Source organism: Cupressus sempervirens, chromosome 3 (assembly GCF_028749045.1).
Source record: "Cupressus sempervirens isolate cs-2001-9-10 chromosome 3, ASM2874904v1, whole genome shotgun sequence".
In the NCBI taxonomy this organism is placed as follows: domain Eukaryota; kingdom Viridiplantae; phylum Streptophyta; class Pinopsida; order Cupressales; family Cupressaceae; genus Cupressus; species Cupressus sempervirens.
The window spans coordinates 244,628,293-244,772,471 of NC_143120.1; the positions used below are offsets into that span (position 1 = coordinate 244,628,293).

Here is a 144,179-nt window from a genome sequence, read left to right on the forward strand (position 1 = left end):
TATGCCTCAGTATACCCAGCTTATTTTATGAATTTTAGGGTGCAAATATTCAAGGCTGGTCCATTATCTATCATTACTCTTTTTACGAAGAAGTTGGATACCATGATGGCTATGCGAAGCAAAAGGGTGTGATCTGGCTCGACCATGGGTATGTCAGTGGTTTTGAATTATAGGGAACATGAGGATGAAAGGTGTCCAACAAGATTATGAAAATTAGTTGCATTAATATCTGAAGGGACATGAGATTCTATGAGAGCATTGTCAAGGATGTCTTTATACAGAGGACTGGTGTGAAGAAGGTCTAAAATGGATATTTGGGCTGGCATATTCCCAATGTGTTCCAAGATATTGTATTGGCTTTTGGACAGAGCTGATGATACTGTTGGGGTTGATAGTGTTGATGGGACTGATGGGGCTATGATGTTCAATGGTGCTCTTCTAGTGGTGATTTCACACTCATTGTTTGGGCCTTGGATATTGATAACATTGATAGAAGGCTCTTTTTCAGATATACAACCGATGAGGCTACCATAGTCTATGTAGGATGAAGTGTGGTCATTGTTCTTCCCATGCTCTTGGTTTGGCTGGTGGTTGTTCATGTTGTTGTTGTTGGTTTGGATAGGTGTTTTACTAGGATTTTGGTTGTTGTGAGGAGGAAAAGCATTTTGATAGATCTGTAAGCCTGCATTGGGAGAGGTTTGGGCACCAACGGCAATTTCTTTCTGATCAATGAGGTCCTACACATAATATTTTAGTTTCATGCATCTAAGGGTGGTGTGACTTTTTACCCTATGAAATTTGTAGTACTCATTATCTTTGTACCATGCATCTTTGGATTGGCCTGGGTCAATTTTATGGGTAGGAGGAAATTTGATGAGGTTTTCCTTAGTCAATTTCTCAAAAATGACATCCAATGGCTCACCAAGGGGTGTATAGTTTCTAGCTGCAGGTTGGAACTTGGGCTTTGGTCCTGCAGCTACATTGATGGCATTAGCTTGATTGCTAGACCCTTGAAAGTTGGGTCTTGGATTGTGGCTTTGATAGCTTTGGTGATTCTACTATTGGTAGTTAATAGCTTGTTGATTGTTTGGTTGATATGGTGGGTTGGACTAATTTTGGGAAGGACAAAAAATATTCACATGTCTTGTATCGATAAACCTGTCTGTTGCAATGTGCTTGTTTTTGTTCCAATACCTAGACTTGTCATTGGAATGTAATTGATTTTGGTTGGCCTCCTTGTAAATCTTTACCACACCATCTTTAATGAGTCCTTGCTCAAGGATCATTCCTTTCTCTTTGATATCCTTATAGGTCTTCAAACAGTTCATGGTCATGTGGTGAGCCAAGCTAGGATGGGCATTATCAATAAACATTTTCACTAAATGGAACTTTGGAAAGGTGTAGGATATGTGGGTGGTAAGGGTTTTCCATCTTTGTAGGTATTCGAGAAGGCTTTCTCCACCTTTTTGCTTAGTGTGGACAAGATCAACTATTGATAGCTTTTTTTCAACAAGATGGGTATATTCAGCTACAAATGCCTCAGACAATTCATAAAAGTTTTTAATTGTGCCATATGGGATTCTATAAAACCATTCAAGAGCTGGTCGAACCAAGCTTTTGGGAAAGAGGCAGAAGAGGAAGACGTCACTGTATGCCACTTCTTGGCAATGCATATATGATTCTTTGATGTGGGTGACTGGATCTCCTTTTCCTCTGAATTTGTCAAATTTGGGTATCTCAAAATGCTTGGGGAATGGAGTCATAGTAATGGCTCTATCAAATGGATAAGGAGACACAATCTCAAAATTGAATTTCTTCGGATCATTCCCTTCTTGGATGGCTTTCAGAGCTATCTTCATTTCTTCCCATTCTGAATTAATAGGTGATGACTAGGGTGCCCCCAATGTAGGAGTGCCCTGAGGTAGGTATGTGCTAGATGGGGCTACTAAATATGGATGGCTATGAGGGATTTGCTTATAGGGATTCTACATTGCTTGGGCAACTAAATGGTGGATGATGGGTTGCTGAGGTGGAGGTGGCACATATTGCTACATGTGTTCTGAGGCTTGCTACTAATATTGGATTTGAGGTTGGGATTGAGGAACATAAGTTGGCTGTGGGGTAAATGGATTTCTTTGTGGAGGTAAGGTCTAAGATGTTTGTGAAGCTTGGGGAAAGGATTAGAGAGCTTGTGGAACATGACTTTGGATTTGAGGAGTTTCACCAACATATGTGGGTTGTGCCCCCATTTGGGAAGGTATCTACATGGCAAAAGAGGCTAAGCATTTGGAGGTTGGTGGTGGTGGATTTCCTCCTAGAAGTGGCATAGAAAAATAGTTGGTAATAGGAGGTAATGGATTAGTTGGTGGTGGAGGTGGTGGGAATTGAAAGCTTGGGAATGGAACTAATGGGGTTTGATAGCTTGGTGGCTAGATTTGAAAGCTTGGTAGAGTGGTGGCATGAACTTGGATGACTTGAGAGCTTGGTAGAACATTGGGAGTAGCTTGTGGGGTTTGATAGCTTTGTGGAGTGAGGGTAGTAGCTTGTGGATGTGTGGTTGATGGCACTAAGCTCCAAGGACCTAGTGGAAATGATGAAATTGTGTTCTGAGCTGAGGTAAACAAGCTAGGGGTGATGAAAGGTTGATTACTTGGCCCCATGGGTGGCATACCTATTGTATATTGTTGAGGTTGGCCAAAGATGCTAGCACTGATTTGGGAGATGGGTGGATTTAGAAGGCTAGGTTGGAGAGCAGTAGCAGAAATAGTGAAGGGAGTTAATGATGAGTTGTTTTGGGCAAAGATAGTTTGGAGTGGTGAGGTATGAACCAAGGATGGAGTGGTGTTGGCTGGATTGGCTTGCGGAATGGAGGTTTCAACTTGGGTGGAGGATGGTATGTTGAGTCTGTTGGATCAAAAGGATTGGCTTGAGGCTCTACTTTTGGCACATATTGAGGATAATTTGAATCATAAGAGCCTATTGGGAGTGGTAGTTCCCGAAACAATGGGTGAGATGGAACTGATAAGGGAGGAGGTCTTCCAAAGTCAAAGGCTCCTATATTGTCCCTTTGAAAGTTAGCCATGATTGTTTCTTTATTTTTCTCTATAATGGTGTTCACCAATACTGCATTTCTTGGTTGGTTCATGAAAGCTTCAATGTTAGTAGGTGATGGTATAGCTTTCTTTGGGCTGAAGGATGGTTGAGTGCTCAAGGGGAGCGATGCTATTTGATCTAAATGATAGGGCTCCATTGTTTTCTTCTTCTTCTTGGCTAAGCAAGTGACAGGTGGCATGAAAACTTAGAATGTTCCTATGGATGAGATGCAACAATGCTAATGGATGCAAAAGGGGAAGGCTTTTCTATGAAAATGATTTCCTAGGTTGAGGCAAAGCTACATGACAAACCTAAGGAGGATTGGGTTGGGGATTCTAACATCAAAGATATGTTGCCAAAGCATGAAAGGTCTACTTTCCTATGTGCAAGCTTGGTGGTGATTGTGTCAACTTAAGGATAGATTGATAATCCTTTAGGAAAAAAAAGAGATTGACTACTTGTGGATCTCAACCTTTAGCTCAAAGTGATGAGGGATGACAAGTGACAAGGCTAGATTACCCTAGAAAAAGCTCTGTCAGAGGGATAACCTCTGTGAGACTGGTGGATTTGCAAGATGGTAGGAATGGCAAAATTTTGGTGAGGTGACAACAATTATGAAGACTTGGATGTGAATTTTTTGATTGCTGGCTAGATGGTTTGGTTCTAAAGAAAAGAACTAAATGAGATGGATGAGCTAAAATTCTTAAAGGGATAACCTAAAATGGCTGGCTTTCTTACAAAGATGCCTCTAAAGTGAAACTTATGCAAGAAGATGTGGAGAAACAAGGGGGCCTAATCATAGAAATCATGCCTAGTTGGTAAGACATAAGCAGGGTTAACTCCTGGATGCTTGCTAAATCTGATAGTGTGATCTAACTATGCATCTTGACAAGTTTTTTTGACAGCTTTGTCTTCTTCTTTATGGAGTTTGGCAATTCAAGGGCTTGGTGTTACTTCCTTTCTCTTGGCTAAAATTTCTTGGTATGCCTGAGATGGCTTGAGTTTGGCTTTGTGAAACTTCTTTTTGGGTTTGGGTTGTTTTGACATAAATTCTTAAATTTGCTTGGCTTTGAGAGATTTCATTTGTTTTGCTTCAACGTGTTCAACATCTAAAATAGGTAGTGACTATGCTAAGTGTGCCTTAAGCTAGGATTGACCAAGTTTGGCAAACATTCATTCAACAAGTAAAAGATCAAGCAATAGATAGGAACAACCAAATAGAAGTTTATGATTCTTAGAAGATAGTAACTGCACCGTGGAGTGTGAATGTTTAACAAATATTTTGAGTAGTCACTTAAAACACATTAACATCCTAGATGGTTGTCTACAAGGCTGAAAGTTGGTTTAGCTAGGGAGTCCTCAATATACCCAAGGTATGTGAGGCCCAAATTCGTAGATGAAACCAAAACAATGTCACACAACCGAGAGGAGCGGTAACCCACTTCTCCTCTTTCACTTCTCAATGGTATTAAATTCCTTGAGGCTTAGGCTGAGTGACAAAATCTTGATCCAAAGAGAGGTTTCTTTGGATTCACCTCTCAATCTTTATACTTCACCAGAACACTGGAGTTGAGGTCATCCCAAGGGGTAATGAAATCCCCAAGTAGGCCTCCTAAAAAAAGAAACAAGGTTTTGGATCTTAATCTTATGCACCCAAGATAGCCTAGAAAGATGACAAGGGGAGAGAAGATTTGGATGACCTTGGGCTAAAAAACATGTTTGTTCTTTTACCAACCGATTCTTATGTGTGATGATCTAGACTATGCAAGCACTCATGTTTAAGATACAATATTTATTCTAATTTTGAAGCATCAACAAGAGTAAAAGCGATTGAAGAATGCAAGCAAGAAGAAGAGTTAGGGTCAAAAAAAAAAATAAACTCGCGCACTCGGAGGCCCTCCATGTCAAGTATTGATTGATTTTCTTTAAAGTATTCAAGATTGAGTGTGATTTTGTTTTAAGCCCAAAAAAAAGATGTGTGCAAAGCTTGATTTCAAGTGCACGCCCAGAGGCCCTCCACATCAAGATTTGTTCAATTTTTTTATGTCCAAATGAAGTGTTAGTGAGACTAATGTGCATTCAAGAAATTTTCTATCTTAGAAAAACCAATAAAAACTCAAGTGAGTGGAGTTTGATTTTTTTGTGAAGCATTTAACACCCTATTAGGTAGACCCATCCCCATATATGACGCTGATATTGCAACCAATGGTTAGAATGAAGGATGATTAAAGAGGGTGAGTCCAACAACAAACTCACTCAAAAGTGTCTTTATTTGTTTTTATAACTTAGAAAGTTTCTAAAATGTGGATTCTTTTTATGCCCCAAAAGATGAAGTGTGAGATATTGTAATGATTAATTGATTCTTTGTATTCAAGATTGTGTTTGTTGTTTCAAGCATGCATTCCAAGAAAAACTTGATTTTAATCCATGGCATTCAAGATTGATTTAAGTGACATGCATTCAAAGACAAGTGTTTAAACATTCAAGTTCATTTTAACAACATGCATTCAAAGACAAGTGTTTAAAACTTCAAGTTCATTTTCCAAGAGCATTAAACCATGTAAAGAGAACCTGCAAGAAACATGGTTAGTGGTTTCATAGATGCTCCAATCTACAAAGCTACAAAAGCCAATTTGATTAGTCACCCAGAAATTTTAAAAATTGAAGCTTAACTATGGGGAAAATAAAATCAACTTTTTTTGTTCTTTTTCATAAGCGTAAAAATGCTTAGAAAAATCTCTACTCTATGGAACTACCAAAAGTTAAAATTTGATTTATACTTTTTTAAAAATAAAAAATAAAAAGTGTAGGGATTACTAAGTCACAGGGACGCTAAAACAAAAATGAAGATGGCGCAGAGAGGCAAAAATAACCAGGCAGAGATGATAGTTAACCAGGCAGAAACACTAAACTACAAAGACGCTAAATAATGGAGATACTAAACTGTAAAGATGGTAAACTATGAAGATGCTAAACAGAAGAGATGATAGATAATTAGGTAGAAATGCTAAACTACAGAGATGACAATTAATCAGGTAGAGGGAGATGAAGTTAACCAGGCGGAGACGCTAAACTGTGAAGATGATAATTAATCAGGCAGAGACGATGGTTAACTAGGCGGAGATGCTAAACTACAAAGACAATAGTTAATCAGGTAGAGATGATAGTTAACCAGGCAAAGATGACAGTTAACCAGACAGAGATGCTAAACTATAGAGATGACATTGTGTGTAAATAGAACTAATGGGTGTGGTTTTTTTCTTTAAAAAAAATTATTTTTTGTCTTTTTTTGATATTTGAGGATATGTTTTCTTCCCAAATGCGTCCTTCAACCTGTAAAAACAAAAAAACACCTTGCAACCCACTCAAACAACAAAAAATGTTAGATTGTTAGTTTGTAAGAACAAAAAATAGGTTGAAATGGATGAATGAATGACCCATAGTGGGGTCCCACTTGGCGTGCTAGAATGTATATGAGAAATAAGTATGCAAGAAATACTAAATTAAGAAATCAAAAGCATTTACAAACTTATTAAACATAACATAAAGTGAGACAAAGAGAAAACAACTCAAATGAGAATATGAGCCATTAAGGGGCTCTCTTAATGAGTTTGTTCTCTTATTTTAGGGATGTGTCTATTTGCTTAGATTCGGTATGTATGCTTAAATATTTGAAATAGCTTCAATGGAGGATTTGGATTTTGGATGTGGATATATGGTGGTTGATGTGAAACTTGCTCTCAAAACAACATTATAACTTTAGGATGATGGAGTGTGTTAAAATGGCTTGGGAGGGGATCCAATTTATAGGCAAGGGGTTTGAGGGATGGATGGTCAAGATGCAAGGAAAGGAGAAAGCTTATGGAGGGCTTAGATTGAATGAGAGGAGAGCACATGGATTGTGCTTCCATATAGCTAATCAGGGAGTGACACATGTCACAGGGTCATTGGTTTAGAGCAATAGGGGTTGTGGGGTCAACAAAGGAGGCTCAAAACTCATAAAGACCCTCATAATGTCTTGTAAGAGAAATAAATGGACTTGTAAGAGTCATTTATGGCTTTGTGGGAGCATTTATGGCTTGGTGGTTGGGATATTTTGAGGGGATAGACTTTGGCTTGGCTTAGGAAAGTCTTAAGCGTGTTTAGGATTGTGCAAATGATTAAGGGTAGGATTAGAGATGGTTTAGGATTAGATTAGGAATATTAGAGATGGGCAAGTGGATGGCATTTATGAGGGTGGGTGAGTTAGTAGCTAAGCTTGGTTAGTATGGGTGGATGGGGTGGATTAGGTTAAATGAGGGATTAGAGATAGGCTTAGGATGAGGATGAAGACTTTCTAGAAGAGTCTAGAACCTCTTAGGGTGAGGATAAATAAAGTTTATTTATTTCAAAGGTTTGGGTTGAGGAGATATATATTAAAACATTTTTAATAAACATGAGGATTAATATTTAATCTTAATTAAATATTTTGAGTTGGGATTAGGGTAAGGAAATGATGGGATTAGCCTTTAATCAAAATTAAAGAAGGATTAGAAGATTTTGGAAGAGGTTAGCGATCTTAAGGAAATTGGCCAAGTTTTGGGCAAAAAATAAATAAATTATTTATTTTGGGATTTTTGGTCAATTTATTAATTAAATAATTAATAAATAAGGAAATAATGTTTAAATAAGATTTAAACATTTCTGGGAGAGATTCCTTAATTAAATAATTTTAATTAAGATAAAGGGATTTAATGGCATAAAAATAAATAAATAAATAAATTAAATAATTAATTAATAAATTATGATGTCATCAGGGACTTTTTCAAAAAATAAAAATACTTTATTTTCTGAAAGATTTAGGTGTCTACAATAAGTAGGAAAATCAACTAAACATGAGGAATTGCTATTCAAATGTTTGATCGAGAAAATTAATACTACAAATCTACAAAGGGTCAGATTTGAAAGCAAGGTTTTAATTTTAATGTAGGAGCCAATAGTTGATGATCTTGCAGAGTACTTGATTGCATGTGGGGCTTACATTGAAAGAGTAGGAACAAGTACTCTTATTATCAAGGGCATAAAAAAATTATATGGTAGCTACTTTACTATTATACCTGATCGTGTAGAGGCTGGTGCATTTTTTTATTGATGTGTCTACTACACAATCATCACTTTCAATGTCCCCTATTGTTCCAATGCATTTATCATTAGGGATAAGCAAGCTTGAACACATGCGTTGTAGAATTGAATGCATAGGGCTTGATAACTTATAGGTAGTTACATTTTGAGTTAGCTATTACTATTAACTCTACTTAGTTAGATTGATTATAACTAAAAATCAGTCATGTTCTACCAGATTATACCATTAGACTGTTCTAAAGGTGTGGATATAACAACACTTCCATACCTTGGATTTCCTACTAATTTACAACCATAGTTTATGACTCTTTTGGCTACTTGCAGTGGTCAAAGTGTTGTAGAAGAAATAGTCTTTGAAGGGCGCATGTGCCATGGTTTATGATTCACTGCTATTGAAAAGGTTTTACTTGAAGGAAATCAAAATGTTTGAGTTGAGTTTCTTGTCTGAGCATGATTTTTATTATATAATCCTAACCAAGTATCTTAATTTATTGAAGAGTTGCAAAAGCTTGGAGCAAAAATAAGGGTTAGTAGAAATATTGCCAATGTAAGGGGGAATGACTAGGGGAGGTAAGTTTCTCTTCATTTCTTTTTGGTTGACTATTTTTGCATATGATGTCATGATTTATTCCATAGGGCTTCATGAAATGATCATCAAACCACTTGTTGTAGTTCATTATATGGTGTTCCAATACATGCTACTGACCTCAGAGCTGGTACAACACTAATACATGCTGGTATGGTTAGGGAGGGCACTATGCTGTAGTGAGCCATATTGATAGAGGTTATGAAAATATTGATGTCAAACTTCATGCTCTTGGAGCCAATATTAAGAGGTTTCCTTGCTTACCTTGTGATCTAACACTCCAACTAAGATTTGAGCTAGGTGTTTTATTATAGTTAGTTTTAGATTGCTTCTTAGAGGAACATTCTTCAACAAAAGGCCCTTAGTTTTTGAAAGTTACTATTTAGCGATATTTTGTGTACTCTAGTTTTCATGGGTACATGGATTGAATGAGACATGAGAATATATAGTGGTTACTGAAGGGATGCTTCAATTCACTAGTTTGGATCCTAGCTAAGGTGTTTTTGCTAGATTTTATTTCAGTGACTCAAGCTCATCTAATCCACGAAGGGAAAATTAATTCATGGAAAAGGCATTAGAGTTATCACCTAGAGGTTAATCGAGTGATTTTGGATTTTTGACCAATTGTTGCCAACACATTTTATTCTTCTCAGTAATATCATATCTTGATTCTTTGATCCAAGTTCATTATAACTATTCTAGATATTTTTTGGTAGATAAAAGCTAAATGTCTTTTTTATATGATATGTTATATTTTTTCATTTTTGTGATGGGGAATTCATGTTGTAATTGTTTTTTTAAAGGCTTTTAAAGAATTAGATATTATCCCTAGCATAGTAAGGATGTACCATGGTAATTATGTAGTGGCATGCAACAAGCATTAAGTTTTGGTGTTATGAAACTAATAATTAATAAGGCTAGAGGCAAAAGTGGACTTGTAATTTTCCTACTATATTTTTCTTATTTTCTTATAGTAGTTGATGATTTGCATTGTGTGTTATGCTCTCATGATGCCCTACTTAATTTTTTTGTCTTCTAAAATTGTTTGATGTGTACTTCCTCTAAAGAAGCTACAGATATTGAATGATCTTATGATAGATATTATTACCAATTGACTTTTGCAACTTTTCCACTTTGATGTTCATGGAGATATTTAGACTATTGTTGATGCTACAATAGAGAAGGGCGAGGTATTTTCTTTCATATCTATACATATTCATTCCATTCAAATGTTAATGGAAAAATTTTCTTTACTAGCTGAAGGTGTATTTTATTGCAGTCTCATGCTAGTAAGGTCGTTGAATGACATTGGTATGAAAAGAACAAGCACATTTTTCTTGACTCTAGATGGGAGGCATGCTTCTATCCCATACCCTTACAATTTTTTTGCCTAGTTATTTCACCCTAATTTTTTGATAGAGACTTGATTCTCTATAGTGAGACACTAATATGATCAATTTGGTTTATTGTTCAGATATACGTTTTGACCAAAAAGTGGGAGTGGTACACTATCCATGGGGACTGAATACAATCTTTATTGAACACAATGTAGAACCATAGTTTTTCATAGCTTGCTTTTCTCAAGATGAGAAAATATTTACAGTTATGGACATCTTTAATTCCATATGTTTAGTACTTTTCTAAATGAGCAACTTGGAAGTAACTTATTTTACTTACCATTAAATGTTGCAACCCTCATTACTAAGTAGTAATCTGTGTATAGGTATAAAGAAAAGAATAAGACTAGATATGGGCTATATAATGAGACTTTTCTGTTGAAAATAAATGCTTTTGGGGATTTTGTAACAATATTCCTTTAACTATATTTTATTCCCATAAAGGTGCATGGTTAAAAGGCCATTTACCCAAAAAAAAAATGGGGGATGCAGCTGAGATATTGAAATATAATGAAACACCATTCTCAAGAATTGAGATTCTAATTTTTTTTCCTTTAGAAACACTAAAATTTACATTAATGCCCCTTTCCTTGGTGCAATTAGATGTGACATACTGCAAACATTGCAAATGTCACTAGTACATTTGACCACATTTTTTTTACCATATTATGCGATCAACAAATATGAAGTGCCTAAAACCCTTGTAAGTATTTCAATATTCTTAGCTTCTTTGAGGCATTCTATAAAATAGTTCACATGCCTTACCTATGATTTGACATTTTGCATGCATCTTGCACTCTCTCATCCGACTGATAATGGATTATAGAGAGTGATCTGAAATGATGATCCAAAAGGCACACACACAATCAAACCCAAAATGAACTTACATTACAAATGGATTGTGGAAACCTTAAATTGTTAATTTTGCATGCATGTCTACCAGGACAATCACAACTTAAACATATATAGTAGATTTATATATTTTTAAGTTGTGATTGTGTTTATATATAAATCTATTATATATGTTTAAGTTGTCCTAGTAGACATGCATGCAAAATTAACAATATTAGATTTCCACAATCCATTTGTAATGCAAATTTGTCTTGGATTTGATTGTGTGTGTTTTTTAGCATCATCATTTCATATCACTCTCTATAATCCATCATCAGGATGAGAGAGGGCAAGATGCATGCAAAATGTCAATTCATAGGCAAGGCATGTGAACTATTTTTTAGAATGCCTTAAATAAAACAGACTAACCATTGGTCAAAATTTTGACCAATGGTTGGTATTTTCCTACCAAGTAGTGGTCAAAATTTTGATCAATGCCTGGCAGTTTCCCACCAAGTAGTGGTTTAAATTTCAACCAATGTCTAGCAATTTCCCACCAAGCATTGGTCAAAATTTTGACCACTACCAAGAAGTTCTCGACCAACCAATGGTAGAAATTTTGACCAATGGTTGGTAGTTTCCTATCAAGCAATGGTCTAAATTTTGACCAATGCTTGACAGTTTCCTACCAACCATTGGTCAAAATTTTGACCAATTCCTAGTAGTTTTGACCAAGCATTGGTCAAAGTTTTGACCAAGAATTGGTCAAAATTTTGACCAATTTCTACTAGAAATTGCACCAAGGCTCTAGAAAGTTGGTCAAATTTTTGATAAGAAAAACTTTGACCAATATTGATAAAAAATGGGGTTAAATGTACTAGTGTCATGTCTTTGTACATGCACATTGGTATATCTTAAGAGCCATCTATAGTGCTCCCTAGGAAAATATTTGATCACATTTAGTCTATCTTTTAATTCCTTCATGGCCACATGTACACATCCACCAAGTTTTAGAAGCTTAGACATTCTGTTCTAGTGCCCTATAAATATGCTTGTTAGCTATCTATAAATTTGGAGAAATTGTTTTGCATGATAGTGACTCTAATTACTCCTTTTCCTAGCCTAATAGTCTATGAATCTATTTGTAGTCCTTTTAGAAGTTCATAATCTCTATCTTGATCTTTCTTTACCTATTCCTTAGTCTCCTTTAGACTTTTCTCTACCTCCAAGATCATGTTTTATTTGAATTGCATGCTTTGTAACCATTCAAAAAAAGGCTCATCTCCTTTGCGAATAGCTTTTACAACTTCCTTTGATTTCATTTGAATAATCATCTTCAACAAGGATAGACAATCATCACTTTTAGTCCTCTCTGTGGCCAGGGTATTTCTATTAGATGAAATGCTATCTTTCTCTTTTTCTAGTCTTAAGATAACATTTCTAATTTTCTCTATAATGGAGATCCCTTCTAATTTAAGCTTGTCACTCCATGCTTTACCAATCTAGCCAAAATTTCTTATCTTCCTAAATCTAGGAGATAAGTGCTTGAACCTCGATAGTAGTAGGATTACTTGTCACGAGAATTCCAGACATACTCACTAATGGAGTGACCAATTTTCAAATACATCTATTCAATTCTTCTATCTCCACCTTCATCCTAACCTTTGACAACTTGAGGCTCTCCAACTATCCTTCAATTGACTCATTTGTCAACTTCCACAAGCCAAACTTGGTGTCATGTCTGGTTTCACCAAGATCTACTAAATTCATAATAAAATCATTGGAAAACATATCTTTAATTCTTGCATCTTTGGTGGGTTTTGCAATCTTGATTATGAGGTGCTCTATTTATAGATCTTGTATAAGAATAGAAAAGGTCTTCTACATCTTGACTTTACTCAATGTAGATCTAGAGTGAACCACAAGAGATAAGGTGTCCTTACTAGGAGCGCCTTCATCCTTTCTCTTTCTCTTTCTCTTTAAAGTGTCTACCAACCAAGAATCAGTGCTTATCACCTTAGAAGCTATCCCAAGTGAATCTATACTAAAAATTTTCCTCTTAACCAAAGTAATTGTTATTGTGATCAAGGAGAATGGATTCTTTTGGTCTTTAGAGACAAGCTTTGAAGACACTTGACCTTTCTCCATTTCTGTAGTCTTCTTAGCTACTTCATCTAACTCGATAGACTCACTATTATTGCTTCCTCCATCTCCCAAATGTACTTCTTGAACTTGAGGGCTACTTGGCTAGAGAAGCATAGCACTCATAGTTGGAATAGGACTACTATGAAGTGAAGAATATGGAGTAACAACACTATCTTTGGACTCCTCTGCTTTCTTAGCTTCTTATTGAGCACCAATCACTAGAGTAGAGCCATCTTGACAAGTTTTTTTCAAAGGAATTTTCTTGTCTAGAGGTTAAGCACCTCCACACACTGGTTGAGCTGGTCCTTGAGTGATGGGCTAGTTTCACAGCTAATGTGCTATCTTATGAGGAGGTAGGAGTAGATGTTGAAGGAGCTTGACTGGGGGTGCTCTTACTTCTACTTCTTCTCACTGTAGTCCACTCTACCCACTTCCTGGTCCTTTTAACAATTTGGGCCATCATAATATCTAGATAATCTCTAGCATCTTGATAAGGCTCTAAACTAATAGGGGTATTTCTTATCTTTGTTAAATATGTATTACTACACATGTTTTTCCCATCATCTTCAATTCCTTCAACACTAAGGTTGACTTGATACATTTTCACTTGATCCATTATTAATCTTGCAAAAGCATGGTCCTAACATTCAAATTCATCTTTACAATCCACCCAATAGTCTTCAACTATGGTGGTGTGCTTGATCACACTCCCAATCTACAACACTTCATGTGCATATCCATTTGGGTCGAACATAGGCCTTAAGACCTCATGCCTTTCCAATCTATATTTCATCTCGAAGGCCTCCAACATGTTCTTTGCATCAAAATGAGACTCACAATTGAAAGCTCCCAACTTTATAGGGAACTCATTCCCTTCTTCTTCAAACTCTTGCTCAACATGTTCACTTGGATGGCTTGCCTCACTATCTCTATCAGCACAATCATGTCACTCGGGTACCTCGATAGCTACAAGGGGAATCCATTGAAAGCTATAAGACATAAATAAGAGAAAGATGAGAACTAGATAAAATAGCTTCCAAATTGACTAATGGGCACCATTTCTTTTGAACTAAATCTCCTCTCTAGGCATCCTTGAAGTTCCCTCCAAATTCTCATTGTAAATGCATCATTAACCCTTATATATTTACCATAACATTTTTCCAACTACAAACATGGATAGAACTCATAAGGCTTCACATCATTAGGGAAATTATGTATCCTTGGGAGGCCTGACCATAACTATAGAAAAGATAGCATGTAAATCATAAAAGAAGACATATAGAAGGTGTTGTAGAACTTCATAGCATTGAGAGCATTGGAAATATTCTCACTTAACTCATGAGCCCAGTCAATATATTGAGTATCCAAATAGATAACTTGTACTAAAAAGAAATATTGTTAAGAAAAATTTAGAGCTTTACCTCACCTTTCAATCTATGCAGGAGAACCATAATGTCTACAATCTTAAGTTTGAAATTAGTACCAAAAAGGGTCTTAGGGACCTTACTCTTGGAACTCTATAGAATTAGAGACCATGTCTACATAATCTCCTTTCTCCAAACCATTTTCTTTGCAAAAAACTAAGAGATGGCTCCACCAATTGTCAAGTCTAAAAACTCCTCTTGCTCTGGAATTCATAGACAATTCACTACTGTTTGTCTATCAATGGATCATCAGGCAATATAATCTGCCTAGTCTCCATATTGTAGTGATTTATGCATTCATAGATCAATTTCTAAGCTTGGACTAGTACTGGGAAACTAGTTGCTTCCACTAGCTCACATCCTCAAAGCCTCTCAGTTATGGGATGAATTGGTTCCAATTTTACTCTCTTTTAAAAGTCTTACATATCATAAAAATGGAGAGAGGTATCCATGAAATTCTGTAGTGTGGACTTGATTTCATTCAACCCGTCAAAACCCACAAATCTAGTTGCCATTCTATCTGAGAATGAAATGAATTAAATTATAAATCTAGAAGAAGAATAGGATAGTGAATTCAAAAACACAAGCTATTTGAAAAAGTTATTTAAATTAATAGAATAATAGTTCAAGAAAGAGTGGTAGTTTGAATAACTGCTTATGTTTCCATCTATATAGGAGTCTCAATTCACCTCTTGATCTTCAGGATTCATGCCACATGAATGTTTTCACTATTCTGTTGGCCCAATGATAACTTTCCATCCTATCACACTTACTTTCCCATTTCCCATTAAGTCATGAAATTATGAATAGAGTACTTTGTAAGAAAATATCCACCAAATCAAATCATGCCTACTAAATCTTTCTCACAATGATTAGATTGTTTTCATTATCCTCTTGAAATATTTTTCATGTGAAATGTGGATCGAATTCACTTATAAACTTAATTTTCTTTTAAATACAAAAAATCATCCTCATGGGTTGAAAACCCGCCAAGGAGAAGGCACAATCCAAAATTTTGCAAGCTTCTTCTTGTCATGAAGAATATGATAAGATGCAAGCAAATGAAACTTTGTGAATAATCTTTGCATGTTACAAGAATATCCATTAGATTAGGTACTAAGCTACCCGTAAGACTCACAACATAAAGGAAAAATACCTGACTATGAAATGTGGGGAAAGGAAAGATGGACCATCTGATGAAGTTTCCTTCCACCTAAGGGGATTTGAACTTAGACTCAGACATAACTAAGACCTAACTAGGACACAAAAAATTTCACTTTGCAAAATGGTCATGGGGTGGAAAGTGTGGCAATAGTTGGCTCTGACTAGGGACTTGGGTAGACTATACCTAAGGAAGAAATCCAAAATCTCTAGTTTCGCAAAAATAAAAGGGGATACACAACAAAACTAAAGTGAGAAAAAAAGAGGAAGAGAGGAAAACGAGGAAACTTAACTAAGAAAACAAAAGAATAGGAACTAAACTTAACTATTGGAGCTCTTCACTTATCCCACAGTAACACACTATCACCTATCATGAATTTTCATGGTCTCACCCTTTTATTGAATAGGTTCTTCATGTGCATCTAGTGTTGTGTTATATGATCCATAATTTCTTCTCTTTTCTCTATGAGCTAGCTTAAGTAGAAAATTATCTTTTCCAAACCATCCCTATAGATATCATCTTCAATTACTATCCTCAATTTTTTTGTAGCTAATTCCAATGGTAATGTAAGATTGGCTTTGGTCCCATAGACTAGTTTAAAAGGGGATATAGCAATTGCCATATTAGGTATCACCTTGTCTGCCCATAGTGCTTCATGAATTTTCTTATGCCAGGTTTTTTGATTATCTGGTACTAATTTCTTAACAATATTCATCAAATTTTTGTTACTAGATATCGTTTGATCATTTCCTTCCAAGAAATAATTGGATGAATGACTAATTTTGATACCGTGCTCAAAGAAAAACTTGGTGATCTCAACTGAAGAGAAGTATGCTACATTGTCCATCGATAGTTTTATGGGAACACCAAATCTAACTAGAATGTTTTCCTTAATGAATTGATATACTACTTGAGAAGTAGTTTTATTAGTTGCTTTGGACTCCACCCACTTGGTGAAATAATCAGTCACCATTATGACATACTGGTGACTAGGACTAGATGTTGGGTTGATAGGTCCAATGAAATCAAAACCCCATTGTTGAAAAGGCCCTTCAATGATGACAAGCTTGAGAGGTAGAGCAACTAATTGATGATGCCCAGTGAACATCTTACATTTTTCACATTTTGCCACCTAGGAATAGACATCCTTGAACATTCTTGGCCAATAGTAACATTTTCTTAATATTTTGAAATCCATGACTAAGGATGAGAAATTTCCTCCACAAGCTTCATCATGAAATATTCTCAATAGATTTTCTTGCTGTTGTTTGTCTACACACCTAAGCAAAGTGCCATCTATAGCCTTTTAAAACAATTTTCCGTCCTAAATTACATATTTAGCTTTTTTCAATTTAAGATTTCTCTTTTTTCTTGTAGCTAAGCCCTCTAGACATTCTCCATAGGTCAATAAATAAGCAATATTCTCAAACTAGGAATCTTGAATGCCTACTACTAATACAATCTATTTTTCTCTCGATTCTTCTACTTCCTCAACAATTCTATTTTTTGTAATTTCTTTACACAAGGAATTACCTCTCACTAACTTAGTGGGCTTAATTTCTATATCATACTCTTGTGTCTTTGCTACCCATGTTCCTCTAGCATTACACCCTACATCTTGTTGTGTTAACACATGTTTTACTACTACATCCAGGACATAGACAAGTGAATGTGAATGCAAGATGTAGAATCATTTTTTTAAAAAGTGCTTTGACAACTGTAAAGGCATGTTTCTCAATTTGTGAGTACTTCAACTCATGATTCTTCAGAGGTATGCTCATGAAAGCTATTGGGGCTTGTATCCCTTTGTCATTATCTTGCATAAGTATTGTCAATAAAGTGTATTTAGAGGCATAAGAGTAAATGATGAAACCTCATTTATAATTTGGGTGACATAATACTAGAGCAATGGTAATGATAGTCTTAATGTTTTGGAAAGTTTATTTCCCAGTTTCATTCCATTTAAAACTTGAATTCCCTTTCATCATATCTAAAATACATTTAGTAGTTTTTGCAAAATTTGGGACAAATCTTCTAAGGAAACTTACTTGTCTGAAGATGAACTTCTATTTTGTTTATTGGCAAGCCTAACCTTCAAATGACCTCTACTTACTCTAGGTCAATCTTGATGCCTTCCTAGGAAACTATATGACCTAGAAGTTTTCCTTCTGAAACACAAAAAACAAACTTTTTGGGGTTGAGTGAGATTCCATGTTCTCAACATCTTTGTAAAACTTTTTTCAAATATTCTATGTGATTTTTCCTTTTCTTTGAAAACATGGTGAGGTCATCAAAGTATACGACTATAATTTGATCTTTAAGATTTGCAAATGTTTTTCTCATGCACCTCTAAAATGAGGCACCAACATTAATGAGCCAGAAGGGCATTCTGTGATATGAAAACATACTCCATGGAGTAGTGAAGGCCATTTTGTGTTGATCCTTCTCCTCTACTTCTATTTGATTGTATCCTAAGAAATCATCAAGCATGGACATCATTTCAATTTTAGCTACTATTTGCAACACATGTTCCATATTAGGGAGAGAAAACTTGTCTTTCAAAGATGCTTGGTTCAAATTCTAGAAATCAACATAAATCCTTGTCTCTCCATTCTTCTGCCTAACTGGTACTATATTATCTATCCAAATGGAATGATGAATAGGATAGATAATCCTTGCTTTTAACATTTTTTCTACTTCATGGAATATAGCATCAACTACTCCAGGATTATAATTCATCTGCTTCTATTGAAAAGGGCCGACATCATGCTTTAGTGTAATTTAATATTTCACTTTCCCATCCCTATGGCTTTTCAAGTCCTTGTAACTCCAAGTGAATACATCCTAGTATTCTATAAAAAGTTGTCTAGTAGCTTCTTTCTCCTCTGGTGAACAACACTTACCAATATTGATCATTTTAAGTTTATACGCATCACCAATATCCATTCCTTCATACTCACTAGTAGTAGGTCTTTTCTCTACCATCCTTTTCTTTATGTAGGCGTCATGTCTATTAAACAAATTTTCCAAAGATACAAAGTATGGGGGAATGATATTACCTCGTAACTATACTTCAATCATTTGATATTCTTTTGGCTCATGATTAGAGTCTCCATTATTATCATCATTAGACTGATGTTTGCTAGTGGCCTTTCCATTTTCCAAGAATGGTTGTAACCTCTTGTCATCTTCAAAAACTTGCTTGGATTCTTTATTAGCTAGGGCAAAAGCTTGATACACAATCTCAATCTGGTACTACTTATCTTTGAGTTCTGGATGGGGTAGTAGTAGTAGATGTGACAACCACTAAGGAATCAGCTTTGGTGTTCATCTCCCTTGGTATTGCTTCAATAGTGAAAGCATTTAGGACTTCTATTTTTTTCCAAACTCTGTTTTTATAGTTTTTTATCTTATGGTTCTTCACAAAATACTACCCCTTAACTTGTCTCCCAATAATTCCTACATCACCTCAAGGTTTCTAGATCTTTACCCCCTTATCTTTTGCAGCTATTATCACAAGGAGTAAGGCCTCATATTTGGTGGTGTTATTTGTGTTTACAAACTCCAATTTAAAGGCCATGGGTTCAAGTTCTCCTATGGGAGGTATTAACTCTATACTTGCACCAAACCTTGAAGATGAATAGCTTCCATCAAACTCTAATGTCCAAATATCTGTTAACTCTTCATTCTCACTAAGGACCTCTTTTCCTAGGTCTCCACTTCTTTATTCAACTAGAGTTTCCTTAGTAAATAGCATATAAGTACCAAACTCTAGCTCTTGATAGAGGATCTAAGCTTTAGGATCATCTACCTTTAGCACGGTAAATTTATCCTTTTCTTTAGGTTCTAGTTTAACCTTCTTATTCCTCCTAAGTCTAGGAAAAACTCTTTCTTTAGAGAATCCAATAGCTTGTTGGAATATCCACTACTAGAATAGTTAGTAAGAGTTCCTTTTGTGGATGAGAAGCTAAGGCTACTTGAGTATCTTTAATCTTTCCAAGTAAGGGGACTTGTTTTGCATCCATAGAGTAACACCTTCCATAAACTTTAGTGAGGCTGAGACCTATGGCTTTAGCTATAGAATAAGGCATAACATTATCTGATGCACCTAAATCTACTATGAAATTTCTCAATTTTCATCCATTGAAAATGGGTCAAGTTTTTTCCCAATAGAGGTTTCTAGGATAGTAATATCCTCTTGACTAAACAAGTTAGATGTCAAAGTTCCATTTCCCTCTTCAATGGTAACATTGTGATTTAAATCTATAGTATTTCCTTTACAATGATCTATCAATATTTTTAACTCAGAGGGATGAGACTTCAAATAATCTATAGGGAAATTTTGGATTTTTAACTCTTCATAGAATTGGATGAAATCAAAGGGAATTTTGTCCTTACCTATTTGAGATGTTGATGCTCCTAGATCAAAATGAATATTCATTGCTGAAGGACTGGGGTCATTTCTAGGAGCATGACTAGAGGATTGACTTTTAATCCTTTGAGCTCGAGTCAACACTATGTGTGAGGTTCCATCAATGGTTGCATAGCATTCACCCTTAGGTTCAAAATCTGACTCATACTCCCAAAATAAATTTCTAGAGTCACCATTTGAGTATGAATTTGACTCCAAAAAAGGACTTGTAGTATTCAATTCATTGGTGAATAACAAGTGCATCATATGAGTAGTTTCTAGATAGCTTTCACTATCATGATCTATCGTCAAATGAAACACGCACATGTTTCCTTTCTTTGTGGAAGCCTCAATCATCAACTTTGATTGTGGACCTTGTGGGAATTTCCCATGATTATTTCTTCCTAGTGGGTTTTAGTAATTCCATTGGTAATATTGGTTAAACCCAAGTAATTGTCTCTTTATTGCTACCAACTCATTTGATAGTTTGTGAATCATTTCATCAAATCATGTGGTGTTATTGGAACTTCATTTAGTTTGAAGTTCTCACATCCAATTTCCCATGAAAATCAAGTTCAAATTCAACTGCCTTCTTTTGTGCATCTGCTAAATCTATGGGATGTGCCCTTCTTAAGTCATAATTGATATCCAAGGGCATCATACTTATAAAAAATAAATCAAATTACCAGCACTGGGTTTGGTAGCAATTGGGATTCTACTAGTGATCTTACATAAAGTAGTAATGAAATCCCTCATACTCATGCTAGGTTTTTTTTAATGGATGTCAACTATGTTAACAAGACATGTCCATCTTATGTACTTTTAAATCTTTTTTCAAAATGTGTTCTCATTGTATCCCAATTTTTGATTGAGCCATGATCGAGATGATAGAACTAGTTCACTACACTTTTTGTCAAGGTTTACATAAACAATCTTACAACAAAATCCTCATGTGCAACTCCTAAGATGTGAGTAGCTACAAAGAAGGCCTTAATGCATTCATCTATGGTAACCTTCCCATCGCCTAAAAATTTAGGGAAATTCTTCCTTGAACTATCTAGGAGTGGGTGATAGGTGGTTAGTGCTAATGTACCTATTTTCATAGCCCAAGGAGTAGCCATAATTGTTTTGGCAATGTATGGTGGAAAATTAACAACTGGGGGAGTAGTGACTCCATGCAAGGCCAATAACCAATAGGTAGTATGTGAAGAGCTTTGATTTCTAATGAGTGAAGGTGGTCTACTCTGGCTTTTCTTTACACCTTTCTATTTATGAATATCTAGGATGGGAAAACCAAGTTCTATGAGTTTATCAAAAATAGGGTCTTGCCCACCCTGTTCTTTGGTACTTTTGAGAAATCTTGTTTGTTCTAGGATGCTAGGTTCATTTTTTCTTTAAGCTTCACGTGTCAACTATCTTTTTTCCCTTTAGATGTCTCTCCTCTTAATAGCCCTTTCTAATGCTCTAGCTCTAGATTTGTCTTCTTCTAATACCTGGCTAGTGTTTTCGTAATGTTCAACATTCCTTCTATTTCTCCAAACAAATGTATTGAGAGATGAAATCATGTCCTCTTGGTCATCTTGGAAACCAATATTAGGTTGGAGCATTGGGACAATATTCTCATGATTTAGTACCATTTTCCCTCATGTTATAAGATTTATTAGTCAAGCAATTGTTCATCACCCCAATAGAGATGCCAAAAATATATTAGTAAATAGATTTGTTCTTTCCAATTCAGACTCGCAAATGCCCTAATTTATGAACAAATTCTGATTACAATAGTTTGGATAGTAGCTTCTTGAAGATTTACTTTCCTCTAAATTGTTAGGTACAACTCCCCATTATGAATTTGCAATGAATTTTTCTTATTCCTAAATCTAACAGGGTACATTCTTAACCAAAGAATAGGAGAGGAAAACTAAGCCAATCCTAAAAAGGAATTCAACTTATGCAAGAAGTTACATTTTGAGGGTTAGTAAAATCAAATGAACTCACACATCTTATGAATTCATACTAAAATAAATTGATTTATCTAGGAACTAATTTGCAAAAAATATTACATTGAATGAAAACACCTAAAGAATCTCTTTAAGGTTTACATGATAATTCCTATCACATTCAACTTGTTGTATTAAAATAGGGTAAACAAGATTCTATTTATTCCCCACTTCAATTCTGGATAACGAGAAACCACAAGCTAATAACAACTATTTTAAATGGAATAGAAAATGATTGATACAAAAATACCATTCAATTGACACTTCAACATCAAGTCTTTCATACAAGAAATTTGTTGACCTACTATTTATCTTTCATTATCATAGATATAGGATTCTGAGATGACCATTACAAAGGAAGTTTAACCAGTTGATCTTCTCAAAACTAACAAATGGAAAAGAGCCATTTTATCTATTACAAAGATTACAAAATAAAAATGGAAAGGCCAGAATATGAATCACTTTTCCTTCTTTGCTTTCTTTTCTTTTTCCCTATAGGCCTTAGTGGCAACAATATTTGGAATTAGCTCTTCATGTCTTTGTACATCCACATTGGTATATCTCAAGAGTCATCTGGAGTGTTCCCTAGCCAAATATTTGATGATGATTAGTCTATCTTGCAATACCTCAATGGTCACATGTATGCATTCACCAAGCTTCTTAAGGTTGGACACTCTATTTTGGTGCCCTATAGATATGCTTGTCAGGCTATCTATATAATTAGAGAAATTTGTTTGCATGACAATGACTCTAATTACTCCATTTCCTTGCCTACTAGTCTGTGAATCTGTTTATAGTCCTTTAGGAAGTTTATAATCTCTATCTTGATCTTTCTTTACCTTTTCCTTAGTCTCATTTAGACCTTTCTATGCCTCCAAGATCATTTCTGACTTGAATGGCATGCTTTGTAACCATTTGAACAAAGACTCATCTCCTTTAGGAAAAATCTTAGCTTCAAAAACTTGCTCAAATGATACACAATCATCACTTTTAGTCCTCTCTATGGCCACGGTATTTCTATTAGATGAAATGTTATCTTTCTCTATTTCTAGTCTTAAGATAACATTTCCAATTTTCTCTATAATGGAGAGCCCTTCTGGTTTAAGCTTCTCACTCCATTCTTTACCAATCTAGCCAATAGGCTTATCTTCCTGAAGCTAGGAGATACATGCTTAAACCTCGATGGTAGTAGGATTACTAGTCAAGGCCCTTCTAGAGATACTCACTAATGGAGTGACCAATTGTCTAATAAGTTTGTTCAATTCTTCTATCTCCATCTTCATCCTAACTTTTGACAATTTGAGGCTCTCCAACTATCCTTCAATTACCTCATTTGTCAAATTCTAAAAGCCAACCTTGGTGTCATGTCTAGCTTCCCCAAGATGTATTGAATGTAGAGTAAAATCATTGGTCAACATATCTTCAATTCTCCAATCTTTGGTGGGTTTTGTAATCTCCATTGTTAGGTGCCCTATTTCTGGGTCTTCTCTCAAAATAGACAAGGTCTTCTTCTTCTTGACCTTACTCAATGTAGATCTAGAGTGAACTGCAAGAGTTAAGGTGCCCTTACTGGGAGCCCCTTCACCCTTTCTCTTTCTCTTTCTCTACAAAGTGTCCTCCAACTAGGAATTAATACCTATCACCTTTGAAGCTATCCTAAGTGAAACACTAAACATTTTCCTCTTAACTAGAGTAATTATTTCTATGGTCAAGGAAAATTGATTCTTGTAGGCTTGAGAGACAATCTTTGAAGATTCTTGGCCTTTCTCCATTTTTGCAGTCTTCTTAGTTGCTTCATCTGACTCAGTGGACTCACTATCACTACTTCCTCCATCTCCGAAATCTACTACTTGCACTTGAGGGCTACTTAGCTAGAGAAGCATACCACTCATATTTGGAACAAGACTACTATGAACTGAATGAATTGGAGTAACAACACTATCTTTGGGCTCCTCTACTTTCTTCTCAACTTCTGATTGAGCATCAATCATGGAAGAAGAGCCATCTTGACAAGTTTTTGTCAAAGGAATTTTTTTTCTAGAGGTTGATCACCTCCACCTGCCAATTGGGCTAGTCCTTGAGTGATGGCTAGGGTTAAACCTAATGTGTCAACTTGTGAGGAGGTAGGATCAAATGCTAAAGGAGCTTGAGTGGGGGTGCTCTTACTTTGACTACTTCTCATTGTAGTCCACTCTACCCACTTCCAAGTCCTTTTAACAATTTGGGCCATCATAATATCTAGATCATCTCCAACATCTTGATAAGGCTCTAAACTAATAGAGTATTTCTTATCTTTGTTAAATATGTATTACTATACATATTCTATCCATCATCTTTGATTCCTTTAACATGATGGTTGACCTAATACATTTTAACTTGATCCACTATTAATCTGGCAAATGCATGGTCCAAACTTTCAAATTCATCTCTATAATCCACCCAGTAGTTTTCAACTATGGTGATGTGCTTGATCACACTCCCAATCTACAACACTTCTCATGCATATCCATTTGCATCAAACATAGGCCTTAAGACCTCATACATTTCCAAATTGACTAATGGTCGTCATTGCTTCTAGACTAAATCTCCTCTCTAGGAATGCTTGGAGCTCCCTCAAAATTCTCATTGTAAATACATCATTAACCCCTATATTTTTAGCATAACCATTTTCCAACTACAAAAATAGATAGAACTCATAAGACTTCACATCATTAGGGAAATTTTCTATCCTTGGGAGGCTTGGCCATAACTGTAGAGAAGCGAGCATGTAAATCAGAAAAGAAGACATATAGAAGGTGTTGTAGAACTTCATGGCATTGAGAGAATTGGAGAGATTCTCATTTACCACATAAGCTTAGTCAATATATTGAGTATCTGAATAGATAACTTGTACTAAAAATAAATATTATACAACAAAATTTAGAGTTTCTACCTTACCTTTCAATTTGTCCAAGAGAACTAGAATGTCTACAATCTTAGGTTTGAGATTAGTTCCAAATAGGGTCTTAGGGACCTTACTCTTGGTGCTCCATATCTTTCAAAACCATGTCTACATAATCTCCTTTCTCAAGACCATTTTGTTTGTAGAAAACTCAGAGATGGCTCCACTAATTGTCAAGTTTGAAAACTCCTCTCGTTCTAGAATTCATAGACAATTCACTACTATTTTTCTATTAATGGAGATTAATATTGTATCATTAGGCAATACAATCTACCTGGTATCCAAATTGTAGTAATTTATGCATTCATAGATCAATCTCAGAGCTTGGACTACTACTGGGAAACTGATTGCTTCTACTAGCCCACATCCTCAAAGTTTCTCAGTTATGGGATCAATTGGCTCTAATTTTACACTTTTTTGAAAGTCTTGCATATCATAAAAATGGAGAGAAGTATCTATGAAATTCTCTAGCATGGATTTGATTCCATTAAGCCCATCAAAATGGACAAATCTAGTTTTCATTCTATTCGAGACTGAAATTAATTGAATTTTGAATCTAGAAGAAGAATAGGATAGAAAATTCACAGACATAGGCTATTTGAAAAAGTTATTTAAATTAATAGAATAATAGTTCAAGAAAGAGATGTAGTTTGAATAACTATTTATGTTTCCATCTATATAGGAGTCTCAATTGACTTGTTGATCTTTAGGATTCATGTCACATGAATGAATTAAAGAATAAATCATTGAAATAGTAAATGTAGGGGTCTTAACAGATAGCTCAGTATCTTTTCACTATTCCATTGGCCCAACGGTAACTTTCCATCCTTTCACACTTACTTTCCCATTTACCATTAACTTTTAGGAAGTTATGAACAAAGTACTCTGTAAGAAAATATCCACGAAATCAAATCCTACCTACTAAATCTTTCTTATGATGATTAGATTGTTTTTATTATCCTCTTGAAATATTTTGCATGCAAAATTTGGATCCAATTCACTTAATAACTTGATTTTCTTTTAAATGTGGAAAATTGTCCTCATGGGTTGAAAACTCATCGAGGAGAAGATGAAGTCCAAATATTTGCAAGCTTCTTCTTTTCATGGAGAATATGATAAGATGCAAGAAAATGCAACTTTGTGAACAATATTTGGATGTTATAGGAATCTCCATTGGATTAGGTACTAAGCTACCTATAAGACTCACAACATAAATGAAAACCACCTGGTTATGAAATGTGGGGAAGGGAAAGATTAAAAATCCAATGAAGGTTCCTTCCACCTAAGGGGATTTGAACTTAGACTTAGGTGTACTTAGGACATAACTAGGATACAAAATTTTCCACTTTGGAAAATGGTCACAGGGTGAAAAGTGTGGCAACACATGATTGATGTGTTTTTTTGCATATGCATCATACAACATAGGAAGACCTTATTTTTAGATACTATAGGAATGCTTGTAGGTTTTAAATCCATAAGACCATGTTTTGGGAGAATAATATTATTTGGAAAATAATGTGCCAATGGTACAAGTCTACATTCTATTCATGATGTTTTTATTGTTCATTGAGATTATTTTCTTCCAATATTTTATTTTATATCTTATTTATAAAAATGAGGTATTACCAATGGATTCAATGTAATGAGATTAGTATTACAAGTAGAGTGGGAACTATAGTTGATTATTTAGTGCGAGGGGGGAGGGAAAGTTTACAAATCATAATGCTTTGGTATTTTTGACACTCAATGGAAGAAAAACTTACAAAGGGGGAACAATAATGAAAATGGAAGTGATAACAAAAGTAGAATTTTCTATCTATTTTCATATACGCTGGTAAATAGATTTTTTCTTCTTTGATTATGACACTTGAATGCCAAAATTAGGAACAATATCTAATTACAAATAGTTGAAAAGTTATTTATGAGTAGATTGGCTTTTCTCTAAATTGATAGGTACAACTTCCTATGGTAGATTTGCAATGAATTGTGTTTTAATTCTAAAACTAAATGGGGGTATGTTCTTAACTTGGGAATAGAAGAGGTAAACCAAGTTAGACGTAAACAAAATCTAACTTAGGCAAAAAGGATTTCTAAAGAATGATTAATTTTATGAACCCATACATCTTATGAACTCATAAAGCTTGATAGTAGATTATTAATACCAAACTTAGTTAATTTGAATCTAAACTACAGTTATCTTAAAGGGGAAAATTCTTGAAAGATCTTTCTTTAAACATCTAGTGACACTACCTATCATATCCATTTGCTGTTTGAAAGAAAAAGAGAAAAACTATGTTCTTTCCTTGCCTCAATCCAGACTTAAGAGAAAACATAAAACTATAACTAATAGAAATGGGAAAGCAAAAATTGATATCAAAATACCATTCAATTGTCTTTGCAACATCAAGTATTTCACACCTAAAATTCACCAACCTTTTATTAATCTTTCAATTTCATACATATACCGTTTCGAGATGACCGTTATAATAGAAGTTCAATTGGTTCATCTTCTCAAAATTGACAAATGGAAGGACACCAGTTTGTCACATTAAAATAATTACATAAGAAAACAAAAAGGGGGCAAATATCAATCACTTTGACTTCTTCCCCTTTTCTTCTTTCACTCTATAGGCCTTAGTGGCAACTATGATTGGGACTAGCTCTTCATGCCTAGGCATGTGTATATTGGTGTATCTAAAGAGCCATTTGGAATGTTATTTAGCCAAATCCTTCACAACATTCAATTGATGTGGTAGCTCTTTCATGGGCACGTGTATGCATCCGTTGAGTATCTGGAGCTCTGCAACTCTGTTTTGACTACTGGAAGACACATCAAATAGAATATGCAAGAATTTGGAGGAATTCTCCTTCATGTAGTTTATCCCTATGAGTGCTTTTCCTTGGACACTAGTCTATGAATTTGTATGTAGCCCTTTCATAAGTTTGAATCCTCCATCTTGGGTCCTCTTCACTTTATCCTCTATTTCCTTAAGTCCCTTTTCTATTAAGTGGATTATTTCTATCTTGAATTGCATGCTTTAAAGCCACTCGAATAGAGGTTCATCTCCCTTTGGCAAGATTTTTGCCTTAACAACTTTCCTTTCCTTTATCTAAATGATCATCTTTAGGAGAGAGATGCAATCATTGCACTTTGTCCTTTCTCTAGCTAGAGTATTGCAATTTTCAATGATGTTATCTTTTTCCATTTCCAACCTTAGGATCACATTACCAATATTTTCTATAATAGCAACCCCTTCTGATTTGAGCTTCTCAATATATTCCTTACCAATCTAGCCAAAATGCCTATCTTCCTAAAGTTGAGAGATGAGGGCATGAACCTCAGTAGAAATAGAATTTTTAGTTACTGCTACTCTAGAGATAGCTGCCAATTGAGTAACCAACTATCTGATGAACATATTTAATTCTTATATCTCGGCCTTCATTCTAGCCTTTGACAACTTCATACTTTCTAATCGTCCTTCAATCACCTCATTCATTGACTTCTACAAGCCAACTTTGATGTCATGCTTGCCCTCTCCAAGGTCCACCGAGTGTAGAGTAAAATCATCAGCAATCATGTCTTCAATCCTTCCTCCTTTGTTGGGCTTGGCTATTTCCATTATCAACAGCTCTATTTCTAGATCTTGCCCAAGTATAGACAAGGTTTCTTGCTTCTTTACCTTGGTCAATGTAGACCCAGAATGAACTACAAGGGATACAATGTCTTTGGCAGAAATACTTTCATCTTTCCTTTTCCTCTTCCTTTTCAGACTATCCTTCAACCAAGAATCAATACCTATCACTTTGGAGGCCATCCCAAGTGATTCTATACTAAACATCTTCTTCTTAACTGGAGTGATTGTCGTAGTAGTTGAAGAGAAAGGATTCTTTGGATCTCGAGAGATGATCTTAGAAGAGCTCTAGCCTTTATCTACCTCTATAGTTTTCTTCATTGCCTCATCAGACTTAGTAGATTCACTACTACTACTTTTTCCATCTCCCAAATCTACTATCTATAATGTAGAGCCACTTGGTTGCAGAAGTGTAGCACTTTCTGGTAGAATGGGGCTATGATGAGGAGAGGGAACTAGAGTGGCATGAGGAAAAGGAACTAGAGAAACATGAGGAGATGGAACTGGTGTGACATGGGGGGATGGAACTACAACAGTAGCACTATCTTTTGGCTCCTTCATCTGCTTTTTTGCAACACTAGTTTAAGTTTCGATGATTGGTATGGAGCCATCATGACAAGTCTTGTCTATGGAAATGTTCTTGTCTAGAGGTTGATCACCTCCTCCCAAAGGCTGAGTTGGTCCTTGAGTGGTAGCTATTTTATGCCCAGGGTAGCACTCTGGGATGAAGAAGGCATTACAACTATTGGAGAGGCTTGAGTGGTTGCACCCTTACTCCAGCTCATCTTGGTCATCCATTCAAACCACTTCCTACTTCTCTTGATGATCTTGGCCATCATAATATCTAAATCCTCCTCAGCATCTTCATAAGGCCCTGCACTGATAGGAATGCCCCTTAACTTAGTTAAATATGTATTACTATACATATTTTGTCTTTCATTCTCCAATCCTTCAACATTGAAGTTGATACCATATGTTTTAATTTTCTCTACTATGATCCTAGTGAAAATGTGATCTCTACTTTCAAGTTCATATTTACAATTCACCCAATAGTCTTTAATAGTGGTAATGTGTTTGTGATCACACTTCCAATCTACAACACATCCCTTGCATATCCATTCAGGTAGAAAATAGGTCTCACGACATCATATGCCTCAAATTTTTATTTCATCTTGAATTCCTTGAGAATATTCTTTGCATCGAACTAGGACTCGCAACTGTAAGCTCCAACTTTCATAGAGAATTGATACCCTTTCTTCTTCAAGCTTTTGATTAACACATTCACTTGCACCACCTACCCAACAATCTCTATCGACATGATCATGTCATTTGGGTACCTGGGTAGCTTCAAGGGGAACCCATTAAAAGTTTCAAGATGCAAATATGAGAAGGAACTAGATAAAATAGTTCTCAAATTGACTAATAGCCACCATGATAAAATAGGGGAACTAGATAAAATAGTTCTCAAATTGACTAAGGGAACTACATAAAATAGTCCTCAAATTGACTAATAGCCACCATTGCCCCTGGGCTAAACCTCTTGTTTGAGCATCCTTAGAGTTCCCTGCAAATTCTAATTTTAAATGCATCTTTAACCTTTACATATTTTGCATAATTGTTCTACAATTGCAAACATGGATAGAATTCATAACATTTCACATCATTAGGAAATTTTCTATTCTTGGAAGGCTTGACCACAATTGTAGAGATGCTAGCATATAAATTAGAAAGGAAGGTCTACATGTAAAAGGTGTTGTAAAACTTCATGGTGCTAAGAGCTCTGGACAGATGCTCACTTACCCCATAGGCCCACTCAATATAATTTGTATCTGAATAGATAATTTGTACCAAAAAGAAATAGTGTTCAACAAAATTGAGAGCCTCTACCACACCTTTCAGTCTGTGTAAAAGATCTAGAATGTCTACAATATCTTGCCTGAGATTAGTACCAAATAGAGTTTTGGGAACCTTACTCTTGGCACCCCATGGCTTTTGAAACTAGGATCACATAATTTTTTTCCTCCACACCATCTTCTTCAAGGATAACTTAAAGATTGCTCCTCCTATCATCAATTTCAAGAACACCTCCCATTCTAGAACTTAGAGGCAATTTATCATAGTTTTCCTATCAATGGAGATTAGAATTGTATGATTTGGTAGAAAAAATTGTCTAGTATCTAGATTGTAATGATTTATGCATTCATAAATCAATTATAGAGCTTGGACTACCACTGGGAAACTAGCTACCTCCACTAGCTCACTTCCTCAGAGCTTCTTGGTTATAGGATGGATTGGATTTGACCTTGGCCTCATTTGGAAATCTTGCATATCGAAAAAGCAAAGTGAGGTACCTATAAAGTTCTACAATGTGGATTTAATCCCATTTAGACCATCAAATCCTACAAATCTGGTTGTCATTTTGTTTGAGAAAGAAGTAAATTGGAACTTTGAATTTCAATGAGTCATAGAGGATTGAATTTGCAAGGACAAGAAATTTGAAAATGTTGTGCAATTTAATAGCATAGTAGTTTAAGAAAAAGTGATAGTTTGAAAAACTATTATGTTTCCCTCTATAGAAATCTGAATTCATCCATTAATCTTTAGGATCCATGCCACACGAATGAATTTAAGGATATATCCATTGAATTAGTAAATATGGGAGCCTCTAATAGACATTTTAGTGTCTTTTCACTATTTCTATTCACCCAAAAATAACTTTCCTTATTTTCATATTTATCTTTCTATTTTTCATTCAGTTTTGAAGAATTAAGAATAAAATACTCTGTAAGGAAATATCCTCCTAGTAGGATTCTATTTAGTATACCTTTCTAATAGTGATTAGGTCACTTCCACTAACATTTTAAAATGCTTTGTGTGTAATTCATGGGCCCAATTTACTTATAAAGTTGATTTCTTTATGAATGTGGAAAATTTCCCTTATAGGTTGAAAACCCACTGAGGAGAAGGCAATTTCTATTTTTTTTCCCAAGCTTTATTTATACTTTACCTTTTGAGTTAAGATTTCTTCTATGTTTGGAAAATCTCAAAAGAGATATGAGAGTCAAAGGGGGCCCACTTCCCTATCTCTTTTCTTCACAATTGCCTTTGCTAGAAAATGTACTGCGTGGATCAAAAGCCTACCGATGAGAAGTCATTTTTGGATTTTCTACTAAGGATGATTCTGAGCATCATGGTGAATCCCAATTGTTTTCCTAGGTAGAAAACTATAATGAAAATGTGAATTCACCATAAAGAAACTCACTATCTTCTTACCTCAATGTGTAAGCCTCATTTGTTAACGTTTATGGCAAATCACCTTCATGGGTTGAAAACCCACCAAGGAGAATGTGATGCTCAATTTTTCACAAACTTTATTCTTCCATAGGAAAAACATGATAAGTCACGAACAAGTTCAAATTTGTAAATAACTTTATAAATTGCAAGAATCTCCATCGAATTAGGTACTAAGCTACCCATAGACTAATCATATCAATGAAAATCGAATTGGCCATAAAAGTGTGAGAGAAGGGAAAGATGGTAAATCCAATGAAGACTCTTTTCAGCTAAAGGGAAAAAACTAGACCTAGACATACCTAGACCAAACTAAGACACCAAAATCTCCACTTTTGCAAAATGGATACAAGGTGAAAAGTGGGGCAACAGTTGGCTCTGACTAGGGACTTGGATAGAGCATACCCAAGCAAGGAACTCAAAATCTCTAGTTTCACAAATATAAATGGCAACAACAAAACAACAAGAAGAAAGAAAAGGAAAGGGAAGGAAACTTACCAAGAAAACATAGAAAGAAACTAAACATAACTATAATACAATACAGGGGTTACCTATTCTCAATTTGAAATTTGATAAAGCTTTAGCACTTCACCATCCTGATAAGAATTTGAAAGAATTATTCTCAAAGGCATGATGAATTATGAACAGACCTTTCCATAGAGTGTCAAACTTTTTATGCATACACTTTGGAGCACTTTTCTTATCCCAAAGTAGTACACTATCTCCTACCATGAATTTTCATGGTCTTGCCTTCTTATCAAATAAATTTTTAACTCACATCTGGTGTTGTGTAATGTGATCCATGATTTCTTCTGTTTCCTCTTTAAGCTTGCTAAAGTATAGAATTCTCTTCTATAAACCATCTTTATAAATATCATCTTCAATCACTATTCTGAGTTTTCTTGTGGCTAATGGGTATGTGTAGGATCATGGTCAACCAAACTATGCTCCTAAGTGGCAATAAAAAATTAGAAAATTAGGGTTATGTCAACTTGACGTGAAATTTTCTACTTGTTATGAACTTTATATCAAAACTTTTAGAGAAAAGAATCTCTAGAAAATTTAATCTAGTTTCTAAACTATTAGGACTTATCTCAAAAAAAAAAAAATTGATTGGTCAAAATTTTGAATTTTAATGCAATATTACAAAAATTTCAGAACAAAAATAAGAAGTAGACGTATGTCTGACCACCTTAATCAAAATGAAATGATAATATTTTTTAATAATATTCTAGATATAAGTAGCAAAATCATGCCTATATGTGACATATTTTTGGGTATTTTTAATCTAAATTAATAATTAATAATTAATTTTTGACTTTAGTATTTTTAGAATAAAAAAGGTCTCGTGTTTGACCACCTTAACTAATTCAAAACTTTGCAAAATTTAATTTTTCATTTTTTTCCCTTATAGTAGAAGAAACATAGAATGTGATGCATCTTTTGGATTTAAAAAATGTTGTACCATTTGGAAGTTATAGTTTTTTTTCAAGTACTATGTCAATCAGCACTTTATACATAACTCCATTAGAAAATAAGTAATAATTACTTATGAAACTCATAATTTGACAAATCTTACGTTTATGGTAAGATAAAAAAATTCTTAAGAAACCCTTTTCATTTCATCAAATTTTGGTGAAAAGAAAGTCGTCAGCTACATGTTTGAAGTAAAAATCACATAAAAATAAGCCAAAAGCACATTTTTAGGATTTTTTAAAGTTGACCATATAGGTTTGGTATCAAAAGATATAGTAGACCTTATAAAGATATTAATTGTTTTCATTTAGTATCAGGGTGGGTGTGAAAAAAGTTGGAATAGGTTTTGAAATGGTTTGAGATATTTCAGAACTACAATTTTTTTAGATCGCCACTTTTTGGCACACCATGATCCTGCACATACCCTAATTCCAAAGGTAATGGAAAATTTTCCTCAACTCCATAGATTAATTCAAAAGTGGATATTCCAATTTCTCTCTTAGGCATTACTCTATTTGCCCACAGTGCCTCATGAATTTTCTTGTGCAAGTTCTTTTCATTATCTGACACCAATTTCTTGACAATATTTATCGAATTCTTAGACAAATGACTAATTGTGATTCCATACTCAAAGAAAAAATTGGTAATCTAAATTGAAGAGAAATAGGCTATGTTATCCATCACTAATTTGATGGGGACTCCAAACCTAACTAGTATGTTCTCCTTAATAAATTTGCATACTACATCAGAAGTAGTTTTCTTGGTTGCTTTGGCTTCCACCCACTTAGTGAAGTAATCAGTTGTAGTTATCACATATTGGTGACCAGTGCTAGATGTTTGACTGATCGAACCAATAAAGTCAAGACCCCATTCTTGAAAAGGTCCCTCAATGATGACTAGTCTTAATGGTAGAGTAGCTAATTGAGGGTGCCTAACGAACATCTTACATTTTTCACATTTTGCTACCCAAGCATATGCATCTTTGAACATTCTGGGCTAGTAATAGCACTACCTCAGTATTTTGAAAGCTGTGACTAAAGATGAAAAATTTCGTCCACATGCTTCATCATGAAATGTTTTCAATAACTTTTCTTGTTGTTGTTGTTTATCCACACATCTGAGGAAAGTGCCATCTATGGCTTTTTTAAACAATTTTCCATCCCAAACTATATACTTAGCTACTTTCAATATGTGATCTCTCATTTGTCTTGTAGTTAGGCCTTCAAGACATTCTCCATATGTTAGAAAATAAGTAATATTATCAAACCATGAATAATCAAGACCTACAACCAAAACTAATTTCTTTTCTTGTGATTCTTCTGATTCTTCAGTTGTCATGTTTTATGCAATAGCCTTGCACAAGGCATTTCCTCTTACCAACTTGGTAGGTTTAATGTCTATATCATACTCTTGTGCCTTTGCTATCCATGCTCTTCTAATATGATAATCCACATTTTGCTAAGTTAACACACTTTTCACTGCTACATCCAAGACGTGAACGATAGAATGTGAATACAAGATATAAAATTGAAAAAATTTCAACGCTTTGACTACTAAAAAAGCATGTTTCTCAATTTGAAAGTATTTCAACTCATGATTTTTTAGAGGTATACTCATGAAAGCTATTGGATCTTGTATCCCTTCATCATTATGTTGCATAAGTATGGCCAATAAGGTATGTTCAGGAGCATATTAGTAGATGATGAAATCTTACTTATAATTTGAGTGACATAAAACTGGGGCATTAGCAATAGCATCTTTTATATCCTGAGAGGCTTGTTTTCTTGCCTCATTCCATTTGAGATTTTAATCTCCTTTCATGATGTCCACGATATGCTTAGTATTTTTTGTAAAATTTGGTACAAACCTTCTAAGGAAATTTACCTACCCAAAGAATGATTTAACTCCTATTTTATTCAATGGCAAGCTTAATCTTTGAATGGCTTCAACTCATTCAAGATCAATTCTAATACCCTCTTGAGATACTATATGACCAAGGGGCTTTCCCTCTGTCACACAAAAAATGTATTTTTTTGGATTAAGTGAGATTCCATGTTGCCAACACCTTTGTAAGACTTTCCTCAAATCTTCCATGTGATCCTTCCTCTTTTTCAAAAACATAGTGAGGTCATCAAAATATATAACTATAATCCTGTCCTTTAGATCAACAAACATTTTGCTCATACGCATTTGGAAAGTGGCACCAACATTGATGAGCCCAAAGGGCATTCTATGATATGAAAACGTACCCCAAGGAGTAGTCAATGTCATTTTACGTTGGTCTTTCTCTTCTACCTCAACTTGATTGTAACCCAAGAACCTATTGAGCATGGACATCATTTCAAACCCGACTACTATTTGTAGTAAGTAATCCATATTGGGAAGAGAAAAATTATCCTTTAGAGATGTTTGGTTCAAATCATGAAAATCAACACAGATCCTGATTTCTCCATTCTTCTTTCTGATTGGCACTATATTAGCTACCCAAGTGGAGTGATGAATGGGATAGATGATCCTTGCTTTCAACATTCTATCTACTCCCCAAAATATGGCATCTACGACATTAGGATTATAATTCCTTTTTTTTTTTAAGAAAGGAACTACATTAGGTTTGAGGGGATTCTAATGTTTTACCTTTCCACCTTGATAGCTTTTAAGGTCTTTGTAACTCTAGGAAAAAACCTCTTGATATTCTATGAAGAGTTGTTTTGCAGTTTCTTTCTCTTCAAGTGAGAAACATTTCCCAATATTAATCATTTAGGTATTATGAACATCCCTAATATTTATCCCTTCATATTCACCAGTGGTAGATCCCTTTTCTACCCTATTTTTCTTAATGTAGGTGTCGTTTCTATTAAACAATTTTTCCAAAGACACAAAGTATGGGGGAATAATGTTACCTCGTAGTTAAACTTCATCATGTTGGTTTTGTTTCTTCTTGACATCAAAGCTTTCATGATTGTTTTCATTTTCTTCATGTTTAGAATAGGATTTGTCATTTTCTAGGAACAACTACAAGATCTTGTCATCTTCAAAGACTATCCAAGATTCAACATTATCTAGAATAGAAGCTTGATACACAATCTCAATCTGATATTTCTTATCCTTGAATTTTGGGTGGGGTAGTGGCAAAGAAGCATAAACTATTAGGGTATCTATATTGGTGTTCATTTCCCTTGGCACTACTTTGATAGAAATGGTATCTAGGCCTTCTATTTCATCCCAAACTCTATTTTGGTAATTCTTAGGCTTGTGATTCTTTATAGAATATTGCCCTTTGATTTTTCTCACAATGATTTCTACGTCACCTTGAGCTTTTAGGATCTTTACTCCCCTTTTTGGTGTTGTTATTATCCCTAGTAACAAGGCCTCATACTCCAAAGTGTTATTCATATTTGAAAACTCTAGGCTGAAGGCCATGGGTTTAGGTTCTCCCTTAGGAGGTATTAATACTATACCTATGCCAGATCTCGAAGAGGAACAACTTCCATTGAATTCTAATATCCATATAATTGTTAAATCTTTTTCCTCCTTAAGAATTCCTTCACTCAAATTTTCATTTCTTTTCTCATCCAAAGTCTCTTCAATAAATAACATGTAGTTGCCAAACTCCAACTCTTGATAAAGGATCTGGGCTTTAGGATCATCTAACTTTAAGACTATAAACTTCTCCTTTTCTTCAGGTTCTAATTTGACTTTCTTATTCCTAAAATGTATGACTACCTGCGACCAATCTAATTTAATTTCTCCTCCTAAGTCTTGACAAAAACTCATACTTAAGAGAAGTCCATAACTAGTAGGAATATCTGCTACTAGAATGGTTAATAAGAGTTTCCTTCCTGAATGTGATGCCAAGGCTAATTGAGCATCTTTAATTTGTTCAACCAAAGGAACCTATTTGATATCCATAGAATAACATCTTCCATGTACCTTAGTGATATTGAAACCTAGAGCCTTAGCCACACAATAGGGCATGATATTGTTTGATGCACTTGAATCTATTATACAATTGCTTAGCTTGCACCCATTGATATACAATGAGATATAAAATGGGTTGGATTTTTTCCCAAGAGAGGTTGCTAAAATAATAGAATCCTCCTAATTAAACAAGCTAGAGGTCAAGGTTTCATCTTTTTTTTCAATAGTAACATTATGATTCAAATCTTAAACATTCCCTTTACATCAACCTACTAGTCCTTTTAACTCAAAAGGGTGAGACTTCAAATAATATATAGGGGAAATTTAAAATTTCAATTCTTTACAGAATTGAATGAAATCAAAAGACACTTTGTCCTTACCCATTTGTGAAGTGGATACACCTTGATGAATATGAACATTACTTACTGAGGACTGAGATCATTCTTGTGAGCATGATTGGAGGATTGATTCTTTTTTCTTTGACCTCGAGTCAATACCATGTAAGAAGTTCCATCACTAGTTGTGTAACATTCACCTTTTAATTCAAAATCTGACTCATATTCTAATAATAAATTTCCAAAGTCACCATTTGAGTACAAATCTAATTCAAGACTAGGGGTTGCAGTGTTCAACTTGTTGGTGGATAATAACTGCATTATACAAGTAGTTTTTAGATAGTTCTCATGATCATGATCTATTGTCAAATGAAAGACACACATATTTCCTTTCTTTGGTGTTTCCTCAATTTACAACCTGGGTTGTGAGCCTATAAGCTGCAGATATTTTGCATCATTGTTCCTTCATGGAAAATTTTGATAATTTCATTGATAAGAATTATTGAAAGCAGGTAATTGCCTTTTTACTGCTATCAATTCATTTGACAATTTCTGAATCATTTCATTAGATGATGCAGTATTACTAGAACTTCCTTTAGTTTGAAATTCTCACTTCCATTTTCCCACATAAATCAAATCATCTTCAAATTCAATTACCTTCTTTTGTGTGTCTACTAAATCCATGGGATGTGCTCTTCTCAAGTCATAATTGACATCTGGGGGCATCGCACTAATAAAGAAGGTTTTCAAATTACCAATTGTAGGTCTGTCAGTAGTTGGAATTCTACTAATAATCTTATTGAACTTAGCAAAAAAATCTCTCATACTCATGGTAGGTTTCTTTTTAATAGAACTCAACTATGTTAACAAGACATGTTCATCTTCTGTTGTCTTAAACCTTGTCTCAAAGGTTGCTCTCATTGTGTCCCAATCAGTGATTGAGCCATCATCTAGATGATAGAACTAGTCTACTACAGCTTTAGTCAAGGTTTCCACAAATAATATTACAACAACATCTTCATGTCTAACTCCTAAAATGTGAGTAACTACAAAGAAAGCTTTAACATGTTCTTCTGTAGTAACCTTCCCATCTCCTATAAATTTTGGGAAATTCTTCCTTGAAACAACTGGGAGTGGATGGTAAGTTGTTAGTGCTAACAATCCTATTTTTGCAGCCCAAGGAGTAGCCATGATGTTTTTGGCAGTGTATCATTAGAAATTAACAACTGGGGGGGTAGTAATTTTGTGCAGGGCCAATACTTGACAAGTAGAATGCAAAGTACTAGTGTCTTGATTCCTAATAGGGGAAGGTGGTCTACTTAGACTTTTCTTTTCACCTTTCCACTTTGGAACATCTAAGATGGGAAAACCAAGCTCTGTAAGTTTATCAAAAATAGGGTCTTGCCCACCCTATTCCTTGGTACTTATGAGGAACCTTGTTTGTTCCAGGGTGCCAAGTTAATTTTTTCTTTGAGCTGCTTGTCTCAACTTTCTTTCTTCTCTTTGGATGTCTCTCCTTTGAATAGCTCTCTCTAAAGCTTCACCTCTTCTTTCTTCTTCTTCCAATACTCAGCTAGCATTCCTCTAATGTTAAATGTTCCTCCTATGTCTCCAAACAAATGTATTAATGAATGAAATTATGTCTTTTTGGTCATCTTGAAAGCCAAGGTTAGGTTGGAACACTACAAAAATGTTTTCATGAGGTAGTACCATTTTTCCTAATGACATAGGCTTTTTAATTAAGTGACTATTTGTCTCCCCAGTAGAGTTGCCAAAAATCTATTGGTTAACATATTTGTTCTTCTTTCATAATGACTCTTGAATTCCCACATTAGGAACAATATCTAATTACAAATAGTTGAAAAGTCATTTATAAGTAGATTGCCTTTTCTTTGAATTGATAGGTACAACTCCCTATGGTAGATTTGCAATGAATTGTGTTTTAATTCTAAAACTAAATGTGGGTATTTTCTTAACCTAAGAACAAAAGTGGTAAACCAAGCTAAACCTAAATTGAATATAACTCAAGCAAAAATGATTTCTAAATAATGATTAAGTTTATGAACCCACACATCTTATGAACTCATAAAGCTTGATAGTAGATTATTAATACCAAACTTAGTTAATTAAAATCTAAACTAAGGTTAGCTTAAATGGAAAAATACTTGAAAGATATTTCTCTAAACATGTAGTGACACTACCTATCATATTCATTTGATGTTTGAAAGAAAAAGAGTGAAACTCTATTCTTTCCTTGCCTCAATCCAGACATAAGAGAAAATATAAAATTATAACTAACAGAAATGGAACAGAAGATAATTGATATCAAAATACCATGCAATTGTCTCTACAACATCAAGTATTTCACACCAAAAATTCACCGACCTTTTATTAATTTTTCAATTTCATACATATACCATTTTGAGATGATTGTTACAATAGAAGTTCAATTGGTTCATCTTCTCAAAAATGATAAATGGCAAGACACGACTTTTTCGTATTATAATAATTACATAAGAAAACAAAAGGGGAAAAATGTGAATCACTTTTACTTCCTGCTCTTTTGTGGCAATGTGTATGCATCTACTAAGTGTCTAGAGCTCTACAACTCTATTTTGACTACTAGAAGACACATTAGATAGACTATCAAAGAATTTGGAGAAATTATCCTTCATGACATTTATCCGTATGAGTGCTTTTCCTTGGCCACTAGCCTATGAATCTGTATGTAGTCCTTTCAAAAGTTTGAATACTCTATCTTGGGTCTTCTTCAATTTATCCTCTATTTCCTTAAGTCTCTTTTCTACTGATTGGATCATTTTTGTCTTGAAATTCGTGCTCTGAAGCCACTTGAATAGAGGTCATCTCCCTTGGGCAAGATTTTTTGTCTCAATAGCTTCCTTTGCCTTCATCTGAATGGTCATCTTTAGGAGAGAGATGCAATCATCAAACTTCATCCTTTCTCTAGCCAAAGTATTACTATTTGCCATGATTTTATCCTTTTCCATTTTCAACCTTAGGATCACATTACCAATCTATTCTATAATAGTAGCACCTTTTGATTTGAGCTTCTCAATCCATTCTTTACCAATCTGGCCAAAATGCCTATCTTCCTAAAGTTGAGAGATGAGGGCCTAAACCTCAACAATAGTAGGATTTTTAGTTACTGATACTCCAAAGATAGTTGCCAATGGAGTAACCAACTATTTGATGAACCTATTCAATTCATCTATCTTAGCCTTCATTCTGGTCTTTGACAACATCAAACTTTGTAATTGTCCTTCAATCACCTCATTGGTTGACTTCCACAAGCCAACTTTGGTGTCATGCCTTGCCTCTCCAAGGTCCATTGAGTGTAGAGTAAAATCATTAGAAGTCATGTCTTTAATCCTTCCTCGTTTGTTGGGCTTGGCTATTTCCATTATCAAGTGCCCTATTTTTGGATCTTGCCCAAGTATAGACAAGGTTTTTTGCTTCTTTACCTTGGTCAATGTAGACCTAGAATGAACTGCAAGGGATATAGTGTCTTTGGAAAAAATGCTTTCATCTTTCCTTTTCCTCTTTCTTTCTAGAGTATCCTCCAACCAAGAATCAACACCTATCACTTTGGACGTCACCCTAAGTGATTCTATACTAAACATCTTCTTCTTAACTGAAGTGATTGTCACAGTAGTTGAAGACAAAGGATTCTTCAGATCTTGAGAGATGAGCTTAGAAGAGCTCTGGTATTTATGTAATTCTAGAGTTTTCTTTGTTACCTCATTAAACCTAGTAGATTCGCTACTACTAATTTTTCCATTTCCCAAATTTACTATCTGTATTGTAGAGCCACTTAGTTGTAGAAGTGTAGCACTTGCTGGCAGAATGGAGCTGTGATAAGGAGAGGGAACTAGAGTGGCATGATGAGAAGGAACTAAAGAAACATGAGGAGATGGAACTAGTGTGACATGGGGGGATAGAACTGGGGTGGTAACACTATCTTTTGGCTCCTACGTCTACTTTTCTTTGGCACCAATTTGAGTTCTGATGACTGGTAGGAAGCTTTCATGACAAGTCTTAGCTATGGGAATGTTCTTGTCTAGAGGTTGATCACCTCCTCTCGAAGGCTGAGATGGTCCTTAAGTGGTAGCTATTGTTATGCCTAAGATAGCACTCTAGGAGGAAGAAGGCATTACAGCTATTGGAGAGGCTTGAGTGGCTGCACCCTTACTCTGACTCCTCTTGGTTGTCCATTCAACCCACTTTCCAGTTCTCTTGATGATCCTAGCCATCATAATATCTAAATCCTCCTTAGCATCTTCATAAGGCTATGAACTAATACGAATGCCCCTTTACTTAGTTAAATATGTATTACTATACATATTTTTTCCATCGTCCTCCAATCCTTCAACATCGAAGTTGATACCATATGTTTTAATTTGCTCTACTATGTGCCTAACAAAAGCACAATCTCTACTTTCAAGTTTCTCTTTATAGTCCACCCAATAGTCTTTGATAGTGGTAATGTGTTTGATCACACTTCCAATCTGCAACACATCCCTCGCATATCCATTCGGGTCAAATATAGGTCTCACAACCTCATATGCCTCCAATTTGTATTTCATCTTGAATGCCTTGAGCATATTCTTTGCATCAGAGTGAGACTTGTAGCTGTAAGCTCCAACTCTCATAGGGAATTCATACCCTTTCTTCTTCAAGCTTCCACTTAGCACATTCACTTGCACCACCTACCTCATGATCTCTATCAGCATGATCATATTATTCAGGTATGTAGTCATCTTTAAGGGGAACCCATTGAAAGCTACAAGAAACAAATATGAGAAGGATGAAAATTGGATAAAATAGTTCCAAAACTAACTAATAGCTATCATTTCCTCTATGTTGAACCTCCTCTCTAGCCATCCTTGGAGTTCCTTGCAAATTCTCATTGTAAATGCATCATTAACCTTGTCATATTCCACATAACTATTCTACAATTGCAAACATGGATAGAATTCATAACATTTCACATCATTAAGAAAGTGTTTTATTGTTGGAAGACCCAGCCACAACTATAGAGATGCTATCATATAAATCAGAAATGAAGATATGTAAATGGTGTTGTAAAACTTCACAGCACTAAGAGCTATGGAAAAATGCTTAGTTACCTCATGGGACCAATCAATATACTATATATTTGAATAGATAATTTGTACTGAAAAGAACTACTATTTAATAAAATTGAGAGCCTCTACCTCACCTTTCAAATTGTGCAAAAGAACTAGAATGTCTACAATCTCTTGCTTGAGATTAGTACCAAATAGAGTTTTGGGAACCTTGCTCTTGGCACCCTATAGCTTTTGAAACTAGGATCATGTAATTTCTTTCCTCCACACCATCTTCTTCAAGAAGTTACAGACTACTCCTCGTATTATCAATTCCAAGAATTCCTCCTGTTCTAGAACTCAGAGGCAATTTATCACAATTTTCCTATCAATGGAGATTTGAACTATATGATCAAGTAGAAAAACTTGTTTGGTATCCAAATTGTAATGATTTATGCATTTATAAATCAATTTTGGAGCTTGGATTGCCACCGGGAAACCAGTTACCTCCACTAGCCCACTTCCTCAAAGTTTCTTAGTTATAGGATGGATTAGCTCTGATCTCAACATTGTTTAGAAATCTTGCATATCAAAAAAGTAGAGTGAGTTATCTGTAAAGTTCTACAATGTGGACTTATTCCTATTTAGATCATCAAATCCTAAAAATCTGGTTGCCATTCTATTTGAGAAAGAAGTAAATTGAAACTTTGAATTTGGATGAATCATAGAGGATTGAATTGACAAGCCCAAGAAATTTGAAAATATTGTGCAATTTAATAGCATAACAATTCAAAAAAAAGTTGTAGTTTGAAAAATTTCTATGTTTCCCTCTTTATAGAAATCCTAATTCATCTGTTAATCTTCAGGATCTATGCCACACGAATGAATTAAAGGATAAATCATTTGAATTAGTAAATGTGGGAGCCTCTAATAGACATTTTGGTGTCTTTTCACTATTTCTATTGGCCCAACAGTAACCTTCCTTCTTTTCATATTTACCTTTCCATTTTCCATTCAGTCTCAGAGAATTAAGAATAGAGTACTCTGTAAGGAAATATTCACCTAGCAAGATTCTGATTAGTATATCTTTCTAATAGTGATTAGGTTACTTCCACTAACATCTTAAAATTCTTTGTGTGTAATTTTATGAGCCCAATCTACTTATAAATTTGATTTCTTTATGAATGCGAAAAATTGCCCTCATGGGTTGAAAACCCATTGAGGAGAAGGTGATTTCTATTTTTCTACCCAAACTTTATTTATACTTTACCTTTTGTGTTAACATTTCTTCTGGGTTCAAAAAATCTCAACAGGGCTACAAGAGTCGAAGGGGGCCCACTTCCCTATATCTTTTCTTCACAATTGCCTTTGGCAAAAAATGTACTACATGGATTGGAAGCCTGCCAAGGAGAAGTCATTTTTTGGATTTTCTACTAAGGATGATTTTGAGCATCAGGGTGAATCCCAAATGTTTTCCTAGGTAGAAAACTATAATGAAAATGTGAATTCACCATAAAGCAACTCACTATCTTCTTACCTCAATATGTAAGCCTCATTTGTTAATCTTTGCAGGAAATCACCTTCATGGGTTGAAAACCCACCGAGGAGAAGGTAATGCTCAATTTTTTGCAAACTTTATTCTTTCATAGGAAAAACATGATAAGTCATGAACAAGTTCAGCTATGTGAATAACCTTATGAATTTCAAGAATCTCCATTGAATTAGGTACTAAGCTACCCATAGACTAACAATATCAATGAAAGCCCAACCAGCCATAAAAGTGTGAGAGAAGGGAAAGATGGGAAATCTGATGAAGACTCTTTTCACCTAAAGGGAAGCAACTAGACCTAGACATACCTAGACCAAAATAAGACACCAAGATCTCCACTTTTGCAAAATGGATACATGTTAAAAAGTGGGGCAACAATGTAAAAACAACATTAAAGAAATAGTTTTAGTTCTCTTATTGGAGATGACTAAAATAATGAATTTTAATGTCAAATAATATGCAAATTTATAAATTTAATTAGGGTGATGTATGGCGCTACTCTATGTACAATAAAAATGATGTGATCAAGCATGCAAAGAATATTTTTTAAACATATTTACATGGTTTAATTTTTATTATTGATTTAGTTTGGAGAAGATTAATTCATTCTATCCTTGAAAATATTTTTCAAGATCTAAAGTCTTATATAAGGTTAATTACAAAATATTTTTCTAATTAGATAAAGAGGGATAGGGCCACAACTCACACAACCAAAAGAACTAGTAAGATCATAGAAATAACATCAAGCCTAGAAGGAAGGATAAAAGGAACTTACAAGAGGTTAATTCAAGGCCTTGAACCAGATCCACAACTAGTCAAACCTAGGTGTAGAAACTAAGAGAATACAATTTGATAAACATATGAGTTAAGGAAGGAACCCTAAAATAAACACAAAAGAAAACTCCTTGTGCCCAATAAAGGAGGGGAAAAGAAGAGGGAAAAACTCTAAATCTAAATGGAAAAGACATAGATCAACAAGAAGGATTCTAGGAGATCCCAACAAATGAAAAGAAGGGGAAGCCACTCCAAAGATAAGTGAGAGAGAACAATCAGCCAAAGGATGACATCCAACTAAAAATAAATCCTACTACCTAGCATCTATGTGAAGAAGAGCACTTAGAACCACTAAACTCTTCATACCAACAATAATCGAACTTGAAAGGATGTGCATAAAAGTACTAAGCTATGTCACCTTTTAGGTTAACTTATAAGAATGATGGAATTTGAGTATTTATATATAAAAATAAATCGTGTTCAAGCATATGATCTAGATAAATTCATTCTAGCTAAGTTATATATGGTCTCACACTTTTCCAATTGGAAATGTTCATTAAATGCATGTTTTATACTAGTTTGTATCCAATTGCTTAAAATATAAAATTATTTCAGAAAAGTGGCATTTTAATAACTCTTACTATTTTTTATGATTTTTTTTTAGTAGCATATAAACATCATTTTGTAGAGCTCAAATTCAAGAACATTTTCATATAGATTTTATAGTGCTTTAATTAGATATAGTATATTATTAATTAAAAAAATCTACAAGAATGTATTTTAACACTTGAAAATATGTCAATTTTGCCAAAGAAAAAATATTAAAATATATCAAAGAAATTTAAAAATTATATGATGCTCTAGAGGAGAGAGTCCTCTTCTAGAATATATAATTTTTGTCCTAGTTAGAATAGATTTATTTTGTAAAATGTGGTGGGAGAATAAAATTATTGATTTCAGGTGTGGTTAAATTTGAATCTTTATAAAAGAGAAAATATAGGTCTGAAGCCAAAGTTTATTCTTGAATGTTCTACCCCTATATGTTATCTATAACATAGTCTGAGATCAAAATTAAATAAGTTCATTTCCATATAATTTTGTGGTGGGAACTAGAGCCCTAATTTTTAACATTTTTTAGAAGCTTAAAAATCATGTATGAAAATAAGGAAAATGTAACAATTCTTATTTCAATTAATTATTAAAAATTGTAATCCTAAACTTCATACATTTCTACACATTTCATTAGGTTACTTCATTTTCAAATTCAAAATACTAATACCAATTTTATGTCATTGAAGGTGAATAGTTTTACTTTAATTAGCCTTTTCCTTTACAAAAGGGTGACATAGGTTTGTGCTTTTACCCATGTACTTCCACCTCAAAGAGAGATCCTATCTTAAAATGAAACCTTAAAGAAGAGTACACTAGAGAGAATAAGACATCTACCACACAAAAAAAAAGTGAGATCTTAGCTCCATAGGGAAGGACTCTCCCTTATTAGGATCCTCAATAGGAAATAACCATATAGAGAAGACCATTAGAGGGAACAAGGAAGAGAAGAGGAAAAGAGAAATTCCCTTAGTAGAAAGTAGCCTCCAAAAAATAAAAGCTTTCAAGAGAAAGGGGGTAACAAAGCCTTCTCAACACTACCAAACTAAGGAGAAAGTGGCAATGGAGTGGGAGAGAAGATCAAACAAGGAACCAGAAGCTTGACCACAAGTGAAACACCACATAAAGCCTCCAGAGTCTTTAATAGGAAAACACAAAACTAGTAGTGCACCTAGTGATAGTGAAGACCAAACCTAGATAGAAATGAAAGGAACCCTCAAAATCTAACAACCAGATTTAACCCAAACAATCCTTTGAAGTAGAAGACACTAGAAAGGGGAAAGCCCAAAAACCCAAAATGAGGTAGGGAAGAAGATAATTGTACAACCCAAGACTTTTTTATCCTACAATAGATGTGAGACATAATGCTCTCACTGTAAGCAAGCCAAAACACTTATAGAAGGACACAATCCATACCCAAAAGTGGAAGCCACAAAGAAATGGAGAAGAGAAAAGATGTCCCTCAAAAATAGCAATAAGCATCCCTTAAACTAAAAACCCCAATGGAGATAAAGAGATCACCACGCCAAATAGGCCAAACCTCTCATTATGGAACACAAAAAAGGAGAGAAAAGATAAATGCCACTGAAAAGGAAGTGAATTTTGGTGTTACAAAAAGGATAAACCCAAAGACAAGGCCCCATCAACCTCCAAACCAAAAATATCAATAAGCCAAAGAAGATCTAGTAGTAGCAAGCCCCTCCCTCAATCTAGTTTTCATCTTGTGAATTCCTCCATAGTGGCACACTTCACCTCCAAAAACCATCTCAAATACCTTCCTTCCTTCCTTCCTTACTCCATTTTATTATTAGAGTGAAATAATTTAAAAATAATGTTACAAACATAGATTTATAATGTCCCACTATTAGGGTTAGTGTGGGACAAGTAGTACCTATAAAATAATAGTTAGAATCAAAACAATAAAAAAACTAACTATATTATTCTACCCTCTTATTTAACCCTAATATTAAGGATGTCTCAAGATCAGACTTCCTATCTCACAACTACCTTGTCATCTTCCTTGGAGCACACCCCTTAAGATTCTTCTTGGAGAGGACATCCCCTATACAAGGTCAATCAAAAATGCACATGTTGACATTGTTAGAATATTATGGTGCACAGAGCTTACCCATTGATTCTCGGTCATGGTGGTCAGATGGAGATCTTACCATCTCGCATATTGCATGCTTCAAGTCTCATTAATCTCCATGTTGTCAACCTCATGAGCTAACACAATATTATCCACAAGTATGATTTGTTAATATATAAAAAAATCATAAACATAATTAGAAAATATATAATCCTTAAACATATATTTCTTACCATCTTCTTTTCTTGGTCCATGTGGTTTTATCCTTAATCTTCCCTTCAATGAACTATTCCTTCTAGGTTATCTCAACTCTATATTTACATTCTAAAATTCTTCACTTTCTAATTATAAGGAAGGGATAAAATATAATTTTTTGTTTCTTCTTTTCCAAGATTCCAAACCTTTCATAATACAAATCCTTTGAAATGTCACAACACTTCATAGTTATAATCCTTTCAAAAATTTGCAACACTTCATAACTAAAATTCTTTGGAAAAGGCCCAATACTTTATAATCACAATATTTTTGAAGAGTCACAACTATTCATAATTATGACCCTTTTTGACGTTCACGTCCTTTCAATATCATTGATACACTTTCAAAAACTCACTTCCTTAATTTCTTCATATTACTTTCCTCTTCCATTTTTCCTTATTGAACTCCTATCTTCTCCTCTTCTTTTTTCCCTCCATCTAAAATAAACCCTCCTCCCTTTTCTATCTTAACTTTAAGGACTCATGTCTATTTGTTAAACATCTCTTGATTTTTTATTTTATCTAGCTAATTTGTATTATTATGTGTTATATTATTTATTTATTTAGTGATTTGTGTTTCTTATTATTTATTATTAATTTGTTTTTATAAATTTCACATAATTTCTACAAGGTTATCTCTGTTATTTAATTTTATTTCTTTATTTACTCATTCAATATTTTAAAAAAATTTATTATTTAAAATATCATACTAAATATTATTTCATTGATAATATAGATTAAAGAATTATTATTTACTATTTGTGTATGTTAGTACTAGTTTTAATATAGGGTTATTATCATTTATCTAAAAACATTTTATTACCTAATTATTATTTAAATACTATCTTAAAATGGGGATATGACAAGATTCAATAGACGTGCAATGTTAATTGAGTTTCAAGTTAAAGATCTCTAGATAAGATATGCAATAGTTATCATGTATTTCACACCAAATTTATTGACTCTTCACACTTTGGTGTATGATATTTTGATTATCTCTAAAGACTTAGTTTCTCTTGTATGTATAATGATTAATTAATTGAATAAATAATATATTTCACTTCATCAAGAGTTGATGTAGCTATTGGAAACAATTGATTAATTGTGTATTGTCTTTGATGTTATACAAAATCTCATATCATTGCCAATTAGTGTATGCTAAGCTGACTCAATTATTGAAGACAATTTCATGTGTCTACCAACCATTCCAGAGTTTGACTAGCTTAGAAGACAATGTCTACCAAGTTCACGTACATGACAAAGAAAAGTTTGCAGAAGTTGAGTGTTATCTAAGCTCACTTGGTTAATGAAGGAAATGTTGGATGGAACCAGTGTTAACTAGGTTCATTTGGTTACCAAAGGAACTTTGTGAATATGTAACATTAACTAAGTTCACTTGGTTAACATAGGAAAATTTCCTTGAGTTAGTATCTATTGAGTAGGATTGGCTAATGAAGGATTTTCTTGTTTTGGCATATCGAGTTCAATTGAATTATTTGTTGGTTCTAGCTGACTAGGGAGATGAATATTAATTATTCTAAGTTGTACTCAAGCCAACTTAACAATGTTAAGATATAAATACAAGGTAAAATTGAGAATTGAATGAGTGGAACATAATTGAAGATTTTAATGATGCTTAGAGGAAGGGAATTAGAAGGATGAGCATAATATCCTTATTTAGATGCAAAGATACATTCGATCAGGAAGAATCAAGTATACAAGCTAGAATTGAGATCTGTAATCAGCAACTTAGTTACATTAGAAATCAAGTCATCTCATTGTTACTCTCCAACCATTGCAGCGGTGATCTAAATCTCTTAACAAAGTTGGTTTAACAACTCTTTATAAATCTTCTAATAAGGTGGCATTTCTATTGAATTATCTAAAAGAACTCTAACATGGTAACTCCTAACAGGGTGATTAAATCATCTAATAGGGTCACACCTAACAGTGTGTTTTGTAACCTTTAACATGGTTGACTCCTCATAGTGGTCACTTTTGAAGAGTGAAAATCAATAACTAGTTGTAATTGGTATTTTTTCCCAAATTGGATTTCCATGCTAAATCTATTGTCAATTATTTTCATGTTATTTCTTTTATGTGTATGCAACTAAGTTAAAGTAAGATCCATCATAGATAATATCTTAAGATTTTTATGATAAGCATTTTCCAAGTTATTTTAGTGTTTACCGAGTTACAACATTTGTTAGTGTAAACCAAGTGCCTGTGTATTTGTTGAGTTACATCAGAGTTTTGTTTACACTGAGATTTGAGTTGTATTAACATCTAAGGGATTTGGGTTATAACTGATTCACCCCTCCCCTCTTAGTTACTCCTCTTATACTTCCAACAATTGGTATCAAAAATTTTTAAGTGCTTTTAGAGAAGGTTTCAAGGACCTAAGCTAAAGATTGGGATGTTTTACAGAAGAGAGATTCCCAATTTGAACTAAGACAACTTTGTAGCATGGAAACAACTTATGAGGTTATATTTACAACTATAAATGATTCAAGTTGTAAATATCTTGATAGTCAATACAAGACTCCCATTGGAACATTATCAGTTAAGAAATTGCTGAAAAGAAAAATCATAGCATCATGATGATTGACATTGCTTCTGCTATTAATTATGTTGAATTTAATGAACTCAAAAGTTTCACTACAACTTATGTTATATGGATCAAACTAAAATCCATCTATCGAGGAGATGATAATTTAATAAGATCTAAAGCTGAAAGTTTGATAGGAAAATTTGATCAGATGAGATGAGAGAGAAGATGAAAACATTGCAAAATATGTCGAGTGAATTAAAACAAGTGTGAGTGCAATCAAAGCATCTAGAGGAGACATTGATGATAAAAAAATTGTAAGAAAGGAACTTAGAACCCTTCTTCCTATCTATGTGATTATAGTGTCCACTATTCAAGAAATGAGATGTGATCCAAATAGCTCAATATAACTTTGAATACTCTAGTTGAAAGATTGATAGTTTTTGGGTTGGATAAATATCATAGCAATGTCCCTAGTTCCAAGCATATTGAGTTTTCATTTGAAGCCAAGATTTTACTCAAGAAAAGGGGTAATAAATCAAAAGCTAATCAATCAAAAAGTGAAGAAGAGGAAGAAAGTTTAGATAGTAATCTTGAAGTTGTTGAAGTCCTACTTGCAAGGAAATATTCAAGGTAGAGGAAAGTACAAAGGTAAGATTCCTCTTATCTATTTTTCTTGTGAACAAGTTAGTCACATTATTGCAAGGTGCCCAAATAGAGAAGAAAAAGATGAAAATAAAATCAATAAGTTAAAAGCCAAGAAAGAATTCAAGAATTACAAGGACTAAAAGGACAAAGGTAAGAAATCTTTTTTTTTGGCTAAAGATTATGATAATAGTGAAGATGAAATGGTATATATTGATATAAAAAAATGAATCTAGTGATGAAGGAGATAAAAGGGCACTTATCTCTCATGTACGCAAAAATTATACATGGATTATTGATAGTGGCTACTCGCATCATATGAATCGAGACAAAAAATAAGTTTGAACACATGGAACATTATGGTGGTGGTAGTCTGAGATTTTGAAAACAATGAACCTTGTCAAGTAAAGGGTTCAAAGGGTGTATCTCATTAACTAATGAGCTTAGATGTGACAATGCTTATTGGATTGAAAGACTAAATCATAATCTACTAAGTGTGGCATAGTTGAATAACATTGGATTCAAAGTAGAATTCACAAATTGTAAGGCCAAACTACTCAATGAAAAAGGTAATCTATTCTACCTAGATCTTAGTAAAAATTTAGGCTTTATTGCTCAAGTAGAAGAAAGCTAGTTATGGCACAAAAGATTATATTATGTAAACTTTTATAATCTAGTCAAGATAAGAAAAAATAGAAGAGTAAGAGGTATTCCTAGCTTGAGGAAACCTGATATGGATCTATGCAAAAATTGTCAAATTGGTAAGATAGAAAAACTAGTTTCAAAAGAAAGAACTATCATCCCAAAGAAATCTTACAGCTTGTATATACAAACTTATTTGGACTTATTGGAATAGAGAGTTATAGTGGAGATAAGTATTCCATTCCTTTATTTGATGATTATTCTAGAATAATAACTATAATGTATCTAAAAGAAAAATATGAAGCTTTTCAAAAATTTAAGTGGTATCTGGTAAGAGTAGACAGAGAAACTAGAAAGAAGTTGAAATGTTTGAGATCAAATAGAGGTGGTGAATTTATTTCCAATGAGTTCAATAAATTTTGCATTGAAAAGGGAATTAAGAGATAGGTATTAGCCCCTCGTACACCTTAGTAGAATGGGAAGGAATAGATCCATCATGGATTGTGTGAGAACATTGATGATAGAAAAGAATGTTGCAATTAAATACTAGAAGGAAGAAATTAGTATTGTAGTGCATACATTGAATAGAGTACACCTGAAGAGAGACTCAAATCAAACTTTTTATGAACTATGGCATGGCTACAAACCTGATGTAAGTTACTTAAAAGTATTTGATAGAAAATGTTATATATCAAAAGAATCTAGGAAAGGTAAATTTGATGTCAAAGGTGATGAAAGCATATTGCTAGGATACTCCTACATAAGTAAAGGATAAAAATGTTTGAATTTGTCTACTCATAAAATCATAGAAAGTAGACATGTGAGAATTGATGAGTTTACAAAAAAGAGTGAAAAAAGAAACAAAGAACCTGAGGATTATAGTAGATTTTTTTACTATGGAATGATACATTTCCAAATCTATTTGGAAGTTAGAAAGCTTCACCTCTCAACTTCCCAAAATCTCTAAAAGCTACCAAATTTTATCCAGTGCAACATGAGTCACATTCTGAAGGACTAAGTCATAGTTAGAAGCTACCGAGTTGTTGCTAGAGCAATCTAAGTTTGATGGACTCAAGTCATAGGCAATGGGACTCGAGCTTAATATAGAAGACATTGAAGATGTAAATGAAACAAAATCCAAATGTAAATCACCTATGTTAGAAATACATGGTAGAAGGCATCATGCACTTGATCATATCATTAGAGATAGTTTAGATGGAACAATGACAAGAAATAAATTAAAAGGTACATGTTTAATTGCTGAATTTGAACCTAGAAATGTTAAAGATGCTTTAGATAATTAAATTTGGATTTAAGCTATGAATGAGGAAATAGAACATATAGAGAAGAATAAGACTTGGTCTCTTGTTCCTAGACCCAAGGATAAAAATGTAACTGGCACAAAGTGGGTATTCATAAATAAGCTAAATGAAGATGGACAAATTTCTAGAAACAAAGCAAGGTTAGTATGTAAAGACTATTCTAAAGAAGAAGGTATTGATTATGGTGAAAAAATTTCTCATGTTACAAGATTAGAAGGTATTAGAACTTTACTAGCATATGCAACTAATAGAGGATTTAAATTTTATCAAATCGATGTAAAATATGCATTCTTGAATGAAATTCTTGATGAGGGCATCTACATAGAACAACATGAAGGTTTTGTAAATCCCGAAGAAAAGATATGGTCTAAAATTACACAAAGCATTGTATGGTCTTAAGAAAGCTCCTAGAGCTTTGTATGAAAGACTTCATAATGACTTGATAAAGATTAGTTTTTAAATAACAAATGATAACAACAATCTATATATCAAAGGACTAGACAAGAAGATTGTGTTGGTAGAAATATTTTTGGATGATACTTTATTTATAGGAAATAATGACTTGTACAAGGAATTTCAAAAGAAATGAGTAAAGAATTTGAGATGTCTATGTTTGGAGAGATAAAATTTTGTGTTGGATTGTAGATCTAGCAAAACAAATAAGATATCTACATTACCCAATCTAAATATATCAAGGAGATACTAAAGAAGTTTGGAATGGAAGATTCAAGACTACTTGGAACTTCTATGTCTACTAGTCATAACCTTTCCACAAATGAGGATTCTAAGGAGGTAGATTAGACCACATACAGATCAATGATTGGAAAATTGCATGCAAGGCCTGATATTGCATTAGTAGTTGGTATGGTGGTGAGATTCTTAGCAAATTACAAATAAAATCACATGATGGTAATCAAAAGAATCATGAGAAATCTAAAAGGTACTGAAGACTATGGTTTATGGTACAAAAAAGGGAGGCAATTTGGATTTGAAAACATTGACAGATGTTGACTAGGCAGGAAGTGTTGATGACAGAAAGAGCACTAGTGGTGGAACAATATTTCTTGGTAAAAGACTAGTGTCTTGGACAAGAAAGAAACATAATTGTATTTCTCAATCCACACTAGAGGTAGAATATGTGGCAGCAGTAGTTAATTGTTCAAATGTTGTTTGGTTCAAGCCATTGTTGGTAGGTATGAAGGTAGAAATCAAAGATCCAGTAGTTATCTTCTTTGATAACAAGAGTGCAATTAATATATCAAAGAATCTTGTGATGCATACCAAAATAAAACAAATTGCTATAAAATATCATTTTTTGAGAGAATGGTAGAAGATAAAAAGGTAAGATTAGAATATGTGGATATTGAAGAACAAACTGTAGATATATTTAATAAGACATTACCTAAGGATGCATTTTTGTATTTAAGAGGTAATTTAGGGGTTATTCCCCTATCTAAAGCTCACTAAATGAAGTTTAGTGATGCATCAACTAGAGCATGTTGAAGATCAATTAGTTGATGTAGTATTGACAAGGGCATATTGCAAATGAATTAGTACATGAGGTACATTGATATTCACTAAATATTGTCTTTGACATGAGATGTCAAAGAGGAATAAGTTTATTGTGATATCTCATAGAAATTTTATAAAGATAAATATAAAGATATGTCAAAAGGGAGACTGAACTTGGTCTAATATCAAAGACAGATTTTTCTAATAGAAGAAGATGTTGAAGAGAGAGCTTTACTGATAGAGGAAGAAACTGAAGGTAGAAGGAGTTCACAATGATAGAGGGAGTTCTCATGGATAAGAATTAGTATGAAACTAAGGATATGCTACTTATTTTATTCTTTCTCTAAAGAAGGAGATTGTTGGAAGAAAATTGATTAATTGCATAGTATCTTTGATGTTACACAAAATGTCATATCATTGCTGGCTAGTGTATGCCAAGCTTACTTAGGCATTGAAGATAGTTTCATTTGTCTATGGATAATTCCAACATTTTCCTAGTTCAAAAGATGATGTCTACTAGATTTATTCAGGTGACAAAGGAAAGTTTGCAGAAGTTGAGTGTCAAGTGAGCTCACTCAGCTAATGAAGGAAATTTTGGATAGAACCAGAGTTAACCAAGCTCACTTGGTTATGAAAGGAGCTTAGTGAATATGTAGTGTTAAATAAGCTCACTTGGTTAATATAGGAAAATTTCCTTGAGTTAGTATCTACCAAGCAGGATCAACTAACGAAAGATTTTCTTGTTTTGGTATATTGAGTTCAATTGAATTGTTTATTGGTTCTAGCAGACTAAAGGGATGAATATTAATTATTCTAAGTTGTAATAAATCTGACTTGATAATGTGTAAGATATGAATACAAGGTGAAATTGAGGATTGAATGAGTAAAAAAGAATTGAAGATTTAATGATGCTTAGAGGAAGCAATTTAGAAGGATAAGAAAAATATCCTTGTTGAGATGCAAAATACATTTGATCAGGAAGGATCAAGGATACAAGATAAAATTGAGATATGTAATTAGCAATTTAGTTGCATCAAAAATTAGGTCATCTCATCATTACTCTCTAACCATTGTAGCAGTGATCTAGATCTCTTAATAGAGTTGGCTTAATAGTAATTTGTAAATCCTCTAACAAGGTACATTTCTATTGAATTGTCTAAAAGACCTCTAACAAGGCTACTCCTTACAAGGTGATTAGATCCTCTAACAAGGTCATAACTAACAAAATATTTTGTAACCCTTAACAAGGTTGACTCCTAATAGGGCTCACTTTATAAGAGTGAAAATCAGTAACTAGTTGCATTGGTGGTTTATCACAAATTGGGTTTCCACATTAAATCTTGGTGTCAATTGTGTTCATGCTATTTCTTTTATGTGTATGAAATTAAGTTAGAGTAAGATCAATCACAGATAATATCTTAAGATTTCCATGATAAGAATTTGTTGAGTTATTTTAGTGTTTACCGAGTTACAACATTTGTTAGTGTAAACTGAGTTTCTATTTATTTACCAAGTTACAATAGAGTTTTGTTTACACCAAGATTTGATTTCTATTGATATCTAAGGGATCTAGGTTATATTTTTGTGGTAACTGATTCACCCCTCGCTTCTTAGTTACTAATCTTATATTTTTCAAAAAAAATTATTTTTTTATTCTATCAATTTGACTATTTAACACTATTTTTCAATTTCAAGATAAATTAGTTTTCTAGAAGTGGCCTCTCTCTCTCTCTCTCTCTCTCTCTCTCTCTCTCTCTCTCTCTAGAATGGTAAACTTTAGCTCATTGAATATTCTCCTCAAACCCTAAAAGTCTATGCTATTAGTACTTTTACCATCCCTAAGAAGGTTTTACTAAGATGGAATATATTCATAGGAATTTTCTATAGTGAGGTATGGAATCTAAGAAAATGATGCATAGTGTGGCACAAGATTATGTTGGTTAACCATGTTCTATTGTGCACCTTTTTATCCATAAAGACAATATGTTCAATACAGTTCTTCTCATTAAGAAATTATGGTCAGGCCTTATTGGTTAACGTGATTAGTCTAAGGTTATTTATGATGAATATCTAAGCGGATATCCTTTTTCTATAGATGTATTGTGGTATATAAATTAATGGGTGCCCTAAATATATTTGTCATACCACTGACATTATTTGTAAAGGAATGATGTTGTCCCTCGTTAATGTATTTAAAATTTGGGTTTGGGATGATTGGTGGCTAAGAGATTCACCTCCTTCTCTAATTCTATAATTTTCATCTTGTGAGCATGATTTACTAATATCTATGGCCATTTTGTGGGAGACTACATTGTTATTCATAGATAGGTGAGCTTATTTGTGATCAATCATTCCCTAGTTACCCTAAAAAATCTTCTAAATTAGCTTTGTATTATGAGGTGTGGTGTAGAGGATTTTTTATTTTGGAATCTTTTGTTTGATGGTCATTTATCAATTTCTATATAATTATAGATTCTTTCCAACCCTATTTCCCTTGGGCCTTTTTCTTCATACCTTTAGAACTCTAAGTTGTTTCCCATAGTTCATTTTTTCTAGTCATTAATTTTACAAAATAAACTTCTTACATCTAATAATTTCACTAAGTAGGAGATGTTTCTTATGCATAAAGGATGTTGAGGATGTTTTTCATCCATTCTTGGGCTTATGTTTTTTAGAGAGGAATTGATATTTCATCTTAGGCCTTAGGGTGTTATCTAGGTGCTTCCTAGCTCCTCTTAGAACTTGATTCAATGGATGTCCCCTATTTCAATGAAGGGTCTTTTCGTGGTTATTCATAGCTCCTCTTAGAGATAACTTCCTCTCAACTGAAGGTGTTTCTTGTTAAAAAAAAAATTGGGGTTGTAAGAAGTGCTTCTCACTCTTTGTGGTATTCATTATCACCTTCTCTAGTCAAGTATGATATTGCAAAGAGTGGGAGTTGAGGTGGAATATTTCATCATATATAGATGTTAAGTTATGTGATTTCATTTTGAGATGTTGTAGATACAAGTTTACATATCAGTTATTTTATTAAGTATATTGGGATCTAAGAGTATGATGCTTATGTTACAATGTGCATTTTTTTTTTTACCTCATGTTGGGCTATTGATATTTTTCATGAGTATGCAGGTAGTATAATCATTAACACTATTGAGGACCTATGATAGATGAATTATAGTGCAATTCCTTTTGAAGCCAAGGTTGATCTTGAGGGACATAACCTAATTTAATATAGATGGAACATGAAGTGTCATCCCATACCTATATGTTTTGGGAGACTCATATGGGATTCTACATATGGATTAGTTTTGATAGTGGGACTTCTTCTAGTTACTAGGAAAACTATGGTGTTGAGACCAAAACTATCAACTTGGGTATAATCATGGCAAAAGAGAAATGTCTAACTAAATTATACTTTGAAAGTGACACATTAAATTCTATTAATTAGTTACAAGATGTACGCATTCTCAATTGGACTATTGAAAATATTATAAAAGATTGTATGGATGTTATAGATAAATTTCAAAAAATGAATTTCTCATGGGAAATATGAGAGAAATCAAGTAGCCAATTCGGTAGCGACATCAAGTTAAAGATTAAATTAGGATTTCTATGGCCATATCCTAAATAGGTTACATAGCACATTAATGGTAATTTTCATTATCCTATAAGTAGTAACTCATACTCATTATACTCCTTCATGCAAATGAAAGGTGTAAGGCATGCAATTTTATTACAAGCTTTGTGTTGAATTGGTATTCAGTGGGCAATTTTTTTATATTTTGGTGTCATAGAGTTATCTATCTATAGCTATGTATAGAGATAGAAATTAGCTTGAACTAATTGTCCATGAAAAATGGAAGAACTTGTAGATAATTTGGATCTTACTTCCCACTAGTGAACTAACTTCATATATGAAAACCTTGCACAATGGGGATGCCCTTGTCACAGAGCCTTTTGTGGAACATTTGGAAAATAGTAATTTGAAATACTAGGGGTTCAAAATTATTACTAATCAAGAACTAATTTTTGTAGTCTCCAATATGGAAAACGATGACACAAACTTTTATAGGAATAAGAAAATGGTGGTTGAAGCTATGGACATTTTTTTCTTCTAGGGGAAAAAGAGAAGGCTAGAAAAATATCTAATGTGGGGTTTTGAACAACTATCATATTAAAACTATACGTATATGTTGTTGAGGTGATAATATGGTGCATTTTTCTTGATGGAAACTTTTGAAGGTTATTCCATTATCACTTTTTTTTTCTTAATTATTTTTTTATTCTTAATCACTTCTTCCATGATCACACTTCTATTCCTTGTTATTTGGCTTCCTTGTTAAGTCACAATCTTAAAATGAAAAAGAAGAAACCATGGGTTCATGTATTCCATGAGGGTTTAATTATTTTGTTCATGTAGAGGGATAAATCCCTGCATATTTTAAAAATATATATTTTCCAAAAATAAGGTAGAATTTAAGAACAATATTAGGATACATTACAATTTAGAGGACCTACTTATTATGATGACATTGACTTTGACAGGAATGAATTTTAGCATGTTTACAACCAAAGAGAAATGCCCTTCTTTATTCTAAATTTATTCCTTCTTTCTTTTATAGGAAGAGGATAATACTTTTTGGTGATGAGAATTCACTCTATGTCCTATCCCAAGACTTTGTGCTAGATTTGATGGATGATATCTATAAGAAATGAAGAGGAGAAAACACCCTTCGATTAAGAATACTTCATCTAAACATGAAAAGGAAAAAATAGAGAACATTTATAATGACATATCTCTTGAGGTTGGGAAAGAAATCCCAATGGAAAAGGGCTCTGCTTTTAAAGATAAGACTTATGTAGGAAAACTCAAGTAATTATCTCTCTACTCAGGAGGACCTGTGTAAGTGGGTCATTAGGTAGATAAGGGAAACTGAAAAATAAATCTTTACTAATGCTCAAAAAATGATGATATTCTTTCTACTGACCATGCAAGGCATTAATGATTTGAAGCTAGATCATGAAAAGAGAATTTTGAATTTGGAAGATAAATAAAATAGGTTTCAATCTCCTCAAAACAAATAGCCAATGTTAGCAAGTCATCTTTAATGGGTGCCAATGAGGGCTTAAGGAAGTTTAATGAACAAGCAGATGTGGTCTATCAGATTTTAAAAGCTACCTATCTAGCTTCGAGTTCTAAAAATTTCAGTCACGACACTAGCACTCTTAGGTGAGGAAGAAGAATAATTCTACTAGCAGAGATGCAGACAAACCAAGTGAAATTGCAAGTCTAGAGACCAGTTTGTGCCCTGCCATGCAGCTCAGAAGTATGAAAAAAAGATACTAATCCTATAGATAGTGTTATTAAGAAAGTGAGAGATATTAATGACTATATAGTTAAGGACTATTTGTGGCTAAATTGGTGTAGATTGTTTAAGGGTCTGTTTTTAAACTGTTTTTCTATGCTGTTGCTTGACATTTAAGTCATATATGAGTTGAGAATGTTTTATGTGTTGAACAAAACGAATATTTGTTTTCGTAACATTTTACGTTTCTAGTCCATGTAAAACAAACAATATTATATAATCTTATGTCAACCAATCATACTATTCGTCAACATGGGGGAATCCAATTAAAACAACAGTAAGATTACAATGAAAAATATACATCATGCAATGGATATGAGTACTCTATTATGGAGTGATAAATAAGGTTTCACGAGTAATGTTTGACACGGTGCACATGGGGAAGACACACACGACATCAAAGGAACGAAAGAGATTTAAGTCTCCGACCATGTGATGCTCATCTCACCAACATCATCAGGATTACTGACTCCCAAGGCTTTCCATACGCCAGGAGAGGCATCAACGATATTGTTGTTGCAAGGAGGTTGGTGGTCGTGATCGTCATCACACCCAGACACTGAGTCGCACTCATCCACCACCATGGCCCGCGCAGTTCGTCCGTTGTCTGGATTGGTGATGACTATGAAGTCGTGGCAGCGGCTGCCACCGGCGTACCATCCAGTGGAGAGAGCGACCACCAGAGAGTTGTCATCGTGGTAGTCCCCGTCGCATTCAGAAGGCCCTCCTCCGTCTTCGCCCTTCTCAAACCCATTCAGTGTGAGCGTGGCTGGAGTTTTGCTCGTCACCGGGGGAGAACATTTGAACTGCGGGTATCTCTTCCCCGACTGGCAGCAATCCGACCCATGAGCGCGATTGCAGTCGTGGGAGTTGCCGTTCAAGAAACCGCTAGGTTTACATGTTGCCAGGATTCCTGCAACATCACCAAGCCTACCACATTCCGCTACATTGGCCATGCTGTTCAGCAGCAATCCAAACGCTATGCCTAAAATCATCCTCATCTTTCCTGCAAAACAAAAACCAAACATATCAGCTCACCTTTCTATTTAAATTCCATGTGAACATCTTATTCTAACATCACCTCAGCTCACTTCAATTGTGATATTGGAAAGCGTGCTCTGCAAATCTTTCTTCTCTTCTGTCGGATAGATGCACCTTTGCGCTGCTTGAATGATACGACTTCATTGTATTTATAGCTGTCACTAACCCTAATATTGTTGCTGTAGTCCCCGGCGTCATTATCGTGGTATGAACACACGGGAGTAAAGTTATCTTCCACCGCCCAACTACAATGACAAGTTTTCCATTATAAAACTGTCTTCTAGATCGAAAATCCAGTTTTCTGTGGTTTGACACGCCCTCAATGGTCTACTTTCGTACGATACTGTCTGCCGGCGGATGCTTTAGCTTAACCGGACATGCTTGCGTTTATCTGAGCATTCCTTTCATTTGCAAACATGAGAAAGTTATTTTGTATTATTTTCTGTTTCAAATTTCAGTATCGAAGATTTCGTGGATTCGTGAGCTAGCAACATTTACATAGAAGGGTGTGATACTGAAGTAAATGAGCTAGAATATGCAAGGTGACAAGTATGATCACAGTTAGAATCGCACATATAATAAATTAAAAGAAATGTCTAATAAATATATATTTGTTAGCTTGTCTGAAATTATTTCCGTGAAAAAAGATTAAGTTCTTATTGAATATTTTTCCATCCCACATATAATAAATTAATAGAAATGTCTAACAAAAAAATTATTTCCATGGAAAAAGATGAAGTTTTTATTGGGTATTTTTCCACCAAAGTTTTGGAGTTTATTTTAGTGAGGGAAAAGGGCAAAGAGGCATTGAGTTTGAGAACATTTGAAGATTTGGATAAGGGAAATAGGAAGAGAAGTTATCTATAAGGTGGTCTAAATGTAGGTGGTCCTTTAGAGTACAATATAGAGTTGTAATCTTTTCGTAATAGTTAAAAAATAAGAGTTATATTAAGATTAATTTTAAATCTCTTAGAAAGGAATATGTTTTTCAAGTCACCTTCTAATGGCTTGGGGAAAATGTCCTCCCACGTTTTCCTTTAATAGTATTTTTTCTATAGGTAAACGAAAGAGGAATTTTACAATAAAATTAAATGTTTGCAATACAAAATCTGGTTGGTGTTCTAGTGGAACAAAGAGACATCCTTACAAGATATTGGATTATCTGACACTTGAAGATATATTTATCTAGTAACGATAGGTTTGGGCTAATGTATATAAGTTTAGGCATTATGTAAGGTGAAAATTTCTTTGTTCAACATGGTTGAAATATTTTAATTAGATAAAGAGAGATAGAGTCTGAACCCTTATTTTAAAAAATACCATTAATTCTAGCATATAGAACTAGAAACCAACCTGAACATTAAGACCAAAAACCAAATACCAATACAAATACTGAACTAAATGAGCAAGAATATGCAAGGTGACAAAGTATGATGACAATTAGAATCACACATATAATAAATTAAAAGAAATGTCTAGTAAAAATATATTTGTTGCTTCAGTGCAATTATTTTCATGGAAAAAGGTGAAGATCTGATTGAGTATTTTTCCACCCCGCATATAATAAATTAAAAGAAATGTCAAACAAAAAGATATGTGTTGCTTCCATTGAACATGAAATTATATACATGGAAAAGGATGAAGTTTTCATTGGGTATTTTTCCACCAAAGTTTTGGAGTTTATTTTAGTGAGGGAAAAGGTCTAAGAGGAATCAAGTTTGAGGATGTTTGAAGATATGGATAAGGGAAATAGGAAGAGCCAATATTTATAGAGTGGTCTAAATGTAGATGGTTCTTTAGAGTGCAATATGGAGTTGTGTTCTATTCTTAATAATTAAAAAATGGGGCTTATATTAAGATTAATTTGAAATCTCTTAGAAAGGAATATTTTTTACAAGTGGCCTTCTAATGGTTTGGGGAAAATGTCCCTCCCACTTTTTCCTTTAATAGTATTTTTTCCATAGGTAAGAAAGAGGAATTTTGCAATAAAATTAAATGGTTGCAATGCGAAATCTAGTTGGTGTTCTAGTGGAACAAAGAGGCATCCTTAAAAGATATTGCATTATCTGACACTTGAAGATATTTTTATCTCATAATGATAGGTTTGGGCTAATGTATATATCTTTAGGTATTTTAATTAGATAAAGAGAGATGGAGCTTGAACCCTTATAAGAAATAGCATGAATACTAGCAGATAGAAAGAAAAGGTTCCACAAGGAATGAGACCCGAGAAAATAGAACCAAAGATATAAACTACCAAATGAATAACCAAAAAGAACTACCAAGGATAGAACTAGAAAAAGAACACAAACATTAAGACTAGAAACCAAATAGGAATACAAATAGCCATCCTAGCAACCATAAGATGGGATACTTTCTCAATTCATTGAGCATATAAAACATGGAGGACATCTTGGAAGGCTTATACAAAGTTGAATCCTCTAGAAAAAAATTCTTCTTAGTCATTGGTTGAAGACCTTCATCTTTACCATGGATTTTCTCATGTCATTTCCTTTTTCTTTTCCCTTCCTCTAGCTCTACTTGAATCCCACTAATAGCATTATCTACTTTATCTTCAACTTTCCTCTATTGCATTATCACAATCTTCCTAAAATAGAATCTTAGAATTATACTAACTAAATATATATATGTAATAAGGATATATGATAATATGGTTAAAATATACTATCATCATAACTTATAATCATTACTTGAATATGTCATTACCCCGATTAGGTAATTAAACCATTGAACAATAATGAATTAATAAAATCATAAAATATGATTGGACGATAATGAAAAACCTTGAATACTATGGATTATTTCATTCTCCAATCATAGAAAGAAAGTCAACATTAACTATTCACAATAACATTATCGACAACTATATGAATATATATTCATCATCCATCTTATCCTATTCAATTATAAATTTATGTCATAGTCAAAAGAGTAAAAATATTTTACTATTATCTAATTATAATAATATACAATCCCAACATACAATACCATATTAATCGATCACATAATAAGTTGATTACATAATCCCATGCACTTTGGTCAGGTAGGCCCCACATGAAATATCACATAAATTCCTATTTGTGTGTGCGTGTGTGCGTGCATGTGTGTGTGTGTGTGTGTGTGTGTGTGTGTGTGTGTGTGTGTGTGTGTGTGTGTGTGTGTGCGTGTGCGTGTGCGTGTGCGTGTGCGTGTGCGTGTGCGTGTGCGCGTGTGCGTGTGTGTGTGCGCCCTCCTAACAAAATAAGATGGATATTCAAAGGAAAAAGACAATATAAGAAAAGTTATATATAAATTAAAACATATCAAATTTAGTGGAGATAAGTGGCATCAAGGGGGTGACCAAAATAATAATAAAAATAAATTTAAATGATTGAGGAGTTTTCACTCTGCTAGGGTTTCAAGCAATCTTTGAGTTTCCTTGTGTATGACTCTTTGTCTAAGCTTTCCTTCTGCATCTTCCACCTATCAAAACACATTTAATGCAGGAGTTTTAAGGCTATTTTATAATGGCCCCAGCTAGTGGTGAACCACTTGTTGATACTGGTGTTCACACTACTGCTTTGAAAAGCCATGGTGCCTCCATTGAACAAATGTCCTCACAAGTTTGTCCTGAAGGTTCTATTCAATTATAAATTTATGTCATAGTCAAAAGAGTAAAAATATTTTACTATTATCTAATTATAATAATATACAATCCCAACATACAATACCATATTAATCGATCACATAATAAGTTGATTACATAATCCCATGCACTTTGGTCAGGTAGGCCCCACATGAAATATCACATAAATTCCTATTTTTGTGTGCGTGCGTGCGTGCATGTGTGTGTGTGTGTGTGTGTGTGTGTGTGTGTGTGTGTGTGTGTGTGTGTGTGTGTGTGTGTGTGCGTGTGCGTGTGCGTGTGCGTGTGCGTGTGCGCGTGTGCGTGTGTGTGTGCGCCCTCCTAACAAAATAAGATGGATATTCAAAGGAAAAAGACAATATAAGAAAAGTTATATATAAATTAAAACATATCAAATTTAGTGGAGATAAGTGGCATCAAGGGGGTGACCAAAATAATAATAAAAATAAATTTAAATGATTGAGGAGTTTTCACTCTGCTAGGGTTTCAAGCAATCTTTGAGTTTCCTTGTGTATGACTCTTTGTCTAAGCTTTCCTTCTGCATCTTCCACCTATCAAAACACATTTAATGCAGGAGTTTTAAGGCTATTTTATAATGGCCCCAGCTAGTGGTGAACCACTTGTTGATACTGGTGTTCACACTACTGCTTTGAAAAGCCATGGTGCCTCCATTGAACAAATGTCCTCACAAGTTTGTCCTTAAGGTTTTTCATGAGGTAATCCTAATATTATCTTTCCTTTCCAAGAATTTGATGCTACTTTTGATTGGTTAGAACAATACCTTAATAGGGTATTTTGTGGGTAGGACTCCTCCTAAAGCTATGCTCCGAGAATGGGTTAACAAAAGCTGGACTCCTCACGGAGTTTGCCTTGATACTATGCAAAACCTTACCAAAGGATTTTTTAATTTCACTTTGCTAACCTCTCACAAGTAGACATGGATTTTAGCAATGTTCCTTGGTTTGTGCATTCTTCCCTACTTGTTTTTCAAATATGGTCAAGAGATTTCACTATCTCTAATGACAAAAATCTTAGGGTTCCTATGTGGGCTAAGTTCTTAGGATTACCCTTACCATGTTGGCCTTTTATTGAGTCCATTTCCAATACCCTTGGTAAAATTATTACAAAGGGACATGAATTTTTTTTCAATGCTCATCCTCAGAAATGTGTTTGCATTGAGGTTGATCTTTCCAATGATCTTAAGGATTTTGTGGAGATACATATTGGTTCTCAAACCTTCTCTTAGAAGGTGCTTTATTTTAACCTCCCTAACACTTTTTATAGGTGCCAGTCAGTCGAACACAAGATTAGGGATTGCCCTATGGCTGTGCCTAGGGTTAAACCCCCACCTAAAGAGGCTCCTATCAAACTAGCAAAAGGGAAGCAAAAAAAAAGAATAGACTACTATTGGGTGCAAGGGAAAGGATTTGTTAGCTCCTAAATAGTCATATGCAAATGTTATATTGGTTCCTCCTATCTCAATAGGAGCACAAACCCTACCCATTGTAGGGACGCAAGTAGTTTTTTCAGAACCAAACCTTGGTGTTTCACAGGTTTCAAACCCTAATTCACATGGAATTAAGGAAACTGTTAGGGCTAACACCTTAGTTGTGATTCACATCCCTCTTGTTGCTTCCTCCTATGGTGACTCAGAATGTGTAATATTCTCATAGTTCTCCTGGACTTGCTGAGAAAGGTGAGGAGAAATGTTGGGCCATTAGTCTAGAGTATTTTCCTTCTGGCTTTAACCAAGTTTCAATTTTCTTGTAGAATAGCTACTCCTCTCTCAAGGATGAGGAAGATATGGAAGAACTTTCATTAATTTTTTATGGTGGAATGTGCAAGGTCTTTTTGACCTCTCTAGAAAGTATTATGTCAAGGATACCCATTATAAACTTGGTAATTTAGATTTTCTCTATGTGCAAGAAGTTAAGATCTTCAATTTCATGCTTTCCTCTGCATGTCATGTCATTTGGCCAGATGGCATTATGTTTCCCTCATAGAATGATTCTAGCAGAGGTGGTCTAGTTACTCTTCTATCACCTCGTCTTCATTTTTCTATTATTTCGCATGGTTCTAACCCCATGCATAGAGTCAATTGACTTTTTCTTTCTATTAACCATCATTCTTTTGGAGTCGTTAATATTTATGCTCCCAATGATGCTATGGAAAGATCTGAATTGTTTGGTTGGCTAGCAGAAAAGTTGCCTCTAGCTACTTGGGTTATGTCTAGTGAGTTTAATATGGTTGAGCTATCCTCTGGCAAACATGGAATTTTTCCTTTTCACTAGATAGTTGGGGAAAGGGAAGCCTGGTACTACATGCTTAATAAATTGGGTCTTTTTTATCCCAATATTAACCACTACCAACATAGTGGGGTTTGGCACACTTGGTCCAAATTTCAAGCTGGCTCTGACCACATTTTAAAATTTTTCAATCTTGACATGATTACTATACAATCCCTTTTCTCCTTTTCTGAGGATTGAGATTTACCTTTCATTCCCTTGCTAGATGTGACATTATCAAACCACTATCCCATTTATTTTTCTATTTTGTGACAAATAGCTATCCAACGAGTTGTCAGGACTCAAATTTTCCTCAACTTGTCAGTGTTGATGCATGCTTCTGCTATTGCTCATATCTTATGTGTCTGGAATTTGAAGCTATGTCTGCATTCCTAGATAGGGTGGATTTAGTGGTGGAATGTTTCCATTACCAAAACTACTTGCTTTCTATGCATCTATGGGTAGTAGTTGGTAGTTTTCAAAAGGCAATCTTATGAATCCAATACCACTACTCTCAAGAAGGCTTCTAAGGCTCTCACCCTTAACCCTTTTGATGTTGATTTTCAAATTTAACTTGTCAAACTCCACCATGATAAATAAGTTGTAAATAATTATGTTGTTCGAGGGTCCCAAATCAAAGCTTTCCTCCATTGTTTGGAGGTTAGAAATAAAACTTCGAAGGAGTTATTTTAGGCCCTTCAAGCCTGTAATACCAATTTTGGGATTAAAAAAATCAAACAAGGCACTTATTTTCTCTCTAGTCTCCCTAACATCCTACAGGCTTTTGTTCATCACTATGAAAATGTGTTTTCTTCAAAGGGAAATTTAGTTTCTCTAGATGAAGCCCTTAGAAAGTGTATTTGTGTTACTCTAAATTGCCTAGCAGTTGAGCAACATGCTTTCTATGAGCAGCTTCTTACCCTTTGAGACCTTAAAGAGGTAGTTTTCTCCATGGCTGATGACAAGTCCCTGGGTATGATGGGTTTCCTTGTGAATTTTACAAGCACCTCTGGGAGTATATTGGTCTTGATCTATACAAAGTTTATCTTGAAGCCTATCATTCTAAAAGGATAGGAGCTATTATCAACAAAGGAAACATAAAATTTATACCTAAAGCTAGCAATCTTGAGGATATTTGTAATTAGTGGACCATTACCCTTCTTAATGTGTCCTATAAGATTATTGCAAAGGAAATTTATCTTAAAATTTGCCATCTCCTTCCTTTAAATGTGTGGCCCAAACAAACTCACTTTATCAAATCTAGGTATATTCTTGACAACATCATTGGTGTCTAGTAAGGTATAAAGTGGGCTCACAAGTCCAATCACCCATCTATTTTTTGAAAATAGATTTTTCTAAATCCTATGACCAGATTGAATGGCCTTCCATCTTGGTAATTCTCGAGGCTCTTGGTTTTGGTCCCAATTTTCTATAGTCTATGGAGATGTTGTTTGGAGATGGTAATGCTTGCATTACTATCAATAATTCCCAATCTAACTCCTTTCAGCTTTTTCATTCCATTAGACATGGTTTCCCTCTAGCGCCAACATTATATGTTCTTGCTACTAAAGGGTTTTGTTACTTGATAGCCCACTCCATGTCTTCTAGTTTGGTTCATGGAATTTCTTTTTTAAAGTCGTCTTCCCAATTGGTCAATGGTCATTTTGCTAATGATTATTTTCTCACTCTTTTGGAGGATGAAGAAAATATCAACAATGCCTTGAATTGTCTTGACACTTTTTGTCAAGCCTCTGGCTTTGCTATTTAGTGACATAAAACTCTCTATTATCGATATCTTTTTTTCCAACTCCACCTTGGCTTAACCATTTTAAATGGAAATGGGTCACACATAGGGAGATTTTCCACTTTTTAGGCATTCCTTTTTCCTTTCAAGCATCACAAGTGGATCTATAGAACATGGTGCTTGCCAAGATTACAAATAAGTTGGACTATTGGCTTATGGAACCACTTTTTCTTCTGAGAAAAATTTAGATTTGGTTTAAAGTTCTTTTAGCTACTCATGTCTATTATTCTTCTTACTAGGATCCTTGAAAAGCTTCCTATTAGAAACTAGAGTGGTTGCTCAATGATTTTCTTTGGGCTTCTAGTTCTGACCATCATGGCTTTCACAAAGTTTCATGGGATTTTTGTTGTCTCCCCAAAGAGTCTGGAGGCCTTGGCCTTATCTCCACACAAAAGCAAGGCCTTTCTCTTTGTGCCAAATGGATTATTCATGTCATCATTGGAGATGAAGCTTGGAAGATTCTAGTTCAACATTACATTTCCTCTGGGTTTCCTGTTAACAAACCTACATGGAATGAGATTGGATTTCAAACCCTTCTCATCATGTGAGAACCCATGCACATAAAGGGCTCTTTTTTTATCAAGAGAATATGGAAAGCTTGGGAAGTTGTTAACTGTTGGCTTCATTGGTCTGGTAATGAGTTCCACGATGGGCTCTCTTTGAACCAGCAGAAGATTTGGTGGTCTCCTTTGTTTTCAATCTATGGTATTCCCATAGCCAAGACTCAAGGTGCTAGTGCTCTATGTTTTATCAAATGAGGTATCAAGACTCCTAATGATATTTTCTCTAGGCTCTCCATTAGTCTCAAATCTTGGGAAGATATGCAAGTCCAGTACCATCTCTCCTATTTAGAATGTTAGACTTTTGACTTGTTTCTTTTTGCAATTCCAGGCCACTTAATTTATAAACTGGGTATGCAATCTATTTGACCTTGTTGGATTGATCGGAAGTGATATCCTACCACTCCTTTCACTAGCTACAAGCCAAGTTTGGGACATTAATGGCCTTTTCCCCATCTATCGATGGTGGATATACTTAATCAGATATGGCATTTGCAATCTTCCCTTTCTCAATGGAGAAAGTACTTTGACACTATTTGGAGTGCCATTACAAAACCCAAAATTCCTCATTTTTCTTAGTGCCTAGCTTATCCAGGTCTTCCCCTTGGGCATTGACTTAAGCATACTGGGTTTCTAGATGCTCAATGTCCATATTGTGGCTAACCAGAGTCTTTCCTACATATTTTCTAGTTCTATAGATAGGCTCAAAATTATTGGCACTAGACTCATGATTTTTTTACGTGGTTTCAACCTAAACCCTTCTCTTAGCATATGGTTATTTTGGGTGATTCTCCCAGGATCCCTAAAAAATTTACCCAAATTTGGCATACCTTTAGGATGGAGATTTTGTTCACTCTGTCAAAAGATAGAAATGTTGTTCTTTTCACTCATAGTTTTCTTGATATAAATATTTCTATGTACATTAAATATGCATTTGTAATAATATAATGATGTAGAGCCAAGTACAAGAAAACAAGCTGGCCCTGGAGGTGGTCCACCTTCAAGAGCTTCTTAATCACTAGGGAAATGCCCCTTGCACTATTTCTTGAGTACCTCCAGATGCCTCAATTGATACCATGCCACCCAGAGGCTTTCACAAAGGGTACAATTCTTTGGGCCACCACTCACACATGCCACATTTGTAGGCTTCCCATCACCAATCTCCCAGCAATGGTGATGGTGATTGGTAACACTGCTTAATTTCCCAACCCCATGGTGGCAAGGGCTACTCCCCGACTCCTCCTGGTACTCAACATGTGATTTTTGGAAAGTGGCCCTTGTTCCTAGAATTGGCCATCTCACCTCTATGGCCTAATATGAAGGATTCTAACCAGGCGCCTAATGATGCTGGTGATGGTTGGACTGTTCCCAACCCGCCTGCCAATCCCAAGGATGACATGCGATTTCATGATCAAGATGAACCACCCCCCTTAGTTGGCACTACTTTAGCTACCTAATGGTTGCTTCTTATATGTTTCTTCTCTATGAATAGTTGTTGTTTCTAGCTTTAGCCATGTGAAATCTCGCGGGGTGATCTTGTATCCCCTAATCCTTTTTTTTTGAATTGTAATCTTATTATATTATTTATTAATAGAAAAGGATTATTCATCAAAAAAAAAATTTAAAAATGGAGGAAGTTCATAAGGAGAATGAATATCTATAAGACAATAAGGGAGAAGAGGATAATTAAAAGCGTAATGATAAGTGATATGGGGGGGAATAAAAATTGTACTATGGAAGGAGTTATGAGATGAGTAGGGGGTTATTTTAGACCATCTAAGAATAAAAAATGGTGATAGAATTAAATGATTGAAGCATCAAATAAATAATAATAATAATTAGAGGGGCATCTAGGAAATTATTAAGAGGAATGGGCAAACAAAAAAAACATTAATTTATATTGAATCATAAGAGGTACATGATATTAATACATCTCATTTACATATGGTACCATTTTATTTTATATATATATTCATGAGTTGATGTATCTTTAAGAATTAATAAAAAAATTATATTGTGAAGTGAAAAATATTTTTGAATTATTTGTAATTTAAATAAAATCTATCCATGTCTTATTTTGAGAGTTTAAAGAAATTATAATAAAATCTAAAAGGGGACATTACAAGTAGTATCAGAGCATAATCCTTCCATCTTGTGAAGGACATGCAATCTAAGTCAAAATAAATGGAATAAAAGAAAACTAAATGCTCAACCAGCAAATCAAATTAGATCATTAATGCAACAAGAAAATGACACCAAACAAGCACCACTCAAAATATTACAAAAAAATGGAAAACTCAATATAAAATCTTAAAGTAATTCTACTAGGAGGGACACAAGTTCTAACCATTCTAAAAATAATGATAATAGAGGATACTCATATTGTCAAGTGAAAAATATTATTGTAATTAAAATAAAATATATCGGAATGTTAAGTTGATAATTTAAAGTAATTAAAGGGAAAATTGAAAAGGAGACATTATGTCCATAGCCAACTCCTAAATTTGAGTACCTAGCTTAACCTAAGAATATTTCATGTATGGAAGAGCAATCAAAATCTCATTCTTTTCTTCCATCAAAGGCATCTAAGCTATGAGCTCTGAAATATATTCCTCTAATATTTCTTAGTAATCTAGATTCTTCCTAAAATATCTCTCAACCTCTCAAAGGGTTTCATTTCTCTACCCTTTGGTCCAATCCTCCACCACATGATCGACCTATTCTAAAGATTCCTATTTATCGATCTCTCACCTCATAATTTGAAAATGGTAGAGGATTCACTTAGTAACATATTTAAGGTATATTATGAAAAATGAACTATTCATCATCTTTTAGAGCTATAACCTTTAGGTCAATAGCTTTATCTACATTATGAGGGAGTATGATAGGGGAAGAAGATCAAGGAATATGTGGGTCATTAGGGTAATAGAGGTGGGTTTTAAAGGAGGGTAGGTAAAAATTAGTAGAATACATGTTGGGGGAAATATTGGTGGTAGAAATTTTACAACTTCACACCAATTTTATAGACCAAGAAGAGTAAAAGGTTGAATCATCTAAAACCTCAATAGTTAACTCTTGGTTTTCTCATTACACGACATTTGCAAAAAGTTATATTTTTTGGAAGACTTAACCCTAGTGCTAAAAATATTGGAATATTTTGGGGAGCTAGAAATTGCATTTTTAAGGAAGAAATAGGCATAAACACCAAATTATTAAACTCATTGGATAGGGTAGAGATAGGCTAAGTCTAGGGGAACAAAGTATGTTGAAAATTATAGAGCCACAAAATAAATCGGTAGTGAAGAGGATATCCACATTTGACCTTATCTTTGTCAACAAAAAGTGATAGAGAGGAGAAAAATCATGAAGGAAAGAAAAACTTAACATTTCTCTTCAAATGAGTAAGCATAGGGAAGAAATGGGAATGGAAGAACTTGTACCTTTTCTCAAAGGTATCAAGCCTAATAAGGATATCTTACACCACCTTCTAATATTTCTAGAGTTTGTCCTTAATGAAACCACTTTGAAGTTTCAAGATTTTTTTCACTAGGGTCCAAGAAGAGCCAAAAGTCCTCTTTAGAGGAAGATTTTGTGTTTCAAGGAGATCTGTCATCAATGAAACTTGATTAATATTGAATTCAGTTAGAACTCCAACATGACAAACATTAAACTCAATGCAACTTGGTAAGCATTGTTACTTGACAACCATCAACTAAAAAGAGTAGGATAGCTAAGAAACCAAAGATGCCCCTACATCACACTTGCACCCAATAAAGGAAAGGAGATTAAGAGGAAAGACCTACAAATATGAATAGGAGAGACTAAGATTAATGAAAAGGAATCTAGAAGAATCCAATGAATAAAAAGAGAAGGAAACTACTCCAAAGAGAAGTGAGAGAGACAACCACCCAAATGAACAAATCTTGCTAGAATTAAACCTGCACCCATGATATCTATGAAGAAGGATATCCACAAACATGAAACTCTTCATACCAACAATAATCTAACTTGAAAGGATATTCCTCCACCTAAAAGGGAGCTCCCACCTGAAAAGGAAACCTAATAGAAAAGGAAAATGGAGAGAATACAATATCCACCACAAAGAAAAACCATGTGAGATCTAACCTCCATAGAGAAGTATTATCCCTTATTAAGAGCCTCATAGAGAGATAACTAGTTAGAGAAGACCTTGAGAAGGAACAAATAAGATAATGGGGAAAGTGAAATTCCCTCGGTAGAAACTAGCCTACGAAAAAAAGGAACTAAAGAGAAAGCGGATGAATAAAGGATTCTCAAACCCACCAAATCTAGCAGAGAGCGACAAAAAAGTAGTTCAGAAGATCCAACAAGGCACTAGAAGCTTGACCATAAGGGAAACACCATACAAAGCCTCCAAATTCTTCAACAAGAAAATCAAAATCCAGTAGCACCAAGTGACAATAAAGGCCAAACTGACATAGAATGAAGAGGAGCCCTAGAAACCCAACAACTAGATCTAACCCAAATAATCCTAAGCACTAGAGGACACACTAGAAAGAGGAAGTCCCACAAACCCAAAAAGAGGTAGGGAAGAAGATAAATACACAACCCAAGATTGATTTATCCTAGAAAAGATATCAAACAAAATGCTCTAGTAAGAAAGACAAAACACCCAGTGAAGGGCAGAAACCATACCCATAAAGTGTAGCCATAATGAAATAAAGAAGAAAATAGAGGTCCCCAATCAAGAGCCACAAGGCTCCCCTGAATTATAAATCCCAATGGAGCCAAAGTGATCACCACAACTAGATATTCTAGACCTCACACTATAGAACACAAAAAAGAAGAGAAAATCCCAATGCCACCAAAAAGAAAGTGAAGGTTGGCATTACAAGAATGAAAGACCCCAAAAAATCCCCCATTAACCTAAAAACTAGAAACAATAATAAGATAAAGAAGAACTAGAAACAAAAATCCTTTCCCTCTATCTATCTTGTCATCTTACAAATCCCCCCCTCCCCCCACCATTGCCAGGTGCTCCATCTCCAAAAACCCTAGAAGGTCCCTTCTTGCCTCACTCCATTCAATTATTAGAGTGCAATAATTACAAAATAATATTAAAAATAGAAATTCAAGGGGCATGCTACATTGATTGGGTTTCAATTTGGAGATTTTTAGATATAAAATACAACAATGATTATGCATTTCTCTCTAAATTTATTGAATCTTCACACACTGGGCTATATTTTTTTTATTAGCTCTAAAAAGCTAGTTCCACTTGTATGTAAAAGGGTTATGTAATTGAATAAATAATATGTTTCCCTTCATCAAGAGTAGATGTAGCCCTTATGGTGACATACTAAATCCAATTTTATGTTGCTTTATTTATGTTTGAATTTCTAAAATAATTGTATTTTTTTTATTCTATCAATTTGACTACATAACAAAATTTCCCAATTTTAAGATAAATTAGTTCGCTAGAAGTGGTTTCTTCTCTCCCCAAGTGGTAAACTTTATTTCATTAAAGATTCTTTTCAAAACTTAAAAGTCAAAAGTCCATGCTATTAGTATTTTTAGCATCCCTACAAAGTTTTTACTAAGATAGATTTAATATTCATAGAAATTTTCAAAGGTGAGGGAAGGAATCTAGGAGCAAGCTACATCTTGAGGTATGAAATCAACTTTGTTAACCACATTATTGCGGACCTTGCTATTCATAAAGAAAATACCTTCAAGAGAGTTCTTCTCACTAAGAAATTATGGTGGGGCCTTATTGGTTAAAATTATTAGTCTCCAGTTATTTATAATGAATATATCAGTGAATATCCTTTTTTTATGGATGTTTTATGCTATACAAATTAATAGGTGCTCTAAATATATTTATCATACCATAGACATTATTTCAAAAGGAATTAAGTGGTCCCTATTTAATGTATCTAATTTTATTTTTTGGGATGGTTGGTGGATAAGAGATTCAACTCTTTCTCTCATTCTATAGTTTGTAGCTTCCAATCATGATTTCTTGATATCTATAGCCATTTTGTGGGAGATTACATCGATAGTTGTGGATGGGTGACCTTATCCATGATTGATCTTTCCTTAGCTACCTTACAACTTCTTCTAAATTTGCTTCATATTACAAGGTGTGGTGTAGATAATGGTTTAGTTTGGGCTCCTCTATTTGTTGTTCATTTATCTATTTCTATATATCTATAGATGCTTTCCAAACCTATTTCCTCTAGACCTTTTTTCACATATGTTTAGAACTCCAAGTTTTTTCCCATAGTTAATTTTTTCTTTTAGCTGATTTTACAATAGAAGCTTCTTACATTGAATGATTTGACTAAAAAAGGGATGTATTTCCTAAATATATGTTTTGTATGCCTTATGGATGTTTAGGACGGTTTTCATTTTTTCTTGGGCTTATGTTTTCTAGAGAGGTATCAATATTTCATCTTAGGCCTTGGGGTCATACCTAGGTGATTCCTAACTCCCATCAGTGCTTGATTCAATATAGGTCCCTTAAATTAAAATAATTACCCTTTCTTAGTTTAGACATAATATTGGCTCATGTTGCTTGATATCTTTGAAAATAATGGAACAATCATGGCTTCAGAGATAAGTTCCTCTAAGCTGAAGGTGTTTCTTGTAGTTTCATTTTATTAATTTATTTTCAGAGGTTGTGTTAAGTGCTTCTCATTCTTTTTGGTCTTCATTATCACCTTCTCTAGTCAAGTATAATATTGCAAAGAGTGGGAGTTGAGGTTGAATATTTCATCATATTTAGATGTTATGTAATGTGATTTGATTTTGAGTTGTTGTAGATATAATTTCATATATTGGGATTTAAGAGTATGATGTTTATATTACCATTTACATTGCATTTATGTATACCTCATATTGGATTACTAATATTTTTGTACAATTATGTAGGTACTATAATCATGGACATTTATTAGGACATTTGATAGGTGAATTAGTATGTAGTTCCTTGTAAAGGAAAGGTTGACCCTAATGAGGGACACAATCTAATTTAACACAGATGGAGCATGAAGTGTAATTGAAGACTTGTATATTGTGGGGGAGTGATATGGGATTCTGTAGATATCTAGACTAATTTTGATAGTGGTACTTCTTTTAGTGGATATACACACTATGGTCTTAAGGCCTAAACTATCTACTTGGGACTAAGCATGGAAAAGAGAAATCTCTAACTAAATTATAGTTACAAAGTGACTCATCAAATGGTATTAATTTTTCACAAGATGCAAACATTCACAGTTGGACTATTGAAATTTTTATAAAATATTTTAAGGGTGTTATAGATAAATTTTGAAACTAGAATAATTTCCCATGGGAATTATGAGGGAAATCAAGTAGCCAATTTGATGGTGATATCAAATTAAGGGTTAAATTAGGATTTCCATGACAATATCCTAATATAGTTGACATGGCATGTTAGTAATGGTAAATTTTCATTATCCCATGAGGAGTAATTCATACTCATTATACCCCTTCATGCAAATGAAAGGTGTAAGACATGCACTTTTATTACAAACTCTCAGTTATATTGGGACTGAATGGCCATTTCTTCTATTTTGGTTTCACGGAGTTCTCTATCTATAGCTATGCATAGAGAAAGATACTAGCTTGAACTATTTTTCCATGAAAAATAGAAGAACCTTCAAATGATTTGGGTCTCACTCTTTTTTGGTGAACTAACTTCATATATGAAGACCTTGCACGGTGGTGATGCACTTGTTACAGATGCCTTTGTGGAAAGTTTTGAAAATAGTAATTTGAGAGTGTAGGGGTTAAAAATTATTATTAATGAAGAACTAGTTTTTATGGTCTCCAATATGGTAAGAAATGTGACAAAGTTCTATAGGGATAAGAAAGTGGTGGTTTAGTTTGTGGATAATTTTTCTTCTAGGGGGACAATAGAAGGCTACAAAAACAATCTAATGGAAGTGTTGAACAATTATCATTATAGAAAGTATGGGTAGATTTTTTTGAGGTAATAATGTGGTGTGTAGTTCTTGATGGAAATTTTTGAAGGTTATTCAGTTATGACTTCTTTATTCTCAATCACTTCTTCCACATTGCACTTTCATTCCTTGCTATTTGGCTTCCTTGTTATACCATAATCTTGAAATGCAAAAGAAGAAACCATTGGCTCATGTATTTCATGAGGATTTAATCCTCTTATTCATGGAGAAGGATAAAAAACCACATATTTACAAAATTATTTTTGCCAAAAATAGGGTAGAGTTTAAGAACAACATTAGGATACATTATGATTTAGAGGGCATAGTGATCATGATGACATTGATTTCAAGGGGAATGAATTTTAGCATGCTTATAAGCAAAGGGAAAAGTCCTTCTTCATGCAAAATATATCCCTTCATTTTTTCATGGGAAGAGGATAATACTTTTTGCTGATGAGGATTCACACTATGTCCCGTCCCAAAAGTTTGTGCCAAATTTGATGGATGAGCTATATTGAAAATGAAAAGTAGAAAAACCCTTCAATTAAAATGACTTTATCTAAACATGAAAAGGAAAAAATGGAGCACATTTATAATGATATCTCTCCTGAGGTTGGGAAAGAAACCCCAATAGAAAAGGGCTCCACTTGTAAATATGAGGCTTTTGTAGGAGAACTTGAGTAATTCTCTTACTACTCAGGAGGACCTATGTAAGTGAGTCATTAGTGTAATGTCCTGCCTAGAGATCCTTTGACAAAGGATAAATAAAAGTAATTTTTTAGATTTTTTATAAAGCATGGAACAAAATAACATGAACAACTAATTGATCATAAGATCACAATTGAAGATTGAACAACCAATCTAGGCTACCAAAGAATCTCCAAGTGACACTACAACCAAAATGACAATGCTACCTAGGTCATGAATCGATTCAAATTTGAAAACCTCTAAATTTAAAAAGTAAAACACTAGAGTTTGAGAACTCTATACAGGGTAGCCAAGTCACCTCTCAAAAATTTTTGGTCAAGATAAAAAGTACTTGTTGGTCACCTGACCAGGTTTTCTCACAAACCCATGCAATATTTCTCACTATAGCCAGGCAATATTTCACATACTAGCCATGAGATATTTCTCATAATAGCTAGGGGATACTTCAATATAGCCATGTGATACTTCTTTAGTATCATACAAAATTTCTCACAAGCTCATGCAATATTTTCATAGGCCATACAATAGAGTTGGCTATAGTCATGTGATACTCTTTGAGTGTCCTATGATAGAACTCCTTAAGGCATGTGATACTTTATTAATATCACTCAATGCTGAAGCACTATCACCTAGGGGTGCAAGCAAACATCTTGAAAAAAAATCAAAGGGAAGGAAAAGAGTTTGAACCTCGACACCAAGGAGTACTAGATCTACAAATTGAGGTTTGGACACTTGAATACAATAATAACATGATGGAAACACAACTAACCATCTAATTCATAGTAGACAATGAAAAACATGTGGAAAGCAAAATCATAATATACATAAACAACTAAATTCTTATGTGGTTCCTCTCAACCATAATAGCATCATGAGACCTCAATGGCCCTAGCCATACCCTACATGTAACATCACAAACTTCCAACTAGATAGTTGGAGGTGTCTTATGAGGTTGTCACTACTACAACATAATAACATCATAACAACAAGAAGATCTAACATGCTAATCCAACAAAGCAATAGATTTTCCAACTAAGTGAATTACATTATCTAACCATATGCTAAAACATCATAATAAAGAAATGAGTAAAATGAACTAACATCATGTAAACATGATATCCTATCATTCCAAGTAAAGCATAAATTAGAAGGAAAGATACTACAGAAACTTGAATATATCAAGTGGAATCAAAAATTGGTTGCAACTAGAATAGACCATCTCTATACACATGTCCCTAGCAGTGGTATAGGTAGCTATGCCTCCCACATTTACCCAAGTTTTCATACAACTAATGATCTCGCATGCACTACAACACTTGGTGTAAATGGACCTCATGATCCTTAATAGTCTTAGAATAGACCAACATGTCATCCAAAAATACAATGACACACTGATCAAGGTACATATGAAATACTCCATTCATCAGACTCATAAACATTGATGGCACATTGGTCAGCCCAAAGGGTGCAACCTTGAACTCATAATGCCCATAATGTGTATGAAAAGTTGTTTCATGAATATTGGCCTCCTGAATATGAAGCTGATAGTATCCTAACTTAAGATCCATCTTCAAGAACACTCATGATCCTTCATCTAATTGAACAAGTCATCTATCCTTGGCAAAGGAAACTAGTTCTTCACCATCTCCTAATTCAACTGCTAGTAGTCAATGCATAAACGCAATGAACCATCTTTCTTCTTCATAAAGATGACTAGTACATCCTACGGGGATACACTAGGATGAATATGGCACTTGGCTATCAATTCCTCCAACTACAATCTATGCGTACTCAACTCGAGTATCATGCAGTAAGGAGCTCATGAAATTAGCTCTGCTCCTTGTATGAGCTTGTGAAATCGGCTCCGCTCCACACTGTTGAACAATAGATGGTGAAATAAAAGAATCTAAAGTAGCTCAGTCAAATAATACTGAAGATGAAGTATTATGCAATGTACCTGTAGCCTTGACTACAGTACCTTGGTGCTTAGCTTGACAATTATCAACCACTACAAAAACTCAATGGCTTCTACCTATGTCTACCACTGTAGGATCCAAACTGGTTACAACTCTATTGGGTCCTATAGATGTCTTCGAAGGAAATTCTACTACTCTATGGAAAATTTGACCACATGAGAAATATGATCCTCTCATACAAGACCCCTATCAACGTCCACCTTGAGAAACACTAAAATAGGGTGCACTTGCCTTATTAAAGTTCTTCTGACTACTCTGAGATGGGAGATTCTACTGGGACTATTGGCCAGAACTCTAGAAATCCCCTTTCATCCCTAAGGCACCTAAATTCTATCCACCCTTAGACCACCACTGATGATTATTTCACCTCTCATGACCATGACTACCCCAAAGTTTGTGTACTGTGGCTCTAAGAGCCTAATTTTCCACTAAACCCCTTAGCCAAATTTCTCTCTACAATCCTTTCTTTTTCAGTAGCAAAAGCAAGTGTCCTAGGTTGATGCATCTAAACATCTCCAATGATGGAGTCCTTAAGACCTTAGATAAAATGTTGAGTAAGGAGTATCTCATCATGGTTATAGCATTAGTACTACTTGAGCTTAAAGAATCTAATCTCATATTGATGCACTGACATGTTCCCTTATTTAATCTCATGGAGCTTATCAGCTTGAGCCTCCTCAAATTGAGGTTATAGGAACCTCTCTCTGAATATCTCTTCAAAGATCTCCCAAGCAAGATGTATTATACCAATATGGAGCTTCTACCCCTTGATGTTCAACCAAATGGATGCATGGTCTCTCAACTACATTATAGCACAACAGGCCCTCAAGTTGGGTGCACAAGGATACATCGAAAAATAATGTTCCATATCTAGTAACCAAGTCTCAACCCTAAGACTACCTCCCTTACCATCATAATATGGTGGTTTAGTCTACTGAAGGGATTTCATCATGTCCATGCAGATGGAATCCTCACCATCATGGTCTCAAACTTCTGATGGTGTCCTCTACCACTAGGTGGTCTATGAGAAGGTTCATGCTCACACTCCTCTTCATCTTTATGATATGACATTGGGAATCTCCATAATGAGATCCCTCTTCCTAACCATGGTCATGTTGGTTTTCCTCTACATGAAATCCCAACCAAGATATAATATTTTGTAGCAAAGGTGTCAATGCCCCAATGCCACCATGATCATTATTACCCTATTCTTCTCTACCATCCTTATGTTCCTCCTCATGGTGTTCTCCTTCATTAAAATTTCATCAGTTATTACCCCGACCAACAAGTGTACATATAGAAGACATCACTAAGGAAGAAACAAGATAAGGGTTAGAATCATACATGACAATTACAAAAGTCACAAGAATAAGCTAAAATATGATAACAATATACATAATAAAAACAATATCATAATGGAAGCATAACAAAAAGATCCCAATGTTGCAACATTGGCTTTGATACCAGATGTAATGCCCTACTCGGAGATCCTTGAAACAAGGATAAATAAAAGTCAATTTTTTTGTTAAAAGTATGGAACTAAACAACATCAATATACAACTGATCATAAGATTACAATGAAAGACATAACAACCAATCTAGGCTTCCAAAGAATCTCCAAGTGACACTAAAATCAAAATGATAATGTTATCGAGGTCATGAATCACATTCAAATCCAAAAGCCTCCTAATTTGAAAAGTTAAACTCTAGAGTTCAAGAACTCCGTAAGGGGTAGCCAAGTCACCTCTCAAAAAGTTCAAGTCAAGATGAAAAGTGCCCATTGGTTTCCTGAGTGGGATTTCTCACAAACCCATGAGATATTTCTCACTATATCCAGGCGATATTTCATGTACTAGCCAGGCAATATTTCTCACAATATCCACGTGATACTTCAACATAGCAATGCAATACTTATCCAATATTGTACAACATTTCTTATAAAGCTATGCGATACATTCACAGGTCATACAATAGAGTTGGCTATAGTCGTGTGACACTCTTCTAGTATTGTATGATAGAACTCCTTAAGGCATGTGATACTTTACAATACTGTACAATAGAACTCCTTAAGGCATGTGATACTTTATCAATATTGTTCAATGCTAAAGCAATGTCCCTTAGGGATGCAAGAAAATATTTTGACAAATAATCAAAGGGAAGGAAAAGATTTAGAACCTCCACACCAAGGAGTACCAGGTCTATAAATTAAGGCTTGGACACTTGAATGCAAGAATAACATGAAAAAAATACAACTAACCATCTAATCTACAGCAGTAAATAAAAAATATGTGGAAAGCAACATTGCAATGTACATAAACACCTAAACGCTTATGTGGTTCCTCCCAATAGTAATAACATCATGAGACCTCAAAGGCCCTAGCCATCCTCTGAATGTAACATCTCAAATTGTCAACTAGGTAGTTAGAGCTATCTTATGAGGGCATTACTACTACAATGTAATAACATCATAAGAACAAGAAGATCTAACATGCTAATCCAACAAAGTAATAGTAAGTGAATCATATCATCTAACCATATGCTAAAATTTCATAATAAAGAAATGTGTCAAATAAACTAACATCATCAAAACATGATATCCAAGCATTCCAATTAAAGCATAAATCACAAGGAAACATACTCCATAAACCCAAATATACCAAGTGAAATCAAGCATCATTTGCGACTGGAAATAGACAATCTTTATACAGTGGTCCCCAGTAGTGGTATAAGTAGCTACACCTCCCAACTTCATGGAACCATACTTTCACTCCCACAATGTTGATGTACATAACAATCCAACCATAACTAAACATAAAGAAATGCCCATGGCTAATAGTCATGCCACATAGTAAAGAGGACTACAACCAAGATCATGAGATGATGCAAGTACAATAGGTCCTGGTCAGAAACTCTATGGGTCAACTATTTAGGGACTCAATGGAGGGTAAGTTGCTTGGTATCAAACCCCAAGCTAAATATCAGGCAAAATCAACTCCCCAAGGAGGCTCTCACACTATGTCCTCAGGTCAAGTTTGGGTGCTCCACAATTAAGTGTCCTCTAATCAACTCTAGTTGCTCACCATTTTGTTATCTTATATTTATTACCCAGTAATTTATTTAATTATCGCTTGTTTATAACTTCTTCACACCAACCTGGGAAATAGTCACCAAGGTTATGAGAGAAGCCCTTGTATGGTTCTATCCTACATACCCATGTTCATCACATAATGAGTGCCCGTAGGCAATGCATATTCCAAATCCAAACCCAATGAACATAACTTCAGCGATAACAATTGGGAGATTAGACCTCACAAGCACTTGACAAATGCATGTGCATGTGCTTGTGTTTGGGTGCACCAACATCACAAAGATCATAAAACCAAGGATTGGATGAGAGCACAAACAAAATAACACTCAACTAAATACAAGCTCATGAGTAAAAATGTGACACACATCCCAATTCAAAAAAAGTACAATAGTAGTCAAATTGACATTTTATATATAATCCAAATCCATGACCAACACCATGCCAAGAAAACTCGAGAAAACTAGGCGGCATGCAAATTGAGGCAAAAACCTCAAAAAAACCAACATTGACAAAAATCAATGAAAATAAAACCCATTCAACCCAAGATGGATGAACCATAGAAAACCAATAAAAATTGGATTTGAACACCATATACAAAAATGACTAATATAATAGTACGAAAACCAAACTTTTGATCCTAAAAATCAAGAAAATATCCATACCCAACCAACCAGGTAGAACTAGCAATCATAAGTAGTGTGGAACAATAGTTCTAAACCCCATAACATACAATTACTAAAAATGGAAGCAAAAGAAAAGCTGAAACAACAAAATAGGACAACCCTACTAGATAGCCAAAAGGGTAAAAAAAAGAATCTGAACAATAAAATAAAAATCTAGTAGAAGTTGCCAAAAATAGCAACAAACCAAGGCCTGCCCGATCTAGATCTAGTGAGATCGATCTTGCGATGATCCCGAGCATGCAGCTCATACGGTAAATAGAAACACAATCCTACAAAGGCTGATTTGGAAAAAGCTCTCAATTTTCTTATTTCAAAAAATTAGAAGTGAGGAATAAAATTTCTTTTTGGATACTTATTCACTTTTTGATTGATTAATGTATTAGGGTAAATAATTGGGTCATCTAGTTAAACCCTAAATCTACCCAAATAAAAATTAGATGATGGGAAATAGATTAAATAAAATAAAACTCAAAATTCTCTTAAACTAAAATCATAGAATTCCTTAAGAACTTTCATGAAAAATGCTAACTTCTAAATGCACAGGCATGCTCATGGGTCTAATCACATAATGCAAATAAGTCTAGATTTTTTAAATCTCTGAAAGGTTTACTTTAAACAATTTAAATAGGATATGTCAACCATATATGGCTGACATTTGTTAAATATGAACATCTGGATCACTAACTCCACGTGCCACTCGCAAGGACATAAATCATGTACACTAAAATACAGGATCAAGAACAATTGTATATAATAACATAGTCGAAGCAATAAATGCATTAAATGAGCTAATTTAACTATTTATTTAATTATATTGAAATAATCCATTTACATCACTCACTTTCGCATAAAGCATCACAAAGCAAGAATAAAGTAAATAACAATAGCATTAAGTCCAATATATAAAAATAATTAGAGGATATGTCTACCTACAAGATAGCTAGATATCACTATAAAACATATTGTCATCTCAAAAAGACATCATTATGCAGATATGATCAATTGAACAACATGTTAATCTAACATCTATGATATTGGAAATCAAAGTATAACATCTGACCATTAGGTCATCTCAAATGTAAAAATAACATGAGTAACTGGTATTTCCCGAATCAAAATATAACAAGGTGTAGACTACAACCATGAGAGGCATTACAATTAGGGAGACAAGGGAAACTGACAAGAAAAGCTTTACAAATGCTCAAAAATTGATGATATTCTTTTTACCGTTGATGATAGGCACTAATGATCTGATCATGAAGGGAAAAAAATTGAATTTGGAAGATAAAGTAAATGATCTTCAATCTTCTCAAAACAAATAGCCAATCTTAGCAAGTCAGCTTTAATGGGTGACAGTGAGCGCTTAAGGAAGTTTGATGAACAAGCAAATGTGGTCTATCAGGTTTCAAAAGGTAACCATCTAGCTTCAAGTTCTAAGAATTTTAGTCATGACACTAGTACTCTTAGGCGAGGAAGAAGAATAATTTTAGACAAACCAAGAGAACTTGCAAGTCTAGAGACCAGTTTGGGCCTTGTCATGCAGCTAAGAAGTACGAAAAAAAGATAGTACTCCTATAGAAAGTGTTATTAAGAAGGTGAGAGATATTAATGACTATAATTAAGAAGGACTATTTGTGGCTAAATTGTTGTAGATTGTTTAGAAGTCTGTTTTTAACCTATTTTTTGGGCTGTTGCTTGACATTTAAGTCATATATGAATTGAGAATGTTTCGTGTGTTGAACAAAATGAATATTTGTTATTTAACTTTTTGGGTTTCTAGTCCATGTTAGACAAACAATATTGTATAATCGTATGTCAACCAATCAATATTATATAATCTTATGTCAACCAATCATATATACCATTCGTCAACATAGGGAAATCCGAACCGGAATCCAATTAAATCAACAGTAAGATTACAGTGAAGAATATGCATCATGCAATGGATATGAGTACTCTATTATGGAGTGAGAAATAAGGTTTCACAAGTAATGTTTGACACAGCGTACATGGGGAAGACACACACGACATCAAAGGAACGAAAGAGATTTAAGTCTCCGACCATGTGATGCTCATCTCACCAACATCATCAGGATTACTGACTCCCAAGGCTTTCCATACGCCAGGAGAGGCATCAACGATATTGTTGTTGCAAGGAGGTTGGTGGTCGTGATCGTCATCACACCCAGACACTGAGTCGCACTCATCCACCACCATGGCCCGCGCAGTTCGTCCGTTGTCTGGATTGGTGATGACTATGAAGTCGTGGCAGCGGCTGCCACCGGCGTACCATCCAGTGGAGAGAGCGACCACCAGAGAGTTGTCATCGTGGTAGTCCCCGTCGCACTCAGAAGGCCCTCCTCCGTCTTCGCCCTTCTCAAACCCATTCAGTGTGAGCGTGGCTGGAGTTTTGCTCGTCACCGGGGGAGAACATTTGAACTGCGGGTATCTCTTCCCCGACTGGCAGCAATCCGAACCATGAGCGCGATTGCAGTCGTGGGAGTCGCCGTTCAAAAAACCGCTAGGTTTACATGTTGCCAGGATTCCTGCAACATCAACAAGCCTACCACATTCCGCTACATTCGCCATGCTGTTCAGCAGCAATCCAAACGCTATGCCTAAAATCATCCTCATCTTTCCTGCAAAACAAAAACCAAACATATCAGCTCACCTTTCTATTTAAATTCCATGTGAACATCTTATTCTAACATCACCTCAGCTCACTTCAATTGTGATATTGGAAAGCGTGCTCTGCAAATCTTTCTTCTCTTCTGTCGGATAGATGCACCTTTGCGCTGCTTGAATGATACGGCTTCATTGTATTTATAGCCGTCACTAACGCCAATATTGTTGCTGTAGTAAGATCCGTTTCCCCGGCGTCATTATCAGGGTATCAACACACACGGGAGTAAAGTTATCTTCCTCCGCCCAACTACAACGACGAAACCGAGGATTCTCTCGCCTTCAATCTCACATTCATTGTCTGCCACTTCTAATAATTTCAATTACAATGACAAGTTTTCCATTATAAAAATCCAGTTTTCTTTGGTTTCACACGGCCTCAATGGTCTACTTTTGTATCTGCTGGCAGATGCTTTAGCTTGATTAGCTTTACATTCCTTTCATTTGAAAACATGAGAAAGATATTTTGCATTATTTTCTAAACAATTTCTGATATCAGTATCGAAGATTGGCACCTTTTGAGGTTAGGATAAACGCAACGTGGCTTTCGTAGATTCATGGGGGACCGCAGGCAGCAGATGGTACAAGGCATATAAAATATAGCCTATTTCAATCATCCATGTCTTGAGCGGGACGAGGGGCCCTTGTCACTCTAAACTAAAACGTAACTCTTTTCCAGGGTAACATTCAGTTTTGTTTTAATCTCACCAATTTCCAAGCGTCCACTTTGGTAAGTCACTTTTGAGTTTAGGCTTTAGCTAATGTACACTATTCCTTTTTGAAAGTGGAGTTCGGTTGTCTTTCCTCTCAATGCTAAGTTAAGATAAAGATTAATAATAATAAAGACAACTTTATGTTCAAGTGCATTTACATTGTGTTTTTTGGTAGAGGGTTGTTAGATAAAGTTTTTTTTTCCAAAATACTATGAATTAAAATGTATCTATAAATAATATTAAATTATACTATATTTAATAAATTAGTGAGCAATGTGTAATTTTGTAAAAGTACATATATTAAATAGTATTTATTACAATATACTTTTATTAAAAAAATATAAAATCTATTAAGAGAAGATAAATCAGTATATTAAACAAAATAAATTTGTACAATATTATTGGTATTTAATGAAGTTTAAGTTAATTCTATGATATGTCTTAAAAGTGTAATAGATAAAATGTTTTGGAGCTAGTTTGTTTTTTATATGTGTAATAGTAATCAAGGTGAAAAATGAAAGTAAAATATATCATCTAACTTAGCATATCTTTAATTTTGAGATCATGGTCATAAAATGTAGCTCCATCATCAATATGGCATAAAACATGGTACACCATTCAATTTTTTTTTGAAGTTCATGTCACCCAATTTTTAAACAATTTAAAACATCAAATAGTACTTATGAAGTCCATGTAAGACACAAAAAATCACTTTCATTATTGGTGTACATTTTTCTATTCACAATAATAAAAGAAGTTTGAAAAAAGCCACCTTCCTATTGGACAAAGTAGATAGTGGCCCAAAGTTCAAACCATACAATAATGAGGAAAGGTGGTAGATAAGAGGTCTTACAAGAAATGAGGCCACCTTAAAAAAATGTAGCCAATTAATTAGAATAAAGGAACCAATAAAAACATAGCCCAGACAAAAAAAAAAATTTAAAATTTCCCAAAAACAATCACAGCCTAAAGAGAGGACTTCTTAATACCACACTAAGCATAACTAATCTCATTTAGTAGACGCAACAGGAACACTTCTCTCAAATTACCTTTCTTACACTCTAAAAGGAAATAAGAACACATATGGAAAATGTATAGTAAATCACAATCATCTTGAGAATTACTTGTCTATTTTTTTTTACTAAAAGAGGGGTAAAAATTTATTAAGACAAAATTAGAAACAAAAGGGAGAGCTCAACAAGGAGCTCTATACTAAGCAAAAAGGTCATCTAACTCAAGAGATAGGTCTAAGGGAAGCTACCCCCTATCCACAATGTTCCAATCCTAAGAATGATCATATGCCCATTTTACCAAAAAGTCAAAAACTCAATTCCATTCTCAAGGAATGTAATTAAAACTAATAGACTCTAGAGAAGTACAAAAGAAAAGAGTTTGATTAACAACTAAAGCCAATAGCCAACTCACATCCTCAACCAACTTTGAAGTAAGAAAATTTAGCACTACTTGAAAGTCATATTCATAGATAACTTTAAACTATCCCCTCACACAATATTTCTCCACATCATGTAAAATGGCTATAGCCTCCATGAGAATATTTGTATGAAAAATATTATATACTAAAAAAAGAAATTAAACTTCTCTAGAGTTGCATCATTCCACACCCCCAATGCTAGTAGGACCTGGATTCCCCTAAGAAGAGCCATTGGTGTTGACTTTGAGAACTCTGAGTGGGGGAGGCAACCAATGTCCTATGTGGTTCACCCATCTCTTCCCTCAACATCTAGGATGGTTTGGAACTTTATGGTACCAATGGCTTGTAGCCCCTGAGAACCCATCTTGAAAATGAAAGTTAAGGCATCTAGAAATAGCAAGATCACTAGGATCCATACCTCCATCTAACTCAAAATTTTCCTAAATTGACTCCCAAAGAGAGTGGGAGATCTTCCACAAAAGATGCATGACACCAATCTAGACATCCTAAAAGATTCATCAGATCCTCTTCAACAAGATATGCGAAAGAATAAAATTGGTGTAGGTTCTATAGGTCATTAATAAGGTGGCCAAAACCAAAGAAGGAGAATGTGAAGGTCAATAAGTGTCCAAGTTGACACAAGTTAGTTTGGATATTCTTATTATGCAATTTAGACAACTTGATTTCATGTTATGCTAAGGTTACAAGCAAAGTCAAAGAATGGTCAATGATTGGCCAAACATGGAGAGTTCACCAAAAATAATTAATTTTAAGCTTCATAAACTTTGTTCATATTTTGGTATAGTTGGGTGGCCTTGGTGAAGTTTTTATGTTATGATTTTGAGAAAAATGTAAAAATTGCAAAAATTGCAAAAAAAGTTGTCATGCAACTTTTCTTGGAAAATAAGGGAAGCTCAGTAGTCAAATATTTTTTTGGATTGACAATAGCTAGATGAAGTTGTAGGGACAAGGTAAGGGATATATAATTTATTTATCTTCCATCTTGAAGGTTAGAGATGCCACATACAAATTTGGAATGAATCAATACCCTCCTTTGGAGGGAAAATATGTGTATAGTCAGCAGCTTTATTTCTTAACTTGGGTACATGGTGACAGTAAATAATTGGTTGTGCTTTTAGAAATTTTTATCTTTCCTATGTAATGAAGAAAAAAATATGTGTTTTTCAATAGAAGAAAAATCTCTTTAGTTTTAGTTTTTTTTTTATGCCTGTTGTTTACCCTATGTCTAGAATGAGGGTTTGTATCTATATTTTGTTTTCCCCTCAATATTCATGGTAAAATATATTGGTATTTGGTGAGAAGGAATGTTTGAATTTTTAAATAACATACAAGGTGAATTTTTTGATAATCCTCATTGTATTGCATATACAGTGATTGTGATCTCTAGTTTTTAACGTGCCAATTGCCAAAAATCATTGCACGGAAGTTGTTTTAGGAGTTGTGGAGGAAAAGGATTCATTAGAAAGTTTGGAAACATGATGCCAATGATGATTGGAGAGAAGAATACTACATGTGTTTCTTGGTTGTAATCCTATAAGGCCAAACAACACTTTTAAGCCTAAAAGCCTAGGAATCAGGGCTCAATAGAAAAAGGCCTTAAAATTGAGAGCCTAACCTCATATTTGGGATTTAGATATTATTTTTTATATGTTAAGAGATTCTTTAATTTTTTTTAGTGGTCGTGTGGAATTTTGTGGATATTAGGATTATTTTAGGTAAAATAGGACTACTAAGATTGAGCCCCTTTTAGGCCCCCTAGTGTAACTTTTGATTTTGGTGTATTGGGAAGCCCTAGACCTATCAGTTGGCCAAGAAACTTTGTGGAATGTTGGAGAATGAGGTGCTAGGTTGTGTGAAAGCTTAAAATCCTAGAGGATGTAGGTGAAGTGAGGTGTGCATGTGGTTTTTGTTTTGAGGAAGACTCTAGACTACTTGGAAGATACAATAAGTTGAGAGTGTGAAGTTGGTAAGTGGATAGAAGACCATTTCACATCTACCCTAGTCTTGAGTAGGTCTTAGGAAGGATACCTAGATATCCTTGGGGATTGTATACTCCTTACTTGCATGATAAGTGGTAGTAGAGCTTAGTTTGGAGCTTTCTATTTGAATGTTTGAACATAATCAATGTTCTACATTGGGGATAGAAAAATGGTAACAAATGTGGAATTAGCCAAGGAATTACAAGAGCAAAAGGATGAGAATCAGAAGTTGAAAGATAAGTTGTTGTAGTTGGAAAGCAAGATAATAGTAGTGTGGAGAGCTACTAAAATGATTGAGGAAGACCGCAATAAAGCTGAAGAAGAGAAAGATGAAGAAGAAGAAAAATATGTTGATGATGTGTACAATAACATGCTTGTAGACCAAGTAGAATTTGTAAAAGTTCTAGACACTTTTGGGAGTAAATCAATTGATACTCTTATTTTTGGAGGGAAAATAGACCTGAATGCTAATATGGATTGGATGGAGACTCTTGAGAGTCACTTTGCATATCATGAAACTTTAGAATGGAAGAAGGTGAGGCTAGTTCAATCAAGGATGAAAGCGGAAACACTTACTAGGTGGAATTTTATTTAGGAAGAAAGAGTCAAGGACGTTAGTCTCAAAATGATTTTGATATTTGAGTGTCAACACACTTAACCAATTCTCAAGATGATGGTGAGCTACAATGAATAACTCAAGTGTTGAGAAATCTTTAGGTGCCAAGTGAACTTCAGGTGCCAAGAAATCTTTAGGTATCGAGTGAAGTTCAAGTGTCAAGAAAAGTATAGTTGTCGAGTCACTATAGAAGCCACATTGACTAAAATTTCTATAGAAGCTAAGTGAGCTAGATTTTCTCTATGAGTCGAGCATCAGCAAATAGTATTAGCCGAGTAACATAGAATTAGCATATGAGTTTTTGCCTCCACAAACTCAAATGCTAACCATTTTTGGAGCCGACATAGGATGAATCTTGAAGGATCTTAAAGATAAGAACACATATTTTGCATTAGCTATGCAATCAACATGCAGCCAATAAGAAAAATGGAAAAACCATGCAACCAATAGGAAAAGTGCATGAGTTGAGAAGGAAATGAAGAATGAATATGGATCGTAGATTCATACCTAACCCTAAGTCTTTGAAATCCTTAAAAGGAGGATAAACCCCATTATATGCATGAATCAGAGAAGTGTATGGATGAACTATAGTGAAATTCAGAGGGAAGTGTGAAAAAACTTAGAAGAATAGAGCAGCATTGCAACATTCAGTTGATCAAGAATAGAGTATCAGAATATCACAGAGTGACATATTAGATCAAGAAAGGATTAGATTAGTAAGAATAGAACAAGGATCTAGAATCAGAAATTGAAGATTGCAAAGCTATCAGGTCAAAGACTTTCTAATACTCTCTAGCAATTGTATTAGATAATGGAAATCCTATGGACTTAGGTTGGCCTAGTAGCCATTTCTAAATCATTTAACAGGGTGGAATTCCAAGTGAATGTATTGAAGTCCTTTAACCAGGCATACTTTTAGTAGGGTAGTGAAATCCTTTAACCAGGGCACTTTTAATAGGGTGTAAAGTCTTTAACAGGATAGGCCTTTCATAGGGCAAACCATTGGAAGTGGTCAAATTTTGTAACCTTGAATAGTTACACATTGCTACAGTGCTTATTTGTGGGTGTCATCCCCACCCCAATTTTACATTCTCATTTTGGAGGGTTTCTATGTTACCAAATCTTGTGTTATCTATTTTCATGCATGTCTTTACTTTCATGCTTATTAGATGGATTAGATGCATGTAAATTTTTCTAGCTAAAAAGGTTTTAGAGGTTAAATTTAGATATTTTTGATTCAACCACCCCCCCCCCCGCCCCCCCCCCCCCCCCCCCTAGAAGTGTATCTTCCCACTTGGAAATTCCAACAATTGGTATCAAAGTGTGGTTCTTACAAGAAGGAGCCTTACAACTTGGAGAAAAGTTTTGGAAAATGGAAGTCTACAAACTTGGGAAGATCATAGAGAATCAGGCAATAGATATACAACTTTCTTTACATGCACTAGAAGAAGCTAGAGAGGAACTGAGAAAATCCTTAAAGAGAAGAAGAGAAATTTCCATAGTTGAGAATGACACATAGTACAAGGAGATCCACACCTCAAATATGTTTTCAAATGGAGATTCCAAAGAGTTTGATGTAGCAATAGCAGACCAGATGGAGAAGAATAGAGTTCAAGTAGAAGAAATCAGAATACTCAAGCTTGAACAAGAATCACAAGCCATGATGGCTTGCAAGGTGACTGAATATAAGAGAAGAGCCATTGAATATAAGGCTATGCTTGAAGAAGACAAGAGAAATCTTACCAATAGAATGGAGGAAAAGATAATTAAGTTTGAAATAATTTCTAACATGTAGCTAGACACCTTAAGCCAGATGATAAATGCACATCATGAACTGAATGTCAAGGACATTGAGATCTCCACACTAAAGATGCAAAATGAACAACTGCAAAATGACCTAAAAAGAGAAAAGGAGATTTCAAAAAGCTTCAAAAAACCTAATGAATTCCAATAAAGTACTTTGAGCAGCTACTAAAATCACCAAGGCCAAGCAATGACACTTCAGGACTTGGTTACATTAGCACTCAAGAAGGAGAGTCATCCAAGACTATTGAAGAAAGAAGAAACAAAGGTAAGAACACTAAACCTACTTTTCATTTCTGTGGTAAAAAGGGACATAACTGTAATTTATGTAGGAGCAAGAATGCCTATTAGAATGACATCCTAAAAATGCAAGTTATTGTCACAAGTGCAAAAAACAAGGACATCAAGCACATAACTATAGGACTAAGACTATCATAACATCAAAGCCTAAGTGGACACCTAATTAGCTTGCAAAAGGAAATAACCATGGACATCACTACAATTGGGATTACAACACCAAGTATAGCTGTTATTACTATCAGGAATATGGACACATTCCTAAAAATTGCATATGGACACATTTTAAAGGGAACTATAGCAGATGGTTAAGTCAAAACACATGTTTCAATTGCTTGAGGACTAGTCATATCAGCAGGAATTTCTCAAAAAGGTTAAAGGCACCCAAGTTAGAAGTCAATAAAGGAAAAGAGAAGGTAGATGTTGAACACATTAGAGGAGAAATGAATAAGACATAGAAGAAGAAAGATGAGTGTAGCTCATCAAATGAAGGGATCACTTCACCTAAGAGGTCAAGTGATCACACTTCATCAAACTAAGTAGATAGAAGGCATGAGGGACTAATTTACTAAGCTTTATCATACATCAGTTCCTAAATAAGATATTACTGAAAAGAAGAGATCAACATGATTAGAGATAAAAAGTTGAAAGTCAAGTTTTCACTAGTGTTATCAAGTCATCCTTAGATGCTGAGTGAATATTAGTATATGCCAAGCTGCCAGTAGGAGTCGAGTGATTGGTCATAGCCGAGTTGGCAATGGAAGCCAAGTGAAGAGGAAATCTAGTTGGAGCCAAGTGATGGAAAGCCAATGGAAGCTGAGTTATGTTGAAATCTTTAAGAAGCCAAGTGTACAACTGTATATGCACTAAGAATTTAATGCTATGTTTTGAAGAGTATAAGCTCAATTTTTTTTTATCATTTCTCGTCATTCGAATGCAGAGCATGAATAAGAAGAGCATAGAAGTGATTGATGAATAGAAATTGAAGTTTTTGCACAGATTTTGACAAAGATCAAGTACTATTTTCATCAATCTAAGGTATTCCTCAAGTGTTGAGTTGCACAATTATAAAGTTTAATATCTTTTGAAACCCTAGATTTGTAATATGGCTTCTAGTTCTAAAATCCCTAAGGAAAAGGAAGGTTTCAAGGTTCATTTAGTTAGCAACAAGGTTAAACAACCAGATTTGAGGTCAATTCTAGAAGTTGGATATAAGAACAACCCTGTTAGCACACTATCCCTTATTTCTCTCAAAGTCATGATGGCATAAGATGTTAGGAAATGTTACAATTGCAAGGTTGGAGCAATAGGAGACATGGAGATTCATCAAGCATATGATAAACTATGTGAAAATGGAGTGTTAAAGGAAGAATTTCAAAGAGTTGAAAGAAAGGGCTTAACTCATGCCCCAGATTTGCCCACAATTTTCAAAACTAAATGGATACAAATTGTCCTAAGAAGAATACATAATGGTTATTTATGGTTAGAAGGAGGACCTATCAAGATAACAAAGAGAATCATGCGTAGGGTTATAGTTTTTCCAACCCTAGATTGGTACAAGACCTTGCGAAGTGATTCTAAGGAAGCTATTGAAAAGAACATTGGGGAAAAATGGAACAAAAGGGGCATGACTATTGATACAATCATAGATCCCCTTCTGAACTTTCTATCAATCAAGCAGATTGAATAGTATCCCATGCATTGCTATGGGTTTGACCTACAAAATTGTCAAGAAGGATCATACATATGATCTAGAAAAATTTATATTATTGTAGATCATGGAGAATCTAGGAGAAATAAAAAGATCAAAAGGTGTTCAGTGTAAGTTTGGATCAATTCTGATCTGTATATTTTTCTATTTTCTAGAAGAATTTCCCTCTTTTGGCATTGTAGATTGGAAATCAAATAAGTCAATTATTACTCAAATCGATGAGTACAATGAGAAAATGGGAGACAACTTTGAATCTCTAATGACTAGTTACATTGAGGATTTTAATAAATCCATGAAGCAAAGACTAAGGATACTAGTTTCCCTAGTGGAACAGTGCATCAATGATATATTTTTCTTAGTTGATATTGATCATACTTATATCCAAGAAACAATTCCAAGGACTAGATGGATAAGACCATTAGGATATGAGGTAAATATTGATGAAGCATCAACAACAATCATAGCATTGCTTGTAGAGGAAATTGATAAGAGTGCCGAACCTTTTGGAACATATGATGTTGTGAAATCCAAATTGGAAATGGAGTTGAAGACTGCCTCCACATTAAAGAAAAAGGATAAACTAGTAAAACAATTTAGGAAAAGATTTGGTGAAAGTGTTGATGCCGAGGAAGAGGAAGATGATGATGATGAAGAAGAGGAACATCAAGCTCTTGCATTGACACAAGGCTTAGGTGAGGATTAAGAAAAGGAAGAAGGTGTTGAGGAAGAAGAAGCCAAGGAAGCACTAGCTCAAGCTGAGCCCAAGAAGAGAAAGGCCAAAACATAGCCTACAGCCCAGCCTAAAGAAAAGAAGGTTGCAAAGCCAACCCAATTCAGGCCAACTATACTAGTAACAAGAGCCACCACAAGAGCCTCAACTCAAAGGGCCAAGGAGCAAGAAAAATAGAAGAAGAAGGCTACTAAGTTGACTGGTATTGTTAGAAGAAACTAGAGAGAAGATATGTTGCACAACTAGAGTTAGATGATGAGGAAAGGACAAAATATGAAGATATCAGCCAATTTAGAGTGGCAAGCCATGCTCCTAAGTCAAATATTGATAAATTTTTTGATAATATTAGGAAGAATGTAGATTTTTCTGAATTGAAAAATATTGATTTTAATAAATTGAGTAGAGAAGATTAGAATAAAGTTGAAGAATCAATATATGCCATGGTGGAAGAATTCAAGAACACTCCTCTTGAATTAGACAATAAAATGCCCAAGGAGTCATATGAAATTGTTGAAAATAAGTGGCATTATTGTTTTAAAATGGAAAAAGAAATAAGAGAATCCACATTGGAACAAGCAATGCCAAATTTGACTAAAGGTCAAATAACTAAGGCAAATAAGAATTATGGGAGAAAATTTGCACCCAAATACAAAGCCTTCAAAATTTTTCAAAATCAAATTGAAGATGTTGTCCAAAAGTCCACACAAATATGGAAATTAATCTATGGATTAACAACTATCCAGGATGGAGAAGAAAATCCCTTTGAGGGAAAGAACACTGAAGAGGATGAAGATACAATTAAGGCTAAGGCCAGTAAGAAAGAGAAGGAAGATAAAATAGTGGAGGAGGAAATAGACAAAGAAGATGAAATGGCAATAGCTGAAGAGCAACAAACATATCAAAGTGTGCAAGATAGACAATTGCCACCTCCTAGCCCTCCACATGTCATCTCTACACCTACAGATACCATAACTATGAAGGATGTTCCTAACAAATCTTGTCAGAACATCAATCCATTGACTTTAGAGGATCTCAAAAATATCCTTGACCAATCCATTCAACAAGAAAAGTTATGTACTAATCCAGTATTGGTCAGTGTGGATGAGTTGCAAAAAGTAGTAGTTGACTCATCTAGAGATAAGGTGAATCCACAAGAACCACCGCATCTTTATAGCTACTAGTGTTCAACTTCTAGTGCTTACATCACCATTTCCATTAGCCAAAATTGACACATCTGTAACAATTGATACCATGCTACAAAGGTTGACTACAAAAGAAGATAAAGACACATCAACAAGGTAAACATGATATATTGCTACATATATTTCTACAGTACAAACAAAAGGTACATCTCAAATAATTATCATTGATCCAGGGAGATCAGATGAAGACAAGGACACTCCAAAGGAGGAGTAGGCTGCCATATAGACATTAGTAAATCCACCAACTACTAGCACTCCTACAAAAGTCATTTAACAACCAAGCACTCACACAATGCCATTGCAAATTTCTACACTAGGCTCGAGCTCTACCAAGGTTTCAAGGGTACTTCACTGTGGAGACCCTACATTAGATGAAGAAATAAAGATACCCAAATTTGATTATGCAACCATGAGCTTTAAACAAATAAACATCATGCAATAGGCATTAGAGAGGAATGAAAATCAAGAAATAATGAGGAAGGAGTATAAACAAAGGCAAGCATTACATGAAATTAAGGACATCTTTTTGGATGCCTTCAGCTTGTAGAAACATGATGAAACCAAGCCTATATTGGAACAACTAACCAATATTGTAGAAAAAGTGACTAATGAAGACTAGGAAACCAATGTGAAACTCATGGAATGGTCTAAGAAGAAATTTCAAGGAAAAGTAAATGAGAAAATATTAAGTGAAATAGCACTTTCACAAGTTGAATTGGCAAAGAAGAGTGAAAAAGTAAAGAAAGTACTTGAGAATGTATTCTAATTGTACAAAAAGTTGTGTGAGTCATATTTCACATAGGAAACAAGCCAAAGGATACTAGACTTGGAGAAAAATCTAATGATTTATAGCACACAACTACCAAAAGATCCAGCTCAGAGTGAGAAGCATTTTGCCAAACTAATGCAAATTCAATCCTCCATAAATCCACATCTGGAAGTACTCCATAAGGAGCAGGCTTATGCACAAAATTTTCTAAAGAAAGATCCAAATATTTCTACTTTAGAAGGCCTTGTTCATCTTGCAATAGAGATAGCCATCCAGCACAAGTCATCGGAGATAGCTTTAGATTATTGGGATGCATCTGTCAAGATGATTATGGAGCTCAATAAAATATTTTTGGAAAAATATGGTCTTAATCCTTAAAACCCTTTGACATAAGTGTCAAAAAGGGGGCGAATTAATAATGGGAGAGATATTATGTTTTGGGGGAGTTGCAAAAGAGTAGAAGCAAAAACAGGGTACATAGATATAAAGGCAAATAAGGCAAAAAGTATCAGACATATCCAATGCTAGAATTTTGGTTACAGGAATGGTAATGGCCCATCAACTCAAGGGGACCTATAAGATTTTGGGGTATACAAAATTTTGAATAAGTTTTTGTAGTGTTATACATATGCCAAACAGAATGTGTAGCATACTCATAGAGATCAAATGCATAATGGTCAGTTAAGTGTTTTTCCACTCATGTCAAAGGGGGAGATTGTTAGTTTTAGAATGGTTTTGACATTTGAGTGTCAACACGCTTAACCAATTCTCAAGATGATGTTGAGCTACAATGAATACTAAGCCAAAGAATACTTTAGGCTCTGACCAATCTTCAAGTACCGAGTGAATTTCAGGTCCTGAGCAATCTTCATGTGTCGAGGGAAGTTCAAGTGCCAAGAAAAGTATAGGTGTCGAGTCACTATAGAAGCCAAGTGGAACAAACTTGCTATAGGAGCTGAGTGAGCTAGTTTTTCTATATGAGCTAAGCATCAACAAATAGTATGATCCAAGTAACACAGAATCAACATATGAGTTTATGCCCTCACAAACTTAGATGTAAACTATTTTTGGAGCCAACATTGGATGGATCTCGAAGGGTCTTCAAGATAAGAACGAATCTTTTGCATTACCTATGCAATTAGCATGCAGCCAATAAGAAAAATGGAAAAGGCATGCAACCAATAGGAAAAGTGCATGAGTTGAGTAGGAAATGAAGAATGAATATGGATCATAGATTCATACCTAACCCTAAGTCTTCAAAATCCTTAAAAGGAGGATGAAACCCCATTGTATGAGTGAATGAGAGAAGTGTATGGGTGAACTATAGTGAAATTTAGAGGGAAGTGTGAAAAGACTTAGAAGAATAGAGCAGCATTGCAACATTTAGTTGATCATGAACAGAGTATCAGAATATCATAGAGTGACATATCAAATCAAGCAAGGATCAGATCAGCAAGAATAGAACAAGGATCTAGAATTAGCAATTGAAGATTGCAAAGCTATCAGGTCAAAGACTTTCTAATTCTCTGTAGCAATTGTATTAGATAATGGAAATCCTATGGAATTAGATTGGCCTAGCAGCCATTTTTAAATCTTTTAATAGGGTGGCATTCCAAGTGAATGTATTAAAGTCCTTTAACCAGGAAAACTTTTAAATGGGTAGTGAAATCCTTTAACTAGGTCACTTTTAACAAGGTGCAAACTCTTTAATAGGACTGGCCTTTCATAGGGTAGACCAATAGAAGTGGTCCAATTTTGTAACCTTGAATAGTTATACATTGCTATAGTAATATTTTGTGGGTGTCATCCCCACCCTAGTTTTACCTTCTCATTTTGGAGGGTTTTTGGGTTACCAAATCTTGTGTTATCTATTTTCATGCATGTCTTTACTTTCATGCTTATTAGATAGATTAGATGCATGTGAATGTTTTTAGCTAAAAGGTTTTTGAGGTTAAAGTTAGATACTTCTGATTCACCCACCCCACCTGCCCCCCCCCTCTCAAAAGTGTATCTTCCCACTTCTAAATTCCAAAAAAAGAAAACAAGAACAAAATTACATCTTGGAAGGTAATTTCTAACATGATTAGAGACACCTATATTCTAGAGGAATATATAGTCCAATTTCACATGAGGAGGCAAAATATAAGGCAAAGGGAGCTAATTGTAAGTGCATACATAGAGGAGTTTCATATGCTTTTCATCAGATCAAGAATGGTGGAGCCAGATAGTGTGAAGGTGGCAAGGTATTTGACTAGTCTAAGATTTAACATTCTAGAGGAAGTTTCCATCCTATGCCCAACACAATAGCAAACTATTTTCAATTGGTAGTAAAGGTCAAAGAGAAGATAAAGAGGAGAGAAGAAATTTCTAGCAAGGGTAGAGGAGGAAGAACTAATAAGCTAAGGGGAAGAGGAAATTTCCAAAAGAGACCAAAATACAATCAACAAAGTGGTGAAAGTAAGAGTAGAGGTGAAAGTTCACAAAGAGGAAACCAAGGATTCAGGGGGTAGAGGACAAAGTAGGGGTCAAGAAGCCATCATGTGTTACTCATGTGGGTAGCTAGAGCACACAATGGCTCAATGTCCACTCAAGAACACAAATTCCTCTAATCAAGATAGAGATAGAAGAAATCAAATAATAAGGACTGATGAATCATGTTGCAACAATAGTTTGACATAAGTTGGGAGTACAACACCAGTGTTTTATGGGGAAAGTATTATATTAAGGAGAACTATTGTAAAAGTACCTTAAAAAATAGAGCCACCACAATGAAAATCTTTGTTCAAAACTCAAGGCAAGGCTTATGGAAAATTGTGTAAGATAATTTTGGACTTTGGATCAATAGAAAATGTTGTATCTTTAGAGATGGAAGAATAGTGCAAGTTTAAGAGGTTATCTCATGTGGCTTCCCATAAAATCTCATGGTTGAACAAGAACCATAGTTATATTGTTGAAGAAAAATCATGGGTAGAGTTTGAACTTGGAGAGTACAAAGATAAGGTACTATGTGAAATCATTTCAATAGATGCTTGTCATTTAATCCTAGGAAGACCATGACAATTTGATGTAAGGGGATAACATAATGGTGAAAGGAAAAATTATCTAATAAAGAAGAATGGGAGATGATTTAAGATGGAACCTTTACCTAATCATTTGGTGAAATATCAGGGTGATAATATAGTTAGAGGTAAAGAGTTTATACAATTGACTAAAGAAGATAATTTTCAAGGATATGCTCTATTTGCTAAGCCAAAAGAAGAAGTCAAAAAGCAAGAACCAATACTTGTAGAGGTGGAAGAATTATTAAAACAATACCCTTACATAGTTGTAGAGGAGAAAGCCAAATCTTTACCACTAGTTAGAAGCATTAGTCATCAGACTGACTTAGTATCTAGTGCAACCTTTCCCAAGAAGCCTACCTATAAGCTTACACCATAGCAGAATGCAGAAATAAGCAAACAAGTTGTAGATTTTCTAAATAAAGAGTTGGTGAAGGAAAATTTGAGTCCATATGCATGCCCATCAGTGGTAGCACCTAAGAAGGATGGTAAGTGGACACTTTGTGTTGATTCAAGGGAAATTAACAAGATCACAATCAGGTGTAGGTTTCCCATACCTAGAATTGAAGATCTAATGGATTATCTAGGAGAGCAATGTGTTTATTCTAAATTGGATTTGATATTAGGATATCATCAAATTAGGATCGAATAGGAGATGAGTGGAAAACAACCTTTAAGACTAATGAGGGACTATATTATTGGCTAGTGATGCCATTTGGCTTGAGAAATGCACCTAGCACATTCATGAGATTAATGAGTCAAGTTTAAGTAGAATTTATTGGCAAATTTGTTATAGTATGTTTAGATGATATTCTAATATTTAGCAGGAATAGAGAAGAACAATTTGAACATCTTGGAATGGTGATGAAAAATATGCATGAGGAGAAGCTACTTATCAATTTGGAAGGATATGAGTTCTTTAAATCTGATTAGTATATCTCAATTTTGTGATTTTCAAAGGATGTCTAAAAATGGATCCTAGTAAGGTAGAATCTATTATGAATTGGCCGAGTCCTAGGATAGTAGGGGATGTTAGAAGGTTTCATGGCCTAGATACCTTCTATAGGAAATTTATTGAAGTTTTTAGTGGGATAGTAGCTCCTATACTTGATACCATAAAAGGAGTAGTCAAATGTTAGTTTAGGTGGTCAAAGAGAACCCTTGGAACTAATGGATTTGCAAGACATGAAGTCTAGAAGTGCCACATGGGAGACACTTGCTAAATTGATGAAAATAGTACATGGTCAAGTCATAAATCATTTGGATAAATCAATAAATAAGTACAAGGATAAGGAAGATCAAAAGAATAAGGGGATTCATTTTAAGGTGGGTGACCTAGTGATGGCTTTCCTAAACAAGGATAGGTTACCTAAAGGACTAGGCAACAAACTAAAATAAAAAAGATATGTCCCTAGAAGATTTTACACAAGTAAGGAAATAATACTTATGAGCTAGAACTACCACAAGGGATTGCCAGATCACCCATTTTTAATGTTGTAGACCTGAAATTATACAAAGGGGACAACAACAACATCGATTCTTGTGACAACAACAAGGCAGATGCTAAGGTAGAATGAATAAAGGATCTTCTACCTAACAAACCATTAAAGTTGGAATGCATCTTAGATACGAAGAGAGTCAAGAAGGATAGGAACAAGACATACAGGGAGTATTTGGTGAAATGGCAGGGTCTACCTAAAGCAGAAGCAACTTGGATGACTAAAGAAGACATCATAAAACATGACACAACTCTTCAACATTTGGCAACTCAAGGGACTTGACTTTCTCAAATGAGGGGAGTGTGGTGCAGGGGCCTTATGTCCTAAATAAGGTGGTCAAACACCAATAAGGAGAATGTGAAGGTCAATAAGTGTCCATGTTGACACAAGTTAGTTTAGATATTCTTATTGTGAATCTTAGAAAACTTGATTTCATGTTATTCTAAGGTTACAAGAAAAGTAAAAGGGTGGTTAATGATTAGTCAAACATGGGGAGTTGAGAAAAAATCATATATTTTAAGTTTCATGAAATTTGTTCATGTTTTGGTATAGTTGGGTGGCCTTGGTGAAGTTTTTATGTTATGATTTTGAGAAAAATGTAAAAATTGTGAAAATTGCAAAAAAGTTGTCATGCAACTTTTCTTGTGAAATGAGTGAAGCTCAATAATCAAGGCTTTGTTTGGATTAATAATATGTAGATTAATTTTTAAAGACAAGGTAAGGGATATATAACTTTTTTATCTTCCATCTTGAGGGTTAGAGATGCCATGTACAGATTTGGAATAAATCAATACACTTCTTTGGAGAGAAAAATTGTTCACAGTCAGCAGCATTATTTCTAAACTTGGGTATATGGTGACAATAAGTAATTGATTTTTTTAATTTATAAAGTTGAATCTTTGATATGTGATGAAGAAAACAATAAATAGAAGAAAACTCTCTTTAATTTTAGGTTTTTTTAATACCTATTGTTTACCCTAAGTCTGGAATGAGGGTTTTTATGTATATTTTTGTTTTCCCTTAGTATTGATGGTAAAATATCTTAGTATTTTCTCTGAAGGAGGGTTTGAATGTGTAAATAAAATACATGGTAAATTTTTTGATGATCCTCATCATAGTAATTGTGATCTCTAGTTTTTAACATCCTAATTGTAAAAAATCATAGCACAGAAGTGGTTTTAGGAGTTGTAGAGGAAAACTCTTTAGTGGAAAAGTTGGAAACATGATACCAATTGTAATTGAAGAGAATAATCCCTCATGGGTTTCATTATGGTGAGCCTATAAAGCCAAACATCAATTCTAAGCCTAAAAGCTTGGGAACTAGGGACTGATAGGAAAAGGCCTTAAACTTGAGATCCTTACCTCATATTTGGGATTTAGATATGGTATTTCATATGATAAGATATTCTAAATTTTTTTTGGGTGGTTGTGGAATGTTTTGGAGTTCAACATTATTCTAGGTAAAACAGGGCTACTAGGATTCAGCCCCTTTTAGGCCTCCTATTGTAACTTTTGATTTTTATGTATTGGGAATCCTTGGACATATTAGTTGGCCAAGAAATTTTATGGAATGTTGGAGAATGAGGTGTTATATTGTATGGAATCTTAAGATCCTAGAGAATCTAGGTGAAGTGAGGTATGTATGTGGTTTTTATTTTGAGGAAGACTATAGACTACTTTGAAGATAGGGTAAGTTGAGAGTGTGAAGTTGATAAGTGGATAAAAGACCATTTCACATCTACCCTAGTCTTGAGTAGGTCTTAGGAAGGATAGTTGCATATCCCTTGGGATTTTGTACTCCTTACTTTCATAAAAAATAGTGGCTAGCAATCTATGCAATGTAAAGAGGAGGAGCCTTGGAGGGCGTACTCCCCAAGAGATCCCAAAACTCAAGTAAAGAGGAAGGATGAAAAAAAGAGAAACCCCAAGAACTCCATGAAAGATGTCATAACTAGGTAGAAAAGGAACAATGGAAGAAGAGAGGAGAGAGAGAGAGAGAGAGAGAGAGAGAGAGAGAGAGAGAGAGAGAGAGAGAGAGAGAGAGAGAGAGAGAGAGAGAGAGAGAGAGAGAGAGTCCTCTCCATTACCATATAACACACAAAAAGATGGGTCTTGGAACACACATTTAGAAATATTATGCCATGTAAGACACTGATTGTGATCCACCAGCCACATGAAAAAATTACATTAGGACCAAGAAAACTTATTCCAAACTTGTTTCCACCGAGGGAGCTTAGCATCCCATAAATTTTTTCTAGTAATCTCCTGGTACCTAATAGAAACAAAATATTTACAAGATAGGGTACCACCCCAAACCAAAACCTCTGGCCCTAGTAAATAATAAAATTCCCTAGAGGCAAAAATCCTAGAAAGATCCTTATTGTCCTCCTCTAAGACCCTAATAGGCTAATCTGAAGAGCACTTCTATATATATCCAACATCAAGACCCAACTGATAAGTAGTGTTATAATGAGCTACTTTATCCCATCCATCAACATGAAAAGAATCACACAAAGTCTGAAGATGAGGGTAAATGATAAGATGGGAGAGTTTCCATCCTAAGCACCAGACCAAACAAGCCTCAAAGCCTCCCTTATATATCTAGAAAAGGACCCTATTAACTAATTAGGCACCAACTTTGAGAGTATTTCACACCATGGAGCCATGACCTTCAAGAGGAAGCATCAAAACAAACCAAGGATTAAGGCCTTTAAATTAGTTGTGAGTAATTATATGAGCCCAAATATGATTTTTTCTAGAACACCATTGTTCATAAAGCTTAGTAGCCAAAACTTTGTTACTCAAGATAGCAGATTAGAGGCCAAGACCACCCTCTTTCTTAGGCCTGCTAATAGTCTTCCAAATAGTAAAAATCCATTTAGAGTTACAAAAATTACCACTCCAAAGTAATTATCATGAAATAGCATCAAATTACTTGAGAAAGTAAACAAAAGCATCCTAAACCATGCTTATATAAATAGGAAGAGTTTGAACGATAGATTGAAGAAGGATAACACGAGCAACAATAGAGAGCCATCTATGGGTCTAGTTATTTACCTTCTCCTAAAGCTTGTTAATCAAATTCTACCAAAAGAGTCATGGTTACCTAGAAATTGCAATAAGAATGCCAAGATAAGTCAAAGGGAGTGAACCAATCTGAAACCTAAGGATATTAGAAATCCTTCACTGAATAGGATCATAAGTGTTAAAGAAATATAAAGAAGATTTATGTTCATTAACCATCTCATCTATCACTACCAAATAAATATCCAAAGTATGCTCGAAGGCTTCATTTTGCTTGACTTTAGAAATTCTTGCAAAGAAGGGTTGTTAATGAATTCAAGATGAGAAAGAGAAGTTAAACCATTCCCTCTAATGCAACCCCTAGATAGAGTAATGGTACACCTAATACTTAATGAATCTACCAAAAATATTAGCCATAATAATGAAAAGATAGGGGGGAACAGGATCACCCTAGAGAAGACCCCTAGAAGAACCAAATAACTAGGAAGGTTGGCCATGAAGAAGAACATTGAAAGAGGAAGAAGTGACACAACTCATAGTCAAAATCACCCACACTGAGCTAAAGCCAAAGGCAAGAAAAATATTCCATAGAAAGCTCCATTTGACTCTATTATAGGCCTTAGCCATATCCAACTTAATGAACATATATCACTCACTTGAGCTAGCCATATAGTGGATAGCTTCAATAGAAATAACTACCCCATCTAAGATCTGTGTTCCTACAAAAAAAACTCCTTGTTCTTCTAAGATAATAGTAGGAAACCCCTTTTGAATTCTCTTAGAAAGAAACTTAGTAATAATTTTGTCAACCACATTACATAGATAAATAGGTTGAAAAATTGATTTGATTAGCCCCATCTTTAAAAAAAATAAGAACCAAGAAAGTAGAATTTAGTGCCCAAAGCATATTCTTAATAGAATAAGATTCCTTAAGAATTTCTAACAAAATTTGATAAATAATGTTCCAAAATTCTTGAAGGAATTTAATAGGAAAGTCATTGAAGCTAGGAGCTTTTCCTTTAGGCATACCAAAGACCACTTCCTCCAACTCAGCCAAAGAGATTGAGCACACAAGATAATCATTCATTTCTTGATAAATAAGGATGGAAATAAAAGAAAAAATAATATATTCTTCATTATTAGTATGGGGATAATCCTTAGAAAAGAGGTTAGAAAAGTACCAAGTAGCCCCTTGAAACATAGTTGGGAAGGAAGATAAATGGATACTTTTAGAATTAACCAAAGAAGAAATATAGCTCAAATTTTTATGAGATTGCATAGTTTTATGGAAAAAGGAAATGTTACTATCACCTTCCTATACCCAATCAACCCTAGCTTTTGTCTTTTAGAATATTTCCTCCCAAAGTTGCCATACTTCTACATCTCTAGAAGCAATAGATTCAATAGTAGCCAGATCCTCTAAGAAACCAAGATCCCAAATATGTGTAGTAATGACATCCAAATGATCCTTAGAAAGCCTCTTCATGGAATGAAGGATCTCAAAATAATCTTTGTTCCATCTCTTGAGCTTCCTTTTGACATATTGAAGTTTTTTTAGAAATAGAAAATATAGCAATACCAAAACTAGGGGCACCAATCCTCCTTCACCTAGAAATAAGATCATGAAGAGAGTAGTACCAAAGCCACATGAGGTGAAACTTAAAAGGAGGACTCTTAAAAATAATCACCCCAAAAGTAGAAAATTTAATTGGCCAATGATTAGAACCCATCTAGTCCAGAATTTTAGAAGAGAGAGTGATGACACTAGCAACCCAAAACAAAGAAACAAGAAATATATCAAGATGTTCTAAGATAGAATCAACTCCATTCCATATGTTATTCTAAGTAAAGAGAACATTAGCATGCTTAATATTAGAAAGATGCAAGAGATCTATATTCTTTAATAGAAAAGATTAGATGAAGGCCCTAACCGAGCCAACCCACCCTACTTCTCTTCTAGACCTAAAACTAAATTGAAATCTTTTGCTAACACCTAAGGATGCTAACAATTAAATTTTCTAACATGCTAAATATGTGTCTAGAGTTTGACCTTTTCCAAAAAATTGATAGGTGCATATACATTAGTAATTAGGATCACCTCACCAGAATCCATATAAGAAACCACCATAGAGAGAGTTTAACAAGAAGACGTGTGTGTGCAAGATCATGGTCAACCAAACTATGCTCTTAAGTGGCAATTTAAAATTAGAAAATCAGGGTTATGTCAAATTGACACACAATTTTCTACTTGTTATTATCTTTATATCAAAAAGCTGAGAGAAAATAATCTCTTTGAAATTGAATCTAATTTCTAAACTACTAGGAGTTATCTCAAAAAAAAAAAAAAAATGATTGGTCAAGATTTTGAATTTTAATGCAATATTACAAAAAATTTAGAATGAAAGTAAGAAGTAGACGTATGTCTAACCACCTTAATCAAAATCAAATGATAATATTTTTAAATAATTTTCTAGATATAAGTAGTAGATTCATGCCTAGATGTGACACATATTTTTGCGTATTTTATTCTAAATAAATAATAATTAATTAATTTTTGACTTTAGTATTTTTGGAATTAAAAAACTCACATGTCTGAGCACCTTAACTAAGATCTATTAGATTTCCACAATCCATGAGAATGAGATATACTTTTTGGATTTGATTGTGTAGAGTTTTTTTATCATCAACATTTCGGATCATACTACATGATCCATCATCAAGATGCAAGAGAAGAACATAAAATGATCCGAAATATTGATGATAAAAAAACTCTACACAATCAAATCCATAAAGCATATCTCACTCACCTGAACTAATTCAAAACTCTACAAAATTTAATTTTTCATTTTTTTTTCCTTATAGTGGAAGAAACATAGAATGTGATGCATTGTTTGGATTCAAAAAATGTTTTACCATTTGAAAGTTATAGTTGTTTTTCATGTAGTGTGCCAATTAACACTTTATACGTAATTCTATTATAAAATAAGTAATAATTACTTACTGAACTCATAATTTGACAAACCTTACATTTATGGAAAGATAACAACATTCTTAAGAAACTCTTTTCATTTCATCTAATTTTGGCAAAAATAAAGTTGTCAGATACATGTTTGAAGTAAAAATCACATAAAAACAGGCCAAAAACACATTTTTAGGATGTTTTTAATGTTGACCATATAGCGTTGGTATCAAAAGATATAGTAGAACTTATAAAGATATTAATTGTTTTCATTTAGAATCAGGGTGGGTGGAAAAAAAGCTGGAATAGATTTTGAAATGTTTTGAGGCATTTTAGAACTACATATTTTTCAAATTGCCACTTTTTGGCACACCATGATCCTGCACATACCCACACCTAAAAAATGGGAGAAATTTTCTAAGAGTCCCAAAAGATAGCCAAACCACTAGCCATTCCCATATCCCTAACATACTCATATTTCCTAAAAGGTCAACTACTTGAGGAAAATCAATCCATAGACTCTACTAAAAACTTAGTCTCCTAAACAAAAAAATGTTAGGAGTGTTAACTAAGGTTTCAAAATCCTAAACTTTTCCCTCCCATTCAATTATGTGAGAAAATATAAAAGGTAAGCTCTTAGAGATTATTAATAAATTATTTTTCATCATATAATATTTAATTTTGGAAAGAAAATTAAATATTAAAATACTCAAATGAAATATAATTAAATATTAAATTAATCCAAACAAATCTCTGACATAATTAATTTTATAAAGATTAATTATTATTATAATAAGAAGAGTTGTAAATTTGGTTAATTAATGGGGGGGTAAGATGAAGTGAAGGAAGACTTTAAAACAATTCATTCTTTTAGAGAATTAATTATTACCTAAGACATTTGTGAAAAAAATTTACGGGAAGAAACTATTGGGGAATAGTTTCAAAATAAAAGGAAGTTATGTAGTTAGCAATGACTGGGTTGAAATATTTAATAAGAGGAGGTTCTTTGGTATCAAGGTTCTTCATTTCTAGAGGAGGAATTCTATAGCTGCTACAGGAAAAGGAAGTTATAGTATGTAATATGGAAGGGAGAGCTATTTTTATTTTTTTGCAAATTGATTGTAATGGAGGGATGTAATAATACTATTGTTATTATGTTATGTATTTGAAATAAAGGAAATATGCATGTGTTTGATCCTATGGTTTGTGCATTCATATTCTAGTTTTAAAGGATCGTGTGGTCTTTTATTTCTTATTTTAGATATAGTCCTACATTATTACACCAGATACATGATGTATGTGATCTTATGGTCCACATGCTTATATTTTGCATAATGATATTTGCAATTCTTCTTATCTCTTCTATAATGTAGAAAGTCAAATAGGTGATCATACAGTTATTTATTTTCTTTCTCTCTTTAGGTGTTAATCTAATAATTTCATTTACTCCATATTGATGGATGAATGTTAGAAACCTCTTTGTGTCTTTAGGCTAAAGACATAATCAATTTGTTGCATTCATTGTATATCTTTTATGAGGGAGTTGTACCTCTTAATTTAGAGGATAGTTATCAATCAATGATAATTGATCCAACTGGTAGTACATTTTGTCCTTGTCAGGTGTATTAAGTTACATTTTTTAATTCTTGTTGAAGGGGAAAAACTATTTACTAACAAGGACAATGATCATTCAGCAAATCATGAATAGCCTTTTGTCTAGGGATGCTATACAACCCCCTAATGTTCCATGAGAGGATGATCATCACTAGGTAGGATGGGGGAAAATGAGCATCCAAGGGTTTCATAGCCCTACACTCTATCAACATATCTCCTATAAATATGAGCTTTTGTTGATTTCTTTTACGCCCACTCTTTAGAGGAGTAAATGAAACCCTTTTAAAAGGGTCATTGCAGAAATTTGAAAAGGAGGGGAAATCCCTTAGCCTTACCAGATGCTAGCACATCTTGAGCTAAGTTTGTTAGAACACCAACCTTATCTTGAGTCCCCTCAAGAGTCACCAAAGCTCTAGAATTAGGAGTAATAGGAAGCTCATTGTCTTGATGAAATACAACTTTAGATTCTTCATAGGAATCATAAGGTAGAGCTTCCCCGTTGTAAACTTGATTAGCTGAGATATTAGGAGGAATGCCTTCCTCTAAAGCCATACTTTCTAGCACCTCAAATTGATTAAAACAAGAATATGTCTATCAATCTTTGAAGGGAATTTTTTTACCACACACCTTATCTAATGGGTGATTATGAATAAATCCATCTTTATCTAGACTAATATCATTCAATTGATCCTTCCCTTTTCCTATATTGTCTTCTTGTCCGTGCCCCTTAGCTATGTTATCCATATGAGCTTTACCTTTTCATATAGTTTTTTTATTAACAACCATATTTTCCAATAACAATGCTATCTATCCCTTTAGAAGCCAAGACCTAAGGGCATTGATGTTGCAAATGACCATACACATGACATATCTGACATTGAAAAGAGAGGGATTCATAATCCAATTATTGCACCTAGGAAGAAGAACCAAGATAAATTTAAATACAATTTGGTAATGGGTTATTCAAATCAATTTCAACATAGATTCTGGCATAACATAGAACCTTTGTATCAAAGAATTTATTTTCTTTGTAGTTGTCTTTTTAAGGAAATAAATAATTTGACAAAGAATGTCTTCTCACCAAAATTAAAGAGGAAGACGTGATAGGAAAACCCACACTTGTACATTCTAGGAGGGATCCTTAGCGTAATTAAATCTTGAATACCAAGGTTTAAAAAATAACCCTACATGGTTGTAAAAATAAGAACCCCTTCAATAAAATGATCCCGATCGAACATGCAAGAGAGAAGAACAAAGAAATAACTATTCCTAGTTAGCATGATTTCCATTTCTCCTTCCACTTGCCATGAATGAAAGATCCATGCCTCAAGATTCAATAAAGATATCTTGAAACCAATAAATTTACATATCAAAGCATGCATAGTCTAGTACTCAATGTCCTCCATCACTATCTCTAGAGGGATAACTAGAACTGGGTGATCATGGCTTCATGGGAGACAACAATTAAATTATTTAATCTTAGAGGTCTCCCCAAGATAAAATGAGTTAGATCTTTTTGGATGCATATTCGAAAGAGACCCATGCATGTGTAGAAAAGAACCATGCATGTTCGATAAGTAACCATCTATTACTACAAGACAAGAAGAAATTCTAGACCTAGGATTCCAACTAGATTGCTTATCCATGTTGTTTGGTAGGGTCACAACTCCCATAGTAACATTAATATAATTTGATTTGATAATTTTCCCAAATTTATGTGGTTGATTCGTCAACACTCCCTACTTGGCTCAATCTGGCTCAAAACTACCTCATTCTCTAGCCCTTTTCTTTAATTTACTCAAACCTAGCTTATTTTTCATTCTTTGTTCTTCCCTCCTTTCTTCTTCCACATCTGTCAATCTTTACAAATTATTTTTACTAGGATTCATATCTAACATTATTCTTCAAGTTATTTAGTTTAAGAAGCTGAAATAAAGGATCTTTTAAAAATCATGTTATTGGAATTTTCAGTTTCCAACCTCAAATTGATGAATGAGTGGTTTTACTTAAATTTAGTTTGTTTTCATTTTGTATTTTCTCCATTCTATCCTCTTATTTTAAAGTGAAGGGAAAATGAAAAACTTTGTTCTAAACAAAATATTTGTTGTACAAATTTTCTTACACCATTTCATTGGTATACCAAAGGCAACATATAGACTAGTACAAAAACTATTACCTTCTTCTAGATTTGTGATTATTTAAGGTAGTAGATAATAGAAGATTTACAATGGATATAGAGAAAGCTTGAGAAAAGGATCAAGGTAAATTTGGGCAAGATGAATTAAGTGAAGTAAATGAAAATGATCTATTTGATTTCTCTTGAAAAAGGAAAAAGATGAAAGAAGAGAATCATAACTACTTGTTTATAGATTATAAAATGAAAATATAAGATCTCTTTCTTTCCTCCTTAGTAGGAATGAAATCTAAAAGCTCTTGATTTTTTTCATCCATATGTGTCCCATTATTGAGGCTGTGAAGTTTTTTTTTGATTGCTTCTGCATAGGGACATCTGTAGTATCATGGTCAACCAAACTATGCCCTTAAGTGGTAATGAAAAATTAGAAAATCAAAGTTATGTCAACTTGACATGTAATTTTAAAATTGTTATTAATTTCAATTATAAAATAGTGAGAAAAGAATCTATAGGAAATTGAATTTAGTTTTTGAGCTACTAGGCCTTATCTAAAGAAATAAAAAATTGATTGGTCAAAATTTTGAATTTTAATGCAATAGTAGAAAAATTTCAGGACAAAAATAAGAACTAGGCATATGCATGACCACCTTAATAAAAGTTAAATGATAATTTTTTTAATAAGATTCTAGATATAAGAAGTAGACTCATGCCAGATGTAGCACATATTTTTGGGTATTTTATTTCAAATAATTAATTATGAATTTTCTACTATAGTGTTTTCAAAATTAAAAACTCTCATGTCTAACCATCTTAACTAATTCAAAACTTTACAAGATTTAATTTTTCTTTTATTTTCCTTACTATAGAAGAGGTATATAACGTGACACATCTTTTAGATTTCAAAAATATTTTACCATTTGAATTTTTTATTTTTTTTTCAAACAGTGTGTTAATCAACACTTTATGTGTAACTCTATTAGAAAATGAATAATAATTATTTACTAAACTCATAATTTGATAGACACTAAATTTATGGAAAGATAAAAATATACTTAAGAAACCCTTTTCATTTAATCAACTTGGGTGAAAAAAAGTCATTAGACACATGTTTGAAGTTAAAAATACACAAGAACAGGCCAAAAACATATTTTTTGGGTATTTTTATGTTGACCATGTAGGGTTGGTATCCGAAGAAATACTATGCCTTAAAAAGGTATTAATATTTGGGTTTGGTATCAGGGTGGGTGGGAAAATAGTTAGAATAGATTTTAAAATGCTTTGAGCCATTTCAAAACTACATATTTTTTAGACCGCAACTTTTTGGCACACCATGATCTTGCACATGCACTATAGATCTATACTATTCACTAGAAAAAAAATTCTCTTTGTCCACCTATTTATTTTAACATTTCAGCTAATGATCATTTGATGATCTTATTTTTTATAATTTTTTATTAATATATTTTGTTACTTTTGAAAATCTTTTGTTAATTGTATTAAATTAAATTTTTTTGCAGATGGAATAGGAGATTATAGATGATTAGAAGATAAGGAGTATAGGACTCAAGGTTAGTTTTCATTTATTAGAGGGGGGTTTCTTAGGCATAGATTGAAATTCAATTGTCAAAGAATTAAGGTATTTATTAAAAAAAAGGAAATAATATTGTACCATATTCATTTTCTTAGACAATTTCTTTATTTTAGTGTTTTTTTCTAAAATCTATGTCAACAATGGCATGGGTGCTATCCAGACCAAGTGGGAAGCACCTCTCACCTCTTTAAAGTAAAAAATATTAAAAATAAAGGATAATTTTATGGAGGTAGATAAGTTAATTCCCAAACCATGGGAGATGGCTAAAATAAAATTTTAGAGTATATAAGTGAGATCGTGAGGAAAGGGAAAACCACCTTTAACCCTAGTAGTACCCACAAACTAGGAGTGAGAAGAAAAATTCCGAAAGGGAAATTTAAATTTTGTACCATGTTAAATATTATTTAAGATTGGAAAAAGTAAGGAATTGAAGCATTTTAACCTACTATGTATATATATGTACTTCATGATGAATGATGCCATGTCCTTTCATTCTCCTATTGAATATTCAAAGAAAAACAAAAACTACACACACACACACACACACACACACACACATATATACATACATACATATATATATACATATACATACATACATACATATATATATATATATATATATATATATATATATATATATATATATATATATATATATATATATATGTATGTATGTATGTATGTATGTATGTATGTATGTATGTATGTATATGTATATATATGTATATATATATGTGTATATATATGTGTGTATATATATATATATATATGTATATATATGTATATATATGTATACATATATATGTATATATATATATATATATATACATATATATATATATATATATATATATATATACATATATATGTATGTATATATATGTATGTATGGATATGTATGTATATATATATATATATATATGCATATGTATATATACATATACATATGTATATCTATATATACATATGTATATATACATATACATATGTATATATATATGTATATGTATATATATATATATACATACATATGTATATGTATATATGTATATACATACATGTATGCATGTACATACATACATACATGTATGTATGTATGTATATGTATATATATATAAACACCTTATAAACTATTATGTTATGGCCCTTGGAAATTCTTTGGATGGTTAGATCATAAAAAATAAGATTAATAACTATAACTATTATCTTCACCAAGACAATGAAGGAAGTTTGTCCAATAGAAATATAGTCATAAGTAGCTACATGATTTCCCTTGATCCATATTGGAAAGAGAGTGTTTCATTTTTCATTACATTCCATTAACAACCAATTTTAATGGAAACCCCCTCCATAGAGATCTAAGTTAATGGATTCATAATTGATGTCAAGAAGAAACTAATACAAAATTCTAGAGTATAAATTACTTCCACTGTGTGATATATGAAAAAATGCTAAAAAATGAAGACATTTACAAACAAAATCATTGAAATAAATGAAAGGTCATCATCAAAACTCTTGTACCCAAATACTTAGGTTGCATATGTGTATCAGCCATTTAGAATGCAAGAATGAACCTCCTTAGGAAGATAATGGAAGTACATCCACCTATTTAATCTTGGTTTCATTTATGGGAACCATAACTTTTTAATGGATTAAAGAGAGATGATCTATGTTGTGATTCATAAAATGTGAGGAAATTAAATAAATCCCAACATTTAGAAATATTCTTAACTTATACAAGAGACCTAGGATACTCTTTTTATGTTGTGGGAAAAAAATTTAAATTTTATTTAATATTATTGATAATAGAGAAAGAGCACATAATCTAACTATTTTTATTTTCACTAAATATATTCTATTTTTTTTAGTTTCCTTAAATATATATATTTTTTAATATTTAGATATGGGTGAAGCTATGTAAGGAAAGTGTTAGAAAGTAAAGTCCACAAAGATAACCATTTAAGGGGTGAATCAGTTATGTAATTAAAATAACTTTCAACATATTATTTAATTCCAAAATATGTAAACAATAGATGCAAAAATCACTAAAAGATAACCATACACAATAACACCTAAACCATTAATTAGGGAAACCCATCAGAGGGAAAACCCCAATGGGAATGAAATGTAATTAAAATAACTTTCAAGATATTATTTAATTCCAAAATATGTAAACAATAGATGCAAAAACCACTGAAAGATAACCATACACAATAACACCTAAACCATTAATTAGGGAAACCCATCAAAGGGAAAACCCCGATGGGAATGATGTGTAATTAAAATAACTTTCAAGATATTATTTAATTCCAAAATATGTAAACAATAGATGTAAAAACCACTCAAAGATAACCATACACAATAACACCTAAACCATTAATTAGGGAAACCCATCAGAGGGAAAACCCCAATGGGAATGATGCCCACAAGATGATGTACTAATATAAATGTTCCTTGTAGAAAGATGGACCTTGTTAGAAGTTAATGAAATACAATCAATACATATGAGTCTTTGTTAGGAGTTGAAAGGAAAATAGATGTACCCACTATAAAAAAAAATAGTATTATCCTCACCAAATAATATAATTGTGCATCAATAACTCTCTGACGATAACTTCTCTTGGAAAATATAGTTCCTTAAAGCTCACTATGCCTCAACTACACCAATCTCTTCTTTGATCCAAATTTTATTTGTATTCAAGCTCGTACAATACTTCACATAAATATGACCATATATCACACTTTCATTGCCATACTTTACCATAAGGAAATGACCTTTCATTTGTACCAAATTTTAAAAAAATTAATTGAGTAAACTTTAAGTCTTTCCAACTTTACATTAGAAATATAGGACCAACTTAAGATACTACAGTACATTTTACATTATAACGTTACATCTTTTCACAATTACAAAAAAATAGTGAGCTCACAGTCTTCATAACCTTCTACTCAATGATCATCTAATTATACATGTTTGACCAATACATCGTTAACATGTTTTCAACCTCTATCTAAGTTCCCTCAACCAGATTCCTTATCTGTTAGGAGATAAAATCCAAACAATAATACCCACTTTCCTAAAATGTTATATGAAGGCTACCTTCAACAAATTCTTCATAGCTCTATTTAGTATTCTTATTTCCATACATAATATTAACTATAGCATCTAGAAATAATCTATAACATAATTCAAAGTTTTCATAAGTTGATCTTCAATTCTTAAACCGTGTTAAGCCAAACTATGTCTATAGTTTTATCATTCTTCATATAAGAACAAATATTTCAACTTCAATGAAAAACTCTATCAGGAATGCAACACAAAACCATTCAATCATGTCTCCAACATCTCCTACAATACTCCCTCATAAGAATACTATCCGAATTCATTCTAACAATATCATCATTTGACATTGATGTAAACATAAATGAAAAACATCTAAGTTCCATTAATACCAAATAGATCTCTACTACATCTATTGTCCCATTTATGTTGTAAATGAATGTCATAAACCAGCATACACAAGGAAGGTGTTAATCTCTCACATACATCAACATCCTTCAAATCCTCACCATTACTGAAATCCTCATAATTTATCAATATGAATGTCTCCTTTAGGAACATTTCTCCATCATAAAATGTATCAAGTATAATGTACTCATCTCTCCCCCGATAGATAATCTTCCATGTTTTATTCTCTCTCAAACATATATCAAAGGATTTTTTTTTTCATACATAACCCTCCCCTATTGACATCAGTGTCAATCGTGTCATTATGTCAATTCTCAAAGTATGATCTAGAATAAGCTCAAGTGTCCAAAGATATTGTTAAATACTAGTAGAAATAGTTTGTCATGAATTAACTTAAACTTAGATACTCCCCCATCGGAGAAGCATCAAGAATCCAATCCAAATAAGGAAATAGTGTTGTGCTACCACTGAATCGATGCAATCTTTGCATCATCTACTCAAGAGTAGGATGAGGTATAATCATAAGTTTACCTTTCAAGTACTCAAATGCGTCCTTTTCAAAAGCTTTTGTAAATATGTTAGCTATCTACTCATTTCTACTAATATACTCCAATTTGATCTCTTTTTCTACAATATTTTATCTAAAAATTGATACTTAATAAATATATGCTTTTTCTTTTAATGTAAAATTAGGTTCCTTGACATACTATAATTGTGTTCTCAAAATGTATGATAATTGGCTTTATAAGCTCAATCCAAAAATCTTTTAACATTTGATTCATCTATATAATCTAATAACATTTGTTTGTTGCTACTACTTACTCTACTTCTATTGTACTCTATAAGATATAATCTCATTTCTTGTTTAGCCAAGAAACCAATCTTCCTCCCAAGAAGAATGCTTCACCACTAGTGCTCTTTTTGTCATCTACACTTCCTATCCAATCCACATCGGTGTACACATATAGAGTAAAATCATGTGATATATCATACCATAATCCATAATTATGTATTCCTTTCAGATATCCAAAAATTCTTTTTACTATTGCATAATATGTCTCTTTAGAATCTTCCTAAAAAGTTGCTAGAATTCTAACTACATTAGCTATATAGGGTCTTGTATGTGTTAAATAATATAATCCACCAACCATATATCTATATTTTTTCTATTCAATAGTAGGGGATTCATCTTTGCTAGACAATTTACATCTAATGACCATAGGTGTTCCAATAGGTTTACAACTTTCCAATCTAAATATCTCCAATAGATATTTAAGATACTTAGCTTGTGATATGAATATGCCTTCTTTGTTTTGTACAATATGCAATACAAAGAAGTACTTCATCTCACTAATCGTGTTCATTTTAGACTATTTTTTTATTTCTTCTAAAAATACCTTGCTTCATCATTACCTCCAAAAATTGTGCAATTTATGAATACTTCAAAAATTAGTAAGTCATTTTCATGTTTCCTCAAATACAAATTACTATCAATATTACATTTTACAGATCCAAAGCTTCTCAAATATTTATCCAATCTTGCACACTAGGCTCTAGGTGTTTGTTCTAATCTTTATAATGTATTTTGTAATCTCATTGAATCATATCCTTTTTATCTATCAAAGGAAAACCATCAAGCTTCTCAATGTATATCTCTTCTTCTAGTTCTCCATTTAGAAAAGATAATTTGACATCCATTTGATAAAGTGTGAAGTTTTTGTTAGTTTCATATGCAAAAGAAATTCTTGTTGCTTCTAATCTAGCACTAGGTGCAAAAAAAAATTGGTGTGGGTAACCTTTACACACGAATTGTTATTTGTTTCTTACAACCTCACCTTGTTCATTCATCTTGTTTCTAAATACCCATTTAGTTACAATACCATTCTTATGCTTAGGTCTAGGAACAAATTGCTAGGTTTTGTTCTTTTCAATCTTCTCTAGGTCTTTTTCATCTCTTTTGTCCAATAATCATGTTTAAAGCTTCATCAACATTCTTAGGTTCAACTTAAGAAATTAAACATAGTTCTTCTTGTACCTTGTTTCTGGTCATAACTCCTCTATATTTTAATCATGTTATAATGACATGTCATTAATACTACTTAACATATGTTTAATCATGTTTATGACATGTCTTCCATTCCAGCAAACTTTTTCCATGTTTTCTAAAATGTTGATTATGCTAAGGGCGCCTCTCAATGATCGCCTCTTAAAATTTGGTCCTTGTTAGCAAGATGACCCCATGATAAAGGGAAATAACCTTTTCCATGTAGGAAGTCTAAACTCTTTGGTTTATTGAAAAGGAAGACAACGTATCCCCATTTGAATCTGTCATGAAAAGACCACCCTCGTCCACCTGACCAAGGTTACCTATGAAGACCTATCAAAGCTTAACTTAACCCAATTTGGATCGGGGGAGCATTCTATATTCATGTCAATGGTAGTTAGTAGTGGGATTTTCAAAAAACTAAAATGTTTTCCATCAGGCCCTAGAGGTGGCCCACTTCCCAATAAAAGTAAGATGGGTGGGGACATTGAATTAAGAGTCTTTTTATTTTCCTTGAACATGTTGTTATTACATTTTTCCATATACACCAACTTCCATACATAAGGGATTGCCACCAGAGTTCCAAAACAAACAGATGAGAGGAAGGATGCACCTAAGCATTAACCACTCATTGGGACTATTATTCTAGCACCAATGCAAATTGAAAAGACATAGCATGTGCTCCCTAACTTCCCAAGTGATAGGGCAAGAGAAGAGAAATCAATGGTTTCATCATATTTCTCACATAGAGCACAATGATTGAATAGCTAGATGCCTCTCTTTTCGAGATTTGCCAAAGTTGAAATCTTTTTATGATGGAAAATCCAATTGAAAAATTGAGTTTAGGAATGGCCTTATTTTTCATATTTTATTCCAATCAAACATAGTGGGTGGGTTAGAAGACACAGGTTAAAACCCATTTTGATAGAATAGTCCCCGGACTTAGATCTTTTCGAAATGCCAACATCTTGACAAATTGATGTCAATATTCCATCTAATCCCATGATAAACTCTCAGCTATTAATCCCGAACCTGGACACCCAACTATCCTGTAAGAACTTTCCTCAGAGTGAGGAAGAGAGAATGGAAATCAAATGAAGGCACATCCGCCCAGATGTCTTCCCAAAAATCAATTGGAGCCCCATCTCCAACTAGCCATAAAGTACCTTGAGAAAGGAGAGGGAATGTCTTTTTCAAATTATTCGAGATAGTTGACCCTTGAATGAGAGGGTACTTAAGCAAGACTGGTACCACTTCCATGATTAATAAGATACTTGTCTCTTAAGATCTTAGCGCAATCCAAGTTTGAGGCCATTGTCTTCCAGAATTGTTTTGAGATGAAGATTGAATTCATAAGCTTGAAATCTATCACCTTGATTCTTAAGAGAAAAATTGTTTTCTAATTAACAAGCTAATGCTCCTTTTTATCTTCAATGCCAGCCACTAAAATCTTCTTCAAATTAAACCATTATTTTTGTTAAATAAAAATTTTCTCCAAATTAAACCATTAGTTTTGTTGAATAACAAATTAAAGTATTATTATTTTTTAATCAATTTTATTTATATGTTTCATTTTGTATACTGTATTCATTTGCATAATGTTAAATGTTTAACAATGCTGGCATTGGGATTACATTTAATAATGCCACTAACCATCAGAGTGGCAATGGTCGCCATCTCTCTCTGCCACTAATACTTCATATTTGTGTTTATAGTAGTTATTAAACTTCTTCTATCGTGGAATGTATTTTAGGGCCAACGGGCCAACTCTTCCTTAATTTTTGAAAAAAAAGTATTTATTCTTCTTCTAAAATCTTTCCTTATATGTGCCACTAGAATGTCTTTTTATCTACATTCAGAATTCTTGATTTAAATTTTATTCAAAGGCTCATTTATGGATACAAGTACTTACTGCGTCCAGCCTCGCCTCTATCCATAATTTACATCCGGGATTTTGTAACTAAAATGAGAATATGATTTGATTATATAATCTAAATTACCGATCTCCTCATAAATTTAGATGTTTGTTTTTCGATTAAAACGGATTGGATGCATGAGAAGCAACCTTATCTTGGAGAAAATCTCTATTATACTACAATATTTTTAATCAATCAATTCTGAAATTGTGTCTATTAAATGCGATTGGAGTTTCTCATAAATTAGCCTGAACTGTGGAAGAGTCTGCAAATATCTACTTCAAGGTATTTGGGTATTCATGAATAACGCTTTCCTTGCTATTTCTCTATTTCCCGTGTGGGAGTTATGGTAGGAGATAAATATTATTAGAAGTAAAGTTAAAGAAAGTTTTTAGACAATTTACTAATTTGATATAGAAACATGAAAGACATACTTGCATCCTCCCATTTTCAGGTCGTTTAAAATTTTTGAGTTAAATGAATGGAATCTTGGTGAAGGTTCGTTCAATCATGTCTGTTCTGATTAATAAGATCATTTCTCCTCTTCTATATATTATAGATTGAAATTATTATTATAGTGGTTGATTCAGGTTTGGGTTGTTTAATCAAATCTGAATTTGGAACTAGTATATTAATTTATTAATAGAAAATAATTATTCATCAAAAAATAGTATTCAATATATAAAAATTTATTGTTGTTTTGTATTAAAGAGTGAATCTTATAAAAATATTTATATGATTTTTATGACAATTCTAAACGATATATCTTTTTATAGCAAATACTTATAAATAAATGATGATTACAAAACTCTCTCTAACATTCTTATTCATGATATACAGAGAAAAATTACAGCATCACATCAGTATGAAGACAAAATTTGACAGAGATTCTTCAAGGAGTATATCATGGATTTCATACGATTTAATTCTAGTTCTTGTATTTGTCATGGCGTTTTTTGCGGAAACAAAGTTAATGGAAGATCCCTTCCAGTTCGCTAAAAATTACTCCAAGATGGACGGATACGATCCTATTAAATTATCTGAAGCCCTCAACCATTTAAGAAAACTGAATAAGCCCGCTGTTAAAAGCATTCAGGTAAAGTTCTCACGATTTAGTCTTGAAAGTTCCTTCTTTCATAAATTATGATGACTTTTAGTGCAAGAGCTTAACTTTCTCTCATGCAGAGCCCAGATGGAGATATTATAGACTGCATTGATAGGGAAAGGCAACTTGCATTTGACCACCCATTACTTAAGAACCACAAAATCCAAGTAAGAAAATATCCTTTATGTTAATTGCTGTTCTGTGAAAATATCATTACAATAATAGTTATATATACTATTTTTCTTACAATTTGAAATTATATCTTATTTCTTTATTTTTATTATAATTCTTTTAATGCAGTATCCTCAGACGCCTTCAATATCTGTTGCAAAAGAGAATAGAACAAATTTTGATACTCGTAATATTCAATCATGGCATATCAATGGAGATTGTCCAAACGGAACAATTCCAGTTAGGAGAATATTTATAGAAGATTTAATGAGAGAAGTATCACCTCAGCAGTTTGGGAAAAAGGATCAATATACTCTTGTTCGAGAGGTATTATTTTACAATTATGTATGAAATCATCATATATTGCTAATATGATATTTGACATTAAAAACAATGCAGATGATTTTTGTCTTTAAGATATTTGTCCGTTCTATTGTTGGAGTATTTCTTCCGTGTGAAAGTTTTCTATACATGTTAAAAGTTTTGAGGCTCCTTTAATTTTGTGCATGAAAGTATTATTTCTATATTAGATGAGAATGTGAGATGACTATGACCATTCTATTGGCCACTGTGCTACAACATTAGTCATTTAAAAGCTTTGTATTTGTTTCTTAGTTTTCTTTCTCTAAGATATCTTCTATGAACTGAACTTAATTGATTTTATAGTCACCATTTTTGTAAAAATATATATATAATATTAATATATAAACAATGAATCGTATTCATATGAGTTTTGGACTCTTTGTAATCGTAATATATTTGATTTGAGAATCACAAGGACAAGATTTACTCTCTCATAGAATATTTCTTTTCTACATCCTTTTTGTGCCGGAAATTTTCTGAATTTTTTATCCAAAAAATATTTTGAATCAATTATTATTAATATAAATATAATGTTTCACCAAAAAAATAATAATAATAAGTTAGACACTCAATTATGAATAAACAGTTTTACTTAAAAAGTAGGATAGTTTCCGATTTCAAACTTAATCAGGCTATTCCTTATGTTACAGTATGCAGCTGCCCAAGTAAGTGGAACATTCAATGGAGCACAAGCCACCGTAAATGTATGGACACCAGTTGTTGAAAAAGACGAATTCAGTGGATCAGCGGTTTTGGCTTCAAATGTACATGCCAACTTGGTTGCTGGTGGCTGGCAAGTATGTCTCCTTCACTACCACTTTTATTCATCTTGCTTTCTCATGGGAATCTGTACGTCTTGGTAACTCATACTATGATGGTTTCAAATCAGGTTAATCCAAAACTGTTTGGTGATGCTCAGCCTAGACTTTTTAGTTATTGGACGGTTGGTATTATTTCTGTATTTAGTTAAATATTTTTTGCATGCCTTGAAGTATGTAGATGATTATATAATCTGAACCTCCAATTTGTGGTAGGCTGATACAAATCATCAGTCAGGCTGCTACAATCTTATTTGCCCTGGTTTCGTGCATACAAGCAAAAACATAGCACTTGGTTTTGGCTTGCATCCAGTTTCTACGTACAATGGAAAACAATTTGACGTCAGCGTCAAGATTATCAAGGTAAGCACTGGATAATATAGTTCCGGTTGGCATATTATTTCTTACCAATAAGAACGGTCATAGTGATTAGGGTTTAGTTGTTAAAAGTTTAGTGACCCTCTGTCAATGTAGCAAATAACCATTACACTTTTAAAATTCATTAGTGTATTGTTAGTGTTTTCAAAAATATTGAACAGCAAAATTCTAATGGCTTGCTCAAAGATTTATTGTAGTCTAGGTTTTGGCCAAATTCTTATATCATTTCTAATAAGATTCTAATATTTGTTGTAGTCTAACCTTTGCCCAAATTCTAATATCATTGCTGATCCGCTGGCAGGATCTTGACTCGGGTAACTGGCTGTTCTATTTTCAAGGTGAATTAATAGGCTATTGGCCATCTGAAATTTTGCCTAGTCTAAATATTGCAAGGACTATATCATGGGGAGGAGAGGTTATCAACTTGCAGGCAAATGGGCAGCACACGTCTACTCAAATGGGAAGTGGACACTTTCCAGCAGAAGGATTTGGTAAATCAAGCTACTTTCGGGATCTAAAAATAGTGGATGACAAATATGTCACACAACCTGTTTATAAGTTTCGTATCTCTGCATCTAACCCTAAATGCTACAACATTAAAAAGTCCAAAGCATCCGGTGATGAGTTTTTCTATGGTGGACCTGGTAGGAATTCAGATTGTCCCTAGTTCACAAATCCTCTATTACAAGACTCTGTTGATTTAATCGTACCTTAACTATTGAATAGTTTGGTAATAAACTGTGTTACACAAATCGCTGTATAAACTGAGTATGGTTACTGCTCTATTTTATAAATGAAACTTATCAGCATTACTTTTGAATATAAATCTGAGTAGTCAATGCGGCCTTTTCGATCTAATATATATCATTAGCTTTCAGTGTGTTTGGTAACAAGAATTTATGTGCGTAAGTGAGAATTTAACAGAAGCCATACGTCTCTTTTGTAAATTTTATGACATTTGAAAAACTGAAGCTCAAGAAAATTAAATGCTGAAACAAGAATCGTGAAAAGTTTCAGGGAAAATTTAAGTTAGATAGTTTGTTATTATATGGATCAAATGTTTTTTCGCGGAAGGAGTTGATTTGACCGCGGGTTATGGACTGGAACAGCACTATGATTGTTGTTTTGGTTTACTTTGGATTGGGCACGGTTATTGCGCACGCATTAACAGAGACTGTAGTAAAATAAATGCTATACTGTAATGAATATCTTAAAGACATCTAAACTAATGAAATTTGAAAATAACATATTAATTAAAAAATAGAGCATACTATTTTTCTGATATTAAAAATAGTTGTCTCATAGAAAATTGCATCAAGATAGAAAGATGCTTTAAATAGGAAGGGTCATTAAGCTATTTGAGCACATTATGACAGTTTTTTTATCAGTAATGCTTACAGTAATTTTTTAACTAATAACAGTAATTATAAATTTTAATTTTATTTGAACAACAATAATAAGAACTTGGTGAATGATGAAGTGATTGATATCAACAAGAATCTTAACTCTAAACCCTTCAATCTTTCTAGTGGTTTTAGCTATCAAGCCACTAATCTTAATGCATCAAATAACATTTCTTCTAGAAATAACAATAATCAAAGAGGTAATCAATTAAAACTACATTTTAATATACCTCACTTCAATAGACCAAGAAGGAAATTCACTCCATTAGGACAAACCCTGGTAAAAGTTTTGAAGACTCTACTTGCAGACAAAATCATCACTTTACCATAGTCTATAGCCTAGGAACCTCAAGCCAAACCATCTTGGTGGAATGATTCTCACCATTGTGCCTATCACCAAGATAAAGGGAATATAACTCACAATTGTATGAAATTTAGGCATGTATTTTAAGGCCTTGTTGATGACAGAACAATTTTGAGGTAGATGGGGCTAAACATTGGTGAAGATCACACAACCTTTAAAACCTCTTTATGGAATCTTCTAAAAAGTGAATCTTCAAATTCTAATTCAGATGACAAGGGTAATGAAAAAGTTTTAAAAAAATCACATATATGACAATACCTTAAATTCTCTATCTAGTTTTGAGAATATTTTAATGTAATTGTAGTAAAAGATAAGAAAGGAAAAGAGCTTGCAATCGTTATCATCAAGGGGAAAACACCAAAAATCACTTTGTAGGGTACTTGTAACAAGGAGCTCATGCCTAACCTTTCATCTTCTTTAGGAAGAAAATGCAATCTAGTAGAAAAACTTCAAAAGACATCTCATAATGAAATATTAAAAAAATCCATATGGTGGATGCAATAGTTCTAAATATCTTGGATGTTGATCAATTCCAAAAAATGGTCAATCATCTTATAGTCGCTCATCTACTTAAAGCATCCTTAATTTACACTTTCACATAGAAAGCTTAACACACAAGCATGGGTAAAAGGATTCTTGATAGGTGGAGTTATTTTCCTAAACAATTGTAGCTTGAATCTTGTGAAATTATTATTTTTAAAAAAGTTTCTTGGACCCAGAAACAATTCATAGTAAAGACATATTATGAGAATTTATCTTCTAAAGGAAAGATTATTTTACCTATCTAGCTTGGACTTATTGGGAAACAAATGGTTTGTTAGTTACTATACTTAAATAGAACTAAAATATTCTTTTGTGTAGGCCATGGATTCATGACATCCAAATAGTACATTCCACATACCATTAATTTCTAGAATTCCTCTATCTTGGAAAAGAGATATGTATAAGTGGAGATCTAAATCCCATTCTAGTATTTCAACAATGTCAAACCACACAAGAATATTTATGTGTCACATAATACTGAAACCTCTCCACCTAATTCATTTCAAAACAAAGCCAAAGAAGAAGTTCCTAATACAAAGTTTACATTCCTAGACAAGGAGAAAGAAAAAGAGAAAAAGAACTATTCTAATTCAAAAATCAATGAGTCTTATCCATTTGAATCAAGCAAATGAAATTAAAAGGCTTCAATTTTTGCATTTCACTAATAAAAATTAAATTTCTTATTACAATCATTTGCACTAGAAAACTAAAAGCTCCAAGAATAGAGAAAGCAAAAGAAATAGAACTCCATTATCAAAATATGAGTAAATTGAGGAAAGATTTGAAAATAAATGCAAGATTCATCAAAAGAGAGTACAAGAGTACCTCTTATTTATGGTTAATTTATCTCTTTCTCCTAAACCAAATGGGAAACTAAACAAGCAACTAGCACTTGCAACAGAAGAAGGTGCAAGGAATGCACTAATAGGTATTTAATTAGAAAGCTTAAATGAAGCTTAATATTACATAAGGAAGTGTAGCAATTTGAGAATCTTCAAATATGTATTATTGCACAAGGTAGTTATTTATTAAATAGTCTTGTTTCTTATAATTTATAAAGAAAAAAAAATATATTCACAAAATTATAATACATAATGGTTATAATGGTTATGGAAATAAAGTATTATTTTTCACAAGATTTTTTCTCAAATATTTAGAGTAAACTTTTTAAATCTATTTTGATTTCATATAATTATTTAAGAAGCTATAATATTAAATCTTTAATAAAAATTACTAACAATGTTAAAAATAATATGATAGCATAAAATATGCAAAAATAGAATATTAATTCTTTAAAAATATATATTTTCTAAAATCTTAATGCCCAAAAAAAACTATAATATATTTATTTAAGATCATACACTTAATAAAAGTGTGTATTAGAACTTGTTGATTACACTTTGCTCCCCACAAATGAATACACTGTCCTGATGGAGGATAGTTGTTGCTCTATATTTGTTCCAGCCCTCTTATTTTTGGAATGTCTATCCCTAACTAGCCTTATGATGATCTTGCCATAAATGAATCCTAGGGTGATAAGTAATGTGACCAATGGCAAGATTACTAGGGTTAGCTTCCATGACAAATAAAAGCTAACAACATAGGAGACAATAAAACTGGTTACTCTCCTTATAAAAGGTGGAGCTTGCAAAGGAAACAATGGTTACCTTATTAGGTATATCAAAGTTTATGTGAATAAAATAAGAAAACCTTGTAACATCTGTATTTTGTAGGCATCTAAATCTTTTCACTAAGGATGTTTTGGATGAGAGAAGTGTCATTGGTAACAACATTAACAACCTCAGATGTGTTTGTGCCTCTTTTGTCAAAAAATTAGGCATCTTGTTTCAACATAGCTCTTAAATATTTGTGTCTTTGTCAAGATGCTTGCCTTTCTCCACTCCTACTCTAAACAAAAGCCTTTGAAAAATAGTGAACTCTCTTGGAAATATAACCTACCAATTTTAAGCACTTGAAACCTAGAAAATTATAGATAGATTGTATTATTGCACAAGGTAGTTATTTATTAAATAGTGTTGTTTCTTATAATCTATAAAGAAAAAAAGGTAAAATATATTCAGGAAGTTATAATACATAATGGTTATAATGGTTATGGAAGTAAAGTATTATTTTTCACAAGATTCTTTCATAGAAAAAATTAATCTATCTTGATTTTACATAATTAATTAAGAAACTATAATATTAAATCTTTAATAAAAATTGCTAACAATATAAAAAATAATATGATAACATAAAATATTCAAAAACAAAATATTCTTTAAAATCATATTTTTTCTAAAATCTTAATACCCCAAAAATAATTATTGTAAATTTATGTAACAATCTTACACTTAATAGAACTACCATAATATAATTTAAAAATATAAATAAAAGACGTTAAACCTTATATTTATAATATCTACTTTTACAAATATATCTAAATTTACATAATAATTTCTTTTATAATTTTTTAAAACATATTTTTAGAATGTATAATATTCTACATTAATATAATCTTAATTTCAAAATAAATAATTAGTATTCTCTTGTATAATCTTTTAATCTTATATAATCAATTAATATTATATAACATCAAGAAAGGAATTTTCTTCCTCCCAAGTGGACATTGATGTAGCATAATATAAATATGGTGATGGTATTTGTTGGTATATTAACATTGCTGAAATATGTGTGGCTTGATGGGTAATAGAGTACTTGAAGGAGATGGTAAATCTTGTTACAGATAGGGGTTGGAAGAAGAGGGACATCAATGACATGTTATTTAAAATCTCTTTCTCAAATTTTTCAAAACTGAAGATATTTACTTTAATTGCAACAGATTTCCACAATCTATGATATTACGTTCAAGCTTCATGATATTATGTTCAAGCTTATGGGTGAGATTGTGTGTAATTTTTATTAGCATCGACATTTGGAACCATACTCAATGATCCATCATCAGAATTGAGAGAGCTAAGAATGTAGAGCTTGTATAGAGCTTGCTACTTTGAAAAAATTTGATGTGAAATTCTTTGCTAAAAGGAGGGTGGAGTTCAAAGGATGTAGCAAAAAATTTCACCATTGATTACAATCCTATTAGGAAGTCCAACAAGAACGCTCGTTTTCCTTAGTGTATTGACAACCCCCACCTCATTTTTGAAGGCCTTAGAGACTGGTTATAGCTCTGATTATGTCCATCTCCAAGGTCCCCTTTGAACAAGCTTTCCAGCTCTGACAACTGAAAAAACAAAACAAAAATTAATTTAAAAGAAAAACTAGGATTGCGAAAAATACAATTTTTTCCTTCGAAATAGTTCAGAATTCAAACATTGACTGCTAAATATTGACGATTTAAGCTTTTAGTTTTACCCCATGATTATCACTAACAAGCTCTTCCATTATCAAGGCTGCATATTCTCTGGTTTGTTCCTCTAATATTGAAGGCTTATTTACAGAGGCACTCAACATAATCCCCCGAGAAAACCCTCTCTATTTTGTAAATGTTTCCACGACATCAACATGAACATATAGAATGGGGCCAAAAATATTGGTTCATGAATGGCATCGTATCTGCACGATTCCAGAACTTCAATTTTTAACTTAGTAGCGCTCACCTCCTTCACCTCTGCTTCTGCAATATGGTTGTCCGAATCTTTATCGCACAATTGATTCCATTCAAGAAATTAGGCATTACATAATTTGTTAAAAAAATCTAGAAATTTAATCTGGGGTTCATGCATGCAAACTTACAGGTCGAAGAAAATCTACATCTACAACTAGAAGCTTCCATCAGGGATACAACACCAATACTCATGCAAGACCTGCTTGGAGATGTTTTGCAACTGCTCTAGCGCTCTTCTTCTCAAAAGGGCATCAAACAATTCCAACATGAATTACTTGAATCTTACATTCCTACAAACCACAACAATGCCTCTACTCAAACTGGAAAATAAAATAATGGGTCACATTTACAATCAAAATTTCTATCACCAAACATCGACCAATGCATGCTCTGAAATCAGTTGTAGAACCAGAGGTGTCGCTAGGGCACCGATCACAAAAAGATTCAAATCCATATGAAATGCCTATTGGCCTATAGTCGTGTAAGTGGCCGGCTAAGTGGATACTTATAAATTGAAATAATCCATTTGCATTCCCGTCAATAAAAAAACCAACCTGAACACTTGATGTCATGTACTGCTTGTTGAAACGCACTTTCTTCACTCGCCCAGCGCTTCATGGCTTCAGAGCTCTGCAGATTGTTCTTCCCTCCCGGCCTTCGCTCTGTCTCTAGCGTGTAACCATGTTTCTGACAAGCTGTACGATTTTACTGAAAGTTCTCAGACTTAATGCGAGAAATTAATTAGGTTAAAAGACCTCTGAGAACTTTCAATAAATTCTTACTGGTTATTGTAAAAATCTTATCTTCCGTCCATCCCTATCATTAAACATTGTGGCATGAATAAAGTTAAACAAGCAACTGCGAATAGTGGCTAAGCCTGCTCTTATTGTCCTCTTATTGTAGGTTATCAAAGAACAGTAATAATCTGAAACCATGAACTAGAAAGACCAGTAATAATCTGAAACCATGATCTGAGAATTGTTTTCCGACAGTTGTTTATAGGCCTGAGACAAATTTCGGCTGGAGGCTACTCTAGAAGGAAAGCCTATTGGCTAATTTAATAAGAGCTAGTGGAGAAGAAGGTTATAAAAATCTAAGTCAGTCATGTATAAATATTTTTTTGATGAATAGTCTTGTTCTATTAAAAAATATACTTAGAATACAATTCACAAAAATGGGGTCGGGGGATACACGATCATCCCACGAGAGAGTTCAAGTGGCCAAAGCTGAAACTAAACACACGACATCAGCCGGAAGAAGCAACTATTCATAAATAAATAAACATATATAGCAACCTCAGGCTGTCAAAGTAGTGGCAGCCGAGGGGGTAGGATCATCTTTGTCATTGAAACCCCAATCATTTCTAGGATTGGGGGGCAGGCTAGGCACAAACTAGCCATCATCAGGAGCAACAACAGTAGGGGGATCAGTGGCAGCCTCCACATCTTTGACCTCAGGCCACGGAGGGGAAATTGCCAGCGCCAGGTGGGGCCATTTGCCAACAGTATCTTGACAAGCAGTAGGAGGAGGAGGCGGGGATCAGCTAGAGCCACCACGGGGTGGGGAGGCAGAGTGGCTCCCCCAGCTACTAGCCCCACCACTAGGAGAGCGGTGGCAAGAGGCCTGCAAGCGTAGAGTGTGTGAGTGGTGGCCTGAGGAGTGGCGCCGTTGCCGACGACCACAAGGCATCGAGGTGTCTGCTGAGGCATCTAGAGGTACTTGAGCCACAATGCAAGGGGCATTGCCCCAGTGGTTGAGTAGCTCTTGTAGGTGAGCAACTTCTAGGACAACTTTGTTAGCTTGCACCTATATCTGCATAATAACATTGTTACAAATACAAGCTTTAGTGTACATTGCAATGTGAACATCCAAAAAGCTGTGTGTGAATAAAACAACATTTCTATCTTTCCTTAGAGTAAATAAAATTTCCATCCTAAATGCATGCCAGATCTGGGAGTACTTTCTGGGAATTCTGGGGGAATCACCCAGCAAGATCATGTGCCATGAAAATGGTTTGGGCCTAAAGGGCTTGAAAAAATCATGAATCTAGTGCCAATAATTTTGCACACGTTTACAAAACCAAAAAATATGTAGAAAGGACTCAGGCTGACCACAGAAGGGTCTAGGATCAACAACCCCTATGTGCTTGAGCCGAGGCCCCAGGGGAAGACCTTGGAAAGCAAGGCACCAAGCAAAGTGGGCAATCTTGGGCTTAGTAATAGTGCACCAGATGGTATCGAAGCATTTTCACCATTGAGAAAGTGAAGATTGTAAATGCCATCTCTTATTGAGCATGTCTACCATTGGAAGATGGGGTGAAAGCCATCGATATCCCTTATTGGGCTTGTAGTTGGCAAAATGAGTGTCACGATACCACTTCTAGTCATGCCACCAAGGATGACCAAACTGAATTCCAAGCTTGTGCACTAGATGTATAGGGATGGAGGAAAGCAATAGGTCAAAAGTCTACCGATCTACATGGACAATGTGGTACTGAACCTGCATGTCTTCCCAGGTCCTGAAACTCATAGTGATCCTAGAAAGAGATCTTTGATAGTTTTGATGCCACGTTTGAAAAAATGAAGAGCACTAGCACCTTGGGTCTTAGCAAGAGGGTCACCCTGAATGGCAAACAGGGGAGACTACCAAATATTCTATTGATTCAAGGAGAGACCATTACGAAAGTCATCCCTAACCCAATGAAGCTAGGGCTTGATAGCCTCCTAGTCTTTCTAGATGCTCTTGATAACAAATGAGCCTTGTATGACAACAGGATCGTGCATGATGAGAAGGGTTTGAAAACCAATCCCCTTCCGCGTAGGTCTGTTATCAAGGAAGCCAGAAGAAATGCAATGGCAAACCAGAATCTTCTAAACTTTGTCTCTAGTAATAGCTCGAATGATTCACTTGGCACAAAGTGCAAGGCCTTGTTTGTGAGTGGAAAGCAGACTGAGGCCACCAGATTCTTTAGGGAGGCAACAAAATTCCCAAGTGACTCTGTGAAATCCATGATGATTAGAACCAGAACCCTAGAGAAAATCTCTAAGCAGGTGTTCCAACTTAAGATAGGAAGCTTTGGAAGAAGTCCAACAAGAAGAATAATAAACATGGGTGGCCACCAGAATCTTAGAACAAATTTGGAATTTACCAGCAAGAGAGAGCATCTTGGAAATCCAGTAATCAAGCTTTTTCGCAATTTGAGCAAGGACAACATTCCAAAGCTCCAGAGGGGAAGCCTGAAAGGCAAAAGGGATGCCAAGAAAATGAAAAATTTCATTGTGAGTGACCCATTTCCACTCAAACTGGTTGAGCCAGTGTGGAGCTGGCAAAAAAGACTGGTGGTAGCAGAGCATTTTATGCCATTGAATGGCAGAGCCAGAGGCTTGACAAAAAATCTGCAGACAAGATAGCGCATTGTTGATGTTTTCCTCCTCCTCAAGAAGAGTAAGGAAGGAATCATTAGCAAAATGCCCATTGACAAGCTGAGAAGTAGAATGAGGCAAGGTAATGCCATGAACCAATCTTGAGGAAATAGAATGAGCAAGCAAGTACCCAAACCCTTCAACAACAAGAACCTAAAGCGCTGGAGCTAAAGGGCAACCTTGCCTTATGGAGCAAAAAAACCCAAAGGCCTCAAACTGTAAATTATTAATGGTAATGTAAGCATTAGCATCACCAAAAAACATCTCCATGGATTGAAAAAAGTTGGGACCAAATCCCAAGGCCTGGAGCATAGCTAGGATGAAGGGCCATTCAATGTGGTCATATGCTTTGGCAAAATCTATCTTCAGAAAGATGGCCTTCTGCTTTGACTTGCGAGTCCATTCCATCTCTTCCTAGATAACAATAATGTTATCAAGAATGTATCTAGACTTGATGAAGCTAGTTTTCTTAGGCCGCACAATTAGAGGCAGCATGTGCCTGATTTTGAGAGAGAGTGCCTTGGAAATTATCTTATAAGCCACATTTAGAAGGGTGATGGGCCTCCAATTGCATATGTCCTCCGGATCACCAGCCTTAGGTATGAATTTAATATTTCCTTCGTTTATAATGGCTCCTAATCTTTTAGAATGATATGCTTCGAGATAGAGTCTATGTAGATCAGGGCCAATTTGCTCCCAGAGGTGCTTGTAAAACTCACAGGGAAATCCATCACACCTAGGGGACTTGTCATCTGCCATAGAAAAGGTAGCCTTTTTAAGATTGCTGAGGGAAAGAAGTTGCACACAGAAAGCATGTTGTTCGCCCACAAGATGGTTGGGAGTAACAGAGATGCATTTTCGGAGAGCATCTTCTTGGGCAATTGAATTTCCCTGCAAAGCAAAGACATTCTTATAATGATGAACGAATGCTTGCAGGATGTCAGGGAGACTAGATAGAATAGTCATGCCTTGTTTGAGTTTCTGAATCCCAACTTTGGTATGACGAGCTGGGAGAGCATGAAAAAATTCCTTTGAGGCTTTGTCTCCAACCTTCAACCAGTGGAGACAAGCCTTGAGTTGAGCTCCACGGGCAGAATAGTTGTTAGCAACTTGCTTGTTATGTTTAATCTTGGCAAGATGAACTTACAAATTTTTATCAAAGGGTTTAAGAGTTAGAGCCTCAGTAGCTTTCCTGAGGGCAAGGTTGTTAGCTACATAAGACCTTTTTCTGAAAATGGCGACTTGACGCCCATAGATGCGTAGGAATCGTGCAGTTCTGGCAATGGCATCATTCCACCATTGAATCCATCTCCTGTGAGAGTGCAGATGTGGCTCTAAATTCTAGACACGTAGGATATGAGAGATGGTGGAAGCATGCATCAGCACTGACATGTTGAGGTAAAACTGAGACTTAGCCACCTTGGGGATAGTAGTTTGCCAAGTAATGCTAAAATAAATAGGATAGTAGTTAGATAAAGTGACATCTGATAGGGGAATGATAGGCAAGTCTCGATCCTCAAAAAAGGAGAAAAAAGATTGCATAGAGATCATGGCATGATCAAGACATTTTAGTATATGATCTAGGCTAGCTTGAAAGTTGGACCAAGTGTGCCTAACCCCACTACTCTGGTGGCGGTTAGTATTGGGATCAAAGAGGCCCAATTTATTATGCATGTGGTACCAAGCTGCTCTTTTCCTAGCTGTCCAACGAAAACACAGAATGCCTTCTTTGTCAAATGCCACTTCAACCATATTGAAGTCCCCACACATGACCCAAGTAGTTGGAGACAAATTGTCAGCTAGCCAAGCCCACAACTGGGCTCTTTCAACAATGTCATTGGAAGCATAAACATTAATGACTCCAAAAGAGTGATTGTTAATGGAAAGTAAAAGCCAAACAATTCTATGCACAGGGTCAGAATCGTGTGAAATAATAGCAGAATGAAGGCGAGGTGATAGGAGAGTAACTACACCACCTCAGCCAGCATCATGGTGCGAGGAAAACATAATGCCATCTAGCCAAATGATGTGGCACACAACATCAAGCATGAAACCAGAGATCTTTACTTCTTGCAAACACAAAAAATCCAAATTACCAAGTCTATGACGGGTATCTCGGACATAGTACTTTCTGGTGAGGTCTGTAAGACCTCTAACATTCCATGAAAAGCAGTTCATGAGAACTCTTCCATGTCATCCTCATCCTCGAGAGAGGAGTAGCTATTTTGCGAGAAGGTAGGAGCCAAGTGAAAGTCAAACCAAAAATCCTCTGAACTTATAGCCTGTCGCTTTATCTTTGGTACCTCTGCACATCGAGGAGGATTGCGAGAATGCCATGTTGCTGGTGGCACAATGGAAGAGACCACAAATGAAGTGTGAGCCCTGACCAAGGCAGAAGCCCTGGTGGTGGCCTTGATCCCCTGCGCATTATTAGGGTTTGAAACCTGCGAACCCTCCATAAGAGGAACTGTCGAAGATGCCTACGTCCCCACGCAAGCTGGTGAAGACCTTCTTGTGGGAATAGGAGGAACAGTGGCAACTGCCACATAAGATTGCTTGGGTTGCAAAGGGGTCGAGATAGCCTTGCCCTTCCATCCAACAGAAACCCAATCTTCTTTTTTCCCTTCGACTTGTTTGGCAGGGACATCTTTAGGCACGAGTTTTTCCCTGGAGGTAACTAAGGGGCAATCATGAATTTGGTGTTCTGCCGATTGGCAACTATAGTAGGTGTTAAGTAGGTTCAAGTAAAGCACCTTCTAAGAGAAGGTTTACGCCCTAATCTAAATTTCCATGAAATCACGAAGATCCTTGGAAAGATCAACTTCGATGCAAATGTGATGCTGAGGGTGAGCATTAAAGAATTTCTCAGGCTCCTTGGTGATAACCTTGCCAAGGTTTCCTGCCTTCAGTTCTCTTGAGTATGTCTCTTCATCTGAACTTGCCTTTTCTAGGCAACACTTGTCAAACCACATTTATTGCAAGAGTCTTTAGGCTTTTTTTATCATGGCTCTGGCTAGCGGTGACCTAGTTGTTTCTCATCTGCACCTTGCTGCTTTAGACTACCATGGCACTGCCTCCGAACAAATGCCCTCACAAGTTTGTCCTGAAGCTCTTTCACAAGGTAATCTTGATATTATCCTTCCTTTGCAAGAATTTGATGTTTCATGTGACTGGTTAGAGCACCACACCTTCATAGGTTATTTTGTGGGTTGGACTCCTCTTGAAGCTATGCTCAGAGAATGGTTAACAAGAGTTGGACCCCTCATGGGGTTTGCCTTTATTTCGTTTTGCCAACCCATCACAAGTAGAGGCAGTTTTCACCAATGACCCTTGGTTTTTTCTTCTATGTTTGTTTTCCAAAAATGGTCCATCATGTATAAATATGAAGATGAGGTCAGATGTAATTATGACTCCAATTTGAATTGTCAGCTTGGTTAACCAATCACGTTACTATGAATTGATAGGGGCGGTAGGCCTATATTTCTTTAGGCAGATTCTATCCATAACATGCCTACCCATGCCCCCTGCATGCATCTCCCACCTCGTTGTCCTGCTAGAAAGGAAGTTTCTAGACTTAGGTGCCCAATTTTATATTTTGAATTAGAGTTTTGGTACTCAACTTTATCATCATATTTTTTTATGTATATGCAATGTATATATTGTAATTCATATAGTAGAATATAATAGCATTTATATTTTGTTGTATTAGAGTTTTTTCACAATGTAGAAACAAACGAATGATTTCTTGCTATTGTTAGAGATTAAAATAATAAGCACCATTGAAGGAGATTGTTGGAAAGTTTGTAGAGAATTTCGTGAGATAAATTTAAGACTTCCAAAATTCAAGTATCTTTCCATTCTGTAATGTTATCTGTTGATTTTAAAAGCTGATATTTTTATTCCCGATGTATTCTTCATCTAGAATCTTTGGAAAATGGTTTTTTGTGAACAATCGAGAAATTTGGGTTATTGTAAAGAAAACAAAAGAAGAGAGTAATTCTAATAATTTGGTAGAAAACGTGACTAAGTTTATTTTAATCTTAATGGAGAAATTTGGAAAAAGAGTAAAGGAAAAATATAGTTTAGAAGAAGAAGTGATGAGTGTCAAAGAACCTAAATTGAGAATGATAAAAAAATATTTAAAGAAGTTGGAAAGAAAAACTATGAGTGTTTATGTCAAGTTCAAGATTTAGAAAAAGAATTGATCAAAGTTAAAGTGAAAAATGAAAAATTAGAGGAAATGTTAAAATTGTATGATGATGTCAAAAAGAAAAATGAAAAATTAGAAAACAAGTTAATATTGTTTGATGATGTTGAGAAAAACAACAAAAATCTGAAAGAAAAGTTAAAGAAATTGGAAGAGTTAAATTGTATCTTGAATATGGAAATGTCTAACCTAAAACAAGAGAATGAATGTTTCAAGTCAAGACCATTTGTATGTGATGTATCATGTGACACAAATGATTTGCAGGGTTATGTGAATGAAAAATATGATTATGCTGATGTTAAAAGTGATTTTAATAAAGAGAGTAAGAAAGAAAATGGTAATAATTTTGCAAAGTTTATTTGTTATATAATAAGAGTGTTTCCTTGAAGATAGTGAAGAAGATGGGCTATAAAGGAAAGGGATTGGGAAAGCATAAAACAAGAATAAAAGAGCCTATTAACCCCATTTGGAGACCAAAAAATGTGGGTCTTAGATATATTAAATGTTGGTAATAACATTCAATGTGATATGTGTGTGAAGAAATTGGTACATAGAAAAAAAAAAAAAAAAAACAAATGTGACATTTGTTAAAGAGAAGGTCATATTAAATGTGTTGGTATTTGCATACATGCAAGATTTGTGGATATAAAAATCATTCTTAAAAGATGTGTTGGAATAAAGAATGGAAGAAAGAATTAATGAAAGAGTATAAATATAAACTTGGATCATTTAATGAATCTAGTTGAAAAACAATTATAAAAATGTTCTAAATATTATGTAAATTTTCATGTGTCAAAAATATCAACACAATAATTTTTTGGAGGACTTCCACAACTATTTTAAGATTAGAAAAATTTAAGAAAGCGAAAAGATAACGTAAAATGAATATACAAGAAAAAAGTTTGTATGGGTGTGTCCATTGTTAAGTGAGAAATGAAGAAGTTAAAAAGTGTAATGTATAGTGTATTTGGAAATTAAAAGGCTGCAAAATCTTTGTGAAAATAAGATACATTTTCTCAAAAGAAGAATGTGACTAAAAAAAGGGAACTTGAAGGAGAAAAGGAAAATAATGAGTATAAGTGAAAGGATACACAAAGAATAAATACTAAATTGTTGATTGTATTTGAGAAGTACAAGTTGAAGTGTGAAATGATGTAGAAGTGTATTCTAAGAGATTGCAAATAAGCAAAATAAGAAAAAAAAAAACAAAAAAAATGATGAGTAAAAGAGTGTGCATAAAAAAATAGAGAGAAAATATGGAGAAAGAAAAATATTCAGTAGAATGTAATGCAATGAAAGAACACTATTTTTTGAAGGCAAGCAAGCTAATCAAAGGTTTAGAATTGAAGAATGCCAAGAAAAGATTTTTGAATGGTTGAGAGAAAATGAAATATTTTAGAAGAGCATGACATTCGCGAGACCAATTTTAGTTTTAAGAGATTCATTATAAATTCATGTATTTGATCCATGTGCAAGACCAATTTCAATTAGTAGGGATTCAACCTTGGTTACTTTCTCCTCGTTGAATGTAGAAGCCTCAATCTTTCACTAAGTATCAAGGTTTATTTAACAATCAATAGAGACAACATGGAATCTCATTATATTACATAGCCTAAAATCATTCCAAACCATAAAGGATTCGTCAGTTTATCATTCACCATAATACATGCCTAATGAACGACCTTTCATCCTACTAAGCTTGAAGGTAGATTGTTTGCATTACAAGAGAGAGAAAGAGGTCATAAGCTATTCCTATAGATATATTTTATTTAGTTGTAATAAGCATAAATTGCTAACTAATCCGTTGGGATATCTTTAGTTTAGTTTATTTAAGAAGTAGTTTTCTAGCAATTTGATTATGTAACGATTAATATAGTTTTTCTCAACTTCTCAAATAGTTTTCATGTTGTATATATCCAATTTTTATTATAATAAAAAAATTCTATGTGTGTGTGCATTTTTATTTCGCATTCTTTGGGCCTATTATAGTGGTATCAGAGCCAAGTTGTTGGAGAAAATGAATTTAGATTGAGTTGTGATTCCAATGCATTCTTTAATTTCAATCATTGGAATAATTCTTTTTGGAAAAGAGAATTACCACGAATGGTTTCAAAAAGTTGAAAATATTCTTATTTTTAATGATTTGTAGGATGATTTTTGTGAAAGAAAAGATGAAAATGAAGAGTCGGAGCAGCCTAGAGATGAAAAGGAACTCGTCATCTGGAAGGGTAAAGACAAAAAGGTTTATGCTCTCATTGTTGTCTCAATTACTAAAGAGGTAAGTAGACATATAATCTCTTGTGAGAGTGCATTTTCAGCATTAAAGAAACTCAAAGATCTATATGATTCTCATTAAGAACTTGAAATCATTAAATTATTAATGAAGTTATTCAACTTAGAAATCAAAGATAATGATCCAATGAAGTTAGCCTATGAAATTAGGGCTTTATTTGATGATATTAAAGCTACGAGTGCAAAAGTGGATCTACAACTCATTGCTTTTATCAAAACTCTTTATCATACCTATTCACACTTTCTTGAATCTCTTCAAGCTAGTGAAAAGATGAAAGATATAGCATTTGACAAACTTTTAGAAAAGATTGCAAAGAGGGAAAAAGAATTTGGGAAGAAATAATCACTTTCAAATGTTGAGACTTTCTATCTTGTACAAAAATGACAGGGGAAACCATCCAAAGATGAGCCTTCCAAACATGATAATAGCAATAGAGGTCATGGAAGAAGACATTATAGAGGTACAGGGAATAAAAATTAACAAGGTGATTATCAATAAAAATAGAGACAATCTATACAATGCTATAGATGTGGAAAAATGGGTCACAGTGCCAATCTTTGTCGAACTCCATGGGAGAATATTTGTGACAAGAAGGGGAAGCCACCAGATAGAGGTGATCCTCCTGAATCTTTACATTATGTTATAGCACATTGTAATGTTGGGTTTGAAGAAGGGTTTAGTAATTCAAATTATAGTTTGAATGATTCTTGGTTGTTAGATACTAGAGCCACATGCCATATGCCATTTAGAAGTGATTTTTTTCAGACACTCAATGATCAAGTAGATGTAGTAGTATATTTTTTAGACAAATCCGAGTTAAAACCTTCAGGCATTGGGTCTATTAGACTTTAATTACTAGGTCTTGCTGATTACATGCTTTCTAATGTTCTATATCTTCCATAATTGAAGAGAAATTTAATATCACTTTTTCATATTAGATAGCAAGGTCATTCAATACATATGTTTGATGGTATTATTGAGATTAGAAGAGATGATGATCATGTGATTGTAATGACTAGAGTGGAAGATGATGAACTTTTATATATGAAAGGTACTTCATCAAGTTCTCAAAATTATGTAAATTTCTCATAGCACGATGGTAATATTTCTTCCAGCTTGTTATGGCATTCAAGATTTGGTCACATTAACTATGATAGTCTCAAAATTATGAAACAAAATGGAATTAAAGGACTACCCACTATCCCAAAAAACAATTCTCAATGTGATGCTTGCATTTTAGGCAAACATAGTAAACAACCTTTTCATGATTCTATGTTTAGAGCTTTTAAAAAGCTAGGTCTCATTCACTCAGATTTGTGTGGGCCTATGCATTTTCCATCAAAAAATGGAAAAAAATACATAATGACTTTTATTTTTGACTTTACTAAGATTTGTTGGGTTTATTTATTAAAATATAAATCTCAAGCTTTTGATACCTTCAAAAAATTCCATTTGTGGATTCAAAATGAGATGCAACTCAATATTGGAACCCTAAGAAGTGATAATGGAGGTGAGCACACTTCTAAAGATTTTTAAAAATATTTTTAGGAAAATAGTATTACACATCAAGCAACCATTAGTTATAACCCACATCAGAATGGTGTAGTAGAACATATGAATTGAATACTCTTGAATATGGTAAGATCTATGATGTTTTTTTAAAAAGTTAGATTAATGTTTTGGGGAGAAGCAATTCTATGTGCTATCTACGTAATGAACAAAAGTCCTTATGCTACACTACAAAGAAAAACTCCCTATGAAATGTGGCATGGCCATCTTCCAAGTATCAAGCATTTTAGGGGTTTTGGTTGCACATGTTATGCTTTAATTCCTACTCAATTGACTAATAAATTGGAAGCTAGGAGTAGAAAATGCATTGTTTTGGGATATTCTACTACTTCCAAAGCTTATCATCTATAAGATGAGGAGAATAAAAAAATTTTTATTTCTAGAGATGTTATATTTCTTGAATTTGAAAAAGATGCACATAGTATTGACAAAAAAATTTCTCATCTTGATATATTTCAATCAAAAAAATTCTATGATGAATGGTATAATGAGATTGCAACTCTTGAAGGGGGGATTCCCTTTCTAGGTCAATATTTGGAAGTTACAAAGAATTAAGAACCTATTGAAAGAGAATACAATAGTTCTAAAAAAAATTGATGAATCTGAAATAGTTTGTGAAGAACCTATTGAAAAAGAATACAAACTAGCTTGTGAAGAATCTAATTCAAAGGCTCTAGAGATTGATAAAACATCAAAGCAATCAATCTATAGATCAATGCAAACCAAGAAAATTCCTAAGAGATATGAAGATTTTGAATTAAATTTTTCTATTGTGTATGAACCTTCTTCATTTCAAGAAGCAACAACAAGTGATGCATGGAGAAGTGCAATGCAAAGAGAGTATGATGCTCTCATAAAAAATGGAACTTGGAGGTTAGTGGATCCTCCAATTGGAGCAAAACCTATTGGCTACAAGTGGGTATATAAGAAAAAATATAAAGCTAATGGTTCACTTGAAAAACACAAAGCAAGACTTGTAGAAAAAGGATATGCGCAGAGAGAAGGTGTTGGTTACATCAAAACTTTTGCCCCTATAACCAAGAGGGGAACTATTCGAGCATTGTTTTCTTTGATAGCACAAAAAGGATGGAATATACATTATATGGATGCTAAAACAACCTTTTTTAATGGAGATTTGAAGGAAGATGTCTATATGCTACAACTTCAAGGTTTTGTTATCAAAGGCTAGGTACAAATGGTATCTAAATTGGTAAAATCTTTGTATGGTTTGAAGCAAGCACCACATGCTTGGTGGGTATATGCACTGAGTTGTGGTGCCAAAAAGGTGACAACCTTCTTTTTTTTCATTTTTTGAATAGTGCATACATGCTATAGCACGTACGTGCTTTAAAAAAAGTGAAATTATATAAATGGGTTGCATACCTACAGCCCATTTATTTTATCTCAATTTTTTAGCTTCTTCCAATAGTAGCGTGTATGGAAGTTGGATAAAATGAAACTTTTCACCACTTGCCTTGTCGATATGCCTCCTTGCTAATGAAATTCAAGATCACAAGAATGCCCATACCCATGCTATATGTGATCTAAACTTCATTTTGCATTGTTTGATACGTTTCTCATATTGTTTTGTAGGTTTTTTATATTGTTTTGTAGGGTTTTCACAATTTTTATTTAGATTTGTTTATTTATTTAGATTTTAATTGATTTTTTATCAAGAAATGTCAATAATCAACTGGAAAATCCACAAGAACCTCAAAACCCTCAAGAACCTCAAAACCAAAACCCTCCCTAAGAAAAGCAACAAATTTTGCAATCTGAACCAATTGCAAGACCTCCACTTGGCACATAAGAAAATATAATAAATGAAATAGAAAGAGGCAAAACTGAATTAGAAGGACTCATTGGTTAGTTGAAAGAATTTGGACAAACCAATCCAATGAGGGCTCAATTGGCATCATCCCTCAAATCCATTAAGACCTAGCTAACCTCAGTTAGTGGTCAGTTAGATATTTGGTAGGTTAAGAGAGATTGAAAAAAAATATTTTATGCAAATAAATTGTCATATGAAGATGTTAAAAAAAAAAAATACCAAATGATAGATTGTGTGCATTATTTAGAAAACTCGATGAGCAAGATACTATTAGAGAGGGTACTAAATGGTTCCCCATCCATTGGTACATACATGATGCTAGTAGAAATAAATTTTTGGATAGATGGTGGATGGTTTTTGATGCCCCTCCTTGCAACAGTCATGAGCTGCCTACGCATTTTTTGAAAAAATTGTATTGTGAGTTTTTCCTTGGGGAGATCCCCAATTATTTTGATATATTAGACTCCCAAGGTAGAGGTGAGGGGTCATCATTTGAGATTTCACGAGCACATCCTGACCCTAATGTAGTTAGGGCAGCAGTGGTCAAGCCATAGCGCAAGCATGTGACTATTCCTTCAGTTGTAAAGGAACATGTAGAGGCCAGTGCTCTAGGGACTGTTAATGCTTTGACATAGACCCTCATCCATTGCACGAGCCCTTTAGTTGAGGGGGAACCTTCTACATGTCGTGGTCACATGTGCACTTCATGTGGATCCTTATGCACATTTGGCACTCATGCTGGAGATGGTGCAAATGATGGGCTCGTCACTGATCAGTTCTTGAACAAGAAATTTGCCATTGACACATAAGTAAATTACAATTATAATTTACTAATTTGATCACATTTCATATGTATAGTGAATGATTAATTAATTAGCATCTATTGACATTGTTCAAAATTCAAGGTCAAA

At 34.0% G+C, this 144,179-nt stretch overlaps 3 protein-coding genes across 3 annotated transcripts; 1 reads left to right on the forward strand and 2 right to left on the reverse strand.

The window, feature by feature from the left end:
- Window positions 1-60,570: 60,570 nt before the first annotated feature.
- LOC149565771 (kiwellin-1-like) lies at window positions 60,571-85,848 on the reverse strand. Its single transcript, XM_089816377.1, has 3 exons — window positions 85,775-85,848; window positions 61,310-61,440; window positions 60,571-61,160 (listed from the first exon to the last, which is right to left on the reverse strand). Exons 1-3 carry the CDS (start codon window positions 85,846-85,848, stop codon window positions 60,571-60,573), a joined length of 795 nt encoding a protein of 264 aa, XP_089672503.1.
- Window positions 85,849-85,961: 113 nt separating this feature from the next.
- LOC149565772 (kiwellin-1-like) lies at window positions 85,962-86,795 on the reverse strand. Its single transcript, XM_089816378.1, has 2 exons — window positions 86,753-86,795; window positions 85,962-86,551 (listed from the first exon to the last, which is right to left on the reverse strand). The coding sequence occupies exons 1-2, from the start codon at window positions 86,793-86,795 to the stop codon at window positions 85,962-85,964; spliced, it is 633 nt and encodes a 210-aa protein (XP_089672504.1).
- A 35,330-nt stretch (window positions 86,796-122,125) lies between these two features.
- LOC149565773 (protein neprosin-like) lies at window positions 122,126-124,681 on the forward strand. The gene is made up of 9 exons (XM_089816379.1): window positions 122,126-122,275; window positions 122,365-122,451; window positions 122,585-122,782; window positions 122,855-122,909; window positions 122,999-123,025; window positions 123,485-123,615; window positions 123,708-123,761; window positions 123,853-123,999; window positions 124,316-124,681. The coding sequence occupies exons 1-9, from the start codon at window positions 122,126-122,128 to the stop codon at window positions 124,679-124,681; spliced, it is 1,215 nt and encodes a 404-aa protein (XP_089672505.1).
- Window positions 124,682-144,179: the final 19,498 nt, after the last annotated feature.

Bases quoted from the DNA above. Each gene is read 5' to 3' on its own strand.
- LOC149565773 (XM_089816379.1), top strand. From the start codon at position 122,126: ATGGCGTTTTTTGCGGAAACAAAGTTAATGGAAGATCCCTTCCAGTTC. The intron at 122,276-122,364 runs GTAAAGTTCTCA...TCTCTCATGCAG, and splicing joins CCGCTGTTAAAAGCATTCAG to AGCCCAGATGGAGATATTAT. The intron at 123,026-123,484 runs GTGCTACAACAT...CAGCTGCCCAAG, and splicing joins TGACCATTCTATTGGCCACT to TAAGTGGAACATTCAATGGA.
- LOC149565771 (XM_089816377.1), bottom strand. From the start codon at position 85,848: ATGCATATTCTTCACTGTAATCTTACTGTTGATTTAATTGGATTCCGG. The intron at 61,441-85,774 runs GTATATATGATT...TTGTCATTGTAG, and splicing joins TTTCCCTATGTTGACGAATG to TTGGGCGGTGGAAGATAACT. The intron at 61,161-61,309 runs GTGCATCTATCC...TTTGTTTTGCAG, and splicing joins ATCATTCAAGCAGCGCAAAG to GAAAGATGAGGATGATTTTA.
- LOC149565772 (XM_089816378.1), bottom strand. From the start codon at position 86,795: ATGACGCCGGGGAAACGGATCTTACTACAGCAACAATATTGGC. The intron at 86,552-86,752 runs GTTAGTGACGGC...TTTGTTTTGCAG, and splicing joins ACTACAGCAACAATATTGGC to GAAAGATGAGGATGATTTTA.